This window comes from Oncorhynchus clarkii, chromosome 20 (assembly GCF_045791955.1).
Source record: "Oncorhynchus clarkii lewisi isolate Uvic-CL-2024 chromosome 20, UVic_Ocla_1.0, whole genome shotgun sequence".
Classification (NCBI taxonomy): Eukaryota; Metazoa; Chordata; class Actinopteri; order Salmoniformes; family Salmonidae; genus Oncorhynchus; species Oncorhynchus clarkii.
In genome coordinates this window covers 59,200,527-59,344,705 of record NC_092166.1, presented here as the reverse complement: position 1 = coordinate 59,344,705, position 144,179 = coordinate 59,200,527, and the positions used below count along the sequence as shown (strand labels likewise).

The following is a 144,179-nucleotide window of genomic DNA, read 5'->3' as shown; positions in this document are numbered from 1 at the left end:
TTGATGGTTGTACAGTCATTTCAAACAAAATTGTGAAGGACCTCGCCGTTACTCTGGACCCTGATTTGTCTTTCGACAAACGTATCAAGAATATTTCAAGGACTGCTTTTTTCCATCTTCGTAACAATGCAAAAAATCAGAAACTTTCTGTCCAAAAATGATGCAGAAAAGCAAATCCATGCTTTTGTCACTTCTAGATTAGACTACTGCAATCCTCTACCCTCCGGCTATCTGGATGAAGCACAAAATACATTTCAGTTAGTGCTAAACATGGCTGCTAGAATATTGACTCGAACCCCAAAATTGGATCATATTACTCAAGTGCTAGCCTCTCTACACTGGCTTCCTGATAAGGCTAGGGCTGATTTCAACGTTTTAATGCAAACCGAGAGCAAAAAAAAAATCCCTGCCTTAGGTTAGTTAGGATCACGGCGTTATATTAAGAATGTGAAATGTCAGAATAATTGTAGAGAGAACGATTTATTTCAGCTTTTATATCTTTCATCACATTCCCAGTGGGTCAGAAGTTTACATACACACAATTAGTATTTGGTAGAATTGCCTTTAAATTGTTTAACTTGTGTCAAATGTTTTGGGTAGCCTTCCACAAGCTTCCCACAATAAGTTGGGTGAATTTTGGTGTAACTGAGTCAGGTTTGTAGGCCTCCTTGCTCGCACACGCTTTTTCAGTTCTGCCCACAAATGTTCTATGGGATTGAGGTCAGGACTTTGTGATGGCCACTCCAGTACCTTGACTTTGTTGTCCTTAAGCCATTTTGCCACAACTTTGGAAGTATGCTTGGGGTCATTGTCCATTTGGAAGACTCATTTGCGACCAAGCTTTAACTTCCTGACTGATTGTCTTGAGATGTTGCTTCAATATATCCACATAATTTCCCTTTCTCGTGATGCCATCTATTTTGTGAAGTGCACCAGTCCCTCCTGCAGCAAAGCACCCCCACAACATGATGCTGCCACTGCAGTGATTCACAGTTGGGATGGTGTTCTTCGGCTTGCAAGCCTCCCCCTTTTTCCTCCAAACATAACAATGGTCATTATGGCCAAACAGTTATATTTTTGTTTCATCAGACCAGAGGACATTTCTCCACAAAGTACGATCTTTGTCTCCATGTGCAGCTGTAAAGCGTAGTCTGGCTTTTTTATGGCGGTTATGGAGAAGTGGCTTCTTCCTTGCTGAGCGGCCTTTCAGGTTATATCGATATAGGACTTGTTTTACTGTGGATATAGATACTTTTGTACCTGTTTCCTGCAGCATCTTCACAAGATATTTTTCTGTTGTTCTGGGATTGATTTGCACTTTTCGTACCAAAGTGCATTCATCTCTAGAAAAAGAACACGTCTCCTTCCTGAGCGGTATGACAACTGCGTTGTCCCATGGTGTTTATACTTGCATACTATTGTTTGTACAGATGAATGTGGAACCTTCAGGCGTTCAGGAAATTGCTCCCAAGGATGAACCAGACTTGTGGAGATCTTAGCTGATTTCTTTGGATTTTCCCATGATGTCAAGAAAAGAGGAACTGAGTTTGAAGGTAGGCCTTGAAATTCATCCACAGGTACACCTTCAATTGACTCAAATGATGACAATTAGCCAATCAGAAGCTTCTAAAGCCATGACATCATTTTCTGGAATTTCCCAAGCTGTTTAATGGCACAGTCAACCAAGTGTATGTAAACTTCTGACCCACTGGATTTGTGATACATTGAATTTTAAGTGAAATAATCTGTCTGTAAACAATTGTTGTAAAAATGTATTGTGTCATGCACAAAGTAGATGTCTTAGCCGACTTGCCAAAACTAGTTTGTTAACAAGAAATTTGTGGAGTTGTTGAAAAACAAGTTTTAATGACTCCAACCTAAGTGTATGTAAACTTCCGACTTCAACTGGTCATGTAAGCATCAACCACTGTGACACTCATCTTTTCCCATTGAATGCAATGCATTGACATAAGCATCAACCACTGTGAGGCTTATCGTTCCCATTAATGCAATGTATTGAAATAAGCTTCAACAACACTGACGCTAATTTTTTCCCAATTGAATGCAATGTATTGACATAGGCATCAACCACTGTGAAGCTTCTCTTTTCCATTGACTGCAATGTATTGACCTAAGTGTCAACCCTGTGGCACTCATATTTGCCCATTGAATGCAATGTATTGATTTATCTGGTGATGCTTATCTTTGTATTGATATATGCTTCAATTTGGTGATGCTGATCTTTTCTCATCCCATTGACTACAGTGTACTGACATAAGCATGTGTTGTAATGCATGGCATTTTGCTAAACCGTCACAGGATTACATTTTATTTTTATATCACGTTAGTGTGCACTTATGTGTGCGCATGCGTGCGTGCAAGCCAAAAGTAAATACAACTGGTCAGTCCCACTATCATTCATACTTTTATTGATGTGATAACATCCCCTGAGTAGAGGGGTGTCGTTTGTATTGGTATATGTAGCTTCAATTGCCCTATCCTATATCAGACACACTTATAAGTCTTTTCAACTTCCTGAAGAAAGGGCAGGAAGACTCTCGTGTGTGTGTGTGTGTGTGTGTGTGTGTGTGTGTGTGTGTGTGTGTGTGTGTGTGTGTGTGTGTGTGTGTGTGTGACAGATTTACTGCAGCGTGTCCCTGCTCTTTGCACCTGTGACCATTCCTGTGACTCTGTTCAGGACTCGAAGATGAGAGTGGTTGGGGGATGGATGGGGGACGGATGAGTGCAGAGGAGTACAGGAGTTTTTCAGAGGGCGGCGGAGGATGTAGAGGAGGTGGGTGATGTAGATGGTCCCATGGGGAAGAGGGTTGCAGGAGATGGCTTTGGAGGGCTAGGGAGGGAACAGACAAAGTATTTAGTCTCATCTGTCATCAGCTGCACCAGTTGTGTGTGCACGTGTGTCCTTATATTGTCTATATATATTCGGAAAGAATTCTGACACCATGACCTTTTCCACATTTTGTTAGGTTACAGACTTATTCTAAAATTGATTAAATAGTTTCTACACACAATACCCAGTAATGACAAATCAAAATGTTGGCAAATTATGAAATGTCACATTTTACATAAGTATTCAGACCCTTTACTCAGTACTTTGTTGAAGCACCTTTGGCAGCAATTACAGTCTCGAGTCTTCTTAGGTATGACGATACAAGCTTGGCACACCTGTATTTGGGGAGTTTCTCCCATTCTTCTCTGCAGATCCTCTCAAGCTCTGTCAGGTTGGATGGGGCTCAAAGACATTCAGACATTTGTCCCGAAGCCACTCCTGCATTGTCTTGGCTATGTGGTTAATGTCATTGTCCTGTTGGAAGGTGAACTTTTGCCCCAGTCTGAGGTTCTGAGCACTCTGGAGCAGGTTTTCATCAAGGATCTCTCTGTACTTTGCCCATCCATCTTTGCCTCGATCGTGACTGGTCTTAGTGCCTGCCACTGAAAAACATCCCCACATCATGATACTGCCACCACCATGCTTCACCGTAGGGATTGTGCCAGGCGTCCTCCAGATGTGACGCCTGGCACTCAGGCCAAAGAGTTCAATCTTGGTTTCATCAGACCAGAGAATCTTGTTTCTCATTGTCTGTGAGTCTTTAGGTGCCTTTTTGCAAACTCATAGTGGGCTGTCATGTGCATTTTACTGAGGAATGGCTTCCATCTGGCCACTCTACCATAAAGGCTTAAATGGTGGAGTGCTGCAAAGATTGTTGTCCTTCTGGAAGGTTCTCCTATCTCCACAAAAAAAACTATGGAGCTCAGTCAGAGTGACCATAGGGTTTCTTGGTCATCTATCTGACCAAAGCACTTCTCGCCCGATTGCCAGCTCTATGAAGACTTTTGGTGATTCCAAACGTCTTCCACTTAAGAATGATACAGGCCACTGTGTTCTCGGGGACCGTTAATGCTGCAAAAATGTTTTGGTACCCCTAATTATGATACGTGTATAATATTACATATTGGATCTTTAAAAAATACACCTTTTACATTACCCTGCAGTTTACCTATAAAATGGGCTGATGGTGAAGTAGACATACTTGGTATTCATATCACAAAAGAGCTCTCCATAATGAATTTCAATAGAAAACTTGTAAAAATAGGCAAGATCCTGCAACCATGGAGAGGTTGTCTATTTATGGAAAAATTGCCCTGATTAACTCCTTAGCCATATCTCAGTTTACTCACTTTCTTATGGTGCTGCCTACTCCTGATGATTTGTTTTTCAAATCATATGAGCAAAAATATTGTGCTTTATCTGGGAGGCTAAACCAGGCAAAATAAAACAAATCTATCTGTATAATGAATATGAATTTGGTGGGTTGAGATTTTTAAAAAAGCACTAAACCTCTCTCTAAAAGCTTCACTTATTCAAACGTTTTACTTGAACCCTAAATGGTTCTCAAGTAGATTACTAAGAAAAACTCATCCATTGTTTAAAAATTGCCTTTTTGCCTTTGTGCAGGTTGCCATGTCTCATTTTTAATTAATTGAAAATTCTACTTCTTTCAAAGTATCTCTCGTTTTCCAACAAGCATTGCAGAGCTGGCTACAATTTCAATTTCATCCCCCTGAATAGATAGAACAAATATTACAACAAATATTATGGCTGAACCCAAATGTGCTGGTTGATAAGATACCTATATTTATGGGAAAAATGTTTGAAAAGGTTATTTTAATATTGTAAAATATTGTAAATTGGAATGGTAGAGTTATGTCCTTCATGGAGTTATCAGAATTGTACAGGAATGTTTGCTCAATCCAAGAATACAACCAATTGATTACATAATTACCCCAAAAACGGAGGAGGAAGGTGGCAGCGGGAGGAGGTAGGGAACTGGTCTGTCTGCCCAATATAAAGGATCAAAACTGGTGGAGGAATAAAAATAGCATGAATAGGAAAGTATACCAGTTTCATTTGAGGACCAGGATGTTGACAACTGTGCCATACAGATTTGAAATTAGTTGGGAAGAGATTTTTGATGTACTGTTTCCATGGTACAGGGTGCATGAGTTGATATATAAAACAACGCAAGATTCAAGACTTTGTGCTTTTCAGCTAAAATGATTATATAGAATTCTTGCCACCAACAAAATGTTGAATATTTGGGGCATAAAATCATCGAAGCTCTGCAGAGTTTGTTGTGAGGATACAGAATCAACAGACAATTTATTTTTGTACTTCCCTCAGGTAGCCTGTTTCTGGTCTCAGGTTCAGGAACTGCTGGAAATGCATAGCATTGATCTAAAACTGACCCTAGAAATAGTACTGTTAGGAGATCTGGAGAGACCGGGTCAGTCAATTACTAATATACTAATACTCTTCGTTAAAGTATTTATCATCAACTCACAATCTGTGGATTTTATTCGATTAGATAGATTATTATTGTATGTTAAACATCACATCAGGGAGTGGAGTTGCTGTGCGGGAGATAGAATGATGGTCAAAGATAAACATTTTAAAAAAGTACAAATGAAACATAATTAAAAGTACGTTTGAATGACACTGAGGGGCAGTGTTTTTACAACTAACGCCGGTTTGCCTGAGGCTGATGTCGTGCAGGTGTTTGTACACACGCATATACACACACTCTCATTCAAATAAACGCATACAAGAACACACACATACATGTAATAGTGCCAGACATGCACACAAACATATACAGTTGGCATTGCTGTTATGATTTTAGTTGTCCTTGATGTCCCTTGTTTTACATTTATTTATTTATTTTTGGCGTTGTTGTTTACTGTTTTCTTCTGTCTTTCTTTTTTCTCATTAGTTCATTCTCTTGGTTGCTGGTGCATTGGGGGGGGGGGGGGGGTTCTTGGGGGTGGGGAATGGAATACATTTTTTATTGTTATTTTTCTTCCTGGGGGGGACTGTGGGAGGGGTCTCAAATGGTTTGAGGGACAGCTATTGAGGAACTGTGGGGGGATCTTGGAGGGTTTGGGTTCATGTTTTTTGGCCTGGTGGGAGACCTGTCAACGTGCCCTTAAGCAGGGCATTGACCCTGGATGCTTCTGTGTGTCGCTCTGAATGGGAGTCTGTTGGATGACTGGTATGATGTAGTTGTTGAGCGGCTTCACTGCAAGTATATTGTATGTTTTGGATATTCAATTAAAAAATATATATATATAGAAAAATAGAAAAACATCTCAAGGATGATCAATGGAAACAGGATGCACCTGAAATAAATGTTGAGTCTCATAGCAAAGGGTCTGAATACTAATGTAAATAAAGTATTTCTGTTTTTAGGTTTTAATACATTTGCAAAAATTAGCAAAATTGTCTTTATGGGGTATTGTGTGTAGATGCTGAGGAAATTGTTTTATTTTTATCAATTTTAGAATATTTTTAGAATAAGTAACGTAACAAAATGTGGAAAAAGTCAAGTTGTCTGAATATATTCAGAGCGCACTATATGTGGGCGGGATGGTATAATAAAGTTGCCCCTTTGATACAAAAGTTATAATATGTTTTGTTATCTCACTCAAAACTGTTTTACAGTATGTCCCTCAATATAAAAATTTGAACTCAATCAACAACAGGAAGGAGTCTATGTGTGACTCCGGGATGCTGGCCTTCTAGGCAGAGTTGCGAAGAAAAAGCTATATGGCTTTTTTTTCAGACTGGCTAATAAAAAGAAAAGATTAAGATTGGCAAAAGAACACAGACACTGACAGAGGAACTTTGCCTAGAATGCCAGCATCCCGGAGTTGCCTCTTCACTGTTGACGTTGAGACTGGTGTTTTGCGGGTACTTAATGAAGCTGCCAGTTGAGGACTTGTGAGGTGTCTGTTTCTCAAACTAGACACTCTAATGTACTTGTCCTCTTGCTCAGGTGTGCACTGGGGCCTCCCACTCCTCGTTCTATTCTGTTTAGCGCCAGGTTGCGCTGTTCTGAAGGGAGTAGTACACAGCGTTGTACGAGACCTTCAGTTTCTTGGCAATTTCTCACATGGAATAGCCTTAATTTCTCAGAACAAGAATAGATTGACGAGTTTCAGAAGAAAGTACTTTGTTTCTGGCCATTTTGAGCCTGTAATCAAACCCACAAATGCTGATGCTCCAGATACTCAACTAGTCTAAAGAAGGCCAGTTTCATTGCTTCTTTAATCAGGACAGAAGTTTTCAGCTGTGCTAACAATTGCTAAATTGTTTTCTAATGATCAATTAGCCTTTTAATATGATACATTTGGATTAGCTAACACAATGTGCCATTGGAACACAGGAGTGTTGGTTGCTGATAATGGGCCACTCAATGCCTATGTAGATATCACATAAAAAAAAATCTGCCGTTTCAAGCTACAATAGTCATTTACAACATTAGCAATGTCTACACTGTATTTCTGATACATTTTATGTTATTTTAATGGACAAAAAATGTGCTTTTCTTTCAAAAACAAGGTAATTTCTAAGTGACCCAAAACTTTTGAACGATAGTGTATGTCTTTGTAAGTTTACAGTCGCAATGTCTGGAAGATGGCTAGCCTACAAAACGTAATTGTAATATTAAAGTCAGTGTAAACCAATAACCTCACCACTGAATCTCTTTGCCTCCTATGCCTCCTCTGTGTGTACTGTCCCCTGCTGTGTGTGTGTGCGCATGCCTGTTTGTGTGTGTGTTTGTGTGTGTATGTGAGTGTCTCTGACCCTCTCCCTGCCCTTTCTGTGCCCTGCGGTCTCTCTGACTCTATAAGCATTTATAATTTAAATAAGGGTGAGGGACTGTACTCTGTGTTTGCAGTTCACCACACTCTCTCCCTCTCCCCTCTTCACCCCTGCTTTATTCTGCATTTTCCTTGCTATCCTCTACCCTCCTCTCTCCTCCCTCCCCCAGTCATTCCATTCCCCATACATACACTGAAAACACAGATCTACTGACCAGGTCACATTACCTACAAGGTTGAACTGTCCTTCTCCTGACAAGGCCACACATCTGCACGCACAGAGACACCAAGGGACAGCCTGCGGGCCCATAATAGGTGTTATTGTGTGTGTCTGCAGGGCTTGGTCCAGTCTAGTAATATTCTGTTGTTCTGCTGAGTGGCTGAGCTACTAAATAGGTCCATTCTCTTCTCTATCGGTCTATTGCCTGTTGTAACTTGTACGCTGAGAGTCGGGAAGCAAGTTCAGGGAGTGTATTTGATAAATTAACATAGAACAAAAAAACAAACACGAGTAGCGTACAGACATGAAACAACGAAAAATAAACAATAATGCCAAGGGAAAGAAACAAAGGGAGTGACAGATATAGGAAAGGAAATCAGGAAGGTGATGGAGTCCAGGTGATACTGATGAGGCGCTAGTGCACGTAATGGTGGTGACAGGTGTACGTAATAATCAGCAGACTGGCAACCTCGAGCACCGGAGAGGGACTATACGTGACAGTACCCCCTCCTTGACGCGCGGCTCCAGCCGCAGGACGGCGACCAGAGGGACGGTCCCGGGGACCAGAAGCGAGCCGATCGCTTCTGCTGAGTCGCTGGATCTGCCAAGCCAGCTGAGGCATGGGAGCCTGACGAGCTAGCTGAGGCATTCTCGGTTGCTCCGGTAACGGCACCCGGACCCGACGTCACCTATCAAAACAAACAAAAAACACTCCCTGATGCTCCCCTTTAGTGAGGAATTATTCTGTAACGTGTGCACTAGGAGTTAGGAAGTAAGTTCAGGGAGTGTATTTCAAATCAAATCAAATTTTATTTGTCAAATGCGCTGAATACAAAACACCTGTTGTATTCAGCACATGTGACAAATAAAATTTGATTTGATTTGAAATACAAAAATACCTTACAATGAAATGCTTACTTACAAGCCCTTAAAACCATCAATGCAGTTTTAAGAAGAATACCACAAAAAATAGGAAATAAAAGTAACAAATAATTAAAGAGCAGCAGTAAAATAACCATAGTGAGGCTATATACAGGGGTACCGGTACAGAGTCAATGTGTGAGGGCACCGCTTAGTTGAGGTAATTGAGGTAAGATGTACATGTAGGTAGAGTTATTAAAGTGAATATGCATAGATAATAACAGAGAGTAACAGCAGCGTAAAAGTGGGGAGGCAATGCAATAGTCTGGGTAGCCATTTGATTAGATGTTCAGGAGTCTTATGGCTTGTGGGTAGAAGCTGTTTAGAAGCCTCTTGGACCTAGACTTGGCACTCCAGTACCGCTTGCCGGTAGCAGAGAGAACAGTCTATTACGGTGTAGTATTTGACCATTTTTAGGGCCTTCCTCTGATACCGCCTGGTACAGAGGACCTTCCTGGATGGCAGGAAGCTTGGCCACAGTGATGTACTGGGCCGTACGCACTACCCTCTGTAGTGCCTTGCGGTCGGAGGCCGAGCAGTTGCCATACCAGGCAGTGATGCAACCCGTCAAGATGCTCTCGATGGTGCAGCTGTAGAACCTTTTGAACATCTGAAAGCGTCTCATCTAATAAATGGACCTAGAACAAAACAAGAAACACGAGTAGCATACAGACATGAAACAACGGTACAGAAACAATAACGCCTAGGGAAAGAACCAAATGGAGTGACAGATACAGGGATAAAAGGAAATCTGTAAGGTGATGAAGTCCAGGGTAATCTGATGAGGTGCTGGTGCTTGTAACGATGGTGACAGGTGTGCGCAATAATCAGCAGACTGGCGACCTCGAGCGTCGGAGAGTGAGTATACGTGACACCTGTTGTGTATCTCATTTTAGAAACATGTACTTTCTCTCTCTTTTCCACTCTTCCTCGCCACTCTGGAGCACAAAACTATTCTACCGTTTCGGCCATTAACTTCTTACTGCTGAAATGCCGTTAACGGGATTGATTTGACAACAGCCAGTGAAAGTGCAGGGCGCCAAATTCAAAAACAGTATTACACACCATTTTAAAAGATAAACTTGTTGTTAATTAATCCCACCACAATATCCAATTTCAAAAAGGCTTTACGACAAAAGCACACCATCTGATTATGTTAGGTCAGTGCCTAGTCACAGAAAAACACAGCCATTTTCCAGCCAAAGAGAGGAGACACAAAAAGCAGAAATAGAGAAAATTTATCACTAACCTTTGATGATCTTCATCAGTTGGCACTCATATGACTTCATGTTACACAATACATGTATGTTTTGTTCGATAAAGTTCATATTTATGTCTAAAAATCTCAGTTTACATTGGCGCGTTATGTTCAGTAATGTTTTGCCTCCAAAACATCTGGTGATTTTGCAGAGAGTCACATCAATTTACAGGAATACTCATCATAAACGTTGATAAAAGATACAAATGTTATGCATATAATTAAAGATATACCTCTCCTTAATGCAACCGCTGTGTCAGATTTCAAAAAAGATTTATGGCAAAAGCACACCATGTGATAATCTGAGTACAGCGCTCAGCCACCATACAGATACCCCGCCATGTTGTGGAGTCAACAAAAGTCAGAAATAGCATTATAAATATTAACTTACCTTTGATGATCTTCATCGGAATGCACTCCCAGGAATCCTAGTTCCACAATAAATGTTTGTTTTGTTCGATAAAGTCCATCATTTATGTCCTTTTCGTTCACACGTTTAGTTCAGTAATCCAAATGCGAGCACTAAGTCCAGACGAAATGTAAAAAAAGTTATATTACAGTTCGTAGAAACATGTCAAACGATGTATAGAATCAATCTTTAAGATGTTTTTATCATAAATCTTCAATAATGTTTCAACAATTCCTTTGTATTTAGAAATGAAAAGGAACAGCCCTCGCTCTCACGGCCGCACGTGAGACTTAGCTCACGGCATTCTGCCAGACACCTGGTTCAAACAGCTCTTTTTCGCTCCCCCTTCACAGTAGAAGCCTGAAACAAGGTTCTAAAGACGGTTGCATCTAGTGGAAGCCTTAGGAAGTGCAATATGACCAAATGTACACTGTATCTTGGATAGGCAAAGACTTGAAAACCTACAAACCGCAGATTTCCCACTTCCTGGTTAGATTTTTTTCTCAGGTTTTTGCCTGCCATATGAGTTCTGTTATACTCACAGACATCATTCAAACAGTTTTAGAAACTTCAGAGTGTTTTCTATTAAAATCCAATAATACTATGCATATCTTAGTTTCTGGGCCTGAGTAGCAGGCAGTTTCCTCTGAGCACCTTATTCATACAAGCTACTCAATACTGCCCCCCAGCCATAAGAAGTTAAAGAAGTCCAGCAGTTTACATTAGAAAACAAAAGTCAGCAACTGAAATGGCACACATACTGTAGACCTTCACTGTAATACAGTCCAATTAACTATTAATATTACACTACAGGCAGACATCCCAGACATAAATACTTCTTTAACTGACCTTTCTTCAAATATCCTAGGAGATGAAGCACTACATTCAGAACGATTAAAGTTGTTTCATTTGTTAAATCCTCTTCCCGCTGAGAGTTCACACTGCACCTGTGTTTAATCTGCACATTCTGCTTAGCCAGCCTCATCTCTACAACCTCCAGCCTCTCCTCTCCAGGGACAGGTCGTGGCTGATTGCCCAACCATACCCACCTCATCTGGGCTTGGATGGAAGGGGTGACCCCCTGAGCCTGGTGGAAGAAATCAAACCTGTGTTTGCATTTTGGGAACATTTGCCCAATGGGCCTGTCTTGTTTTTTTTTGGTCAAAACGATCATTATCTGGTTAATAACGGGGGCCTCGAGGAAATAAATGGTCCAGTGTGTTAGGAATGCCAGGGCTGATTTTGGTCCCAGTCCGCCCCTGCATGTGCGTGTGCTTCTGTGCGTGTTCGCTCGAGAGAGAGAGAGAGAGAGAGAGAGAGAGAGAGAGAGAGAGAGAGAGATTGCATGGTATCAAGGTCAGTTCAAAGCTCTCGTTAAACTCTTGATTTTCTCACGCCATCTTATTTAGGCTGAAAGAGAAATATGGATAAATGATGAGGAGAGATGATTTTCCCATGAATTAACGGTTTGACCAATTTGAGTTCAGATACAAATGTTTTGAACACCTTCTCCAAATGTAAAAATGCTGAAGTTGCTCCAAACATCACATTTCAACAAAAACATTGGCAGCCTGTGTTGCCATGGTCGATTGTTTGAGTTACCTGCTACTGCTGCATTAGTTCAGAATAGTCAGGTTAAGGGTTAAGGTTTGAGATAGGGTTAAAACCCCCAAAATTGAACAAGTGTCTAGCACTTGGATTGAACACGCGACCCTCAGAGCCAGAGCTCGCAACTTACAACCATCCATCACCTCTGTCTACAACTCTCTAGCAAAACCCAAAACCCAAGCCAACTGTTGCCCCTAGTGGTGAGTTTTTGAAGGCATTTCTCGACATCCTCAGTACATGGATGGACATCCAATTTCGAAGTGAAGCTTGAGCGACCTGGCTGGTTCCAAATACTGTGCTGTTCACCGTGAGCCCCAAAGACAGAGGGAGAGAGAAAAAGGTAGAAAGAGAAAGAGAGAACAGTAATAGCACTCTGTTAATCTCAGGACAGATTAGATGAGTCTGAGCACCATTAGCTGTGTTTGCCCAGGGGCCGGCCACACACACACCCAAACACACACACCCAAACTCAACCTCACACACACACACACACACACACACACACACACACACACACATACACACACACACACACACACACACACGCACGCACAATGTGATACCGGCTTTGTGATTATAGACCAAGGCCAGAACTCAGTTGTTTTCTGAGTACATTCCTTCCACGGACTCCCCAACATACAATCAGCTGATTAAACGTTCTGAATACAAAGCTTGCTTGAACTAGGACAATGTGTGTGCTTGTGGGTGCATGCGTGCATACTTGCGGTTGGGTGGGTGTGGGGTGCTTTAATGATGATAGCAATCTACTGCAGGCGAGTTTTAATTGCCGCTTTCCTCCGGGCCGTCAGAATATTTTGTCTTGAAGACAGACACTTCCAGCACACACACACCCACCCTTCTTTTTTAAATTTTACATGTTTGCATTACAGTCTCTATGCACACTCACGTGCTCACACAAACACACTCACACTCCAACACACACACTCAATTTCCTCACCCACATACTCCGGAAGTCTTCATAATTACTGTGTAAGTCTATGGAAGAGGGTGAGAACCATGAGCCTGCTAGGTTTTGTATTGAAATCAATGTACCCAGACGTGGACGGAATGTTGCTTTCCTTCGTCTACTTCTCCATGCTGCTACCTTACAGAATGTTGTTAAGGCTTCTATTGACCTTCAATGCAAAACAGTGTTTTAATCCGTTTTTTGGGGACGTGAATGTATTTTTTTTTAATGAAATTCAGTGAGTAGGATGGTCCTCACTTTCTTCCTCTGAGGAGCTTCCACTAACACTCCTGTATCCCTGCACATTGTAAATATGGTATTGGCACTGACCCTGGAACGGACAACGAATATAGCTTACTTACTTTCTCGTGTTTTTCTTATCTCTATTTTTGTTGTGTGTTTTTGTTCTACTTTGACTTTATCATTTTTTTTTTGTAATACTGCATTGTTGGGAAAGAGCAAGCAAGAAAGGCTATTCACTGAACTAGAGCATGTGACAATAGAAACTTGAAACACACACAAAATGTTAGAGCTTTATATGGCAATGATACTAGAAAACCGGAGCTACGGAGATGTACAGTGGGGAGAACAAGTATTTGATACACTGATGATTTTGCAGGTTTTCCTACTTACAAAGCATGTAGAGGTCTGTAATTTTTATCATAGGTACACTTTAACTGTGAGAGACAGTTAAACAGTTAAACAAAAATCCAGAAAATCACATTGTATGATTTTTAAGTAATTAATTTGCATTTTATTGCATGACATAAGTATTTGATCACCTACCAAACAGTAAGAATCCCAGCTCTCACAGACCTGTTAGTTTTGTTTTTCTTTAAGAAGCCCTCCTGTTCTCCACTCATTACCTGTATTAACTTCACATGTTTGAACTCGTTGCCTGTATAAAAGACACCTGTCCACACACTCAATCAAACAGACTCCAACCTCTCCACAATGGCCAAGACCAGAGAGCTGTGTAAGGACATCAGGGATAAAATTGTAGACCTGCACAAGGCTGGGATGGGCTACAGGACAATAGGCAAGCAGCTTGGTGAGAAGACAACAACTGTTGCCGCAATTATTAGAAAATGGAAGAAGTTCAAGATGACGGTCAATCACCGTCGGTCTGGGGCTCCATGCAAGATCTCACCTCGTGGGGCATCAATGATCATTAGGAAGGTGAGCGATCAGCCCAGAACTACACGGCAGGACCTGGTCAATGACCTGAAGAGAGCTGGGACCACAGTCTCAAAGAAAACCATTAGTAACACACTATGCCGTCATGGAAAACACACAGCCAGGGCAACTAAAGAGTGGCTCTGTAAGAAGCATCTCAAGGTCCTGGAGTGGCCTAGCCAGTCTCCAGACCTGAGCCCAATAAAAAATCTTTGGAGGGAGCTGAAAGTCCGTATTGCCCAGCGACAGCCCCGAAACTTGAAGGATCTGGAGAAGGTCTGTATGGAGGAGTGGGCCAAAATCCCTGCTGCAGTGTGTGCAAACCTGGTCAAGAACTACAGGAAACGTATGATCTCTGTAATTGCAAACAAAGGTTTCTGTACCAAATATTAAGTTCTGTTTTTCTGATGTATCAAATACTTATGTCATGCATTAAAATGCAAATTAATTACTTAATCATACAATGTGATTTTCTGGATTTTTGTTTTAGATTCTGTCTCTCACAGTTGAAGTGTACCTATGATAAAAAATTACAGACCTACATGCTTTGTAAGTAGGAAAGCCTGCAAAATCGGCAGTGTATCAAATACTTGTTCTCCCCACTGTATCTGGTGTGTGCGTGCGTGAGTGCCTGCTTACATGAGTGTGTGTGTTGCCGTGGGGTTAGCACTATATGAAGGAGTTGTAAAAGTATGAATAAATATCTAGGGTAAGTTTCATGTTATCCAGCTACTGGATCCAGTTATCCAGGCTAGTCAGAGAGGTAAAGATGACAGTCAGAGACACACATGTCTAAAGAGGATAGTACAGAGTTCACAGAGCCTCATTACTGTTCTTAGAAAATACCAATTTCAGGCTGTGATGAGCAAGACACACATTCTACATGACCATTCCTGGTACTCTGGTCCTTGGTCTTAGACCCACTTCTCACGCAGGTCTAGGATTCATTTCAGCCAGGGTTCAGTTGTGTTTCACACATGCTTTATGGCGCAGATCGGGACACCAAATGCTTTAAGGTCAAAACCCTACAGAGACATATATGTGTTCTTTACCTTTATTTAACTAGGCAAGTCAGTTAAGAACAATTTCTTATTTACCTAAGAACAGTGGGTTAAGTGCCTTATTCAGGGGCAGAACGATATACTTTTTCCTTGGCAGCTCAGGGGTTCGATCTAGCAACCTTTCGGTTACTGGCCCAACGCTCTAACCACTAGGCTACCTGCCACACCCAATACAGTCACAACCAAAATTATTGGCACCCCGTGATATAGATGATCAAAGAAAGCAAATACTGAGCTACAGTGTATAGTTTGCTCAAAAATGTTTACAAATTGTAATGATTTTTTTTAAAGAGCTCTATTTTCACATAACCCAGCAAATGTAAATGCTGTTAAACAGCACTTGGATTGGAGCCCGTCCTATGGTCAGATTACATGAAAATAGAGCTCTTTGGCCATGCACCACAGTGGTGGGTTTGTCGTCGAAAGAATGCAAACGCAGAAAATAACCACCTATCACTGTAAAATAGGTTAGCTCACTTTTGATGTTACAGGTCTATCTTGCTTCCACTGGTCCGTTGGGCCCTCATTAAGGTCAATGGCATCATTAACTCTACCAAGTGCAGGGCATTTTAGCCAAAAACATGTTTGCCAGAAAGGTGAAACTTGGCCACAATAACCCCAAGCACACATTACACTCCATAAAGAAATGGTTAATTGACCACAAAATCAACATTTTGCAATAGCCATCTCACTCTCCGGGAATTGAATCCCATTGAAAACCTGCCATTTGAATTGGAGAGGGCAGTCCATAAGCGCAGACAAAGGATATCAAGGATCTGGACTCGGAGTGACCGAAAATGTTAGTGGCCTACTATTGAAACAGATAAATGAGGCTGTCAACTTAGTCAGAAATTCACAGATTTCAGATGTAATCGCTTAACATTTTAAGCTAAACATTCTGATCTGTTCCATTATTGATTATAATACCTTAAGTAAGTGGGTACAGTACATGGCGTACACTTGCGTATACCCTCCACTGCGCGTGCGCACGCACACACACACACACACACACACACACACACACACACATGGCAGGTAGCCTATCATTTAGAGCGTTGGGCCAGTTAGAGCGTTGGGTCACTAGTTCAAATCCCAGAGCTAACAAGGTGAACAAGCTGTCTAAGTGCCCTTGAGCAAGGCACTTTACCATAATTGCTCCAGGGTCGCTGTTGATATTGGAAGACCCTGGCTGTCTCAGGAGGAGATGTGATATGCAAGAAAACACATTTGCAATTCACACATTAATACACACTTGTACATGTGTGAAAAAGGCCAAATATAAGCACCCACCAAATTATTATTATCAAACACACACACACACACACACACACACACACAACCAGGCAAACTCAGATAACATTCAGCAATACCGAACGGGATAATAGTCAAATCCCACTCGGACAAAGTTCAGCTTTACACCATTTGTTGGTAATCAGCCCCCTTCACACCTCCTCTCCTGCCCTAGAGTGTCTAAGACACGGGTGTCAAACTCATTCCAAGGAGGGTCGAGTGTCTGCGGGTTTTCACTCCCTAACTTGGACTTTATTGATTAATTAAGGTCACTGATAAGTCAGGAACTCCCCTCACCTGGTTGTCTGGGTCTTAATTGAAAGGAAAAACCAAACACCAGCTGACACTAGGCCTTCCATGGAATGAGTTTGACACCCCTGCCTTAAGATAACTATATTTGGTGCTAGATAGAACACTTTTTGGTAATAAAGAACCCCTCTATGAAGGGTTCTACCAATAACCTTTTTATCCTCTAAAGGATCTTCCTAGAACTCTCTATGAATGGTTCCACCAGCCTTATTAGCCTTTAAGATGAAATATTATGATATTACATATATCATAAGGCTTTTCTTTGAAGGCCTATTTTCTACCCTAAAACAGTGGTGTTAGGAAACTCCTGGTTTACAGGCCACATCAGCCCTACTTGTCCCATTATGCTGGATTAAAAACTTAAGTGTAATTCCTATTGGAATCCAGACAGAGTTAGGATATCCAACAAGTGGAATTATTTATCACCCGCAACGTGCATACCTTCTAAAGCTTCTAAAGCCATGACATAATTTTCTGGAATTTTCCAAGCTGTTTAAAGGCACAGTCAACTTAGTGTATGTAAACTTCTAACTCACTGGAATGGTGATACAGTGAATTAAAAGTGAAAAAAATCTGTCTGTAAACAACTGTTGGAAAAATAACTTGTGGAAAACGATAGATTGTTAGATTGTAAGAAATTTGTGGAGTGGTTGAAAACAAGTTTTAATGACTCCAACCTACAGTTGATGTGGGAAGTTTACATACACTTAGGTTGGAGTCATGAAAATGCGTTTTTCAACCACTCCACAAATGTATTTCAAGGCTTACCTTCAAACTCAGTGCCTCTTTGCTTGACATCATGGGAAAATGAAAAGAAATCAGCCAAGACCTCAGAAAAACAATTGTGGACCTCCACAAGTCTGGTTCATCCTTGGGAGCAATTTCCAAATGCCTGAAGGTACCACGTTAATCTGTACAAACAATAGTACGCAAGTATAAACACCATGGGACAACGCAGCCGTCATACAGCTCAGGAAGAAGACTCAGATGAATGTACTTTGGTGCGAAAAGTGCAACTCAATCCCAGAACAACAGCAAAGGACCCTGTGAAGATGCTGGAAGAAAACAGGTACAAAAGTATCTATATCCACAGTAAAACAAGTCCTTTATTGACATAACCTGAAAGGCTGCTCAGCAAGGAAGAAGCCCCTGCTCCAAAACCACCATAAAATAGCCTGATTACGGTTTGCAACTGCACATGGGGACAAAGATTGTACTTTTTGGAGAAATGTCCTCTGGTCTGATGAAACAAAAATATAACTGTTTGGCTGTAATGACCATCATTCTGTTTAGAGGAGAAAGGGGGAGGCTTGCAAGCCGAAGAACACCATCCCAACCGTGAAGCACATGGGTGGCAGCATCATGTTGTGGGTGTGCTTTGCTGCACGAGGGACTGGTGCACTTCACAAAATAGATGGAATCATGAGGTAGGAAAATTATGTGGATATACTGAAGACATCAGTCAGGAAGTTAAAGCTTGGTCGCAAATGGGTCTTCCAAATGGACAATGACCCCAAGCATACTTCCAAAGTTGTGGCAAAATGGCTTAAGGACAACAAAGTCAAGGTATTGGAGTGGCCATCGCAAAGTCCTGACCTCAATCCTATAGACGATTTGTGGGCAGAACTGAAAAAGCGTGTGCGGGCAAGGAGGCCTACACACCTGACTCAGTTACACCAGCTCTGTCAGGAGGAATGGGCCAAAATTCACCCAACTTATTGTGGGAAGCTTGTGGAAGGCTACCTGAAACATTTTACCCTATTTAAGCAAATTAAAGGCAATGCTACCAAACACTAATTGAGTGTATATAAACTTCTGGCCCACTGGAAATGTGATGAAAGAAATAACAGCTGAAATAAATCATTCTCTCTACTATTTTTCTGACATTTCACATTCTCAAAATAAAGTGGTGATCCTAACAGACCTGAGACAGGGAATTTTGGATTGAATGTCAAGAATTGTGAAAAACTGAGTTTAAATGTATTTGGCAAATGTTTATGTAAACTTCCAACTTCTACTGTGTGATATATATCAAAAGTAAACCTTGAATTTGTAGGTTGAAAACCTCTTGTGGCCAGGGTTGACCTATTTTATGAAATGCCATTGACTGATAAATATAAAGTCATTGATAGGCTGATGAAAAAATTATTGAAGGATATAATCACTGCCACCTGGTGAGGTTATCATAGTGCTATCATATGCCAGGTTATCTGATTGGACCATCTTCAATGTAGCTTTCTATGTTGTGCAAGTAACAGTTTTAATTGGCTGATATGCATTTTGAGCTGGAGAAACTACCATATGCATTTCACAAGGCCTGAGTTTGACCCTAACACAGGAACCTGGAACTCATACACATCACTTTGAACGAAAATCTCCCAGCATGCTCTTTTGCAGGTAGATTTTTAGAGTTATTTTTTTCATTATCTATGTTGGTGCATGTACATTGATTGATTATTTAATATTAGGCTACTCAAATATAAATGTAACATTTTCTAAACTAATCCAATATGTTATTTGTACTTATTGCACTCATTACTGAAATTGTTGTTCCAGTTTAGATGCTTTAGGTAGACTCATAGCTTAGTCTTCCTAACCCTATCAGTCATTCTGATTACAAATTGCGGGTGATTAAAATGTTAAAACGTAACTGCAAGGTGGACTGTAAACCATGAGTTTCAGCCTATTGTATTACACTCCCAGATAAAAGGTTTAGATTTGTTGCCAATGGGGTACAAACACAAATCACTTTGGTGGTACCCTTGTACCTTTTAGTTATAAGTGCATAATTGTACCCCAGTTCATACCTCAAGTCACATCAGGCCTGCAAGTAGAGTTGCAAAATGACTTTCCCAAAATGCCCAGATTTTCCAAAAATCCTGGTTGATGGCTTGCAAAGTGATGTGTAATTCCAGCCAGAGTTAAGATATCCAACCATATTCATTTTATTTACCTGCAACTTGCAATCAGAATGAGTTCCAGGTGTAGGAACATTATGAGGAGACTACCTAGGGAATTTAAACTTGAACAAACATTTCAGTCACAGGTACTAAAAAATCTAACTAATTCGTTTAGAAAAATGTATGTGAAGACTGAGATTTGAATACATATATATACATTTATTCTCAATTAATATTTAAGCAATAAGGCATGAGGAGTTGTGGTATATGGGCAGTATACCACGGCGTGTCTGGACACAGGATTAGCCGTGGTATATTGTCCGTATATCACAAACCTTATCGCTATTATAAACTGATTACCAACGTAAGCAGTAAAAATAAATGTTTTGTTTAACCCGTGGTATACGGTCTGATATACCACGGCTGTCAGCCAAATCAGCAGTCAGGGCTCGAACCACCCAGTTTATAAAATCCAATATATACCCAATATATTTATCCAGTATATTCCATATATTATATGCATGCACTATGTGAATCAGTAGAATGTACACTCAGTCGCCAGTTTATTAGGTACACCACCCCGTTCACGAAAATGGTTAGTCTCTACAGAGAGTGAGCCATGGCTTGCTATATGAAACAGTCAGATCGGCATTGAGGTATTCAGTTACTGTTTGGCTGAACGTTGCAAAGGGCAAAACGACTTTGAGCGTGGTATGATCGTCGGTGCCAGGCGCGCCAGTTCCAGTATCTCATAAACGTCCGGCCTCCTGGGCTTCTCAAGCATGGCAATGTCTACGGTTTACCGACAATGGTGTGGCAAACAAAAAACATCCAGTCAACGACAGTCCTGTTGGCCAAAACAGCTTGTTGATGAGAGGTCATAGGAGAATGGCAAGAATCGTGCAAGCTAACAGGCGGGCCACAAACAGGCAAATAACGGCACAGTACAACAGTGGCCTCAGTATTCAAAATCAGGCCTCAGTATTGAAAATAGGAGAAAGATTGTTCAAACAACACTTCTCCTTGTATTGCATTTGTTTATATGCATGCGGCAACCTCTGTTTTGAAACTCTTGGAGACAGTCTATCATTCCGCAATATGTTTTATCACAGAGGACAATTTAAGGACTTATCATTGTAGACTGTATACAAATGTGGGATGGATCTCTCTGTCTGAAAGAAGAGAGCTTCATTATCTTTTATTTATTTACAAAGCAATCTTACAGAAACTCCCTTCACATGTAACTTCATTAAGTTAAAACTTCTTGCTCCTACTTGAGACGCAGATGTCTCAAGTAGACACCTGGAAATGCAAATGCACTACGCTAAATGCTAAATGTACTCGTTAAAACTCAAACGTTCATCAAAATTCACATGCAGGGTATTGAATTAAAGCTACACTCGTTGTGAACCTAGCCAACAAGTCAGATTTTTAAAATGCTTTTCGGCGAAAGCATGAGAAGCTATTATCTGATAGCATGCAACACCCCAAAATGCCTGAATGCGATGTAAACAAAGATATAGCTTAGCCGGCGCTACACAAAACGCAGAAATAAAATATAAAACATTCATTACCTTTGACGAGCTTCTTTCTTGGCACTCCTATATGCCCCATAAACATCACTATTGGGTCTTTTTTTCGTTTAAATCGGTCCATGTATACCCAAAATAGCTTTCTATGGAAGCTGTGTCATTCAGAAAAAAACATTGTTTTTAAACGCTGCGTCATTTTTTAAAATTAAAAAAGTCGACGATAAACTTTCACAAAACACTTCGAAATACTTTTGTAATCCAACTTTAGGTATTAGTAAACATTTATAATCTATCAAAATGATTACAGGGCGATGTATATTCAATAGCTCCTCGTTTTCAAATCAATGGCTGCCAATGTGCACATTCAAAACATCCTGGTGGAGACCGGAAGAAATGGAATCCAGTTAGTTGGATTTACCAAGAAAAAAGTCCCTTGAAAATGACGACAATGGCGACATTGTGTGGAATCTGTAGGAATTGCATGCAGATCCATAATTAATTTTGTGCCCTTTTAACAACTCATGAAAGTGACGCATGGAAATTATTTTTAGCTTTCAGAGAGCAGTTTTTCTTGCGTTTTTTGATGAAACAAACGATCTGTTATAGTCACAGCCGTGATTTAACCAGTTTTAGAAACTTCAGAGTGTTTTCTATCCACACATACTAATCATATGCATATACTATATTCCTGGCATGAGTAGCAGGACGCTGAAAAGTTGCGTGATTTTTAACAGAATGTTCGAAAAAGGAGGGGTTACCGAACGCATTCTCAGGAATGGATGACACTAGAGATCCCTTCAGTCTCCACAGAGCTGGGAAAATCATACAGTTTTTGCATCTAATTTGTGGAACAATCTGCAGAGTTCACTGCAGTTAGATGTGCTGGTGCCACTCAGGGAGTATAAATGATGATTGATTGAGGACCTCAATATAGTTGAATGTGATTGCTTTTATTAAACATGTTTATTTTGTTATCGTGTGCTGAATTATATTGTTTTGTACACACAGTGTAGCGTGGGGCAAAAAGTATTTAGTCAGCCACCAATTGTGCAAGTTCTCCCACTTAAAAAGATGAGAGAGGCCTGTCATTTTCATCATAGATACACTTCAACCATGACAGACAAAATGAGAAAAAAAATGCTGAAATGTACTTTCTTGAGCAGGGGTACACGTCTGGCACTGGAGGATTTGAGTCCCTGGCGGCGTAGTGTGTTACTGATGGTAGGCTTTGTTACTTTGGTCCCAGCTCTCTGCAGGTCATTCACTAGGTCCCCCCGTGTGGTTCTGGGATTTTTGCTCACCGTTCTTGGGATCATTTTGACCCCACGGGGTGAGATCTTGCGTGGAGCCCCAGATCGAGGGAGATTATCAGTGGTCTTGTATGTCTTCCATTTCCTAATAATTGCTCCCACAGTTGATTTCTTCAAACCAAGCTGCTTACCTATTGCAGATTCAGTCTTCCCAGCCTGGTGCAGGTCTAAAATTTTGTTTCTGGTGTCCTTTGACAGCTCTTTGGTCTTGGCCATAGTGGAGTTTGGAGTGTGACTGTTTGAGGTTGTGGACAGGTGTCTTTTATACTGATAACAAGTTCAAACAGGTGCCATTAATACAGGTAACGAGTGGAGGACAGAGGAGCCTCTTAAAGAAGAAGTTACAGGTCTGTGAGAGACAGAAATCTTGCTTGTTTGTAGGTGACCAAATACTTATTTTCCACCATAATTTGCAAATAAATGCATTAAAAATCCTACAATGTTATTTTCTGGATTTTTTTTTCTCATTTTGTCTGTCATAGTTGAAGTGTACCTATGATGAAAATTACAGGCTTCTCTCATCTTTTTAAGTGGGAGAACTTGCACAATTGGTGGCTGACTAAATACTTTTTTGCCCCACTGTATGTGTATGTTTTATATTCTGTTTTTATTGTAATGTATACCAGGCTCTCATGTAAAATATGTATTTTAATCTCAATGTTTAAATAAAAGTTAAATATAAATAAATAAAATGGTAGTAGGTGCCAGGCACACCGGTTTGAGTGTGTCAAAAACTGCAACGCTGCTGTGTTTTTCCACGCTCAACAGTTTCCCGTGTGTATCAATAGCCCACCACCCAAAAGACATCCAGCCAACTTTACACAACTGTAGGAAGCATTGGTGTCAACATGGGCCAGCATCCCTGTGGAACACTTTCAACACCTTGTAGAGTCAATGTACTGACAAATTGAGGCTGTTATGGGGGCAAAAGGGGGTGCAGCTCAATATTAGGAAGGTGTTCCAAATGTTTTGTACACTCAGTGTATGTATGGTAATGTGTTAAATAAATATAAATGATGATGACATATTCACTTTAGGATCTCACTTGGTGAAGTCCATAGGATCCAAAAATGGCAGAATGCAACAACCATGTCTCTGTCACTAACCAATACAGTCATGGGTGGTAACTCTACAATTTACTCGAAAGGCAAGGCATTCTGGGAAATATTTGTAAAAGCCTTTACACTAAGCAGTGTGTTAATTCAACACTGTTCCGGAGTTGATTTAACTCTGTATTTATTTGTTTGTTTTTTACAATGGAGAATTTGCTGTGTAGGGGACAGATTAAGTGTTTTTTTGTTTTGTTGTTGTTGTAATTTACAGATAACTGGCTGCCAGTAAGTTACCTTAAAAACAAGTTACGTTTCTTACAGTGTAGCAGCCAACCTGCCCTTGCTCCAATCCCTTGTAATTACAGTAAAATGCAGTGAAATATAAACCATCCATTCATTAAATCATTCCTTACAATTATGGTAGTATTAACTTTTTAACAGTATAATACAGTACATTTTTATGGCTTTGATACCATATTAATATTACAGTAGGTGTACTGAAATATGAAATACATCATTTTACTTACTACACCCATGAGCTGCCTGTCAAATTCACAGAAATCCCTTTACAGTGTAATGTCCTACAAGAAGAATAGTGAAAGAGAGAGAGAGAGCGGGATGAGGAGATCAATAGAAAGAGGCGCTGATTGGGGAGAAACTGACTTCAGAAGAGACACACACATGGCTGAACACACCGGCACTTAACTCATTTGACTTTCATAAAGGTAGATCTGTGGGCGTTTTTTTTTTTTTGAGAGGAGCTTTGTTGCCAGGTGACAAATGGTTCCACAGGTGCAAAAACATCTGTGGAGGATGAGAGAGAGAGAGAGAGAGAGAGAGAGAGAGAGAGAGAGAGAGAGAGAGAGAGAGAGGGGGGGGGTCAGGACCCCCCGAGGAGAAAATTATTCACATAATTATTCACATTCTCATGGACACACACACACCTGAGGAGCGTCAGGAGCCCCCCGAGGAGAAAATGTAGTAATTATTCACGTTCTCAAGGAAACACACATAAACAGGTGAATGTCTCACAAAACCACATGACCTTGAAAAAGGGTATATCGCTCAGACCAAACACACACACACGCACACACACACACACACACCTGTGGAGCGTGGTGGCCTGAATAAATTGGCTCATGTGACGTAAACTACTCCAGATGCTCAGAGTCACCTTGAGAAAAAGAGAGGGCTGACAGGTGATGAAGGAAGAAAGAGAATGAAAGGGGGGTTGGATTAGACAGAGATATTAGTGGAATATGAGAAAATAGAAAGGGGGTGGGGATAGGGGGAGAAAAGAGGGGTATGATTAGGGAGGGGAGAGGAGCGGTTGGATAAGGAAGAGATTGTCACGCCCTGACCTGTTTTACCTGTCCTTGTGATGGTCTCCACCCCCTACAGGTGTTGCTTATTTTCCCCAGTGTATTTATCCCTGTGTTTCCTGTCTCTCTGTGCCAGTTCGTCCTTTTCTGTTTCAAATCAACCAGCCTGTTTTTCCCGTGCTCCTGCTTTTGCTGTTCTCTCTTTTGCCTGTCCACGACTATTCTCTTGCCTTGGAACTAATAAATATCAAGCACTCAAACCATCTGCCTCCCGTGTCTGCATCTGGGTCTGGCCCTGAGCCCTTATAGAGATATTAGATTGTGAATGGGAGGTGAAGAAAATAGATAGGAGGGAGGGAAAGTGGATACCTAGTCAGTTGCACAACTGAAAGCATTCAACCAAAATGTGTATCCTGCATATAATCCATCCCCTCTGAATCAGGAGAGAGGGGGTGAGTGTGGAGATATTGGGGAGCATGACAAAAGGGACCATGTTTTGTTTCTAATAAAATATACGTTGAAGATATCTATTCATTTGAACTGTAATACTCTAAGATATTTTATTAACAATCTGTGGTAGTAGTTCAATTCCAGTAGTCTATTGCAATATTTTGACCGATATTTGGTATTTCTATTCCTTCCAGATTAAATATTTTGTACCCTGCACCTGAGAAGTGTTTGATGTGTGACATTTTTTTTGATTAATTGTGTGCCACTCACGTCATGTCTGAGTCACTCTCCAGATCAGACGACGTGATTGGCTTAGCCAGCAGGAGCGTTAATTACCTTGGCAACGCCAAGATTCCAGGCTCGGTGCCCACATTCATCCCATCCATCACAGGAGCCGGAATGACTTTAGCATTACGATACGAAGATTTCGAAATTCCAATCCAAAACTGTTAACTGACGTAAATGGGCAGACGTGACACACTAGACATCAGTAATAAAGTTTGCTCTCTGGATAGCGTCTGGACTGACCACAAGGAAACACATAAAAAAAAAACACTGGTGAGCTGATTCTGTTGGAGCTTGTTTGAGGAAAACTGTAACATAAAAAAAAAAAAAAAAAAAAAGTTTAGTCCTAAAGTTTTAGATGCGTTTCTTCAAACAATATCAAATGAAGAAAATGGGAAAATCTTCATTAGTCCGAATATATCTGATTTCAAAACAAAACGGATCTTTATTTTGTAGAAATTAATGCAGGATTTGTTATGCCAGTGGGATGCAGACAGACATTTACAATATCTCAAGAATTGTGTGTTGAGTGGCAGATAACAAAGACGCCATTTCCTCTTTCACAAAGAAACCCTCGAAATGCTTGATGAGGAAAAATGATTATGTTGCTTTACATATTGGGCACGATATGATCTTTTTCCATCTAGAGATTTTGCAGTGTGATTTGTCATCACTTCTATGCTGTCACCAGCCTATTAGACCAGAGGATCCAATTCTGAGACGGTCCAGTTTCTGAATGGTTCCAGGATGGGTTTTGGGGAGCAATTTGTGCGTGGCACAGGGAGTGGTGAGGTTCTTTATACAATGGGGTGTACACAGGCCATACATCATCAGTACTGTCAGACACACATACACATATTGTACACACACGCACACACAAACACATGCACGTACACGCACACAGTCTACAGACAGTAACCATGGCAATGGTGAGCTTTTCCCTCCATCATTACGTAAAGAGGCGGCTCACATTGTTGTTGACTATACTCAAGATGTCACCAAACTGTCGCCTCTATGTATGTGTGTGTGTGTGTGTCTGTGTGTGTCACCAGGCTGTCACCTCTCTCCTCATCCTTCCAAGGTGACAGCCCCTGTGGTCTGGCTGGCATCAATCACCCCAGCAAATGAACTACCCCACCACAACCTGCCACAGAGCCGGTCCCAACAAGGAGCGTGGCCGGGCTGCCAACGACACACATAGAGACACATTTGCCAGGCTGCCAAAGAGCTACAGAGCTCCCACTGAACCCATAGCCCTCTAATTAACTGGAGGTGTAAGTCTCAACCCCTCTGGACTCCCTCACCCCTCCTCTCTGCACCCCTAGCACCAAGCAGCCAATATAACCGGTATTATTAACTGACAGATACATTGTGAGGTGAGAGATATTCCTCAGGTTACTCATGTTATTATTATCACAGAATTGCATTTGTTCTACATGAGGGATATTGACCATGTTCCAGGGTTTGACACTCTTTTTCCTAGATTAGCACAAAAACCCGGAGATGAAAAAGATACGATTCTGAATAGGAAGAGAGGAGATGAGAGGAGAGGAAAAAACAGAGTACATTGAGAGAGGTGAGGGTAGAGTTCATTCTGGTTTTAACCCCAGAGGAAATCGGCATGGACGAAGAGTCCATTAATAAGAGCCATTTTATCGTTGTCCCCCATCTGACCAACACATTTTCCCCCTCCAATAGAGACAGGGGAACGACCTGCACCGTCTGGATTCACAGATGGCAGAATTCTGGCCTCTCTCACACACACACACACACACACACACACACACACACACACACACACACACACACACACACACACACACACACACACACACACACACACACACACACACACACAGGCGTCTTGAACACCAACAGCTGATCAATGTTTGTGTTTCCAAAGAATAGGATTACAGTTTGAGTTAGTGTGTGTGTGTGTGTGTGTGTGTGTGTGTGTGTGTGTGTGTGTGTGTGTGTGTGTGTGTGTGCTAGAGAGAAATTAAGACAGTATGTCAAACTGCAGTTTAATCTATGGCCATTATGACTAGTACGGGACAGTAAAACACTGGTTATTACACCAAAGACACCATGCCATTTAGTCTATAGTTCACCCTGAGATACAGTGCCTTGCGAAAGTATTCGGCCCCCTTGAACTTTGCGACCTTTTGCCACATTTCAGGCTTCAAACATAAAGATATAAAACTGTATTTTTTTGTGAAGAATCAACAACAAGTGGGACACAATCATGAAGTGGAACGACATTTATTGGATATTTCAAACTTTTTTAACAAATCAAAAACTGAAAAATTGGGCGTGCAAAATTATTCAGGTGGATTGTAGCACACAATGTATATAGACTCTCCTTTTTTCTACTGTATTATTGACTTGTTAATTGTTTACTCCATGTGTAACTCCGTGTTGTCTGTTCACACTGCTATGCTTTATCTTGCCCAGGTCGTAGCCTACCTGGTTAAATAAAGGTGAAATAAAAAAATAAAAAATAAAAACGCACACACACACACACACACACACACACACACACACACACACACACAGGACAGGTCCAGTGAGGCATCCCCCCAACAGCGGAGAAAGCAGTCAAGTGAATTGAACAGCGCCCCTCTGTCTCTCTATGTGTAGCCAGCCATCTATGCTGTCTGGTCAAAAAGAGTATGACTGTTGCCGACCATAGCATTGAATGCCTCACTTGATAAAAAAAAAATAACCAATCGGTGTTGAGCTAAACTGAGTGAGCTCAGCTGTGAATGGTCCTGGCACAAGAAAAAAAAAGTGTCAAAGGAAGCCAGTTTGGATTTGGCATCACGCCAAATCACATCACATTTGAAGCAAAACATCGTTTACAGAACTTGAATTGTTACATTTCGTTGTGTCGTTGTCCTCATTTGGCTAGCTAGCTTTAATCGTCCCTTTCCTAAATTAGCCATGGATGGAGATAAGGATTTGGACTTGTGTTTTTACTTAATTCTCTATGCTGGCCAACGATCATAACTGTGATTCTGATCCAACCATAAATCCATACATTGTGTCCCTGGACTGAGAGGAGGGTAGTTAAACATGTAGCTAGATGTAATAACTTTCAACATTTTTAGTTTTTGTATATTTCTCTTTTTTTTTATTATAACCTTTATTTTAGGTATTTTCTTAAAACTGCATTGCTGGTTAAGGGCTTGTAAGTAAGCATTTCACTGTAAGCTCTACACCTGTATTCTGCACATGTGACAAATACCATTTTATTTGATGTTAACTAGCTCGCCTGGTGGATCATTGCACCTGAAAGGTAGTTAGGCCATATGACTGTTTACGCAACATGAAAGAGGATGGCATTTCTCTCTAAGTAGGGTGAGTTAACATGTTTTTGTACTTGCACGCACAGAAATCAGTACCATGGACAGCCACATCTTATTGAGCTTACGTTGATTTGACTAAATCGTTTTTGGTCATATATAGTTGTCACTGTATTAGACCAAGCATAGTTGATTATAAGTTGAAGTGGTGCTGGAATAGTGAACACAGCCACTGTTTTATTTATATTTTAGTCATTGATCAGTCATTAAACAGCCATCAATAACAGAGGCTGCTGCCAACATACCGACTCAAATCTCTGGTCACTTAAATAAACAGACTTAAGAAAGGTATCACTATTCAGTTTAAATAATGCCACTTTAATAATGTTTACATATCCTACATTACTCATCTCATATGTATATACTGTATTCTACACCATCTACTGCATCTTGCCTATGCCGCATGCCATCGCTCATCCGTATATTTATATGTACATATTCTTATTCATCCCTTTACATGTGTGTATAGGTAGTTGTTGTGAATTTGTTAGATTACTTGTTAGATATTATTGCATAGTCAGAACTTGAAGCACAAAGCATTTCGCTACACTCGCATTAACATCTGCTAACCATGTGTATGTGCCCAATACAATTTAATTTGATTTGACTTACAGTTGACGGGGGAAGGTCTAGCAGGGCAGACATTTGACGAACTGACTTGTTGGAAAGGTAGCATCCTATGATGGCACCACGTTGAAAGCCACTGAGCTCTTAGGTAAGGCCATTCTACTGCTAATGTTTGTCTATAGAGATTGCATGGCTTTGTACTCAATTCTATACATCTGTCAGCAACAGGTGTGGCTGAAATAGCCGAATTGGAAGGGGTGTCCACGTACTTTTTTATATGTAGTGTATGTTAAAAGGGGAATAGATAGACACTCACAATCAAATGCAAACAATTCACCCAATGAAGTCATGAAACAATGAATGTACACAAATTGGTGGGACAGAGCACATTCTGGAAAGAGACATTGTGCTTTTCTGCCCAACACTCCCCTTCTTGGACTGTGCCATCCCCGCAGCCTACACAATGGATTAGTCTCGGCCTCCCCAATGGAATAGCGTTGGATTCGTTCACTGAGATGGGTGCAAATAAGAGTTTGTCTGTGATGTACACGTCGAGGAATTTAAAACGTTCCACCTTCTCCACTACTGTCCCGTCGATGTGGACGGGGTGGTACTCCCTCTGCTGTTTCCTGAAGTCCACGATCATCTCCTTTTTTGTTGTTGACATTGAGTGAGAGGTTATTTTCCTGACACCATACTCAGAGGGCAGTCACCTCCTCCCTGTAGGCTGTCTCGTCGTTGTTGGTAACCAGGCCTACCACTGTAGTGTTGTCTGCAATCTTGATGGATGATTGAGTTGAAGCGTGCATGGCCACGCAGTCATGGGTGAACAGGGAGTACAGGAGAGGCCTGAGAACGCACCCTTGTGGGGCCCCAGTGTTGAGGATCAGCAGGGTGGAGATGTTTCCTACCTTCACCACCTGCGGGCGGCCCGTCAGAAAGTCCAGGACCCAGTTGCACAGGGCGGGGTCGAGACCTAGGGTCTCGAGCTTAATGACGAGTTTGGACGGTACTAGGGTATCAGGTAGGGTGGAGGTGATATGATCCTTGACTAGTCTATCAAAGCACTTCATGATGACAGAATGAGTGTAATGGGGCAATAGTCATTTAGTTCAGTTACCTTAGCTTTCTTGGGGATAGGAATAATGGTGGCCGACTTGAAGAAGGTGGGAACAACGGACTGGGATAAGAATTGGTTGAATATGCCAGCCAGCGGGTCATCGCGTGCCCTGAGGACATGGCTAGGAATGCCGTCTGGGCGGCAGCCTTGCGAGGGTTAACACGTTTAAATGTTTTACTCACGTAGGGAGGAGAGCCCACAGGCTTTGGTAGCAGGCCGTGTCAGTGGCACGGTATTGTCCTCAAAGCGAGCAAAGAAGTTGTTTAATTTGTCTGGGAGCAAGATGTCAATGTCCGCAACCGGGCTGGTTTTCTTTTTGTAATCCATGATTGACTGTAGACCCTGCCACATACTACTCGTGTTTGAGCCATTGAATTGTGATTCTACTTTGTCTCTATACTGACGCTATGCTTGTTTGACTGCGTTGCGGAGGGATTTGTATTATATTTGTACACTTCAACTATGACAGACAAAATGAGAAAACAAATCCAGAAAATCACATTTTAGGATTTTTAATTAATTTATTTGCAAATTATGGTGGAACGTTTTCTGTAAGTCTTCACAAGGTTTTTACACACTGTTGCTGGTATTTTGGCCCATTCCTCCATGCAGATCTCCTATAGAGCAGTGATTTTTGGGGGCTGTTGCTGGTCAACACGGACTTTCAACTCCCTCCAAAGATTTTCTATGGGGTTGAGATCTGGAGACTGGCTAGGCCACTCCAGGACCTTGAAATGCTTCTTACTCCTCTGAGGAGCCTCCACTGGTAGACATTGAGAAATTTGAAAGTCTAACAGAAATGGTGCAATTTCAGCAGGACTTTTACAGGCTCATTGACTCAAGAGCACAGCAGGAAAATCTCTCTCTCTCGGTGACAACTCCCACATCCGGAGTGAGTATGATCACTCCTCATCCTTAAACTGCCCTGCAGATGAGCAGCCCCAAGAGGAAAGTCAAACCCCAGCACTGAACAGACCCAGGTCCCACAACTGCACTTCTCCATTGTTGAGAGAGACACATTCACAGAGATGGTGGAGCTCAGAGAGCTAGTCCACAGAAAACAGACCCACAGACCCCCCCCCCCCCCCATCAAAACACGGAGGGCTGAAGGTGGAAATAGACGGATGTCTGAGATAGCTGGCTGCACTCCGGACTCAGGTGAGAGAACTTAAGGAGGAGAGCGAGGAATACATGCCATATCTAACATCATGAAGGAGGAGGGACAGGAACAAGGAGGAGGTGAGAAAGCTGAGGTGTGACAGAGAGCAGAGAACTCCCCCAGAGAAGCCAGCAGAACAGCCCACCTCAGGCCGAACTACAAACTCAACACCTCAATGGGAGAGACAACAGGACCCACCAACCCAACAAACCCCACCCCCTCCTAACACCCCCCTGTCAGCTCTCTTCGATATCCCTCCTGACAACCCCACACGGATCCAATGAGGACACACAAAGCCAGAGAATTGTGCTCCTCATTGACTCAAATGGCAAATACATTCAAGAGAAAACACAAAGTGGCTAAACTCTGGTGTCCAAAAACTAGGTATGCCCTAGAGCTGTTGTCAGAAGACAGACTAGGATCTCCCAAGCCACATCACAATCCACATGGGCACAAATGACCTGAGGGCCCAGCAGTGTGGCCACAGCACTCTAGGGAGTGATTTAAAAAAAGCAAGCTTCTTCCACTTTCCCCAACGCATAAGTGGTCATCTCCACCCTGCCACCGTACAGCGGGTGAATGCAAGCATTTCCGGGGACTGTGCCTTTAAACCTAATGTCTGCCTAGCCCACCACAACAACCCTGGACTTGAACAGACTTCACGACCAGGTCCACCTCTACAAGGCAGCAACCCCAACTTTTGTCAGGACCCTGAAGTATGTCACCCTAAACCGCAGTCCCAGCACGTCACACAGGAGCAACAGAGCAACGGACACCCCGCCCAGACCAGCGAGACACCCTCCCAGACCAGCGAGACAGCCTCCCAGACCTGCGAGACACCCTCCCGGACCTGTGAGACACCCTCGCAGACCAGCGAGACACCCTCCCAGACCTGCGAGACCCCTTCCTGAAGGACCTGCATAGAGAGAACCCACACCAAGAGGACCTATACCCTGACCACAGCATCACCAGCCACATCCCCACCCCAACCAGCCAAATCCCCCTCAAACAAACCTTGGTCACTCCCTATATAGGGCCCCCCATATCAGGCCTATGCCCCTTCTGCCCCCTCATGCCCCCCTGCCTCTGCAGTAAGGTCCTCAGAATGACAGACACACATATGCCCAGGCCTTGAGCAGAGCAACAGGCCCAAACCCCAGTAAACACCCGCCCAAGCCCTATCCTGCAACCTAAGAGGCATGTATCAGATGCTCAACATGCTCTGCTCACACCTGCTGTAATGGTCGAGCCTAAACCAAAGGAAAACAACACTAGACATTATGGAACACAAAGCTTTTATAATCACATTCTGGCATGTACAAGGTCTGAGGTCATCTGACTTTCGACCAAAGAGCAGGAACCCAGACATCAAAGAAATTCCATGTTTCTTGTAGGACATTGTCATCCTACAAGAAACATGGTATAGAGGAGACTGACCCACTGTTTGCCCTCTAAGTTACAAAGAGCTGGTTGTCCCATCCACCAAACTACCAAGTGTGAAACAGGAGATCAGACCTAACACACTCTTAAATAAGTCAATAAGCTATAACAAGGAAATTATCTCAAAGAAAAACATTTCCTCATGTGTGCTACCTATATCCCCCCAATAGAATTCCCATAATTTAACGATCACAGCTTCTCTATCCTTGAGGGGGAGATGAAACCACTTCCATGCCCAGGGACCTAAATACTAGAACTGGACAAGAACCTGACCCTCTCAGCACACAGGGGGACAAACACCTACCTGTGGGTGACAGTAGTCCCTCACAAATATGCCCCACTAGACACAACTATGACAAAACAACCAACAAATACAGGTCACAGGTCAACTCCTGCAGCTCTGTTGCATGCTGAGTCTGTACATAGTCAATGGTAGGCTTCGAGGAGACTTCTATGGTAGGTACAGTACACCTATAGCTCATCTCTTGGCAGTAGTACTGTAGAATACTTTATAACCGACCTCAACCCAGACGCTCTCTCACTGTCAGCCCACTTGCGACCCCTATCAAACCACAGACTACTTGAAGAATTCAATACTCATTTACAAGGCATCAAAGCCAAAGGAACTGCACATTATTAAATTATATAGCTGGAAGGAAAATAGTGTAGAAACCTACCAAAAAACTATTGGGCAACAACAAATTCAATCCCTTTTAAACAACTTCATGGACAAAACATTTCACTGTAATAGTGAAGGTGTAAACTTGTCAGTAGAAAGCCTTAATAGTATATTTGACCTTTCAGCTTCCCTATCAAATCAAAAATGTTCAATCAGGCAACCTAAGAAAATTTAAAACAATGAAAAATGGTTTGATGAAGAATGCAAAAACCTAAGAAAGAAATTGGGAAACCTAGCCAACCAAAAACAACAGGAGCATCCATGTGCCCTCTTTCGGGTTCCTTGCTAGGTTCAATATATACAGGTTAAGGGTGCGTTCGTAAATTAACTTTGGCTATGTACGATTTCAGAGCACTCTCGTCTGTGTGCAAGAGCGCTGAATAACGGATGCATTTACAAGCGTGCAACACGTTGAATATGACCGTTGTCAATAGAAGTCGGCAAAAAATGTAATTATATTGTTGCCAGCAGCACAGTTACAGTCACCAAACGATACCCAGAAACGAGACCCAGAAAACCTGTGCCTTCCGTATGGTGAATCACTAAAACAATACATAAAAGCACTACGGAAAAAGAATGAACAGCGCGTCAGAAATCAGCTCAATGTGATTGAACAATCCATAGAATCTAACTATCTAGAATCTATCTATTTCTGGGAAAATTGGAAGACACTAAACAATCAGCAAAGTTATCTATCCAAAACAGAGATGGATAAACCACTTTTCCAATCTTTTTGGCTCTATAACAAAGCAAAAACATATACATGATAAATGACAAATCTTAGAAGCAGCTATTAAAAACTACCAGAATTAATTATTACATTGAATGAACTACAGGACAAAATACAAACCCTGCTACTCAGAAAGGCCTGTGATATTGATGGAATCCTAAATTAAATGATACAAATATACAGAGCACAAATTCCAATTGGATATGCTTACACTCTTTAACATTATCCTCAACTCATCTTCCCCAATATTTGGAACAAAGGACTCGCCCCAATCCACAAAAGTGGAAATACATTTGACCCCAATATACGGGCACAAGGTGAGACCCAGATGCAGACACGGGAGGCAGATGATTAGAGTCCAAGATGTTTATTAACAATCCAAAAGGTGTAGGCAAGTGAATGGTCATGGACAGGCAAAAGGTGAAAACCAGTACAGAGTTCCAGAGGTACAGAAAGGCAGGCGGGCTCGAGGTCAGGGCAGGCAGAATGGACAGGTAGGTGGGAATGGAGTCCAGAAAACAGGCAAAGGTCAAAACCAGGAGGAGGATTAGTAGAAGAGAAAACAAAGCAGGTGCACGGGGAAAAACCACGCTGGCTGACTTGAACATACAAGACAAACTGGGACAGGAAACACAGGGATAAATACACCAGGGAAAATAAACAACTCCTGGAGGGGGTGGAGTCAATCAGAGGCACAGGTGAAACAGATCAGGGTGTGACACCCAATAACTACCGTGGGATATGCATCAACAGCAACCATGGGAAAATCCTCTGTATTGTCATCAACAGCAACATTTTCTCTGTGAAAACAATGTGCTGAGCAAAAGTTTAATTGAAAGATCACGTATTCACCCTACAAAACCTAATTAACAAACAAACCAGAAACAAAGCAAAGTTTTTCAAGCTTCGTTGATTTCAAAAAAGCTTTTGACTCCATTTGGCATTGAGGTCTGCTATAGAAATTGATGTAAAACAGTGTGGGGGGGAAAACATACAACATTTATAAAATCCATGTACACAAACAAGTGTGCAGTTAAAATTGGCAAAACAAATGTTCCATAACAAAGCCAAACCTTCCATAACAAAGCCATCACCTACAGAGAGGTTAATCTAGAGAAGAGTCCCCTAAGCAAGCTGGTCCTGGGGCTCAAACAGACCCCACAGAGCCCCAGGATAGCAACAGCAACAGAGTTAGACCAAATCATGAGAAAACTAAAAGATAATTACTTCACACAATGGAAAGAATTTACCAAAAAACTGAACAAACTCGGATTGTTATTTGGCCCCAAACAGAAAGTACACAGCAACACATGAAGGATTGCTTTGACTATGTATAGACTCAGTGAGCATAACCTTGCTATTGAGAGAGGCCGCCGTAGGGAGACCTGGCTCCCAAGAGAAGACATGCTATGTGTACACTGCCCAGAAAATTAGATGGAAGCTGAGCTGCACTTCCTAACCTCCTGCTAAATGTATGACCATATCAGAGACACATATTTACCTCAGATTACACCAACCCACCAAAGATTTTAGAAAAAAAAATCTAATCTCGATAAACTCCCATATCCATTGGTTGAAATACCACATTGATTGATCACAGCAGCAAGATTTGTGTTCTGTTGCCACAAGGAAATAGCAACCAGTGAAGAACTAACACCATTGTAAATACAACTCATATTTACTGTATGTGTATTTATTTTCATTTTTGTACTATTTGCACATCATTATAACACTGAACATAACACTAATATGACATCATTTGAAATGTTTATATTCCTTTGAAACTTTTGTTTGCGTAATGTTTACTTTGTTTATAATCAATTTCACTTGCTTTGGCAATGTAAACATATGTTTCCCATGCCAATAAAGCACTTTGAATTAAACTGAGAGAGATGATGAAAAGTAAGTTCCTTTTGTTATAAAATACATTTTACCAAGACAAATATGACTATTCATGTTCTGAATTGTTCAGTGGGGTCTTTCACTAACCTATCATTAACGTTATATCCAAAAAGTCAAATTCCATCACCTAATACAGCCGATAATAAGCAATGAGCTATGTTAACATAGCGATGCAGGTTTCTCGTAACAGCTTTTGAGGATTTTACATTTTGGGGTCGTCGACATCAAAGTTGTTTCCATGGGGTCGCAAAAAGCTGAATTAGCATGACACAAGCTGAATTAAATGTAGGTTTTGAAAATGAAAGCTTGTTAAATGTAAATGTGCTCCGTTGACATTTCACAGAGATTAGAGGTCGACTAATTAGGGCCGATTTCAAGTTTTCATAACAATCGGTAATCGGTATTTTTGGACACCGAAAAAATCCTTATTTAACTAGGAAAGTCAGTTAAGAACACATTCTTATTTTCAATGACGGCCTAGGAACGGGTTAACTGCCTTGTTCAGGGGCAGAACGACAGATTTTTACCGTGTCAGCTCTGGGATTCGTTTTTGCAACCTTCCGGTTACTAATCCAACGCTCTAACCACCTGCCTTACATTGCACTCCACGAGGAGCCTGCGTGGCAGGCTGACTACCTGTTATGCGAGGGCAGCAAGAAGCCAAGGTAAGTTGCTAGCTAGCATTAAACTTATCTTATTAAAAAAAACAATCAATCTTAACATAATCACTAGTTAACTATACATGGTTGATGATATTACTAGTTCATCTAGCGTGTCCTGCGTTGCATATAATCGATGCGGTGCCTGTTAATTTCTCATTGAATCACAGCCTACTTCGACAAACGGGAGATGATTTAACAAGCGCATTTGCGAAAAAAGCACTGTCGTTGCACCAATGTACCTGACCATAAACATCAATGCCTTTCTTTAAATTCAATACACAAGTATACATGTATATTTTTAAACCTGCATATTTAGTTAATATTGCCTGCTAACATTAATTTCTTATAACTAGGGAAATTGTGTCACTTCTCTTGCATTCCGTGCAAGCAGTCAGGTTATATTCAGCAGTTTGGGCCGCTTGGCTCATTGCGAACTGTGTGAAGTCCATTTATTCCTAACAAAGGCGTAATTCATTTGCCAGAATTGTATATTATTATGACATAACATTGAAGGTTGTACAATGTAACAGCAATATTTAGACTTAGGGATGCCATCCCCGTTAGATAAAATATGGAACGGTTACGTATTTCACTGAAAGAATAAACCATATTAAATGACCAAAGGCTCGTATTTCTGTGTGTTATTATGTTATAATTAAGTCTATGATTTGATAGAGCAGTCTAACTGAGCGATGGTAGGCACCAGCAGGCTCGTAAGCATTCATTCAAACAGCACTTTCGTGTGTTTGCCAGCAGCTCTTCGCTGTGCTTCAAGCATTGTGCTGTTTATGACTTCAAGCCTATCAACTCCCGAGATTAGGCTGGTGTAACCGATGTGAAATGGCTAGCTAGTTAGCGGGGTGCGCGTTAATTAGCGTTTCAATCAGTGGCATCACTCGCTCTGAGACTTGGAGTAGTTATTCCCCTTGCTCTGGAAGGGCCGCGGCTTTTATGGAACGATGGGTAACGATGCTTCGAGGGTGGATGTTGTCGATGTGTTCCTTGTTCGAGCCGAGGTCGGAGCGAGGAGAGGAATGGAAGCTATACTGTTACACTGGCAATACTAAAGTGCCTATAAGAACATTCAATAGTCTAAGGTATATGAAATACAAATCGTGTAGAGAGAAATAGTCCTATAATTCCTATAATAACTATAACCTAAAACTTCTTACCTGGGAATATTGAAGACTCATGTTAAAAGGAACCACCAGCTTTCATATGTTCTCATGTACTTAGATGTTAGCTTTTTTACATGGCACATATTGCACTTTTACTTTCTTCTCCAACACTTTGTTTTTGCATTATTTATACCAAATTGAACATGTTTCAATATTTATTTGAGGCTAAATTGATTTTATTGATGTTTTATATTAAGTTAAAATAAGTGTTCATTCAGTATTGTTGTAATTGTCATTATTACAAATAAATAAATAAAAATTGTTTGATTAATCGGTATCGGCTTTTTTGTTCCTCCAATAATCGGTATCTGCGTTAAAAAAATCATAATCGGTCAACCTCTAACAGAGATACACTTGTTTTTGTTCTTACAGGAATTGTGAATTAATATGAAAAAGCATATACTAAAATATGAAAATACTACACGTCATTTCTCAAAATCGATATCCATCTTACCTCTATATTGTTTAATGACCCGCAGATTCGAGAAGAAAGATGATGAGTTCAATGGGATAGCGAGCCTGTCAGGTAGCAAGTAGCCTTAATTCTTGCACAGAATCCAGCCTAGTTGACACAATGCAATTATGTAGATTTTTGACCACTTTTTGTCTCTGGCTTGCATTGATTTAGTCACCCTAATTATGGCCATCCTACAAGGGTAAAAACTCCAATAACTTTTTAACAGATTATAATAGAGACATGAGGTTTGGAAAAAAAAATTAGAGGGTTATCTACACAATATTATTTTACCCATTGTTTGATAAATGTGTTTTGTGTATTAAATATTTGTGGTTTTGATTGGTCACCCTTCATAGAGTGCATAGGGACAGTGATAATAAGACAGAAACAGATGACAGAGAATGAAGCCGGCAGTCAGAGATAAAGAGAGATAGAGCGACAGGCACAGAGGCAGACAGTGGTCAAAAGAGAGAAACATGGGACAGAGCAATAGAGTCACACAGAGAGATCAAAAGAGAGACTCACAGGCACGTCCGTCCAAAATACCTTTAATTGTTCTTAGTGATTAATTACAATGTGGAAAAATCAGGTAATACAGATACTAGAATAGCTTTCAATGACCTCCTTTAGCTATAATTTACAGTGAGAGGAGGGAGGGGAGAAATAGTAAGTTCTGCCATCATTACACAGAGAGAGGAGCGAGAGAGCGGAAGAGAGAGAAATAGAGAAAGAGAGAGGGGAAAAGGAAGGGACTGGGAAAAAGATGGAGAGGGAAAGAATATCAATCACAGTAAATGCCTCACCAAGTCAGTCAGTACTGCCATTATGAAAGTCCTGAAAGATATGCCTGAATAGTTATTGGTTATTAGAAACTATATATATATATATATATATATATATATATATATATATATATATATATATATATATATATATATATATATATATATATATACATATATACAGTGCCTTGCGAAAGTATTCGGCCCCTTGAACTTTGCGACCTTTTGCCATATTTCAGGCTTCAAACATAAAGATATAAAACTGTATTTTTTTGTGAAGAATCAACAACAAGTGGGACACAATCATGAAGTGGAATGACATTTTGGATATTTCAAACTTTTTTAACAAATCAAAAACTGAAAAATTGGGCGTGCAAAATTATTCAGCCCCTTTAAGTTAATACTTTGTAGCGCCACCTTTTGCTGCGATTACAGCTGTAAGTCGCTTGGGGTATGTCTCTATCAGTTTTGCACATCGAGAGACTGACATTTTTTCCCATTCCTCCTTGCAAAACAGCTCGAGCTCAGTAAGGTTGGATGGAGAGCATTTGTGAACAGCAGTTTTCAGTTCTTTCCACAGATTCTCGATTGGATTCAGGTCTGGACTTTGACTTGGCCATTCTAACACCTGGATATGTTTATTTTCGAACCATTCCATTGTAGATTTTGCTTTATGTTTTGGATCATTGTCTTTTTGGAAAACAAATCTCCGTCCCAGTCTCAGGTCTTTTGCAGACTACATCAGGTTTTCTTCCAGAATGGTCCTGTATTTGGCTCCATCCATCTTCCCATCAATTTTAACCATCTTCCCTGTCCCTGCTGAAGAAAAGCAGGCCCAAACCATGATGCTGCCACCACCATGTTTGACAGTGGGGATGGTGTATTCAGCTGTGTTGCTTTTACGCCAAACATAACGTTTTGCATTGTTGCCAAAAAGTTCAATTTTGGTTTCATCTGACCAGAGCACCTTCTTCCACATGTTTGGTGTGTCTCCCAGGTGGCTTGTGGCAAACTTTAAATGACACTTGTTATGGATATCTTTAAGAAATGTCTTTCTTCTTGCCACTCTTCCATAAAGGCCAGATTTGTGCAATATACGACTGATTGTTGTCCTATGGACAGAGTCTCCCACCTCAGCTGTAGATCTCTGCAGTTCATCCAGAGTGATCATGGGCCTCTTGGCTGCATCTCTGATCAGTCTTCTCCTTGTATAAGCTGAAAGTTTAGAGGGACGGCCAGGTCTTGGTAGATTTGCAGTGGTCTGATACTCCTTCCATTTCAATATTATCGCTTGCACAGTGCTCCTTGGGATGTTTAAAGCTTGGGAAATCTTTTTTTATTCAAATTCGGCTTTAAACTTCTTCACAAAAGTATCTCGGACCTGCCTGGTGTGTTTCTTGTTCTTCATGATGCTCTCTGCGCTTTTAACGGACCTCTGAGACTATCACAGTGCAGGTGCATTTATACGGAGACTTGATTACACACAGGTGGATCGTATTTATCATCATTAGTCATTTAGGTCAACATTGGATCATTCAGAGATCCTCACTGAACTTCTGGAGAGAGTTTGCTGCACTGAAAGTAAAGGGGCTGAATAATTTTGCACGCCCAATTTTTCAGTTTTTGATTTGTTAAAAAAGTTTGAAATATCCAATAAATGTCGTTCCACTTCATGATTGTGTCCCACTTGTTGTGGATTCTTCACAAAAAAATACAGTTTTATATCTTTATGTTTGAAGCCTGAAATGTGGCAAAAGGTTGCAAAGTTCAAGGGGGCCGAATACTTTCGCAAGGCACTGTATATATATATATATATATATATATATATATATATATATATATATATATATATATATATATATATATATATATATTAATACATTAATATAACACTAAAACAACAAATAGCATGATATATCTACAGTATATATTATCTATATCTAAATATAGAATACATATACAGTGCATTCTGAAAGTATTCAGACCCCTTGACTTTTTCCACATTTCGTTACATTACAGCCATATTATGAAATTGATTAAATATTTTGTTTCCCTCATCAATCTACACACAATACCCCATAATGACAAATCTAAAACAGGTTCATACACATTTTTTACAATTTATAAAATAAAAAAAACATAAATACCTTACTTACGTAAGTATTCAGACTCTTTGCTATGAGACTCGAAATTGAGCTCAGGTACATCCTGTTTCCATTGATCATCCTTGAGATGTTTCAAAACTTGATTGAAGTCCACCTGTGGTAAATTCAATTGATTGGACATTATTTGGAAAGGCACACACCTGTTTATATAAGGTCCCACAGTTGACAGTGCATGTTGGAGCAAAAACCAAGCCATGAGGTCGAAGGAATTTTCCGTAGAGCTCCGAGACAGGATAGTGTCGAGGCACAGATCTGGGGAAGGAAACCAAAACATTTCTGCAGCACTGAAGGTCCCTAACATAACAGTGGCCTCCATCATTCTTAAATGGAAGAAGTTTGGAACCACCAAGAATCCTCCTAGAGCTGGCTGCCCGGACAAAGTGAGCAATCGGGGAAGAAGGGCCTTGGTGACAAGGCAGGGAGGTGACAAAGAACCGAATTGTCACTCTGACAGAGCTCCAGAGTTTCTCTCTATGGAGAGACCAGAAAATAGCTGTGTAGCGACGCTCCCCATCCAACCTAACAGAGCTTGAGAGGATCTGCAGAGAAGAATGGAAGAAACTCCCTAAATACAGGTATGCCAAGCTTGTAGCATTATACCCAAGAAGATTCTAGGCTGTAACCGCTGCCAAAGGTGCTTCAAGAAAGTACTGAGTAAAGGGTCTGATTACTTATGTAAATGTGATATTTCAGATTTGCAAAAATGAATAAAAACCTGTTTTTGCTTTTTCATTATGGGGTATTGTGTGTAGATTGATGAGGGGGGGAAAAACAATTTAATCCATTTTAGAATAAGGCTGTAATGTAAAAACAATGTGGAAGAGGTCAAGGGGTTTGAATACATTCTGAATGCACTGTAAATCTGATGAGAAGCCCTATTAGATTGTGTGCTGTTGTGGATGTATCATCCATCCAGTGTGATGTGCTCAGAGAAGGCACATATCTAGTATCAGCCTACCTTCCCAAAAGCCTTACCTTAACCATCAGGGTGGGAACACAAAACTGACCGTAGATCAACATCCAGGATTATATAGCTTCTCAGATCACTTCTACAGCTGAAACGTTTTTATTGCACTGTAGATACACACACTAAGGGCAGGATTCAACCCGTATCCCCACAGTATCACGGAAGATCCGCGTTATAGATCATTATACGCAATGTTCCCACATTTGCAGAGACTGCACTTACAGTAAACCCTGCATGTCGGCTCAATCGGAAATGATCTTTGCCTTTTAATGCCGATCTTTCTCAATACTTCCGCGATAGGGATTGTGTCCAGCCCTTAGCTTTCCGTATTCCTTACCAATATACAGTGTGTTCATATCTACAACGGAAACCTTTTTATTGCAATTCTTCTCCAGATTCTTTAACTGTACTCCTACTTGTAGAAAGTGCTGGGTTGTCACGGCCTTGTACATAGAAGTCAATAGATACAGGTAACTGTGATCTTGTTAGTGTGTATGGTTGTGGGAGGTTATTTGCTTATATGGAGAGCTGAAGACATGTTCCCCTTTCGCTCGGCTCAGTGGAGAAGGAAATAACCCGGCAAGGGCTGACAACACACAGAGCACACACAGCACACATACACACACACACAGAATACACACACAGCTCTCTGGGCTATCTTTGAGAGCATCTGTCCCACACAGCAACACTACTGACTCTGTACATCGTGGCCACGTAATACAATGCACAGAACACAGGAATAGAATGTTTCAAAGCAGCAAGTAAATTCAACATTCCATCAAAAAGCCAAGGGTGCTTCAAAGGGTTCTCCTATAGGGACAGCCGAAGAACCATTTTAGGGTCTAGATAGCACCTTTTTTCTAAGAGTGTAAAATTTGAAGAAAAAGGGACATCACTGTGCTAGGCTGAGCTAGCTGCAGTACAGTCACCTCCACTACACATCCTTTCAATTTCATGCTTTTTCCAAAATGGCCAATTAACGTTTAGTCAAACACTCTACTTTGTCTGTTCAATAAGGAATAAGGAAGTTCAACTGTCCAACCTACCTACCCCTCAGCTTACCACCTTTACTGTACAAATCCTTTGTGCACATGTTTCTGTGTATGAGACATATCCCACCTCCCTCTGAAACGGTCACTGTGGATCACAAATCTTAAATGTGGAAGTCAAACGGTATATTCTGTTGTATAAATTCCAGTATGTAAAGTCTGCAGTGTTTGTCTGTGTCTCTCAGACCTCTGACTCCAGACTAGACACGCGTCCCCAGGGCTGGGTCACACAGGATCTGTCCTCAGACCTCAAACCTACTGATGTATCTCCTCTCTGGGGCTCTAAGCCAGGATCCTGGTCCTCTTGGTAGGCTCCATTGGCCCCATAGGCTCCATACAGACTGTCCTGGTACAGCAACCCCCTCTGGCCTCGAAAGCCACCACAGGGCAGGAGCTGGCATACTGGGCTGGGACTAGGGTATGCACCGGGGCTGGGGCTGGCGTGGTTGCTGGATGCCTGGGAATGGGCCTGGAGGTCCAGGGGACCATGGTAGAGAGGCAGCCCAGGATAGGAGGTTAGATAGTGGGAGTACTGTCTGCTGAGCAGGTTGGTGGCTCTCCGGACCCCCCCAAGGCCTACCCCCCCTCCGTCTCCCTGACCCCCCAGCATGGCCTCCCTGTAGGTGGGCAGGTGGGTGGAGTTTGAGTACCGCAGCTTCTTACGTCCGTTCCCTTTCCTCTGGTCCTGCCTTATATGGAGATACGCATGCTGGCGAGTTGAGGTGGCAGGGTAGCATAGGTTGTTCCGGAGGGGGGCGGGGTTGTAGAGTTTAGTGGGAGTTTCTTGGTCGGCCATGACGCAGGGGAACAGGTCTGGTAAAGCAGAATGTGATTGGCAATCAAGGGATGTAGGCAGAGTTTCGTCCGGCTGGAGAATCCGCTCACTCCCCCAGGTGGCTCGGAGGAAAGATGGCCGTCGGTGGAGCCTCGGTCTGCCTGCCAGAACCAGCTCCTCCAGGGGAAGAGGCCAGGAGCCAACGCAGCCTTCTACCCCAGGACAGAGCATCGTTCCTGGGTACAGGGAGTCGGGCATCTGGGGCGAGACGTTGTTCTCCTGGAGGTGGTTGGCCCGGAGTTCACCCAGACACACCATTTTCTCCTCCCTGCGCCTCCTCCACTCTCCTCCTCCTGATTCCCCTGAGAGGAGGCTCTTGCTCCTCCTATTCTTCCTGGAGGGTTCTGTGTGGGATGGATGGGAGATGGCAGAGGGGTGGTGAGAGAAGGGGTAGATGTCTGGCAGCTGAAGCTCACTATAGGGGATGAAAGGAGAGCGGGGGTGGGAGATGTGCTGGGGCTCCACATACAGCCTACCTGTGGAGGGTTGAGAGTAGGAAGAGAGGGGGTCCCCTCCAGCCAGGTCAAGGTGAGGGCTACTGAGACTAGAAACAGAAAGTGGTCTGTCGTAGAGGGAGGAAGTGCGAGCCGGGAGCGTGTATCGTAGGGGCGTGGGTCTTGCCAGCCCCTTCTGCCTGTTCAGAGAAGTCACTACACCCAGCGTGCAGTATTGCGGGATGAGGGGGTGCTCGGGGGACAGGTGTGTGTGTGTGTTCTCTTTGACATGAGAAAACCCTCCTGGAACTATTTCCGTGGTGACCTGCTGCGGAATGTGGACTGGCAGGTTGCCGCCATGGCGACCCCAGTGTTCTATGGTCTTGGTGGCATGGTCCAGTGAGGTCTCGACCTTGGCAGAGTTGACCAGGTCTTTAGCTGTGCGTAACATCTTAAGCATGTTAGCCTGGGCGTAGTTAGTTGTCAGATCTGAGTTTGCCAGGTTAGGGTGGTCTGGTTCCTCCACCCCGTTGAAGCAACTGTAGATTCCCTGGGAGATGGAAGAGAGAGGGAGAAAGGGATAGAGGAGGTTAGATAGAGGGAGGGAAAGTAGAGGAAGGAAGAGAGGAATGGGGGGTAGAAGTGAGAAAATTATGATCTATTACACTTAAAACATGAAACATTCATCTTCTGCACATCTACCATTCCAGTGTTTAATTGCTATATTGTAATTACTTCGCCACCATGGCCTATTTATTGCCTTAACTCCCTTATCTTACCTCATTTGCACTCACTGTATATAGACTTTTATTTTTTCTACTGTATTATTGACTGTATATTTGTTTATTCCATGTGTAACTCTGTGTTGTTGTATGTGTCGAACTGCTGTGCTTTATCTTGGCCAGGTCGCAGTTGTAAATGAGAACTTGTTCTAAACTAGCCTACCTGGTTAAATAAAGGTAAAATAAAAAAATGAATGTAACTAAGGCTGGGAATGTCAATACGATCAAACTAGCAAGGGCAATGATTGCAATAATCACATCGCAATGATCAGTCATAACGTTGCTAATAGGTTAGGGTATCTATTTATGTAGCAAGCTAAAAACACACGTTATCTAGCTAGCTATCAAGCTGCTAGGAGGATGTCATGTCATGCCATTGGAGGAGTGGGTGAGTGACTGACTTCTTCCCCTCCTATCTTTTTTCGGAGCACTCTCGTTTGAGTTTGCCAGAGCACAGAACAACTGATGAATTTACAAATGCGCAACACCTGCTGAATATGACCGGTGTCAATAAATGTAGACAAAAAAAGTAATAGTTAGTCAAGAATGCACTAGATAACATGGAAACAGCCTAACCAGCTCTGCTACAGCGAGTAAAATTGTCAGAGTGAGGTGTTCTCTAATTTGTGTCTGGAAGTAGCTAGCTAGCAAGCTAGGCAAATTTAACCAGTCAGCTTGGGTGCTTGGTTGGGACAAGCATGCATTGGCAGGCAAGCTGCAGAAGGACGAGGAGGCTACAATTCCCCATGGTTCATCAGTACAATTTTTAGAGCCTACTCGCTGAAAACGTTTGAGAGGGTTTATCTAATGTTCCTTCGTTAGATATTAGCTCATCTTGCTCTGGCTAGCATTAGTTTTTTAACCTCTTGATGTGCGTAACTGCGGGAGAGAGAGCCTAACTTTTCATGGTTGTTTGATCAATAGTACTGTAAAGTTCCCAAATGTAAGAGGACTCCCATGGTGTTAACACATTTGCAGAAATCCTTTCAGGTGTATTTTGTGGCTTTTGTCGAATGAGTTCTAATTATCTAAAGTTGTGCTGTTGCAACTGCCTGTAAACACACAGTCCAGTTCAAAGTGAATGATGGCAGGGCCGTGTGGCAAATGGCTTGTTTGTATAAAGGCCTACTGTAGATCTGATTGGCTATAGCTCACCAGTCTCTGTAGACTCCGGTCCTGGACAAAACAGTTTTATTTACTGCAGTGTCTAAAGCCTTTTGTGACTAGGGGGCAGTATTTTCATTTTTGGAAAAATAACGTTCCCGTAGTAAACAGGATATTTTGTCAGGACAAGATGCTAGAATATGCATATAATTGACAGCTTGGGATAGAAAACACTCTAAAGATTCCAAAACTGTAAAAATATTGTCTGTGAGTATAACAGAACTGATGTTGCAGGCGAAAGCCTGAGAAAAATCCGATCCGGAGGTGCCTCATGTTTTGAAAGCGCTGCATTCCAATGCATCCCTATTGAGCAGTGAATGAATAATCAACCAGATTACTCTTTCTCCGTATTCCCCAAGGTGTCTACAGCATTGTGACATAGTTTTACGCATTTATGTTGAAGAATAACCGTAAGCGGCTACATTGCGCACGTGGTCCCATGATGGCTCCCAGAGTTACTCTCGCGTAAAATACAGAGGTAGCCATTATTCCAATCGGTCCTACTGAAAAACGAATTGTCCCGGTGGATATATTATCGAATAGATATTTGAAAAACACCTTGAGGATTGATTATAAACAACGTTTGCCATGTTTCTGTCGATATTATGGAGCTAATTTGGAATATTTTTCAGTGTTTTCGTGACTGCAATTTCCGGGCGTTTTCTCAGCCAAACGTGAAGAACAAACGGAGCTATTTCGCCTACAAAAATAATATTTTGGGAAAAAAGGAACATGTGCTATCTAACTGGGAGTCTCGTGAGTGAAAACATCCGAAGCTCATCAAAGGTAAACGATTTAATTTGATTGCTCTTCTGATTTCCGTGACCAAATTACCTGCTGCTAGCTGGATAGTCTGCTATGCTAGGCTATCGATAAACTTACACAAATGCTTGTCTAGCTTTGGCTGTAAAGCATATTTTGAAAATCTGAGATGACACGGAGATTAACAAAAGGCTCAGCTGTGTCTCAATATATTTCATTTGGGATTTTCATGAATGGGAATATTTTCTAGGAATATTTATGTCCGTTGTGTTATGCTAATTAGTGTCAGTCGATGATTACGCTCCCGCATGCGGGATGGGGAGTCACTAGAGGTTTGTCCAAGCGCCACGTTCTCACTCTATATTGCTATAGAATTTTCACATGTTCCTTACTATAAATAATTCCCAAACATTCAAAGAATTTATGAAAACGTGAAAATTACCATTTTCTTCTTGGGGGGTGTACATGAACAGATTCTCTACAGGGCTTCTAGGTTAGCTGAAGGTTAAAAACTTCTTATGGTTGGGGGCAGTATTGAGTAGCTTGGATGAATAAGGTGCCCAAAGTAAACGGCCTGCTCCTCAGTCTAAGTTGCTAATATATGCATATTATTATTAGTATTGGAAAGAAAACACTCTGAAGTTTCTAAAACTGTTTGAATGATGTCTCTGAGTATAACATAACTCATATGGCAGGCAAAAACCTGGGGAGAAATCAAAACAGGAAGTGAGAAATCTGAGGTTGGTATGTATTCAACACAGTTCCCATTAAAATCCCCTTGAGATATTAATGATGTTGCACTTCCTAGGGCTTCCACTAGATGTCAACTGTCTATAGAAATTTGAATGAGGCTTCTACTGTGTTGTGGGACTGAATGACAGCAGAATGAATAAGGTGTCTGGCAGTCAGCCATTTTCTGGTCACACGCATTTCACATGATAGCGACCTGTGTTTCATGGCTCCTGAAGACACAAAGGAATACTCCGGTTGGAACTTTAATGAAGATCAATGATAAAAAACTTCCTAATGATTGATTCTGTACTTAGTTTGAAATGTTTCTTCGACCTGTAATATAACTTTTTGAAGTTTTTGTCCGATGTAACGCTGACCAGAACCAGCGTTTGGATATGTATACCAAACGCGCTAACAAAAGTAGCTAATTGAACATAAATAACGGACATTATCGAACAAATCAAGCATTTATTGTGGACCTGGGATTCCTGGGAGTGCATTCTGATGAAGATCATCAAAGGTAAGAGAATATTTAGCATGTAATTTATGGTTTATGTTGACTACACAACATGGTGGATATCTGTTTGGGTTGTTTTGGTCTCTGAGCTCTGTACTCAGATTATAGCATGGTGTGCTTTGTCCTTAAAGTTTTTTTGACATCGGACAGAGCGATTGCATTAAGGAGAAGTGTATCTATTATTCTGTGCATAATAGAGTATTTCTATAAATTGATGTGGCTCTCTGCAAAATCACCTGATGTTTTGGAACTACTAAACGTAATATATAGATATGAACTTTATCGAACAAAAAATACATGTACTGTGTAACATGAAGTTCTATGAGTGTCATTTGATGAAGATCATCAAAGGTTAGTGATTAATTGTATCTATATTTCTGCCTTTTGTGACTCCTCTCTTTGGCTGGAAAAATGGCTGTTTTTCTGTGACTTGGCTCTGACCTAACATAATTTTTTGGTTTGCTTTCGCTCTAAAGCCTTTTTGAAATCAGACACTGTGGTGGGATTAACAAGAAGTGTATCTTTAAAATGGTGTAAAATACTTGTATATTTGAGGAATTTTAATTATGGGATTTCTGTTGTTTTGAATTTGGCGCCCTGCACTTTCACTGGCTGTTGTCATATCGATCACGTTAGCGGGATCTCAGCCCAAAGAGGTGTTAAAGTACTTAATGTCATCAGTTTTTGTCCAGAATATTAGGTAATTGAAACTGAAACAGCGCTTCCCAAATGGAGCCAGCAAACACTGTACCAGGCCAGCTGTGATTTACAACATGATAGCAACATTTTGGGACGACCAGAAAATGTATTGGTGAATTATATTAATCATGCACTGAACTGCATCCATCTATTCTGACAACAATGTCTTAGTGTACATCATGGAACATTGAGTCAAATAGATCTTTTTAACCTCTTATAAAGTTGGTTTTGTAGCATAAACTGGGAATTTTATCTTTTTTACTGATATTATGATTGTCTGTTTGTTTCATATCTGAATAGTTTAGGTCACCGGTTACTTTGTGTGCTAAACGTGATATTTTTTTGCAATGGGAAGGAGTAGTTGTACCTTTCGATTGGGAATTGCTTAATGGTTGTGTTTTGTAATGTTATGATTGGGACCTACTGGCTTATTTTGCCTGAGTTTATGGACTGCTTATCCTTTATCCACATGCTGCATGTGACTGCTGTCTTTCCATCGGCCCTATGTAATGGTGCCTGGAGAAGTGGGTATAATAACGTTTTGCCAAAAGTTCCCAAACGGCCCACCCAGCGAAGTAAAGGCACCCTGGTGTGAAATATCTAGTTTTTGTAAAAGTTTTCCTATAGATTTTTCCGGTTCTCACTCTCAATCACACTTATTTTAAATAAAAAATGTTTACAAATTGTGTCTACAACAATGCTTAAACCACATCAGTCTGATTGGGTAGGCCTGTCATAGCCTGGCTCCCCAGTAGGTGGGCCTCTGTCCACCTAGGTCCATCCATGTCTACGCCCCTGATGCAAACAGCGCATGATGACAATTGCGCATCACAAATAGCAGTGGGGTAAAGTACTTAAGTAAAAATACTCTAAAGTACTACTTAAGTCATTTTTTGGGGGTATCTTTACTTTACTATTTATATTTTTGACAACTTTTACTTCACTACATTCCGAAAAGAAAATGGTCTAATTCACACACATATCAAGAGAACGTCGCTGGTCATCCCTACACGTGCTTCATTTGTAATTGATGTCTGAGTGTTGGAGCGTGCCCCCTGGCTATCCATAATTTAAAGAAACATGAAAATGGTGCCGCCTGGTTTGCTTTATAGAAGGAATTTGAAGTGATTTATACTTTTACTTGTGATTCTTAAGTATAATTATTTTAGCAATGACATTTACTTTTGAAATTTAAGTATATTTAAAACTAAATACTTTTAGGCTTTTACTCAAGTAGGATTTTACTGGGTGACTTTCACTTTAATTTGAGTCATTTTCTATTAAGGTATGTTTACTTTTACTTTTACTCAAGTATGTCAATTGGGTACTTTTTCCACCACTGACAAATAGCCTACCAATCAACACTTCAGACTAAACCTTTTCATTAGCTGGTTTGCATACCCATTGTTGCATTAGTCAGCATTTACCGGCTACCAATGTCATTCTTCTCTGAGCTGCTCCATGCCAAAAAAAGTTGAGAGCTGCACGCTCTTGCTACCTGCAGATGATATTCTGCTGAAACTAGGCTGTTTGCGCGGCGCACATGTGAATATATTTCACATGCTTTGCAATTGTGGAGGCTTCTTTTGTGCAGGATTTCTCTATTGTACCACATCATTGATAAGTCGCATACCTCCACTACACTACTTTGACACGCATCAGTAGGGATTAATGCAATGCCCACTGAAAGAAAAGTAGGTGTATGATTTATATCTGCGTATAGCCTCCACTACTTTGTGTTCTACCAAAAAGTGCACTCCCCTACATGAGTGCGCTGTTATTACAGTTGATGTCCATTCAGAATCACAAACCTGTCAGACACTGAAGGCCTATAGGTTTGCCACTGCGCAAACATGTCCATAATAGATATGAAGGCTGTTATCATGCTGTATTCATGTTTGAAGAATATCTGGCCTGGCTGAATGGAATGACCGACACTCAATGTGCTCTCGATACCGGACTCGAGATCGAGACCTGTCTTGAGTATTACAACACTGCCTATAGCTAAACAAACACACACACACACACACACACACAATGAACACACACACACAGAGAACACACTTTCTGAGCAAATAGACTCATACTGCATCAGCAAACAGAGAGCCGAGTCTCCTGACTGCCCTGTTCACAGTCGACTGAAAAACTGACAAAGCCCAAATTAATTTGGTCCTCAGGGGCCCCCGTAGGGATTAATTATCAGATAGTCATTTAGCTGCAAATCTGATAAGCCCTGATACAGGCACAACTCTGCCATTACACTCTGCTAGAACAGGACGTACACACACACACACTGTAAGAGTGGTGTTGGGTCTATAGATTTTTGGCTGGTAATGTTGTTCCTTCCTTGCTCCTGCCTCTCCTCTCGACAACAACCACGCTTTATTTACATAGATTGGTTGTTGATTAACACTAATCTTGAGCTGGAATTGTAACTGTGGTTCGTGCTCATTATAACTATAGCTGGCAGATGATAATGTAGTCATTGAAATGATAGGCGTACTAAGAGCTCATATCAGGCTTCATACATTGGCCACACATCCTCTCTCTCTTTCTAAACCTCTCTCACCCTGCTGATAGCGAGCAGGAAGTCCATGCGAGGAGACTTGTCTAGTTTCTTGCGTAGTTTCCAGTAGAGTAGATGTTCCCAGGCAAACACCAAGAGACTGAGCCCCATGGCCACCAGTAGCATGTAGAAGACCCCGGCCATGTTATCTATGTCCAGCTTACTACTCATCACCTCGTTCTTCTCATTCTGACAGATGCCTGACAGCCAGACCGTCTCCAAGCGCTGGGTGTCACCTGGGAGAGAGGAGAGGAGAGGGCCATGGTCATAATCCCCTTGAGGAGGGACTGGACTCACAAGTGAATAACTAGTCAGATTCAGCTGCTTTAGCTTTCTTTCAAATAAGGGTAGTCTATTGAGGAATGCATTATTTATGACTTACAAATTGGGGTTAGCAGTGAACAAGAGACGACTTCCATAATTCTACCGTATCAGTATGACCACAGATGTCTCCTGTCATACCTATATAAGAAACCTTTTCTGTGTCTGTATGTGTGTGTGTGTGTTGTATAGTTTGTATTCCCAACACTGCACTCATGATATCTCTAACACCTCCCTGTGGTTCCTACGATCCTACTGTGATAGCGGATATTAACTCCTACTGTATGAGTGTGTGTGCCCATAATGGTTATCATCCTCACACCTCCCTACTGTGAGGAAGGATATTAACTCTCTCTCTAAGCTTCACCCCTGGTGCTGCTGCACACACTGTCATCAACAAACGGAGAAGTGCCAGCTCTACGGGCTGTGTGCGTGTGCGTGCGTGCGTGCACCGTCTCCCAGGAACTGCAGCAAGGCCAGGTCAATGGGTCGTTTCCATCTGGAATCTTTCTGCAGGGCTATACCATAGCCTGTCGTGGCAAACACTTTCCCAGAGCCGATAGTCACAAGCTTACAGCCCTCATCCTTCCCTGCCATGTAGTTCAACACCGCAGCATCATAGATGAATGCGTCCAGCTTCCTATTGAATGACACAAAAAATAATCAGACAGTGATGTAATAAATCTCCAGATTATATTAGGAATGAGTTATAAAGTAGATGCACAGGGAGCCAAATAGAACTCCTTCCAGTAAATGGGACTAAATCCAATTTTGGGGTTAATGGACTGTAATTTATTTTGAGGTCATTGGGATGAGGGTTAGAGTTGAGAGCTGGAGGAGAGTTCAGTGTTAAGCGCAGTGCATTTTTCTTACCCTGTCTTGAGGCTGTTGAGGGCATCCTCCACTCCTTTCTGGTTGTATTTGACCATGTGTGCGTGCATGTCAGGGTAGTTGCTTCTGATGTTCCTCTCTGTACTGCCGTTAGGGACCGTACCAAAACGGAATGGAGGGTAGTGCTCCTGAGGCTTCTGGAACTGTAGGAAGTGATGAGGAGAGGAGATTCAGCTCAATGAGATCTAATTCAGAGCCGTCCTATTAATTTCAAACTGATTCAAATAAATGCAGTTCCACTCAATTCAATTTAATTTGATTGAATGTCATTCTACCCTTTTCAATTTGTGTAGATTTGATCTAATTCAAGGCCATTATTTTTGAGTCAATTCAATAGCCATAGATTGCCCGGACCTGCTGTTAGCCCGGACCTGCTGTTTTCGACTCTCTCTCTCTACCGCACCTGCTGTCTCTAACTCTGAATGATCGGCTATGAAAAGCCAACTGACATTTACTCCTGAGGTGCTGACCTGTTGCACGCTCTACAACCACTATGATTATTATTATTTGACCCTGCTGGTCATCTATGAACATTTGAACATCTTGGCCATGTTCTGTTATAATCTCCACCCGGCATTGCCAGAAGAGGACTGGCCACCCCTCAGAGCCTGGTTCCTCTCTAGGTTTCTTCCTAGGTTCCTGCCTTTCTAGGGAGTTGTTCCTAGCCACCGTGCTTCTACATCTGTATTGCTTGCTGTTTGGGGTTTTAGGCTGGGTTTCTGTATAAGCACTTTGTGACATCGGCTGATTTAAAAAGGACTTTATAAATACATTCGATTGATTGACTGAGTTCAGTCTACCACACTCTAAAGAAAACGCTGCTTTAAAAACAACTCAATTTGGGTAAATATAGGACAGAACACATGTTGGGTTATTTTGACCCAGCAGTTGGGTCATTTAAGAACACATTGCCAGAGCCAGGTTGGGTTGTTGATGCTGCAGTATTTAGCTAAAATCAGAGATGGGCCAAACAAATATCACAATAAATATTATGGCTGAACTCAAATGTAATGGTTGATAAGATACCTGTATTTATGGGAAAGATGTTTGAGAAGGTTATTTTGTTCTTAAATGATATTGTAAATTGGAATGGTAGAGTTGTCCTTCATGGAGTTATCAGAATTGTACGGGAAGGTCTGCTCAATCCAAGATTACAACCAATTGATTACAGCATTACCCCAAAAATGGAGGAGGAAGGTGGCAGCGGGAGGAGGTAGGGAACTGGTCTGTCTGCCAACGCAAGACTCAAGACTTCATGCTTTTCACCTAAAATTATTACATAGAATTCTTGCCACTAACAAAATGTTGAATATTTGGGGCATATAATCATCGAAGCTCTGCAGATTTTGTTGTGAGGATACAGAATCAATAGACAATTTATTTTGGTATTGCCCTCAGGTAGCCTGTTGCTGGTTTCAGGTTCAGGAATGGCTGAAAATGCATAGCATTGATCTAAAATTAACCCTAGAAATAGTACTGTTGGGAGATCTGGAGAGACCGGGTCAGTCAATTACTAATATACTAATACTCTTAGTAAAAGTATTTATCTTCAACCCGCAATCTGTAGTTTATATTTGATTAGATAGATTGAAATTGTACGTTAAACATCATAGCATAGTTGAAAGATATGTGTTGCATAGAAACACGAAGTGGGTGGCCAGCAGAGATAGATGGGATGGGCTGAGGGAAGCTGAGGGTTGGTATGTGGAATAGGGTCAAGTGGGAGTGGAGTTGCTGTGTGAGAGAGAGAATGATAAAGAGAAAGGAAATCAAGTCCAAATAAAACATAATAAAAGTACATTTGAATGACACTAAGTGGCAGTGTTTTTACAACTAATGCCAGTTTGCCTGAGGCTGATGCCGTGCAGGTGTTTGTAGATACACAGACTCTAATTCAAATAAACACATACAAGAACACACACATACATGTAATAGTGCCAGACATGCACACAAACATATACAGTTGGCATTGCTGTTATGATTTCAGTGGTCCTTTGTTTTTGTTTTTTTAATGTATTTTTACTTATTTTTTGCATTGTTGTTTTCATCTGTCTTTTCCTTTTTTCTCATTAGTTAATTCTCTTGGTTGTTGGTGCATTGAGGGGTTCTGTCACGACTTCCGCCGAGGTTGGCTCTCCTGCCTGTTCGGGCGGTGCTCGGCGGTCGTCGTCACCGTCCTATTAGCCACCACCGATCCCTTTTTCGTTTGTCTGTTGGTTTTGTCTTATTAGTTTCACCTGTGTGTATTTTAGTTTAATTGACGTCCTTATATGTAGTAGGTTGTCCCGCCCTTGTTTTGTGCGGGATTGTTTTGGATTCATGTATTTTGGGTTAATACGTGTGTGTTATTTTCTCCGATAATATTTTGATCCTGTGTTGGATTATTTCACCCTGTATATTTGGGTTGACCGTGTTTGGTTTCCGGAGAATAAAATCTATCGACTCACTGTAACCTGCTCTCTGCGCCTGATTCCACCCACCTTGATATTACGTGACAGAATCCCGCACCCTCCCATGGAATCAGCAGGAGCAGCCGCGTCTCCTCTCCCATCGATGGAGGAGAGAGTCCTCCACCACACCAGCGTGCTTCATCGGATTGGTTCTGCCATGGACCAAATGATGGAGAGGATGGATCGATGGGAGAGGAGTGGTCTTCCCACATCATCGCTAGCACCCCCTTCTCCAGCACCTCCTGTTCCTGCGACCACATCGGGCTCCGGGGCTCTTCGGTTGACACTCCCACGGGAGTATGACGGAACGGCGGCTGGGTGCCAGGGTTTCCTCCTTCAACTGGAACTATACCTGGCTACCGTGCGTCCTGCTCCCTCTGGAGAGGAGAGCGTGAGCGCCCTCGTCTCCTGCTTGACTGGGCGAGCCCTCGAGTGGGCCAACGCAGTGTGGAATGGTCCGGACTCGGCGAGGGATAGTTACCCAGAGTTCACCCGCCGATTCCGAGCTGTTTTTGACCATCCACCAGAGGGTCGGGTGGCGGGTGAACGGCTGTTCCACCTGCGGCAGGAGACGAGGAGCGCACAGGACTTTGCTCTGGAGTTCAGGACCTTGGCCGCAGGAGCAGGATGGAACGACAGGGCCTTGGTCGATCATTTCAGATGCAGTCTCAGGGAGGACGTCCGCAGGGAGCTGGCATGTCGGGACACCACCTGCACACTGGATGAGCTCATTGACTTGGCTATCCGTCTCGACAATCTGCTGGCTGCCCGCGGGCGTTCGGATCAGGCCCTGTCGTTTCCACTTCCCAGCCCTCCTGCCCCTATCCCAATGGAATTAGGAGGGGCAGCTTCGAGGGGGACCGGAGGAGGAGTGTCCTCCTGCACCAGTTGTGGTCGACGAGGGCACACGTCAGACCGGTGCTGGAGGAACTCGTCTGGGAGTCGGGATGGCAGGCGGAGCACTGCTCGATCACCCCAGGTGAGTAAGCACCAGACTCACCCAGAGCCTCCTGTCGGTCATGTGTATGTATTGACTTCTTTCCCTGGTTTTTTTCCCTCTCTACAGCATAAGGCGCTAGTCGATTCAGGCGCAGCTGGGAATTTCATGGATCGTGGGCTTGCGTTAAGGCTAGGGATTCCCCTGGTGTCGTTAGACCAACCCTTCCCCGTGCACTCCTTAGATAGCCGACCATTAGGGTCAGGAGTGATTAGGGAGGCTACGGTGCCACTGGACATGGTAACGCAGGGGGATCATAAGGAGCAGATTAGTCTGTTCCTTATAGATTCACCTGCGTTTCCAGTGGTGTTGGGGGTTCCCTGGTTAGCTCAACACAATCCGGTGATTTCCTGGCGACAGGGGGCTCTTAAGGGGTGGTCAGAGGAGTGTTCAGGTAGGTGTAGAGGAGTTGCCGTTGGTGCGACTACGGTGGAGAGTCCAGACCAAGTCTCCACCGTGCGCATTCCCTCTGAATATGCCGATTTGGCTATCGCCTTCAGTAAAAAGAAGGCGACCCAATTACCACCTCATCGTCGAGAGGACTGCGTGATAAACCTTCTGGAGAACGCTGCACTTCCTAGGAGTCACGTGTATCCATTGTCCCAGGAGGAGACGGTAGCGATGGAAACATACGTTGCTGAATCGCTGAGACAGGGGTACATTCGGCCCTCCGCATCACCCGTCTCCTCAAGCTTCTTTTTTGTGAAGAAGAAGGATGGAGGTCTGCGTCCGTGCATTGATTATAGAGGTCTAAATTCCATCACAGTGGGGTTTAGTTACCCACTACCTCTCATCGCTACAGCGGTGGAATCATTTCACGGGGCGCGCTTCTTCACAAAACTGGACCTGCGGAGCGCGTATAATCTGGTGCGTATCCGGGGAGGAGATGAGTGGAAAACTGCATTTAGTACTACATCTGGTCATTATGAGTACCGCGTCATGCCATACGGGTTGAAGAATGCTCCAGCCGTCTTCCAATCCTTCGTAGACGAAATTCTCCGAGACCTGCTCGGGCAGGGAGTGGTAGTGTACATCGATGACATCTTGATCTATTCTACCACACGCGCGGCGCATGTGTCTCTGGTGCGTAAGGTACTTGGGCGACTGCTGGAGCATGACCTGTATTGCAAGGCGGAGAAATGTGAGTTTTTCAAACAGTCCGTTTCCTTCCTGGGATATCGTATTTCCACCTCTGGGGTGGTGATGGAGGATGACCGCGTTACAGCCGTGCGTAATTGGCCGACTCCGACCACGGTGAAAGAGGTGCAGCGGTTTTTAGGGTTTGCCAATTACTACCGGAGGTTTATCCGGGGTTTTGGTCAGGTGGCTGCTCCCATCACCTCGCTGCTGAAGGGAGGACCGGTGCGCTTGCGCTGGTCAGCAGAGGCGGGCAGAGCATTCACTCGTTTGAAGGAGCTGTTCACCAATGCGCCCGTGTTGGCGCATCCGGACCCCTCTTTAGCGTTCATAGTGGAGGTGGATGCGTCCGAGGCTGGGGTCGGAGCCGTGCTGTCCCAACGCTCGGGCGTGCCACCCAAGCTTCGCCCTTGTGCTTTCTTTTCGAGCAAGCTCAGCCCAGCGGAGCGAAACTATGATGTGGGGGACCGGGAGTTGTTAGCTGTAGTCAAGGCTCTGAAGGTGTGGAGACATTGGCTTGAGGGGGCTAAACACCCCTTTCTCATCTGGACTGACCATCGTAATCTCGAGTATATCCGGGCAGCGAAGAGACTAAATCCACGTCAGGCTAGATGGGCCATGTTTTTTACCAGGTTCCGGTTTACCCTCTCATACCGGCCAGGCTCCCAAAACACCAAGGCCGACGCGCTGTCCCGCCTCTATGATACCGAGGAGCGGCCCGTTGAGCCAGCTCCCATCATTTCACCGTCATGTCTCGTGGCACCGGTGGTATGGGAGGTGGACGCGGAGATAGAGGAGGCCTCACGGTCAGAGCCGGCCCCCCCCAACTGTCCAGTGGGAACTCAGTACGTACCGAGGGGGGTCCGGGACAAGCTGATTCGGTGGGCTCATACTCTCCCCTCCTCGGGTCATCCTGGCATCGAGAGGACAGTGCGGAGTCTGAGAGGGAGATACTGGTGGCCCACGCTAGCTAAAGACGTGAGATTTTATGTCTCCTCCTGCTCAGTGTGTGCTCAGAGCAAGGCTCCTCGGCACCTGCCTAGAGGGAAATTACAACCCCTCCCCGTTCCACAACGGCCGTGGACACACTTATCGGTGGACTTTCTTACCGACCTTCCCCCGTCCCAGGGAAGTACTACGATCCTGGTCGTTGTGGACCGGTTTTCTAAGTCCTGTCGTCTCATCCCGTTGCCCGGTCTCCCTACGCCACTCCTCAACTAACTTGTCTCCTTTTGAGTGTGTGTTAGGTTACCAGCCGGTCCTGGCCCCATGGCATCAGAGCCAGACCGAGGCTCCTGCGGTGGAGGAATGGGTACAGCGCTCCAAGGACACCTGGAAGGCCGTTCAGGACTCACTACGGTTAGCGGGCGAACGGCAGAAGAGGAGCGCTGACCAGCACCGCAGTGAGGCCCCCGTGTTTGCACCGGGGGCCAGGGTCTGGCTCTCGACCCGAAACCTGTCCCTCCGCCTGCCCTGTCGGAAGCTGGGGCCGCAGTGTGTGGGGCCGTTCAAAGTCCTGAGGAGAATAAACGAGGTGTGTTACAGGTTACAACTTCCTAGGTATTACCGTATTAACCCCTCGTTTCATGTGTCTCTCCTCAGGCCGGTGGTGGCTGGTCCCCTGCAAGAAGGTGAGGTGCCTGAGGTCCCTCCGCCCCCCCTGGACATCGAGGGGTCCCCGGCGTACACAGTTCGGGGCATTCTGGATTCGAGACGCCGGGTGGGGGGCCTACAGTACCTCGTGGACTGGGAGGGGTACGGTCCGGAGGAGAGATGCTGGGTTCCGGTGAGGGACATTTTGGACCCTTCTCTCCTGAGAGATTTCCACCGCCTCCACCCGGATCGCCCAGCACCTCGTCCTCCGGGTCGTCCTCGAGGACGGTGGCGGCGCGCTGCGGGGGCCGCGCGTCAGGGGGGGGGTACTGTCACGACTTCCGCCGAGGTTGGCTCTCCTGCCTGTTCGGGCGGTGCTCGGCGGTCGTCGTCACCGTCCTATTAGCCACCACCGATCCCTTTTTCGTTTGTCTGTTGGTTTTGTCTTATTAGTTTCACCTGTGTGTATTTTAGTTTAATTGACGTCCTTATATGTAGTAGGTTGTCCCGCCCTTGTTTTGTGCGGGATTGTTTTGGATTCATGTATTTTGGGTTAATACGTGTGTGTTATTTTCTCCGATAATATTTTGATCCTGTGTTGGATTATTTCACCCTGTATATTTGGGTTGACCGTGTTTGGTTTCCGGAGAATAAAATCTATCGACTCACTGTAACCTGCTCTCTGCGCCTGATTCCACCCACCTTGATATTACGTGACAGGTTCTTGGGGGTGGGGAATGGAATTAATTGTATTTTTTATTTTTATTCTTCCGGGGGGGGGGCTGTGGGAGGGTTCTCGAATGATTGAGCGACAGCTATTGGGGAACTGTGGGGGGGATTTTGGAGGGTTCCGGTCTCACAAGATTGTGATCATGAAAAAGGAAACTATGACATATCATTGATATCGCTGTCAAGCACAAATAAGGATGGCTCTGTTGCGGAAAGACTGATACATGTTTGATAGTGTCTTGATGCTGTATTGTTTGTCCTTCATGTTCTAATACTTTACTGTTACACCCTCCTTGTGCTTTTTGTAATAAATAATTTTATAAAATTAAAAAATAAAATCAGAGATGGGAATAATTTATATTACACGTATTTCAAATACGTATTTTAATCACACTATATATACAAAAGTATGTTGACACCCCTTCAAATTAGTGGATTTGGCTACTTGAGCCACATCTGTTGCTGACAGGAATATAAAATCAAGCACACAGCCATGAAATCTCCATAGACAAACATTGGCAGTAGAATGGCCTTACTGTCATAGGATGCCACCTTTCCAACAAGTCAGTTTGTCAATTTTTTTGCCCTGCTAGAGCATCCCTGGTCAAATGTAAGTGCTGCTTTTGTAAAATGGAAACATCTAGGAGCAACAATGGCTGAACCACGTAGCTCACCGAACAGGACCGCTGAAGCGCATGGTGCGTAAAAAACATCTGTCCTCGGTTGCAACACTCACTACCAAAGCGAGGTCCATACAGAAATGGTTTGTCGAACTTGACTGGCCTGCACAAAGCCCTGACCTCAACTCCATCTAACACCTTTGGGATGAACTGGAACGGCGACTGCGAGCCAGGCCTAATCGCCCAAAATCAGTGCCGACCTCACGAATGCTTGTGGCTAAATGGAAGCAAGTTCCAGCAGCAATGTTTCAACATCTAGTAGAAAGTCTCCCAGAGGAGTGGAGGCTGTTACAGAAGCAAAGGGGGACCAACTCCATATTAATGCCCATGATTTTGGAATGTTGGATGAGCAGGTGCCCACATACTTTTGGTCATATAGTGTACTTCTGAATATTTTGTATTTTGTATTACACTGGTCTGAACAACACTCCAATGTGGTATTTCAGAGCCCTTGACCTTTTCCACATTTTGTTACATTACAACCTTATTCTGGTATTGATTAAATCGTTTTTTTCTTCAATCTACACACAATACCCCATAATGACAAAGTAAAAACAGGTTTGTGTATTGAAAAATGTATGCACAATGTTCAGGGCCATACAATTTGTCCATTGTACAGTATACAGCCTACAATACACTGTACTACAGTATCCATTCTCAGACTTTCTCCTTCCCACCTTCAACAACCTGTTTGCTCTCTGAACTGGCTTATATTGGTTGTGTCGCATCATTTGAAACAGGTTAAATCTATTTTGAGTGGTTGTGTTCAATCAATGACATATGTTCTCTATTTGTATTTGATTGTTGCCACTTGTGTTAACCAGTATGGATGACATGTCCATTAGAATGCAGAATGTGTTTTGAGAATGAGAATGTGTTTAGAGTTTTGCTGAAACGTCTAAGTGAGATCTGCAAATTGTGTTTTACCATGTGAAATGGTTTCAGGTATTGACAACAGACTGCATAATTAGCTAAATGAGTCCAGGCAACTGAGAACTTTGTTCAGCCAATGGGTTTTAGTGTTTTAGCAATTGAGAAAAACTGTAACAGTACTGACTGCTAAATAGATTTTGACTGGTTGCAGGCCAATGGTGACTTTAAAACAGTTACAGAGTTTAATGGCTGTGATAGGAGAAAACTGAGGATGGATCAACAACGTTGTAGTTACTCCACAATACTATCCTAATTGACAGAATGAAAAGAACAAAGCCTGTACGGAATAAATGTATTCCAAAACATGAATCCTGTTTGCAACAAGGCACAAAAGTAATACTGCAAAAAATATGGCTAAGCAATTAACTTTTTGTCCTGAATAGAACATTTTATGTTTGGGGCAAATCCAATACAACACATTACTGAGTACCACTCTCCATATTTCCAAGCATAGTGGTGGCTGCATTATGTTATGTGTGTGCTTGCTTTTAACATGTATTGACTCAGGGGGTTGAATACTTATTTAATCAAAATATATTTGTATTTTAGTTTTCATGATTTGTTTTACAAATGCTAGAATTTTTCTTCCACTTTGACTTTAGAGTATTTTGTGTAGACTGCTGACAGAAAATGACAATGAAATCCATTTTAATCCCACTTAGTAATAAAATGTGTAATAAGTCAAGGGTGTGAATACTTTCTGAGGGCACAGTACATGTATTTCAAATAAATACAGTACTTTGAAAAAGTATCTTATATTTTATTTTGATACATTGGTCTTTAGGATATTTTGTAGTTGTATTTTGTAGTTTGTAATTTATGCCCATCCTTGGCTACGATCCACCGGGTCAGATCAGAAGACTGGAAGCATGGCTTAGTAGGGGCATGACTTTAGGCAAGTTATTTTTGGCCACCCGTGAGTGTAAATGTCATCCCAGTTCTGTTGTATTGTCAATATATGTTAAGGTTGAGTACTGACACTTTTGTATTTTAATAAGGCTTCCAAAGTGTATGAGTGCCTTAAATGCTGGGAAGGGTACCACTTTGATATAATGTAATTCATTAAGCAACATTTTAATTTGCAGTGTACAAATTTAACATGATGAACAGGAATGACATTTACTCTCACGGGTGGCCTAAAATAACTATCTGAAAGCCACACTCTCAATAGGCTATGCCTTTGAATTACCCAAACATGGGTCATTTTTTACTTTCATGCTGTGTCTTAAAGTCTTATAACTGTCATTTTATTGTCCTAATATAAAATGAATAACATCTTCATTCAAAGACTTTCACACAGGGGTACCAATTCCAATATTTGGAAATGCATAGGTTCTTGATGAACTCATACTGTTATGTACACCTCTTTAAAGCTACAAAACTATCAGCTCAAAATTGTAATGCAATGACAATACCACAGACAAGACAAATCTGACTGACATTTACACTCATGGGTGGCATTCTTGAAATCCACACCCCTATTTAGCCACACCTCCAGTCTTCTGATCTGGCCTGCTGGGTCATTGCCAGGGATGGGAATAAATTACAAATTACAATTACAAAATACCGAAAGACCAATGTATCAAAATAAAAAATATAAAATACTGTTGCAAGCATTGCATTTAATTAAAAGCCATGTATTTTGTATTTTAAAATACAAATCTAAATTTGCAAGTAGCCAGCAACAATATCCTGTGTGGTTGTGGAAACGTCTTACTTGCTTTGACTGTGATATATTGTTGTTTGTCTACCTTAGATGCATGCACTCTGGATAATTCTAAATGACCGAAAGCTCGTTAGAATAACTCAGCATGCTTTCCAATTGTTTATTTTTACATATACATTTATATTTAGTTAATTTAGCAGATGCTATTATCACACCATAGCACCATCAGACTTCTGATACCAATGTTGGGTGAAAGGGTACCACAAAATTGTGAACCGCTATAAAAAAAGTATTTTAAAATACAAAAATTACAGCTTTCAAGAGTATCGTGTTACAAATTATATTGTGTTGTTCAGCCCAGTGCAATACAAAATACACAATACTCAGAAGTAATTGGAATATGTATTCCAAATATATGTAACAGACATACTGCCAATCTCGTCATAGCTCAATAACCCAAATAAGTGCCCCAACTGCTGGGTCAAAAATATCTATTTACCCAGCAATGGATTGTTCACGCAGCATTTTTTTTGAGTGTAGTGCTTCAACTCAGGGCCGTTTGGCCAAGTCAGGTCAGAGTTGAGAGGATTCAGAGTGCAGGATGGATGAAACCTTTGACAGAACCACACAGAACCCAGACGCTCATGAAACTCAATTAAAGTGTAAATAAAAACTCCATTATAAGCTGTTAGTATTGACCTTCAGATCCCTGTGAAGATGGATAGACCTCTCTACAATAAGATCCTGTGTGTGTGTGTGTGTTCAATGTCTGAAAATAATGTAATATTGTCTCAACACATCCCCTGAGGCCCTGGCTTTCTCTCTCTCTCTCTGTATCTATTCTCTGTTTATTTGTTTCTCGCTCTCATACTCTGAAGTGAAGTTTGTCGCTTGCCATTTCCTCTTCTGTGATTACGCTGAGGAATAACGAGCCAAATGACGAAGTGTGTGTGTGTGTGTGTGTGTGTGTGTGTGTGTGTGTGTGTGTGTGTGTGTGTGTGTGTGTGTGTGTGTGTGTGTGTGTGTGTGTGTGTGTGTGTGTGTGTGTGTAAATGCTATGGTCTGACAGGGAGAATTGTTGACAGGACGAGCCCAGAGAGGACAGTTATCAGGATGGATGGATTGATGGATGACTCAGGGATTGATTAGTTGTCCTACCTTCTTGTCAGACAGTCCAGACACAGTGTCTATGTACTGCTCCTGGATCATGAAGGCAGCCAGGTTGGCAGTGTAGGAGGCCAGGAAGATGACAGCGAAGAAGGCCCACACCAACACCATGATCTTACTGGTTGTGCCTTTAGGGTTCTCAATGGGGACTGAGTTATTGAACACGATGCCCCACAGTAGCCACACTGACTTCCCTATGGTGAAGGTAGGACCTCCGGGCGCTGGGGGGGAAGGAGCAGAGATGGGCAGTATTTTTATTACATATACACTACCGGTCAAAAGTTTTAGTACACCTACTCATTCAAGGGTTTTTCTTTATTTTTACTATTTTATACATTGTAGAATAATAGTGAAGACATCAAAACTACGAAATAACACATGTGGACTCATGTTGTAACCAAATAAGTGTTAAACAATCAAAATGTATTTTATATTTGAGATTCTTCAAATAGCCACCCTTTGCCTTGATGACAGCTTTGCACACTCTTGGCATTCTCTCAACAAGCTTCACCTGGAATGCTTGTCCAACCGTCTTGAAGGAGTTCCCACATATGCTGAGCACTTGTTGGCTGCTTTTCCTTCACTCTGCTGTCCAACTCATCCCAAACCATCTCAATTTGGTTTAGGTCAGGTGATTGTGGAGGCCAGATCATCTGATGCAGCACTCCATCAATCTCCTTGGTAAAATAGCCCTTACACAGCCTGCAGGTGTGTTTTGGGTCATTGTCCTGTTGAAAAACAAATGATAGCCCAACTAAGCCCAAAACAGATGGGATGGTGTATCGCTGCAGAATGCTGCGGTAGCCATGCTGGTTAAGTGTGCCTGGTCACCAGCCAAGCACCCCCACACCATAACACCTACTCCTCCATGCTTTATGGTGGGAAATACACATGCGGAGATCCTCCGTTCACCCACACCACGTCTCACAAAGACATGGCAGTTGGAACCAAAACTCTCCTATTTGGACCAGACCAAACAAAAAATTTCCACTGGTCTAATGTCCATTGCACAAGTTTCTTGGCCCAAGCAAGTCTCTTCTTATTATTGGTGTCCTTTAGTAGTGGTTTCTTTGCAGCAATTCGACCATGAAGGCCTGATTCACACAGTCTCCTCTGAACAGTTGATGTTGAGATGTGTCTGTTACTTGAACTCTGTGAAATATTCATTTGGGCTGCAATTTCTGAAGCTGGTAACTCTAATGAGCGTATACTCTGCTGCAGAGGTAACTCTGGGTCTTCCATTCCTGTGGTCGGTCCTCATGAGAGCCAGTTTCATCATAGAGCTTGATGGTTTTTGCGACTGCACTTGAAGAAACTTTCAAAGTTCTTAACATTTTCCATATTGACTGACCTTCATGTGTTAAAATTAAAGTCATGGTGGACTGTCGTTTCTCTTTGCTTATTAGAGCTGTTCTTGCCATAATATGGACTTGATCTTTTACCAAATATGATTCTTCTGTATACCCCCCTACCCTGTCACAACACAACTTATTGTCTCAAACACATTAAGAAGGAAAGACACTCCACAAATTAACTTTTAAGAAGGCACACCTGTTACTTGAAATGAATTCCAGGTGACTACCTCATGAAGCAGGTTGAGATAATGCCAAGACTGTTCAAAGCTGACATCAAGGCAAAGGGGGGCTATTTGAAGAATCTCAAATATATAATATATTTTGATTTGTTTAACAATTTTTGGTTACTACATGATTCCATATGTGTTATTTCATTGTTTTGATGTTTTCACTATTATTCTACAATGTATAAAATAGTTTTAAAAAAAATAAGAAAAACCCTTAAATGAGTAGGTGTTCTAAAACTTTTGACCGGTAGTGTATTTGAAATACATATTTTAATTACTTCTGAGTATTTTTTTATTTGAATTACACTGGGCTGAACTACACTCCAATGTATTTTGTATTTTCAAAATTCTGTCATTTGTATTTTCAAAATACAAAACACTTTACATTACCATTGAGAGTTAGAGGCGGGGGGATGTTAGGGAGGAGAGGGAGGTGGAGATTAGATGTTTGGTTAATAAACCCAAGGTATCATAACAGCCTCATTAGCAGATGTCCAATTGGATGAATGGATCAATGAAGCTCCCAAGATTCAGTGTTGTTGATGTGTTTCATGAAACATAATCCTTATACGTCCATGTTCCTGTACTGTTGATGACAGAATCATGAATTTCCAATTAGCTTATTTCTATAGGCCACTACTAGGCCTTATAGAGAGCTGAAAAGGTCAAACTTATATAGTGTTTCTATTCATAGGTCGTTCCCTAACCCATCACTCTACCCAGCAGCATTAGCGATCCTCTCAGCATTAGCCTAGCCACTGAAAGGTTAGCCATTAGCCTGCCTCCACCTGGTGTGTATCATGTTGTGGAAGACAGCATTAGCCTCTAATTGTGTGTCGTGTTGGGGAACACTGCGCTTGCCGCTAGCCTGCTTCTAGCTGTGTGTCGTGTTGGGGAACACACCCTAAGTCCATCCATCTTGCTCATCTTAGCGGAGCCACATCCATCTCCGTCAGATTAGCCTAGCGACAAACGTTAATTAAACCAGGAAGTGACCTTTCAGACAGTGAGACGAGAGCGAGCTTTGGCATCTCGGCATGCTGGGATTGAATAGCCGTCTTTGTTTTGTGTATGGCTATACCACACAGTCTCCCGGGGACTCTGTAGGACATTCTGTTTCATAACCTGGCTTCCCCAACAGGTGGCCCGTGGGTCGACTTCCTTCGGTGGGTGATTTTATTTGGCTCCCCAAGTTGTCCGAAATATACAGTACCAGTCAAAAGTTTGGACACACCAACTCATTCCAGGTTTTTTCTTTATTATTACTATTTTATACATTGTAGAATAATAGTGAAGACATCACAACTACGAAATAACACATATGGAATCATGTAGTAACCAAAACAGTGTTAAACAAATCTAAATATATTTTATATTTGAGATTCTTCAAAGTAGCCGCACTTTCCCTTGATGAGAGCTTTGTACACGCTTGGCATTCTCTCAACCAGCTTAATGAGAAAGTCACCTGGAATGCATTGTGCCAGTCAGGTATGTTGTGACAAGGTATGGGTGGTATACAGAAGATAGCCCTGTTTGGTAAAAGATCAAGTCCATATTATGGCAAGAACAGCTCAAATAAGCAAAGAGAAATGACAGTCCACCACTACTTTAAGACATGAAAGTCGGCCAATCTGGAACGTTTCAAGAACTTTGAAGGTTTCTTCAAGTGCAGTCGCAAAAACCATCAAGCCTAACGATGAAACTGGCTCTCATGAGGACCGACCACAGGAAAGGAAGACCCAGAGTTACCTCTGCTGCAGAGGATAAGTTCATTAGAGTTACCAGCCTCAGAAATTGCAGCCCAAATAAATGCTTCACAAAGTTCAAGTAAAAGACGCATCTCAACATCAACTGTTCAGAAGAGACTGTGTGAATCAGGCCTTCATGGCCAAAGTGCTGCAAAGAAACCACCATTAAAGGACACCAATAAAAATAAGAGACTTGCCTGGGCCATGAAACATGAGCAATGGACATTAAACTGGTGAAATTCTGTCCTTTGGTCTGATGAGTCCAAATTTTAGATTTTTGGTTCCAACCGCTGTGTCCTTGTGAGACGCAGAGTAAGTGAATTGATGATCTCCGCATGTGTGGTTCCCACCGTGAAGCATGAGGTGTGATAGTGTGGGGATGCTTTGTTGGTGACACTGTCAGTTAATTATTTATAAATCAAGGCACACTTAACCAGCATGGCGACCACAGCATTCTGCAGAAATACGCCATCCCATCTGGTTTGGGCTTAACGGGTGTTTTTCAAAAGGAAAATGACCCAAAACACACCTCCAGAATGTGTATGGGCTATTTTACCAAGGAGATTGATGGAGTGCTGTATCAGATGGCCTGGCCTCAATTGAGATGGTTTGGGATGAGTCGGACAGCAGAGTGAAGGAAGAGCAGCCAACAAGTGCTCAGCATATGTGAGAACTCCTTCAAGACTGGAAAAGCATTCCAGGTGAAGCTGGTTGAGAGAATGCCAAGAGAGTGCAAAGCAGTCATCAAGGCAACGGGTGGCTACTTTGAAGAATCTCAAATCTAAAATATATTTTGATATGTTTAACAATTTTTGGGGTATTACATGATTCCACATGTGTTATTTCATAGTTTTGATGTCTTGACTTTTAATCTACAATGCAGAAAATAGTACAAATAAATAAAAACCCTTGAATGAATAGGTGTGTCCAACCTTCTGACTGGTACTGTCTATATACAGTTGAAGTCAGAAGTTTACATGCACCTTAGCCAAATACATTTAAATTCAGTTTTTCAAAATTCCTGACATCCAGATACAAATTCTCTGTCTTAGGTCAGTTAGGATCACCACTTTCTTTTAAGAATGTGAAATGTCAGAATAATAGTAGACAGAATGATTTATTTCAGCTTGTATTTCTTTCATCACATTCCCAGCGGGTCAGAAGTTTACATACACTCAATTAGTATTTGGTAGCATTGCCTTTAAAATGTTTAACTTGGGTCAAACGTTTTAGGTAGCCTTCCACAAGCTTCCACAATAAGGTGGGTGAATTTTGGCCCATTCCTCATGACAGAGCTGGTGTAACTGAGTCAGGTTTGTAGGCCTCCTTGCTCGCACACGCTTTTTCAGTTCTGCCCACAAATTTTCTAGAGGATTAAGGTCTTCCAATGTTGTAGCAAAATGGCTTAAGGACAACAAAGTCAAGGTATTAGATTGGCCATCACAAAGCCCTGACCTCAATCCTCTAGAAAATTTGTGGCAGAACTGAAAAAGTGTGTGCGAGCAAGGAGGCTTACAAACCTGACTCAGTTACACCAGCTCTGTCAGGAGGAATGGGCCAAAATCCACCCAACTTATTGTGGATAGGTTGTGGAAGGCTACCCGAAACGTTTTACCCAAGTTAAACAATTTAAAGGCAACTGAGTTTGAACCTGGGTCTCCTGTGTTAGCCCTCTGAGCTAAATCCAGGCTAGCAGACATGTTTGTCTCAACTCACCTTTGGCACTGACCAAGCTTCGGTTGTACCCGACAGGACTGAAGTACTCAAACACGAATACAGTCACAGCGACCACGGTCAGGCACATTACAAACATCATCACCCACACCGCTGGGCTATAGGGCTCTAGTGGAGAGGATGAGAGTCAAGGAGGGAAGGGAGGGAGGGCAAAGAGAGAAGGAGAGAGAGACATCTTTCTTTTCAGGTATTTTGGACTGGCCAATAATGGCTAACAATGTCTTCTGCATAGTCTCTAAAGATGAATTAACGGTAATCATGGGATTCTTAATACATTCCTTTGGTTGTCATGTTAGCTTTTGTACTGTCAGGCTCAAACAAGGTAATTATACATACTGTAATGTGAAGATCAGGGAGAGAAGAGGCAGAGATAAAATTATACATTTTAACATGGGAAAATATCCAGCAACTTGTTTTCATTTTGATTTTGTTGTTTTGGGGTTTATGTGGGATTTAGTCATATCTGCGGGATAAAACTTTATCTAAAGTTTCCTAAAGCAGAAAAAACAGACCATTGAGACCGAACTCAGTAAAGTAGGCCACACACACACACGTTTGTGCTCACTGAGCGTTGCCATGGGAGCTAGCGGTCCTGCTGCATCCATGGGGAGAGGCATCATAGCTGACAATACAGGTAAATTACTCTTAGGCACACATCTAGGATCATCTTGTCTTCCCCATAGCCTTATGATAGCTATTGGAGTAATTCAACTAAACCAACCTCAGATCAAATTATATTTACATTATCTCAAGTCAATCAATTAATCAATCCTACTATCTCACCAAGGAAGGCGGAGGGGGAGACAGTCCCATTGCTACGGGCAACCATGACGCTGATGCCCGTCTCAACGAAGGGCACGGAGAAGTCGATGATCTCAGAACGCTCCTCATTTATGGTGAGAGAACCTATGGCCATGTCTGCTTTCCTGTAGAACACCTGGGAGAGGAGAGGGTGAGGAATGAGACAGGGTGAGGAAAAGAGAGTGTCAGGTTGATACATGTACATCTTTACATTATACAACTGACAATAGGATTTACTGTACATAATCCCACTGTTAACGTACAGTGCAGTTCAGAAAGTTAAGACCCTTTCACATTTTGTTACGTTACAGCCTTATTCTAAAATGTATTAAATAAAAAATGTCCTCATCAATCTACACACAATATCCCATAACGACAAAGCGAAAACTGGTTTATGGAAAGGTTGGCTAATTTATTAAAAATAAAAAACAGAAATACCTAATTTACATAAGTATTCAGACCCTTTGCTATGAGACTTGAAATTGAGCTCAGGTGCATCCAGGTTCCATTGATCATCCATGAGATGTTTCTACAACTTGATTGGAGTCCACCTGCGGTAAATTTAATTGATTGGACATGATTTGGAAAGGCACACACTTGACTATATAAGGTCCCACAGTTGACAGTGCATGTCAGAGCAAAAACCAAACCATAAGGTCGAAGGAATTGTCAGCAGAGCTCTGAGACAGGATTGTATCTAGGCACAGATCTGGGGAAGGGTACCAAAACATTTCTGCAGCATTGAAGGTCCCTAGAAAACAGTGGCCTCCATCATTCTTAAATGGAAGAAGTTTGGAACCAACCAAAACTCTTCCTAGAGCTGGCCGCCCGGCCAAACTGAGCAATCGGGGAAGTAGGGCCTTGGTCGGGGAGGTGGCAAAGAACCTGACGGTCTCTCTGACAGAGCTCCAGAGTTCCTCTGTGGAGATGGGAGAACCTTCCAGAAGGACAACCATCTCTGCAGCACTCTACCATTCAGGCCTTTATGGTAGAGTGGCCAGACAGAAGCCACTCCTCAGTAAAAGGCACATGACAGGTCACTTGGAGTAAAGGACTCTCTCTACTGTAAAGGACTCTAGGACAATGAGAAACAAGATTCTCTGGTCTGATGAAACCAAGATTGAACTCTTTTACTGATTGCCAAGCGTCACCTCTGGAGGAAACCTGGCACTATCCCTACAGTGAAACATGGTGGTGGCAGCATCATGCTGTGGGGATGTTTTTCAGTGTCAGGGACTGGGAGACCAGTTAAGATTGAGGGAAAGATGAATGGAGCAATGTACAAAGAGTTCCTTGATGAAAACCTGCCGCAGAGCGCTCAGGACCTCAGACTGGGGCGAAGGTTCACCAACAACCCTAAGCACACAGCCAACAGAACGCGGGACTGGCTTGGGGACAAGTCTCTGAATTTCCTTAAGTGGCCCAGCCAGACCCTGGACTTGAACCAAGATTGAACATCTCTGCAGAGACCTGAAAATAGCTGTGCAGTGACCTAACAGAGCTTGAGAGGATCTGCAACGAAACTAATTATGGGGTATTGTGTGTAGATTGAGGGAACAAAACGATTGAATCATTTTCAGAAGAAGGCTGTAATGTAACAAAATGTGGAAAAAGTCAAGGGGTCTGAATACTTTCCGAATGCGATGTATATAAGAATTGCACACTATGGTATTTTTCTCTCGAATTACCTCAAAATATGTCAAACACATACAAAGTATTGAGCCTCTGGGCAGAGGAATGCAGGCAGTGATGTTCTCATGAGGAACACCTGTTAAGGCGTACGCCTTAGGATGCAACTGTGTTTGATGTGTGTGTTTTGCATCTTCAGCACCATATGTGCATGTCCTCATACACCATTGCCTAGTTAAAATGCACCATCAAAGAGATAGGCAGAGCTACTGTACACCTACCCAGGTAACCACTGCCACTGACCACTGCCTCTTTTTCTCTCCTGCTCCCATGGAACACACAGCACATAGTTAGGAGTAGGAGCACTGTAGCTATTTATGGAGAAGCTAGTTTATATTCCAATTGTTATCGTTCTGGGATTTGAAACAGCAGCATTCCAAGCTACTGGTACACCTCTCGAGCCTCTATGCTACCCACCACCTCTGCCCAAGCACAGACATCTCCTGTAATGTTCTGCACTCCTGGTCCTGGAAAACTCCTGGGTGTGCAGGCTTTTGTCCCAGGCCAGCACTAACACACTTGATGACACTAATCAACGGACCATGAAAGCCTTGATAAGTGTAATCAAGTGTGCTATCAGAATGCCAGTGGAGCTTTTACCCCATTGCTTACACCTACGGATTACTCTCAGATCCCCATAGACTAGGGTTTGATATGGGGTTTGGCATTAGTGTTCCTCTCACCTCTCCGATCATGCCGTTCCAGATGCCACTGATCATCTTTCCATGTTTCCCGTTAGTGACCAGGTAGAGGTCGTAGGAGAACTTAATGGTGCGAGACAGCTTCTTCAGAATGTCTATACAGAACCCCTTACAGCACAGCTTGGTGTAGGGCTCCGAGTGGCCCACAATACTGTAGGGAGAGGAGGAGCACACACACAGAACAGAGATTAGTCAATTCTTCAGTGACCTGAGATATTGCAGAGATCGACCCACAGAGAGAGAGAGCGAGAGAAAGAACGTAGGTGAAGCATGATACGTTTTTGGAGAAAGAAGAAGAACTCCTAATTGACCTAATATGTCCTATTATTGACCTCCTAAACAGCAGGAGCACAGTGAGTCCTGATGGCTGAAGATGTGAGACATATCAGATCAATAAGCTAAACAGCATCATAGCAGAGCAAAGAGCAAACTGTACTCTGTACTAATGACTGGGAATCAAGGACCTGTTCTGCAGACACGAACGACAACAGTAAATCGGTATCCCCCAGACACAGACACACATAATCACACACACGCAAACAAGCGTGCGCATACACACAAACAGAGACAGAGATGCACACACGCAGTCAGAGGGGCAGACATGTACACACACACACACACACACACACACACACACACACACACACACACACACACACACACACACACACTTAGTCCAGTCTGAAACCTTGGATGTCTGAGGGCCGGAGACAGACTCTAAACACAGGCCATTAGGGTGTTTGGAGGAACACTGACACACACACACACAGAGCGGTGATGATCCGTCACCTCCAGCCTCCCCTCGACCCCACTGTCTAATGATGTGTACGTAGAGGGGGAGGACAGAGAGAGAGGGATGAAAGAGAGGGGATGGTTGTTGTTGTTTGACCTAGAGTAAACAGGTCTGTCCCCGTCTCCCTCATCTCACCAGCTGCCTGGGCCAAACGCTGCAGGTTAAGAGCTCTGAGTTAGGGTGTTCTAATGTGTGTGTGTGTGTGTGTGTGTGTGTGTGTGTGTGTGTGTGTGTGTGTGTGTGTGTGTGTGTGTGTGCTACACAACAAAAAAACTGCTTCCTCTATCTCCCCCCAACCCTACACACACACACGCACACAGACACACCTGAGGATTAGCGATGGCTCTGTTGCTCCAGGGTTCTTCCCTGAGACTACAGCAGTATGAAACAATGTGAACAGAGGGAGGAAATCTAAAGCTATAACACAAAAAAAAACGTCCTTTGCTATGAGGAAGGAAGACAGAGAATGGTGGAGAAAGAAATAATGAGGAAGGAAGATTGAGAACATATGTTTCAGTGGGGAGATTGCCAGTGGTGTACCCTTAGGTGTGTGATGCTAATACCTATGGCTCGATTGCAACCAACAGGCAGAATTTAACGCAGTCCTGCAGGTTACCGCTGGATTCCTTAAAACGCTACAAATGGGAGATGACTAAGCTTGATTGCAACAACAAAAAATCAGTTGATCTCTCGTTGTTACCATGTCAAGTGATTATGATACCAGATAGCTGGTCTAGATTCTCTACTACCGCCCCGAATGAATTATCACCCAATCAGAAGCATCAGAAATCAAGGCTGATTGATGTATAAGAAGATAGAAGTAGTAGCCCTCATTTCATTCAAATGCTTCACCTTAAATGGCAAAATAAAATAATAATTGCCTTTCAATGTATAACGTAAATGACTACATTTTCATTTGATAAACAAATATAGATTATATAACTCAATCATGATTTACTTGATATAGTTGCACATTTCTAAAATGGACTGCTCCATTTTACCCTCAATCTTGATATGACCTTATCAGACAATTTTCTTTTAAAGACAGTTGCATTTAATGGAGAGCATAAATTGGAGACAAATAAAATTATTAAGAATAGGCTACACCTTTAACATCATTTTTTTCCATTCATACAACGTGTCAGGAAAATTGCCACAGTAGATTTGTCATGGTAGAAAAGGAAATACTTTGTTTCAGTCGTCAAATAGATACATCACTCTTAGTCTGCTCATCTCACTGATCATCCCCAAAGCCAACACCTCATTTGGCCACCTTTCCTTCCAGTTCTCTGCTGCCAGTGACTGGAACGAATTGCAAAAATCGCTGACGTTGGAGACTTTTATTTCCCTCACCAACTTTAATCATCAACTATCTGAGCAGCTAACCGATCACTGCAGCTGTACATAGTCCATCTGTAAATAGCCCACCCAATCTACCTACCTCATGCCCATACTGTTTTTATTTTATTTACTTTTCTGCTCTTTTGCACACCAGTGTCACTACTTGCACATCATCATCTGCTCATTTATCACTCCAGTGTTAATCTGCTAAATTGTCATTATTCGCTCCTATGGCCTATTTATTGCCTAACTCCTCATGCCTTTTGCACACACTGTATATAGACTTTATTTTCTCTACTGTGTCATTGACTTGTTTGTGTTATTGGCTTGTTTATTGTTTACTCCATGTGTAACTCTGTGTTGTCTGTGTCACACTGCTTTGCTTTATCTTGGCCAGGTCGCAGTTGCAAACGAGAACTTGTTCTCAACTGGCCTACTTGGTTAAATAAAGGTGAAAGAAAAAAGAAAAAAGAAAAAAGAAAAAAAACTAGCAAGATTAAAATGTTCCGATGATAATACCCACCAGAGAACAAAATAGTCTTGAAAAATGTTGGTTGGAATCAGGACTAAAAGATAACCCCGAAATCGGCATTATGCAGATGTTAACAGTGGTGGACGATGGTTGCAATTGAGATCAGTTGTGCGGGTGGTTTTAGCTCGTATCGAGAGTTTAACGAGAGCTGGTGATAATCTCGTGGCCATCAGTTGTTGCAATTGTCCCAAAGCTTCTACATAGCTAAACTAAGGTCTTGCAGTACTGCACTTGAATATTCTGCCATTGCAATACAACTCTCGCGCACTCTGGGCGTCCCTAAACCAGTACTGCTCGCAGGTATACGCTGACTACATTACAATCAGATACCCACACGTGGACAAGTTAGGATTCTACCCAGACAAAGCATAGTACAGCATGTAGGATCACGCACCAATAGCATCACTGTTGCGGCTAGCCCACAGTCAGTTAGAAGAGAGGGTGCTTTTGACTGTGCCTTAAAGGGTTAGCTGACAACTTCACGAAAACGGTGCACACGCTTCAAATGGGGCAGAAGTCTGTGTGTTGTGATTTGGGATGGGCCAGATAGCTAGCAACGATGACAAGATGTTGCCATGTGGGGAATCGTGGGTGTGGCTTGTTTCATATGGTATCAGGAACAAGATGAAACTGTCTTGATTTGAAGTGTTTTTACTGATGTCACATGCTAATATGGCTCAAATTTGCTGGCAACGACAGTATAAGTGCTCATTGTGCAAATGTATTTGTTTTCAAACATTTGAGACTAAATATAGTTTACATGTCAACAATCTAAGCCAACTCTGTCTGTTTTGCCCCATAGTTGCACATGCATCGGTTTTTGTTGTTGAACAAACAACCTGTTTACGATATTCTCACTTATTGGAGTTCAGTTATCTTGCCAATGAGACCAGCCGCTGTCCAAAGAGAAGAGTTTTAATGAGTAAAAAACCTTTCAATTACACCAAACATCTGCCACGGAGAAGAGCTATGTCACCCAACATATGATTAACATCCTTTATTTTACTTTCACTAACTCTCTCTCCCTCTTTCTCTCGTTCTGGTTTTCCCTGGTAGCCCGTAGTGTTGATTACTCCCCAAGCAGGGGGGGGGGAAGAGAGAGAGAGAGAGAGAGAGAGAGTCACGGTTTTCTGTATGTGAAAGAGAGTCAGACCAAAATGCGGCGTGGCTATTGCGATCCATGTTTAATGAAACTGAAGCAACACGAATCCAATACAAAAACTACAAAATGTAACGAAAACCGAAACAGCCTAATACTGGTGCACATACACACAGAACAAGGACATCAAGACACTAAGGACAATCACCCACAAAACCCAACACCAAACAGGCTACCTAAATATGGTTCCCAATCAGAGACAATGACGAACACCTGCCTCTGATTGAGAACCATATCAGGCCAAACATAGAACTAGACAAACTAGACATGTAACATAGAATGCCCACCCAGCTCACACCCTGACCAACCAAAACATAGAAACATACAAAGCAAACTATGGTCAGGGTGTGACAGTACCCCCCAAGGTGCGGACTCCGGCCGCAAAACCTGAACATATAGGGGAGGGTCTGGGTGGGCATCTGTCCGCGGTGGCAGCTCTGGTGCTGGACGTGGCCCCCACTTCACCGTAGTCCTAGTCCCCCACCTTGTCCGCTTCCGTGGCCTCCTCACCATGGCAACTCTTCTCAATGGACAGAGGGGCGGCAGCTCGGGACACAGGGGCGGCAGCTCGGGACACAGGGGCGGCTGCTCGGGACAGAGGGGCGGCTGCTCGGGACAGAGGGGCGGCTGCTCGGGACAGAGGGGCGGAAGCTCGGGACAGAGGGGCGGAAGCTCGGGACAGAGGGGCGGCTGCTCCTGGCTGACTGGCGGCCCCTGGCTGACTGGCAGATCTGGAAGAGTCTGGTTGACTGGCAGATCTGGTTGACTGGCAGATCTGGAAGAGTCTGGTTGACTGGCAGATCTGGAAGAGTCTGGTTGACTGGCAGATCTGGAAGAGTCTGGTTGACTGGCAGATCTGGAAGAGTCTGGCTGACTGGCAGATCTGGAAGAGTCTGGCTGACTGGCAGATCTGGAAGAGTCTGGATGACTGGCAGATCTGGAAGAGTCTGGCTGACTGGCAGTTCTGGCTGCTCCATGCTGACTGGCTGCTCCATGCTGACTGGCAGCTCTGGCTGCTCCATGCTGACTGGCTGCTCTGGCTGCTCCATGCTGACTGGCTGCTCTGGCTGCTCCATGCTGACTGGCTGCTCTGGCTGCTCCATGCTGACTGGCGGCCTTGGCGGCTCCATGCTGACTGGCGGCTCTGGCTGCTCCATGCAGACTGGCAGCTCTGGCGGCTCCTTGCAGACTGGCAGCTCTGGCGGCTCCTTGCAGACTGGCAGCTCTGGCGGCTCCTTGCAGACTGGCAGCTTTGGCGGCATCCTGCAGACTGGCAGCTTTGGCGGCATCCTGCAGACTGGCAGCTCTGGCGGCTCCTTGCAGACTGGCAGCTCTATGCAGACTGGCAGCTCCTTGCAGACTGGCAGCTCTATGCAGACTGGCAGCTCTATGCAGACTGGCAGCTCTATGCAGACTGGCAGCTCCTTGCAGACTGGCAGTTCTGAACAGGCGGGAGACTCCGGCAGCGCTGTAGAGGAGGAAGGCTCTAACAGCGCTAGATAGGCGGGAGACTCCGACAGCGCTGAAGAGGAGGAAGGCTCTGGCAGCGCTGGACAGGCGAGGCGCACTGTAGGCCTGATGCGTGGTGCTAGCACTGGTGGTACTAGGCCGAGAACACGCACAGGAAGCCTGGTGCGGGGAGCTGCTACCGGAGGGCTAGGGTGTGGAGGTGGTACTGGAAAGACCGGACCGTGCAGGCACACTGGAGCTCTTGAGCGCCGAGCCTGCCCAACCTTACCCGGTTGAATGGTCCCGGTCGCCCTGCCAGTGCGGCGAGGTGGAATAGCCCGCACTGGGCTATGCAGGCGAACCGGAGACACCATGCGCAAGGCTGGTGCCATGTAAGCCGGCCCAAGGAGACGCACTGGGGACCAGATGCGTAGAGCCGGCATCATGGCACTTGGCTCGACGATCACTCTAGCCCGGCCGAAACGCGGAGCTGGAATGTACCGCACTGGGCTATGCACCCGCACTGGAGACACCGTGCGCACCACAGCATAACACGGTGCCTGCCCGGTCTCTCTAGCCCCCCGGTAAGCACAGGGAGTTTGCCCAGGTCTCCTACCTGGCGTAGCCATACTCCCCGTTAGCGCCCCCCCCCCCCCCCATCAATACATTTTTGGGGCTGACTCCCGGGTTTCCTTGCGCGCCGCCGTGCTTGCTTCGCCAACTCCATTCTACGATAACCTTCCTCGCACTGCTCCAGCGAATCCCAGGCGGGCTCCGGCACTCTCCCTGGGTCGACCACCCGCCTGTCTATTTCCTCCCAAGTAGTATAGTCCCTGCTCCTGCTGTCCATAACGACCTCCCATGTCCATTCCTCCTTTCGCTGCTGTTGCCTGTCACCACGCCGCTTGGTCCTGTTGTGGTGGGTGATTCTGTCACGGTTTTCTGTATGTGAAAGAGAGTCAGACCAAAATGCGGCGTGGCTATTGCGATCCATGTTTAATGAAACTGAAGCAACACGAATCCAATACAAAAACTACAAAATGTAACGAAAACCGAAACAGCCTAATACTGGTGCACATACACACAGAACAAGGACATCAAGACACTAAGGACAATCACCCACAAAACCCAACACCAAACAGGCTACCTAAATATGGTTCCCAATCAGAGACAATGACGAACACCTGCCTCTGATTGAGAACCATATCAGGCCAAACATAGAACTAGACAAACTAGACATGTAACATAGAATGCCCACCCAGCTCACACCCTGACCAACCAAAACATAGAAACATACAAAGCAAACTATGGTCAGGGTGTGACAGAGAGAGAGAGAGACACCGAGAGAGACACCGAGAGAGACACCGAGAGAGAGACCAAGAGAGAGACCGAGAGAGGGACCAGAGAGAGAGAGAGAGAGACCATAGCCTGGCAATAGAGACAGAACGCCATAGAAAAGCATGGAAGGTCAGAGAAGAAAGACTAAGTAAGCACTGTGGGTCAGGTGAAGTAGATGATGAGCAGCTCTTCCTACTCCACTGCTCAAAATACGAATCAATCAGAGGCATTTATCTCCTGAAATTTGAAGACAGAATTGCAGGATTTCTTGACCTGCCTGTTGAGGAGAAAATCTGCATTTTGTTTGGAGAAAATGTACAGAAAGTAGATGTTGCTCCAGATGATGTCCTGGCCTGTCATAATGTAAGAGAAACAATAGCCCTTGCAGATTTATATTTCTCAATTGTTGCTGTTTGTTAAATGTTTTGTTTATTATTTTCCTACATATTATTATTATTGTTGCTCAAAACATGGTTCATTTATGTAATACTTCATGTACATTGCTCTGGCAACAGTGACAACCACCCATTCATGCCAATAAAGCGTTGAATCAGGAGAAAGAGAAAGAGAGGGTTGTGTGATTTCTACCCGACAGTGCCATGATATACAGTGCCTTGCGAAAGTATTCGGCCCCCTTGAACTTTGCGACCTTTTGCCACATTTCAGGCTTCAAACATAAAGATATAAAACTGTATTTTTTTTGTGAAGAATCAACAACAAGTGGGACACAATCATGAAGTGGATCAACATTTATTGGATATTTCAAACTTTTTAACAAATCAAAAACTGAAAAATTGGGCGTGCAAAATTATTCAGCCCCTTTACTTTGAGTGCAGCAAACTCTCTCCAGAAGTTCAGTGAGGATCTCTGAATGATCCAATGTTGACCTAAATGACTAATGATGATAAATACAATCCACCTGTGTGTAATCAAGTCTCCGTATAAATGCACCTGCACTGTGATAGTCTCAGAGGTCCGTTAAAAGCGCAGAGAGCATCATGAAGAACAAGGAACACACCAGGCAGGTCCGAGATACTGTTGTGAAGAAGTTTAAAGCCGGATTTGGATACAAAAAGATTTCCCAAGCTTTAAACATCCCAAGGAGCCCTGTGCAAGCGATAATATTGAAATGGAAGGAGTATCAGACCACTGCAAATCTACCAAGACCTGGCCGTCCCTCTAAACTTTCAGCTCATACAAGGAGAAGACTGATCAGAGATGCAGCCAAGAGGCCCATGATCACTCTGGATGAACTGCAGAGATCTACAGCTGAGGTGGGAGACTCTGTCCATAGGACAACAATCAGTCGTATATTGCACAAATCTGGCCTTTATGGAAGAGTGGCAAGAAGAAAGCCATTTCTTAAAGATATCCATAAAAAGTGTAGTTTAAAGTTTGCCACAAGCCACCTGGGAGACACACCAAACATGTGGAAGAAGGTGCTCTGGTCAGATGAAACCAAAATTGAACTTTTTGGCAACAATGCAAAACTTTATGTTTGGCGTAAAAGCAACACAGCTCATCACACTGAACACACCATCCCCACTGTCAAACATGGTGGTGGCAGCATCATGGTTTGGGCCTGCTTTTCTTCAGCAGGGACAGGGAAGATGGTTAAAATTGATGGGAAGATGGATGGAGCCAAATACAGGACCATTCTGGAAGAAAACCTGATGGAGTCTGCAAAAGACCTGAGACTGGGATGGAGATTTGTCTTCCAACAAGACAATGATCCAAAACATAAAGCAAAATCTACAATGGAATGGTTCAAAAATAAACATATCCAGGTGTTAGAATGGCCAAGTCAAAGTCCAGACCTGAATCCAATCGAGAATCTGTGGAAAGAACTGAAAACTGCTGTTCACAAATGCTCTCCATCCAACCTCACTGAGCTCGAGCTGTTTTGCAAGGAGGAATGGGAATAAATGTCAGTCTCTCGATGTGCAAAACTGATAGAGACATACCCCAAGCGACTTACAGCTGTAATCGCAGCAAAAGGTGGCGCTACAAAGTATTAACTTAAGTGGGCTGAATAATTTTGCACGCCCAATTTTTCAGTTTTTGATTTGTTAAAAAAGTTTAAAATATCCAATAAATGTCGTTCCACTTCATGATTGTGTCCCACTTGTTGTTGATTCTTCACAAAAAAATACAGTTTTATATCTTTATGTTTGAAGCCTGAAATGTGGCAAAAGGTCGCAAAGTTCAAGGGGGCCGAATACTTTCTCAAGGCACTGTATATGCCAGCGTTGGCAGATAAATCTTCTTTACAGCCAATCAATGTGCCATCGCGCACAACTACTCTCCCCACACATCTCTCCACTATTAATATACTGGGCCGATAATTGATCTGCTGACTCGTGTGAATGTCTAAGGGATGCACAGCGGGTATGTAACAAGTGTGTAAATGTTTGGCCCCTGGTGTGTCATTGTTGTGTTATGGGTTGGCTCCTATTAGTAATCCGTTTCACTCCAGGTGTGTTCATGCACGTGGTTTGATCACACAGCTGCTATGTGCTCTGACAACAGTGCATCATAGTGTATGCATGTATGTTTGTGTGTTTTAAATGTATAAAAGTATCCCGGTCTCAAAATCTAGCTTCCAGTATGTGTTTACCAGATGCCCCTTTGCCAAATACATTTAACTCAGTTTTTCACAATTCCTGACATTTAATTCAAGTAAAAATGATCTGTCGTAGGTCAGTTAGGATCTCCACTTTATTTTAAGAATGTGAAATGTCAGAATAATTAGTAGAGAGAATGATTTATTTCAGCTTGTATTTCTTTCATCACATTCCCAGTGGGTCAGAAGTTTACATACACTCAATTAGTATTTGGTAGCACTGCCTTTAAAATGTTTAACTTGGGTCAAACATTTTGGATAGCCTTCCACAAGCTTCCCACAATACGTTGGGTGAATTTTGGCCCATTCCTCATGACAGAGCTGGTGTAACTGAGTCAGGTTTGTAGGCCTGCTTGCTCGCACACGCTTTTTCAGTTCTGCCCACAAATTTTTGAGAGGATTGAGGTCAGGATTTTGTGATGGCCACTCCAATACTTTGACTTTGTTGTCCTTAAGCCATTTTGCTACAACTTTGGAAGTATGCTTGTGGTCATTGTCCATTTGGAAGATCCATTTGCGACCAAGCTTTAACTTCCTGACTGATGTCTTGAGAAGTTGCTTCAATATGTCCAAATAATATTCCTTCCTCATGCTATCTATTTTGTGAAGTGCACCAGTCCCTCATGCAGCAAAGCACCCCCATAACATGATGCTACCACCCCCGTGCTTCACGGTTGGGATGGTGTTCTTCGGCTTGCAAGCCTCCCCCTTTTTCCTCCAAACATAACAATGGTCATTATGGCCAAACAGTTCTATTTTTGTTTCATCAGACCAGAGAACACTTCTCCCAAAAGTATGATCTTTGTCCCCATGTGCAGTTGCAAACCGTAGTCTGTCTTTTTTTATTGGAACAGTGGCTTCCATGCTGAGCGGCCTTTCAGGTTATTCGATATAGGACTCATTTTACTGTGGATATAGATACTTTTGTATCTGTTTACACCAGCCTCCACAGGTACACTTCCAATTGACTCAAATTATGTCAATTAGTCTATCAGAAGCTTCTAAAGCCATGACATAATTTTCTGGAATTTTCCAAGCTGTTTAAAGGCACAGTCAATTTAGTGTATGTAAACGTCTGACCCACTGGAATTGTGATGCAGTGAATTATAAGTGAAATAATCTGTATGTAAACAATTGTTGGAAGAATCACTTGTATCATGCACAAAGTAGATTTCCTAACCAACTTACCAAAACTATAGTTTGATAACAAGAAATTTGTGGAGTGGTTGAAAAACAAGTTTTATTGACTCCAACCTAAGTGCATGTAAACTTCCGACTTCAACTTTATGTGCAGCCATCTGTATACATTTGCAATTTGCATGTTGTTGTTGGTGCGTGCGTGTGTACCTCTCGGTGCGGTTGGACTGGCGTCGGCAAGGCACGGTGTTGCGTACGCAGGTGCCCGTGTCGGGGTCCACGTTTTCTACGATGACAAAGGGCCTCTCCTCCAGAGTGGCTACCGTCAGGTGGCGGTCATCTGATACCGTCTCCAGAAAACTGCCATAGCGAGGCCACACCGGGTAACGCACCTGGAGGATACCCCGCTCTAATGTACCCACCTGGGAGGGGTGGGAGAGAGAGAGAGAGTGTAGGAAGGGAGAGGGAGAGAAAGAGTACATGAAAGTGGATTAAACACACTCAGGGCTGTAGATCTGAGAGAGGCTGATCCAAGTAATCCAATGGATTGTGACTCTAAGCAGAGCCCCAGAGGACCCAGTGATCCCCGTTAAGAACCTGTCCTCGCTTAACCCTACTGGGGCTCCATTTATCACTCAGGCTTCTTTCCCTGGAGCTTCCAACTCCATCCCTCCAGTCATAAATCATAGTGCCTCTTCTTTTATATGCAGATGACATTGTACTGATCTCTGAAAGTGAAGATAAGCTTCAAGAAATGTTTTATATTGTTTTTAACTGGTGTGGACAATTGAATCTGAATATCAATGTGGACAAAACTAAGGTAGTACACTATTGGAATTCAGCAGTGACTAGAACACTGCTGTGCTCCAGGCCACAGTAGATATGATCAGTGAGTACAAGTACATGGGATTGATTATCAAAGACTTTGTGGATCACAATGTACATATCTAACCATGCGAATTGTGCCCTTGGTGCCATCATTGCAAAGTACAAAGCCATGGGTGGCTACCATTTAAATGTTTCACTAAACTGTTTGATTCATTGGTGCTACATACCGTATTTGTACTTATGCTGCAGGAGTATGGGGGCACAGAAATTCTTTTTTTTTGTGTAAATGCTGATTTTACCTTGGTGTGGATAAATACACGACAAATCCTGTTATTCAAGGTGCTGTATGGGTTGGAAAATATGGCATCGTCAGTTGCTATGTTTTTTTTAAATGGCAGTGATTTTGCATCATGCATCAGCCAAAATGGAAATTGTAACGGTCTTGATGAAAATAATAAACTATGTGACATGTTAACAGATAACAATAATATGCCGTGCCTCTACTTTATCCACATTGTGTTGTGTTACAGCCTGAATTTAAAATTAATTGAATTGAGATTTTGTGTCACACACACAATACTCCATAATGTCAAAGTGGAATTATGTTTTACAAGTTAATTCAAAATGAAAAGCTAAAATGTATTGAGTCAATAAGTATTCAAACCCTTTGTTAGGGCAAGCCTAAATACGTTCAGGAGTAAATATTTGCCAATCAAGTCACATAAGTTGCATAGAATCACTCTGTGTGCAATAATAGTGTTTAACATCATTTTGTTATGACTACCTCATCTTTGTACCCCACACATACAATGGTCCCTCAGTTGAGCAGTGTATTTCAAACACAGATTCAATCACAAAGTCCAGGGAGAGAAAAAAAGCAGACATTGAATATCCCTTTGAGCATGGTGAAAATATTAGTTACACTTTGGATGGTGTATCAATATACCCAGTCACAACAAAGATACAGGTTTCTTTCCTAACTCAGTTGCCGGAGAGGAAGGAAACCGCTCAGGGATTTCACCACCAGGCCAATGGTGACTTTAAAACAATGACAGGGTTTAATGGCTGTGATGGGAGAAAACTGAGGATGGATCAACGACATAGTAGTTACTCCACAATACTAACCTAAACAATGGAGTGAATTGAAGGAAGCTTGTACAAAATAGAAATACTCCAAAACATGCAAAGACAATGTGGCAACGAAACAATCTTTATGTCCTGAAAAAAAAACATTATGTTTGGGGCAAAAACAACACATTGCTGAGTACCACTCTTCATATTTTCAAACATGGTGGGGGCTGCATCATGTTATGGGTATGCTTGTCATTGGCAAGGACTAGGGAGGTTTTAGGGTATAAAAAAACAGAATAGAGCTTAACACAGGAAAACTGATTTCCGTCAGACACTAGGTGACAAATTCACCTTTCAGAATTTTTATTTCACCTTTATTAAACTAGGCAAGTCAGTTAAGACCAAATGCTTCTTTACTATGACAGCATACCAAAACACAAAGGGCCTTCTGCAGGGCAGGGGGCCTGGGATTCAAAATTAAAAATTAAAAAATATGTAAAAATAGGACAAAACACATATCACAACAAGAGAGACAACACAACACTACCTAAGACAACAACATTGCAAGGCAGCAACACATGACAACACAGCATGGTATCAACACAACAACATCTGTCAGTAGGAGTGTCCATGATTGAGTCTTTGAATGAAGTGATTGAGATAAAACTGTCCAGTTTGAGTGTTTGTTGTAGCTCGTTCCAGTTGATAGCTGCAGCAAACTGAAAAGAGGAGCAACCCAGGGATTTGTGTGTGCTCTCGGGACCTTTAACAGAATGTGACTGGCAGAACGGGTGTTGTATGTGGAGGATGAGGGTTTTATAAATACGACAGGTATACAGAGATAACCAGTTTACAGAGGAGTATAGAGTGCAGTGATGTGTCCTATAAGGAGCATTGGTGGCAAATCTGATAGCCGAATGGTAAAGAACATCTAGCCGCTCGAGAGCACCCTTACCTGCCGATCTATAAATTATGTCGCCGTAATCCAGCATGGGTAGGCTGGTCATCTGAATCAGGGTTAGTTTGGCAGCTAGGGTGAAAGAGGAGCGATTACAAAAGAGGAAACCAAGTCCAGATTTTACTTTAGCCTGCAGCTTTGATATGTGCTGAGAGAAGGACAGTTCACCGTCTAGCCCTACTCCCAAGTACTTGTATGAGGTGACTAGTTCAAGCTATAAACCCTCAGAGGTAGTAATAACACCTGTGGGAAGAGGGGCATTCTTCTTACCAAACCACATGACCTTTGTTTTGGAAGTGTTCAGAACAAGGTTATGGGTAGAGAAAGCTTGTTGTACACTAAGAAAGCATTGTTGTAGAGTATTTAACACAAAATCTGGGGAGGGGCCAGCTGAGTATAAGACTGTATTATCTGCATTTAATGGATGAGAGAGCTTCCTACTGCCTGAGCTATGTTGTTGATGTAAATTGAGAAGAGCATGGGGCCAAGGATTGAGCCTTGGGGTACTCCCTTGGTGACAGCCAGTGGCTGAGACAACATATTTTCTGACTTTATACACTGCACTCTTTGAGAGAGGTAGTTAGAAAACCAGGCCAAAGACCCCTCAGAGACACCAATACTCCTTAGCCGGCCCACAAGAATGGAATGGTCAACCATATAAAAAGCTTTGGCCAAGTCAATAAAAATAGCAGCACAATATTGCTTATAATCAAGGGCAATGGTGACATCATTGAGGACCTTTAAGGTTGCAGTGACACATCCATAATCTGAGCGGAAACCAGATTGCAGACCCAAGAGTATGCTATTGACATCAAGAAAGCCAGTCAGTTCATTATTGACAAGTTTTTCCAACACTTTGGATAAACAGGGCATATTATAAATTGGTTGCTTGATCTCAACCTTTAAATAAAGGGTGAACTGTGGCTGCCTTCCAAGCAATGGGAACCTCCCTAGAAAGGAGAGACAGGTTAAAACGGTTGGAGATAGGCTTGGCGATTATAGGGGCAGCAAACTTAAAGAAGAAAGGGTCTAAACCATCTGACCCAGATGTTTTTTGGGGGTCAAGTTTAAGGAGCTCCTTTAGCACCTCAGACTCAGTGACTACCTGCAGGGAGAAACTTTGTAGCGGGCAGGGGAAAAAGAAGGAGAAGCATCAGTGTCACGACTTCCACCGAAGTTGGCCCCCCTGCCTGTTCGGGCGGTGCTCGGCGGTCGTCGTCACCGGCCTACTAGCCGCAACCAATCCCTTTTTCGTTGTCTGTTTGTTTTGTCTTATTAGTTGCACCTGTCTATTTGTGTGCTTGATTGGCTTCCTTATTTATAATACGTTTACCCGCCCTTGTTTCATGCGGGATTACTCATATGTTACGTTTGTATGTTTTTTTGGTGTTCGTGCTCTGGACCTGGTACCCTGTTGTGTTGGCATTTTCCGCGCCCTGTTTTGTTCGGCATTATTTTCTGTGCGATATTAAAAGTGCACGTCTTCCTGTGGAACTATATGCTCTCTGCGCCTGATTCTTCCCTCACGCACCAAGTTACCCGTGACAATCAGGGATAGTCACATTAGAAGGGGTGGGAGATGAGGAAATGCTGGATGGGCAAGGAGGCATGGCTTAGTCAAATAGGAATCCTGACTTAATTAATCAATCTGGTTAGGGATAGGGTCTAGATTCCTGAATTTCCGGCTGACTGACGTGCCCAAAGTAAACTGCCTGTTACTCAGGCCCAGAAGCCAGGATATGCATATAATTGGTAGCATTGGATATATAACACATTGAAGTTTCTAAAACTGTTACAATAATGTCTGAGACTATAATAGAATTGACATGGCAGAAGAAAAACCAACCAGAGATGTTTTATTATTTAGGTCCCATTATTTAGGTCCTACAGTGGAAAGCTATGGATCTTATGTAATTCCGTCTCCCAGATTGCAATTCCTATGGCTTCCACTATATGTCAACCATCTTTATTCAATGTTTCAGGCTTGTTTTTAAAAAAACAAGCAAGAATTTTGAGTTTTGGAGAGGAGAGCACCGGAACATTATCAGTCATTCGGCGCACAAGGGTAATTTTGCTTTCCTATTGAACATACTTCTTTCCGTATGAAATATTATAGTTTATTTACATCTTAGAGTGCCTGAAGATTAAATAGTGGTGATTAAAGAGCTCAGCCATGTGCTTCTTGTCAGTAACAACCACATCATCAACATTAAGGGACATGGGCAGCTGTGAGGAGGAGGGTTTATTCTCCAAGTCTTTAACCGTTTTCCAGAACTTCTTGGGTTTAGACCCTCAGAGAGAGAACTGCTCCATAAAGTAACTAACTTTGGCCTTCTGGGTAGCCTGAATGCACTTATTTCTCATTTGCTTGAATGATAGCCAGTCAGCCTGAGCCTTTTGTCGAGCCTTTCGCCAAATGCAATTCTTGAAGTGGAGTAACTCTGCAAGATCATGGCCGCACCAAGGGCTGAACCTGTTTTTAATTCTCATTTTCTTTATGGGGGGCGTGTTTGTTAACAATACCGCTGAAAAAATGTTTAAAAGAAGGTCCAAGTGTCTTCAAGCTGATTCTATGCCATTTTACAGAGGCCAGTTTGTCACGTATACTCCCTCTCTGGCCTCTAGGTCATCAGGCTGCTGATTATCCCGCACAACTGTCACCATCGTCTCGCGCACCTGCACCTCTGGACACTCACCTGGACTCCATCAACTCCTTGATTGTCTTCCCTAGAACTGTCACTCCCCTTGGTTCTTTCCTCAGGTGTTATTGACTCTGTTTTCATGTTGGTGCGTTGTTTGTGTTACGTGTTTATTGTTAATTATATTTATTAAAACACTCACTCCCTGAACTTTCTTCCTGATTCTCAGTGCACTTGTTACACAGTTCATGAAGAAAGGCTTGCTTATTAAATTTTTTTAGCAAGCGTAGGCCGATACTGATGGAGGACGATAGCACTCAGCAACAGTCAACAAGAGCTATTTGAAAGTTTAGTGCTTAAAACCAGCAAATCAAATTGTTTGGGGACAGACTTGGTGGAGACAACCGAGTGCTGAAGGGGATCTTTGGTAAAGATTGTCACTCCCCCACCTTTGGAAGATCTGTCTTGCCGATAAAGGTTATAACCAGAAAGGTTAACATCAGTATTCAAAACACTCTTCCTGAACCACGTCTCAGTAATGACCAACACATCTGGATTGGAGCTGTGAACCCACACTTTCAATTGATCCATTTTACGTAATAAGTTTCCAGTGTTAACGTGCAGAAAACCCAGGCTTTTACGAAATCAGAAATCAGTGAAGCAGATATCAGAGCACAAGTCAGAATTGGGGCTAGCAACAGTAGGTGGGCCAGGGTGTAAATGCACATTTCCAGCTATCATCAACTGTAATACAATCAAGGCACGACAGAGTACAGGGAGAGCTCTGCAGTGCTGATTTATGATATCTGAATGTGCATCAGATGGCAACAAGATCATATTGTACAGCAATTTCATCAGGTAACATGAATACAAAGCCGGCAAGAGGTGGTTAGAATAGGATGGGAGGCAAAAAGTTTGTGTAACCAATCGAGAGTCCTGAGTGTGGGAACAAACATAGTCTGTCCCACAGTTGGGTAAAGAAGGTTGTAGTCAACAAAGTATGCAGGAGTCATGAGGCAAATAGCAAAATAGCAAAATGCACAAGAAAGAAATGTAATATATAACGAATAGACTTGGGCTAGCCATTGTAAGTTCATAGTTACTCGCCCCAACAGTGCGTGTGGGCAGGGCAGACGGCAAACAGATGGCCAGGTGGAATCCAAGCAGCAGTGCAGCAGGCAATGGGAGTAGGTGTCACACACACTTGGGATAAGCTTTTATTTCTAGAGGCAGATTTCTTGTAGAAAATGCCAGGGAATGGTCTTTGAACAGCAGGAGGGGGGTTCAGAAGACTCTTCAAAGACTCCTGACACTTGTTGGGCCCAAAGACTGTTTACGTCACAATTTAGTGCTAATTGAATTTGTATTTGGTCTGTCCTTGCAAGCCTCGGAGCATTAACTCAGCATGCAGTCCCCATAAGGTAAAATATATCACTGTAATGCACTTGATTATTTAAAAAAACGTTTTTTATTTTTCTTCTAGGCTTTCAAAATAGCATCAGACCAAACACTACTCACTCAGTTCCAGGTTGGAATGGTGTCCTCGGGTCTCTGCTGTTTGTTTGCTAGAGCACCCTTCGAATAGCTTGGAAAAAGAAAACCTTGAAAGCAGTAATCTCTGCTTTAGGTAATTAGACAATTAGTAATAATTAGGTTATGAGTTTGGAGTTTTGCTCTGGAGCGAAGGCCAAGCCGTGGAGGGTGGGTAGCATCCTGCATACAGTTGAAGTTGGAAGTTTGCATACACCATAGCCAAATACATTTAAACTCAGTCTAGTAAAAATTCCCTGTCTTAGGTCAGTTAGGATTGCCACTTTATTTTAAGAATGTGATATGTCAGAACAATAGTAGAGAGAATAATTTATTTAAGCTTTTACTTCTTTCATCACATTCCCAGTGGGTCAGAAGTTTACATACACTCAATTAGTATTTGTTAGCATTGCCTTTAAATTGTTTAACTTGGGTCAAATGTTTCGGGTTGCCTTCCACAAGCTTCCCACAATAAGTTGGGTGAATTTTGGCCCATTCATCCTGACAGAGCTGGTGTAACTGAGTTAGGTTTGTAGGCCTCTTTGCTCACACACGCTTTTTCAGTTCTGCCAACAAATTTTCTCTAGGATTGAGGTCAGTGCTTTGTGATGGCCACTCCAATACCTTGACTTTGTTGTCCTTTTAGGGCTGCTGTCCCTGTACAGGGACCAACATCAGCGGAAATTTCAGAGTGACAACTAATAGTACTCGATACAACTCAAACTTTCATTAAAACACACATGCAGGGTACTCAATTAAAGCTACACTCGTTGTGAATCTAGCCAACATGTCAGATTTTTAAAATGCTTTTCGGCGAAAGCATGAGAAGCTATTATCTGATAGCATGCAACCCCCGAAATATCCAAAGGGGACGTAAACAAAATAATTAGCGTAGCCGGCGCTACACAAAACGCAGAAATAAAATATAAAACATGCATTACCTTTGACGAGCTTCTGTGTTGGCACTCCTATGTGTCCCATAAACATCACAATTGGGTCTTTTTTTCGATTAAATCCGTCCATGTATACCCAAAATGTCCATTTATGAAGCCCGTCTGATCCATGAAAAAGCACCGTTCCAAAACGCAACGTCATAACATAACTTCCTCCGGTGTACTCGACGACAGGAAGTGCCTATTTCTCATTTCACCAAGGATAAACTTCAATCTAAATGCCAGTACTGGCGACATCGTGTGGAATCTGTAGGCATTGTAAACTGGGCCCTATCTATTTCCCTTGCCATAGACAATACAGAGACTGGCGGAGTGATATTTTTTTTGTGTTTTTTGTGAACAGTTTTCCTTGGGATTCTGCCTCCTACACACGTTCTGTTATAGTCACAGACATGATTTAACCAGTTTTATAAAATTCAGAGTGTTTTCTATCCACACATACTAATCCTATGCATATACTATATTCCTGGCATGAGTAGCAGGACGTTGAAATTTTGCGCGATTTTTAACAAAAAGCTGCGAAAATTCGCAGCCTCTTTAACAGGTTTTAAGCCATTTTGACACAACTTTGGAAGTGTGCTTGGGGTCATTGTCCATTTGGAAGACCCATTTGCGACCAAACTTTAACTTCCTGACTGATGTCTTGACATGTTACTTCAACATATCCAATTCTCCAACTATTTTCCATGATGCCATCTATTTTGTGAAGTGCACCAGTCCCTCGTGCAGCAAAGCACCACCACAACATGATGCTCCCACCCCGTGTTTCACGGTTGGGATGGTGTTCTTCAGCTTGCAAGCCTCCCCCTTTCTCCTCCAAACACAACGATGGTCATTATGGTCAAACAGTTCTATTTTTGTTTCATCAGACCAGAGGACATTTCTCCAAAAAAGTATGATCTTTGTCCCCATGTGCAGTTGCAAACCGTAGTCTGGCTTTTTTATGGCGGTTTTGGAGCAGTGGCTTCTTCCTTGCTGAGCGGCCTTTCAGGTTATGTCGATATAGGACTCATTTTACTGTGGATATAGATACTTTTACTCCAGCATCTTCACAAGGTCCTTTGCTGTTGTTCTGGGATTGATATGCACTTTTCGCACCAAAGTACGTTAATCTCTAGGAGACAGAATGAGTCTCCTTCCTGAGCGGCATGACGGCTGCGTGGTCCCATGTTATTTATACTTGCGTACTATTGTTTGTACAGATGAACGTGGTACCTTCAGGCATTTGGAAATTGCTCCCAAGAATTAACCAGACTTGTGGAGGTCTACAATTTTTTTTCTGAGGTCTTGGCTGATTTATTTTGATTTTCCCATGATGTCAAGCAAAGATGCACTGAGTTTGAAGATAGGCCTTGAAATACATCACCAGGTACACCTCCAATTAACTCAAATGATGTCAATTCTCGACCCGCTCCACTGCAGCCTCGTCGATGTGAATGGCCTTCCTTTTCCTGTAGTCCATGATCCGCATCCTTTGTCTTGCTCACGTTGAGGGAGAGGTTGTTGTTCTGGCATCACACAGCCAGGTCTCTGACCTCCTCCCTATAGGCTGTCTCATCGGTCCTCAAGCCTACCACTGTTGTGTCATCAGCCAACCTAATGATGGTGTTGGATGTCGTGCTTGGCCACGCAGTCGTGGGTGAACAGGGAGTACATGAGGGTACTAAGCACACACCCCTGAGGGGCCCCCACGTTGAGGATCAGCGTGGAAGATGTGTTGTTACCTACTCTTACCACCTGGGTGCGGCCCGTCAGGAAGTCCAGGATCCAGTTGCAGAGGGAGGTGTTTAGTGCCAGGGTCCTTAGCTTAGTGATAGCTTTGTGTGCACTATAGTGTAGAACGCTGAGCTGTAGTCAAATGAACAGCGTTCTCACATAGGTGTTGCTTTTGTCCAGGTGGGAAAGGGCAGTTTGGAGTGTGATTGAGATTGCGTCACCAGTGGATCTGTTGGGGCGGTATATGAACTGGAGTGGGTCTAGGGTTTCCGGTTGATGGTGTTGATGTGAGCCATGACCAGCCTTTCAAAGCACTTCATGGCTACCGACATGAGTGCCACGGGCAATAGTCATTTAGGTAGGTTACTTTCGCTTTCTTGGGCACAGGGACTATGATGGTCTGCTTGAAACATGTAGGTATTACAGACTCGGTCAGGGAGAGTATGAAACTGTCAGTGAAGATAATAGCTGCCAAAAGGTGATTCTAACAGGTTTTGACTCAGAGGTGTGAATACTTATGTAAATGATATAGAGTGAGCTCCACAAGTATTGGGACAGTGATATATTTTAGTGAATAATGATAAGTGAGAATATTACAGATGCACAAATATCATACCCCCCAAGACATGCAAGACAGGCTCAGGGGCAGGCAGAGTGGTCAGGCAGGTGGGCTCAGAGTCAGGACAGGCAAGGGTCAAAACCAGGAGGGCGAGAAAAAGAGAGACTGGGAAAAGCAGGAGCTGAGAACAAAAATGCTGGTTGAACTGACAAACAAGATGAACTGGCAACGGACAAACAGGTATACGGAGAACACAGGTATAAATACACAGGGGATAAGGGGGAAGATGGGCGACAGCTGGAGGGGGGTGGAGACAATCACAAGGACAGGTGAAACAGTTCACAGTGTGACACAGGATTATCCGTAATTATGGTAGATTCCAGATTAATGTAGAAGTGTTTAGAAAAATATTATATTCTTATTTACAATAGAAGTTCTTCCAAAATGACACAATACATTGTTTACCATTAATCTATATTGGGGAGAAAATCATCTGAAACACAACCAAAAAAAAAAAAAAAATGCTAGGAATATGGGACCAAATACTACACTTTAGACTACTTTAATACACGTACAGTGTAACTAAATGTGTTAACAATTGTAAAATCACCTGCTATGGATGAAAATACCCTCAAACAAATTCATTGTATAATTTCATATCCAGAGTGGTGCAATACAGAGCCAAAACCAAAACAGTGTGACTGTCCTAATACTTTTGGAGCTGACTCTTATTTCTGTATTTAATTTTCAATAAATCAGCAAAAATGTCTAAAAACATGTTTTCACTTTGTCATTATCAAAGTGTCACACACAGTATTGTTTGTAGGTTGGTGAGAAAAAAAACTATTTGATCTATTTTGAATTCAGGCTGTAACAAACAACATGTGGAATAAGTCAAAGGTCAATGCGCCAAAGCCTGCCATCTTATCCTCCAACGAAGACGTTTCTTTTTATGTGCCCAATTGTCCTTTTATCCACTCTATACTCCGTTTTTTTTTTTTTATGCAGAGGCTACATGTGTATAGATGATGTCATGTATTATAGATGAATCCTGTACAATGTTTGATCATGATTGTTTTTAGTGTTGCAGAACTCAATATGAGTGATCCACAATTGTGGTTGAAAAAATAATCTGCATTTTGGACTATTGTGTCATTATGGAGTGACACTTAAATACATTTTTCTAACTCTAAATCTAGCTCTGTTGATTTATATAAAAAAAAAAATTAAGTAGAAATAGCTACAACACTATTTAAAGCGACATTAGCATGTAAATAACCCACACGATTGTGTCTGACTATGAATTGCAGTGCTGTTTTAACTGTTATGAACTTTTCGCAGGCAGTTACTGAAATCAATCACTCCTCCCTCCCTCTCTAGGAGGAAAGCAGTGAGGTAGATAGAGAGACGGTTCCCCCTGACTTAGTTTAAAAAAATGAGATGTGTAGTGCTGTCAGTGTGTCAAAAAGAGAGAGAAGGGATGAAAAGGGCATGTCACATGCACAAACCCACAAGTAAGTGCACAGTGACACTTTTTCACTAATGAATGAGCTACATGACACTGGAGGTAAGGAGGGGGAGAGAGGTTTAAAGGAAAGAGGGAGAGAGCGTTACAGAGAGAGTGAGAAGGTTAAAGGGAATAAATAGAAGCAGGGGTTGTGAATGACTGTGTGTTTTGTTGGAATTCCAGAGCATTCCCCAGCAGCCTGACTTTTTGTTTGTGTTTGAGTTTCCGACTGCACAGTCACGACCCCCCCACACACACACGCACACACAACCATACACACACGGTTATGTTCCTTTCTACTTGTAGGGACCTAAAAAAATATATATATTCAAAATCCTATTTTCCCTAACCCCTAACACTAAACCTAACTAACCTTAACCCATAAACCTAAGCCAAACCCTACATCTAATTCCTAACCCTAAACCTAACCACTGTCATGAAGTTGCCCTCTTTGGGTATAGCAAGTCCCATCCCCCTCTCCCTGCTTCCCCCTGGCCTCCTTCAACTAGGCTGCTGTGGTCAGAGAGAGGTCGTAAATTCCTGAGAAGACCCTGCCACATGGCCACATAGTATTAGAGGCAGAGTAAATTTTCATAGAGCACAAAGGAATTTCTTCCACCTCACAGAACTTGAGGTACAAACAAATTTCATGTTCCGGAGAAAGTATAAAAGATCGGTGAAGAATCCAGGTACGAACTGGTCCGTTTGTTACAATTTGGGGAAGCTCAAGGGAGACGGTGTGGCCAGATTACCGTAACGCTGTTTATATAATAGCCTCAGATATGAGGTTTACATCAAATTGTTGTATAAGATGAATGAGTGAGTATGATACTGTTTGTAAAATTGTGTACTATGATTTTGGACTGTTTAATGAAGGAAAATACAATTCCCTTTTGATTTGAACTAAATCAGAGGACTGCCCCTGAGCCCAGTTAGGGTCAGGCATCCTGGGACAGCCCCTTTTCTGCAATTCCAAATAAAACCCAACTTTGGGAAATTATCACCAGACCATGTTTTTCTCTATTAGGAGAGGACAAAGGTTGTAGACCATTGCTGAATCTTTTAACCATACCACATGGTTAAACTCTTAGACTATCGATACCGACAGAATAAAAACAAGTCTTTGATATTAATTACTAGTCGGCAGCTAGAAGAACGACAACCGCTGAAACATCCACTCTATAACGAAACAAATGAATGTCACTCTGAACTATCCAGTATAACCCCGACAGAGAAAGAAGGAGAGAGACGAACAATTCTACAAAATAAACAACTTTTCACCAGCGATCAAGACGACACACTGAGCGTAAATATATATTGATTGCAATTGTTCCCGAATGAGTGAGCGTTCATGTGCAAAGAATTAGCATTTCAATTGTTATAATTATCACTAGGTAGTGACTTCTTAGTCGACCCCCACAAGCCACCATGCCAGTTTAGCCCACTAGGGCACCTTCTCCTATCATTTCTTTTAACCACATTTACTGTATGTTTATGCATTTCTGTGAATTACTTAGTTAGTAATAAATCAATGATTTAAGACAATTGATGTATGGATGACTCATAGTGAAGACTGGGTTTGTGCAGATAACCAACAATTTACAACGTTTGGAATGAGGCTAACGTCAGGTAAAGTAAATAATTCATTAATTCGAAGACTAATTGATCAGATTAAAATACCTGAAAAGTTATTTTAGGAAATGATAACTTTGTAATCTGAATACTAATTTTGCGTAATACTAATTACAGAGAATCTTTGATAAAAAGTATTCAATTTAATGATAGTAAATACACGACACCACTAACACTTTACCCTAACCCTAATTCTAACCCTAACCTTAATTGTCACCCTAACTCTAACCCCTAATCTTAAAATAGCCTTTGTCCTCATGGGGATGTGGGAAATGTCCCAACAAGGGAGAATTTCCCTTGTTTGCTATTCTTGTGGGGACTTTGGGGGATTTTAGGTCCCCGCAAGGACAGAAGAACCAAACCACACACACAAATCTCCCAAGGGTAGCCAGAGGACTACAGTAGAACTGTAGGAAAAGGCCAGAGAGTAATCTCCCTCCTACTATTGAACAAATGTATTCCTGCCCTGCCACAGCAATGTCACTGCCTGGCATGTGTGTGTGTGTGTGTGTGTGTGTGTGTGTGTGTGTGTGTGTGTGTGTAGGGTTGGGGAGTAACATGTAAGGGATTACAGAAATGGTATCTGTAATCCGTAATGTTACCAGAAAAAATCTTGTAATCAGATTACAGATACTTTTGGAAAAACTAGATGATTACTTTGAGGATTACTTTTAAATTCATAAAGGATGTTTGAGGGAAAAAGCTATTTGACACTGTTTTCTCAATGACATTCAAATCAGCATTGAAAAGAGGCACAAGTTTAAGTTTGTTCCACCTGAGTGAGTCTGACCACAAGTCAGAGACCACTATGATGACACACCAAATGAGTTTGATGGATCGCGGGAAGAGAGCAGGAATAGGCTTTTTTAGTCTATAGTCCAAACTATGTCTTCGAATAGTACGACTGCTTTCGGCATCCAAAGATGATCCTATTTAAATACGTGCTTGGAGGTAAGGATGACAGCAGTGGTGTAGTCTACGGCAATACAGATCACTTAATAGTGTTATCTACATAGCGCATTGATGTGAATCACACTGTTGCTCTCTCATTTAGCTATTATGGATTGTGGTTATTGTGGATGGCTGTTCACAAATCTAAATGTGTATTTGAACCCAACAATGATTGAATTCAAGAAGTTTAAGCTGCCTATCAATCATTGTTTTTGAAACCAGTGGACAGCCAGTGAAAAATGCACTCTTGCAACAGCTGTACAGTGCGGATCCCAGCCTATGGAATAAACGTGGGGCTTTTATTGCTGAAACTCGCAAACTTTTGATAGACTTAAAGGGGAAATCTGTAGTTGCTACATCCATTTTTGGACTTGTAAATTATATACAGTGGGGCAAAAAAGTATTTAGTCAGCAACAATTGTGCAAGTTCTCCCACTTAAACAGATGAGAGAGGCCTGTAATTTTCATCATAGGTACACTTCAACTATGACAGACAAAATGAGAGTATAAACCCCCAGAAAATCACATTGTAGGATTTTTAATGAATTTACTTGCAAATTTTGGTGGAAAATAAGTATTTGGTCACCTACAAACAAGCAAGATGTCTGGCTCTCACAGACCTGTAACTTCTTCTTTAAGAGGCTCCTCTGTCCTCCACTCGTTACCTGTATTAATGGCACCTGTTTGAACTTGTTATCAGTATAAAAGACACCTGTCCACAACCTCAAACAGTCACACTCCAAACTCCACTATGGCCAAGACCAAAGAGCTGTCAAAGGACACCACCAGGTAGTGCTGGGTTGGTTGTTTCATGGTCCAGACACACACCCACTCACTCACACACACACACACATACACACATGTAATTCAGTACCTTGTCCCACAGTCTGTCTCTGTCCAGTGCGATGATGGCCATGGAGGGGTTGGTCAGGTAGCCATCACTGTTGAACGACAGATCCTTACGCTCCCATGTCACATTTAGCATGTGTCTGCAACACACACAGATTCAGTTTTCAACACACACACACCTGTTTAGTATGTGTCTACTTACAAAAACACACACAGGACGAGAGGGTGTGTGGCCTCACACACTCACCTGAACAGTGTGTTGTTGTTGATATGTGTAACTGGTGTGTTGCAGTCGCTGTGTCCCTCTGGAAGGAACCCTTGATGCCTTCTGAAACTATCCGCCCCTTTGGCCACTATGGCCACTCCCTCTCTGACACGTTGCCTCAGGCTCTTCCTCCAGTGGTCAGTGATAACGCCAATCAGTCCTACAGGGAAGCTGATAGGTGGAGGGCTCTCTGTGTTGCCCAACGCGAGGGAGGGGAGGATCCAGATGTACCCAGGCCCCAGTAGACCCACCTCCCCTGCTACCTGGAACAGGTACTGGGCCTCTTCATAGGAACAGTAGGCCAGGAGCACCTGGGAATCAATCTAGAGGGACAGACAGATATTACACTGTAAGTAATATCTAACATTAACCTCTCTCTCTCTCTCTCTCTCTCTCGTTGGAAATAGTTTGAAAAAATTCTCTCTCCTACCTGCTGTAACATGCGTTTGGCTCGGACGTCACTGGTTCCGACAGACATCTCCAGAGACAAGATATCTTGTAGCCTCCACAGGAAGTAGGAAGTGTCCGTGTAGGATCGGACGTAGTCTACAAACGTCTCGTATCCCGGCCACATGCTGGTGATTACTACAAAGTCTCCCCAGTCATACTCCTCCATCAACTAGAATATAGACATGATAGAACACATTATATGTAAAGGGTCGTTCCACTAATAGAGTACATTTTGGCTCGTGTAATCTGGTCCAAAATAACTTTTTATTTCACCTATTTAACATTGTCATAAAGAGCACATGTTCAAATTAATTTGGAAAAAAAACACGTTTTTCCATCTCAAGAAGTGAAATAAAAAAATGATTTTAGTATTTTGTATTTGTATTTATTATGGATCCGCATGCCAAGGCAGCAGCTACTCTTCCTGGGGTCCAGCAAAATTAAGGCAGTTATATAATTTTAAAAACATTACAATACATTCACAGACCGTGCCCCCTCAGGCCCCTACTCCAACATATATACAGTACAAAATCCATGTGTACGTGTGTATAGTGCGTATGCTATCGTGTGTGTGTGTGTGTGTGTGTGTGTGTGTGTGTGTGTGTGTGTGTGTGTGTGTGTGTATGCATGTGTCTGTGACGATGTTTGTGTTGCTTCACAGTCCCCGCTGTTCCATAAGGTGTTTTTCTATCTTTAAAAAATATATATTTGTACTGCTTGCATGAGTTACTTGATGTGGAATAGAGTGGCTCTATTTAGTACAGTGAACCTTCCATAGTCTGTTCTGGACTTAGGGACTGTGAAGAGACTTCTTGTGGCATGTCTTGTGGGGTATGCATGGGTGTAGTTCAAACAGACAGCTCAGTGCATTCAACAGGTAGTCAATCTCTTCTCTACTTTGAGCCAGGAGAGATTGACATGCATATTATTAATATTAGCTCTACGTGTACATCCAAGGGCCAGCCGTGCTGACAGTGCTGGTGTATCAATATGTTTTGACCATGAGTTTACAATCCAGGGTAACTCCAAGCAGTTTAGTCACCTCAACTTGCTCAATTTCCACATTATTTATTACAAGATTTAGTTGAGGTTTAGGGTTTAGTGAATGAGTTGTCCCAAATACAATGCTTTTAGTTTTAGAAATATTTAGGACAAACTTATTCCTTGCCACCCACTCTGAAACTAACAGCAACTCTTTGTTAAATGTTGCAGTCATTTCAGTCGCTGTTGTAGCTGACATGTATAGTGTTGAGTCATCCGCATACATAGACACTCTGGATTTCCTCAAAGCCAGTGGCAATTCAATAGTAAAGAATGAAAAAAGTAAAGGGCCAAGACAGCTGCCTTGGGGAATTCCTGATTCTACCTGGATTATGTTGGAGAGGCTTCCATTAAAGAACACCCTCTGTGTTACGTTAGACAGGTTACTCTTTATCCACAATATAGCAGGGGGTGTAAAGCCATAACATAAGTTTTGCTATGATCGATAATGTCAAAGGCCGCACTGAAGTCTAACAAAAGTAAGTGCCAATAAAGTGCAAAATAAATTAGCAGGGTTGATGTTTTGATCTTAAATCAGCGATAAATCCACTTGTGACAGGGGGAATAGAAGCTTGTTGTCACGCCCTGACCTTAGAGATCTTAGAGATCTTAGAGATGTCTATCATTGTCTCTGATTGGGAAACATACTTAGGTACCCTTTTTTCCCACCTGTGTTTGTGGGAAGTTAACTTTTTTTGACGGCACATAGCCTTAAGCTTCACGATTTGTTTTGTATTGTTTGTTTTGTCGGTGTCATTTAGAATAAAATAGAAAATATACGCTCACCACGCTACACCTTGGTCCAGTTCTTTTAACGGCCGTGCCACTTGTTGTGTGCAACAGGGAGTTGAAATTGAATGCAAGCTTCACAAAAAAATGAAACTGTTCAAACATCTCTAGCCTATCTATCTATGGGTAACAGAGTTGACGTGTTGTGCTGGATGCACTTAGTTTTCCACCACAGAACACCAGAAAAAGGCCAAAAAGAGTAAAACCAGCTCACCTGCTTTCACTCTATGATTTTACTTTTACTGAAAAAATTATTTAAAAATGAATAGTTTCACCACATTGAAACGAAAGTTCAGTTCACATAAAATATTTGACCTTAAAATGAGGGACAGATGCTAATTGATCACTAATAACATAAATACATAATACTCTTCAGAAAGAACTTGGTCAAAGGTTTAAAATGAAAACTTGGATAAGTGGGTTGAAATCTTAATCTAATTCGGAAAAACGAGACAAGAAACATGTCAAAATGCTGAATTGTGACACTTTAGCGCAGTGTTTCTCAAACTCGGTCCTGGGGCCCAGCCTGGTTGCACATACATTTTTTTTGTCCTAGCACTACACAGCTGATTCCAATAATCCAAGCTTGATGAGTTGATTATTTGAATCAGCTGTGTAGTGATAGGGCAAAAAACAAAATGTGCGCCCAGGGGGGCCCTAGGACCAAGTTTGGGAAACCTTGCTTTAGCAAGTCTTTATTCATACTAATAATCTGAAGGGCACTTCATTTAATATAACAGGCTTTTAAAATGCAATATTGGTGCACAATTTATACTCAAAATATCAAAAGGAATGCAAAACGTACTTGTGGAACGACCCATAAATGTAAAATCATATATTGACATAACATTTCAGACCACGGCTTTCCTGATTACTACATTCTGATTGGCTGAAAGGGGGCTCTATAAGTGAACATGAACTTTAGATTATTCTATTCCTGTACCTTGAACATGCAGACGATCTGCTGCTCCAGGGAGGCACCCATCTGGAGAAACGTGGAACCCTCAGCCTAAAGGGGGGAGGAGTGGGGTGAGAAGGAGGGGGAGGGGGGAATGAGAACTTTAGCTCAATACAATAATACTGTACACTATTCAGGTGAGCACACTCACAAGCACTCGCAAACTCTCAAGTAAACATTTTCCACACCCAGAGGAGGTAAATAATGTGTGGTCAATCCTATCGCTGTTATAACACCTAAACACACCTACACACCTATAGACACACACAAACACACACGTAAACAACGGGCTGTGAGGGTCGATTCTATCTCTATTAAAGCCACGCTATGAACACTGATATACAGTGCATTCGGAAAGTATTCAGACATTTTTATTTTAAAATGTATTAAATACACACATTTTTTTCCTCGTCAATCTACACACAATCCTCCATAATGACAAAGCGAAAAAACAGAACTACCTTATTTACATAAGTATTCAGACCCTTTGCTATGATACTCGAAATTCAGCTCAGGTTCATCCTGTTTCCATTAATCATCCTTGAGATGTTTCTACAACTTGATTGGAGTCCACCTGTGGTAAATTCAATTGATTGGACATGATTTGGAAAGGCACACACCTGTCTATATAAGGCCCCACAGTTGACAGTGCATGTCAGAGCAAGAAACAAACCATGAGGTCCAGGCAATTGTCAGCAGAGCTCTGAGACAGGATTGTGTCGAGGCACAGATCTGGGGAAGGGTACCAAAAAATGTCTGCAGCATTGAAGGTCCCCAAGAACACAGTGGCCTCCATCATTCTTAAATGGAAGAAGTTTGGATCCACCAAGAATCCTTCTAGAGCTGGCCGCCCGGCCAAACTGAGCAATTGGGAGAGAAGGGCCTTGGTCAGGGAGGTGACCAAGAACCTGATGGTCATTCTGACAGAGCTCCAGAGTTCCTCTGTGGAGATGGGAGAACCTTCCAGAAGGACAACTATCTCTGCAGCACTCCAACAATCAGGCCTTTATGGTAGAGTGGCCAGACAGAAGCCACTCCTCAGTAAAAGGCACATGACAGCCCGCTTGGAGTTTGCTAAAAGGCACCTACTGTAAAAGACTCTCAGACAAAGAGAAACAAGATTCTCTCTTTTACTGATTGACAAGCGTCACATCTGGAGGAAACCTTGCACCATCTCTACTGGGAAGCATGGTGGTGGCAGCATCATGCTTTTTGGGTGTTTTTCAGTGGCAGAGACTGGTAGACTAGTCAGGACAGGATAAAAGATGAATGGAGCAAAGTACAGAGAGATCCTTGATGAAAATATGCTCCTGAGCGCTCAGGACCTCAGACTGGGGCGAAGGTTCAACTTCCAACAGGACAACGACCCTAAACACACAGCCAAGACAACGCAGGAGTGGCTTCGGGATAAGTCTCTGAATGTCCTTGATTGGCCCAGCCAGAGCCCGAATTGAACCCGAGCGAGCATCCCTAAAGAGACCTGAAAATAGCTGTGCAGCGATGCTCCCCATCCAATCTGAGAGAGCTTGGAGGATCTGCAGAGAAGAATGTGAGAAGCTCCCCAAATACAGCTGTGCCAAGCTTGTAGCGTCATACACAAGAAGACTTGAATCTGTAATCGCTGCAAATGTTGCTTCAACAAAGTAAAGGGTCTGAATGTTTTAATTTTTACAATTTCTACATACAGTGCCTTGCGAAAGTATTCGGCCCCCTTGAACTTTGCGACCTTTTGCCACATTTCAGGCTTCAAACATAAATATATAAAACTGTATTTTTTTGTGAAGAATCAACAACAAGTGGGACACAATCATGAAGTGGAACGACATTTATTGGATATTTCAAACTTTTTTAACAAATCAAAAACTGAAAAATTGGGCGTGCAAAATTATTCAGCCCCTTTACTTTCAGTGCAGCAAACTCTCTCCAGAAGTTCAGTGAGGATCTCTGAATGATCCAATGTTGACATAAATGACTAATGATGATAAATACAATCCACCTGTGTGTAATCAAGTCTCCGTATAAATGCACCTGCACTGTGATAGTCTCAGAGGTCCGTTAAAAGCACAGAGAGCATCATGAAGAACAAGGAACACACCAGGCAGGTCCGAGATACTGTTGTGAAGAAGTTTAAAGCCGGATTTGGATACAAAAAGATTTCCCAAGCTTTAAACATCCCAAGGAGCACTGTGCAAGCGATAATATTGAAATGGAAGGAGTATCAGACCACTGCAAATCTACCAAGACCTGGACGTCCCTCTAAACTTTCAGCTCATACAAGGAGAAGACTGATCAGAGATGCAGCCAAGAGGCCCATGATCACTCTGGATGAACTGCAGAGATCTACAGCTGAGGTGGGAGACTCTGTCCATAGGACAACAATCAGTCGTATATTGCACAAATCTGGCCTTTATGGAAGAGTGGCAAGAAGAAAGCCATTTCTTAAAGATATCCATAAAAAGTGTTGTTTAAAGTTTGCCACAAGCCACCTGGGAGACACACCAAACATGTGGAAGAAGGTGCTCTGGTCAGATGAAACCAAAATTGAACTTTTTGGCAACAATGCAAAACGTTATGTTTGGCGTAAAAGCAACACAGCTGAACACACCATCCCCACTGTCAAACATGGTGGTGGCAGCATCATGGTTTGGGCCTGCTTTTCTTCAGCAGGGACAGGGAAGATGGTTAAAATTGATGGGAGATGGATGGAGCCAAATACAGGACCATTCTGGAAGAAAACCTGATGGAGTCTGCAAAAGACCTGAGACTGGGACGGAGATTTGTCTTCCAACAAGACAATGATCCAAAACATAAAGCAAAATCTACAATGGAATGGTTCAAAAATAAACATATCCAGGTGTTAGAATGGCCAAGTCAAAGTCCAGACCTGAATCCAATCGAGAATCTGTGGAAAGAACTGAAAACTGCTGTTCACAAATGCTCTCCATCCAACCTCACTGAGCTCGAGCTGTTTTGCAAGGAGGAATGGGAAAAAATTTCAGTCTCTCGATGTGCAAAACTGATAGAGACATACCCCAAGCGACTTACAGCTGTAATCGCAGCAAAAGGTGGCGCTACAAAGTATTAACTTAAGGGGGCTGAATAATTTTGCACGCCCATTTTTTCAGTTTTTGATTTGTTAAAAAAGTTTGAAATATCCAATAAATGTCGTTCCACTTCATGATTGTGTCCCACTTGTTGTTGATTCTTCACAAAAAAATACAGTTTTATATCTTTATGTTTGAAGCCTGAAATGTGGAAAAAGGTCGCAAAGTTCAAGGGGGCCGAATACTTTCGCAAGGCACTGTACCTGTTTTTGCTTTGTCATTATGTGGTATTATAATTTATGTAGATTGATGAGGTTGAAAATGTATTTAATCAATTTTAGAAAAAGGCGGCAACGTAACACAATGTGGAAAACTCAAGGGGTCTGAATACTTTTCGAATGCACTATATGTGAAATGGTTAATTAAACATTACCTTCTCAGCAGGCATTCTGTATATGACTGTGAGCAGACTATTTAAGCTGTCATAAGTCCGACACAACAATCCTATGAAAATGACATAGCACCTGATGTAATAACACACTGTGAAAAGGCAAAAGGTAGGGCTTCCTGAGTTGCGCAACGGTCTAAGGCACTGCATCGCAGTGCTTGAGGCATCACTACAGACCAGGATTCGATTCCAGGGGGACGCAATTGGCCCAGCTTCGACCGGGTTAGGGGAGGGTTTGGGCGGGGGGGGCTTCATTTGGCTCATCACGCTCTAGCGACTTCTTGTGGTGGGCCGGGAACCTGCAGGCTGACTTTGGTCGTGAGTTGAACGGTGTTTCCTCCGACACATTGATGCGGCTGGCTTCCGTGTTAAGCCGGCGGATGTAAGATGCGCGGTTTGGCTGGTCATGTTTCAGAGGATGCATGACTCGACCTTCGCTTCTCCAGAGCCCACTGGGGAGTTGCAGTGATGAGACAAGATTGCAATTGAATATCACAAAATTGGGGATAAAATGTGGATAAAATATTTTATAAAATGAATAAAAGGCTAAACTTGTCTTAGGGCAGGCGTAAGTACCTTAAAGGGTAAGTACCTTAAATCACAAATTTCCCAAGTGATTCCATACATTGAAACTAGTTAGGTGGAGTTTGCCTTCTCTCTCTGCAGTCTTGAACTGGAAAGCTGCAAAAACGGTTCATGTGACTCATGAGGTTTCTTTGTGCACTACTAAGAACAATTGAGAAATCTGCGAATTGTGGGCAAATTTGTTGTTTTATTGAAAGAATACAGACGAATTTGCTATTTTTATCAAAAGTACTAATGTTTTTTAGTCAGGAAATGTGTACCTTTCCACCTAAAGTGGTTGCAATTATTTTATATCATTATTTTATGTGGCCAACTGCAACAACAGTGGAGATGGGTAACAACTGTGCATGTGCGCTCTCGTGCCGCAAACTCTGTGACGTATATGCCCTTATTTGGAGCTTGACATCACAGATGCGAGTTTAGTACAGGTTAGTAAACATGGTATCACTTGACTTGTGTGTCAGGGTGGTAGTTTTTCTTAGTCAATACACATAATAATAATTTGCCATATATCAATGAAAATGTGAGCATGGAATAAGCTACAACTGCCACTGATATTTGAAGAACTTGAACGAATAGATAAACCCAATTGACTTTATGTCAGTCTTTTTATTATAAAATGCATCACATGTAAATCACACTTTGAAGACATTGTCTAGCATAACATAAAGTACCATATTTTCTGTTACAACATAAGCATAAGCATAAGTATTTTGTGAAACACAAAAATGATTATTTAGAATAAGTGTGTGTGTGTGTGTATGTGTGTGTGTGTGTCAGCCATCTAAATATGCCTAACTGCATTCTGCAGTCATTGTGAGAAACAGTTCCCGAAACAGTCCAAGCAGTGTGTTGCCAAATAAATAACCAGGTGCTGGAGCTGCGACAGCATCCGACTGTGGTTTACAGGTTTCCTTCATCCCACCTGACCAAGCATAATCTTCCAGACAACATTGCCACAGAGGAGAGACCTGAGAAAGAGGACCTGGTTAGATCAGAAGACATCACTCCAGGATTTGTTCTTTATATGCAACCAAATGTCTTCCCCTTTCTTTGTTGAGGGGGCACAAACAAGACTTGAATGTTTTGTATTACATTTTTTTTGTGACTGAAAATATACTGAACAAAAATATAAACGCAACATGTAAAGCGTTGGTCCCATGTTTCAAGTTCCCAGACACAAAAAGCTTTTTTCTCTCAAATTGTGTGCACAAATTTGTTTACATCCCTGTTAGTGAGCATTTCTCCTTTGCCAAGATAATCCATCCATCTGACAGGTGTGGCATATCAAGAAGCTGATTAAACAGCCTGGTCATTACAATCACTCAAAAATGTGAAGTTGTGTCACAACGTAATGCCATAGAGGTCTCAAGTTTTGAAGAAATGTGTGATTGGCATGCTGACTGCAGGAATGTCTACCAGAGCTGTTGCCAGATAATAGAAAGTTCTATTCTCTACCATAAGCAGATGTCATTTAAGAGAATTTGGCAGTATGCCCTACTGGCCTCACAACCGCAGACCACGTGTAACAACGCCAGCCCAGGACCTCCACATCCGGCTTCTTTACCTACGGTATCGTCTTAGACCAGCCACCCGGACAGCTGATGAAACTGTGGGTTTGCACACTGTACAACAACATGTTCCAGTTTCCACCAATATCCAGAAACTTCACACAGCCATTGAAGAGGAGTGGGACAACATTCCACAGGCCACAATCAACAGCCTGATCAACTCTATGAGAAGGAGATGTGATGAAAATGGTGGTCACACCAGATACTGACTGGTTTTCTGATCCACACCCTCATCTTTTTTTAAGGTTGCCAACAGATGCATATCTTTATTCCCAGTCATGTGAAATCCATAGATTAGGGCCTAATGAATTTATATCAATTGACTGATTCCTTATATGAACTGTAACTCAGTAAAAATCGTTGAAATTGTTGCATGTTGCGTTTATATTTCTGTTCAATATATATTATAAAAATATATATTATAAAAATGCAATACAATTCATGCTTTATTGGCCCATTTGCATGGATATTCTTTATTTTTGCAGTCACATTCCTAACATGATACACAACAGACAAATCACAGTCTGGGAGCAGTGAATACCTGTAACTTTGACTATTCACAAGTCCTGGGAGTCTTCCACTTCCTGAAAACCAGTGTAGACCCCATAATGCGATTGATATTTGGCTACAATGGCATTTACCACGCAGGCTGGGAAAGGGATCTGGACTCCTGGACCCAATGTCTCACCGTGGAGGACCCACTCCAAAATTATGTGGTAGGAGACTAGTCTCAACTGTCTGGAATGACAATAGACCAAAGGGCATTGTGGATTTGAGAATCTGGAGCAGAAGTCATGTACTCATAACATTTAATTTTTTGGACAATATATGGAAACAAGTTTTCATTTTCTGTTCTTAGATTTGGCTGTTATTTCAAGTTCAATGTGTAGGCCTATATTTCCTATATCCTACTAAAATAAAAGATGCTAAAAACATTGTGATCATGTGAAAACCTATCTGGACAGTGTTTGAGATCATGCAGAAACATAAACCCACAACAGTCAAGCTCAGAGGTTTATGATGATCATTCAGTAGTGGGAGATAGCCTGCAGAGTTCTATCCTACTATCCAAGTCTGTATCCAAATCATTTGAACTTCTATTTTTTTTAAATCCACCTCTGTAAAAACAAGTCTCTCACCTGTTATAGACCACCCTCTGCCTCCAGCTGTGCTCTGGACACCATATGTGAACTGATTGCCCCCCATCTATCGACCTAAACTGGAAGACCTAAACTGGAAGATGCTTAAAACCTCTTACTTCTACCCCTTCCTTTTTCGAAAATTCTGTTAAAAATCGCGCAACTTTTCAGCATCCTGCTACTCATGCCAGGAATATAGTATATGCATATGATTAGTATGTGTGGATAGAAAACACTCTGAAGTTTATAAAACTGGTTAAATCATGGCTGTGACTATAACAGATTGTGTGTTTCATTGAAAAACGCAAGAAAAACTGCTCTCTGAAAGCAAAAAATAATTTCCATAAGTCACTTCCACCAGTTGTTAAAAGAGAACAGAATTTAATGGGAATCTGCCTGCAATTCATACAAATTCCGCACGATGGCGCCATTGTCCTAATTTTCAATTGAATTAATTGTTGGAAAAACCTTCTATCTGAACTCCATTTTCCCAGTCTTCAACCGGATGCAGTTGAGGGAGATATCAGATGGCATTGTTTTTGAAGTGAAGACCTATTGAAGAGACATCGCCCTGTAATCATTTTGATAGCTTATAAACGTTTACTAATACCTAAAGTTGGATTACAAAAGGATTTCGAAGTGTTTTGTGAAAGTTTATCGTCGACTTTTTTAATTTTAAAAAATTACGCAGCGTTTAAAAACGATGATTTTTTCTGAATGACACAACTTCCATACAAAGCTATTTTGGGTATATATGGACCGATTTAAAAAAAAAGACCCAATAGTGATGTTTATGGGGCATATAGGAGTGCCAAGAAAGAAGCTCGTCTAAGGTAATGAATGTTTTATATTTTATTTCTGCGTTTTGGGTAGCGCCGGCTATCGCAAAATCTGTTGTTTACGTGTCGAGCTGGCATTTTGGGGGGTGCATGCTATCAGATAATAGCTTCTGATGCTTTCGCCGAAAAGCATTTTAAAAATCTGACTTGCTGGCTAGGTTCACAACGAGTGTAGCTTTAATTCAATACCCTGCTTGTGAATTTTGATCAAAGATTGAGTTGTAACGAGTACATTTAGCATTTAGCGTAGCGCATTTGCATTTCCAGGGGCATACTTGGGACGTCTGCGTGTCAAGTATTCTCAAGAAGTTTTAACATCCCAGCCATCCTACAATCTAAGCTTGATGCCCTCAATCTCACACAAATTATCAATGAACCTACCAGGTACCACCCCAAAACCGTAAACACGGGCAACCTCATAGTTATCATCCTTACCCAACTGGCCCTCTAAATACACCTCTGCTGTTTTCAACCAGGATCTCAGCGATCACTGCCTCATTGCCTGCATCCGTAATGGGTCAGCCGTCAATCGACCTCCTCTCATCACTGTCAAACGCTCCCTGAAACACTTCAGCTAGCAGGCCTTTCTAATCGATCTGGCTGGGGTATCCTGGAAGGATATTGACATCATCCTGTCAGTAGAGGATGCCTGTTTTTTTTAAATGACTTCCTCATGCCCCATTCAAGAACTGCTTGTTAACACAGCGCCATCCAACCCGGAAGCCAACCGCACCAATGTGTCGGAGGAAACACCTTGGTTAGCGCGCACTGCGCCCGGCCCGCCACAGGAGTCGCTGGTGCGTGATGAGACAAGGATTTCCCTACAGGCCAAACCCTCCCTAACCCAGACGACGCTAGGCCAATTATGCGTCGCTCCACGTACCTCCCGGTCGCGGCCGGTTACGACAGAGCCTGGGCGCTGTCACAGCGCCCTTGACCACTGCGCCACCCGGGAGGCCCAAGACTAGCTTTTTCAAGCAGAAATTTGCTTCCTGCAACACAAACTCAAAAAAGTTCTGGGACACTGTAAAGTCCATGGAGAATAAGAACACCTCCTCCCAGCTGCCCACTGCACTGAGGATAGGAAACACTGTCACCACCGATAAATCCACTATAATTGAGAATTTCAATAAGCATTTTTCTACGACTGGCCATGCTTTCCACCTGGCCTACCCCGGTCAACAGCACTGCACCCCCCACAGCAAATCGCCCAAGCCTTCCCCATTTCTCCTTCTCCCAAATCCAGTCAGCTGATGTGCGAAATAGCTGCAAAATTTGGACCCCTACAAATCAGCCGGGCTAGACACTCTGGACCCTTTCTTTCTAAAATTATCTGCCGAAATTGTTGCAACCCCTATTACTAGCCTGTTCAACCTCTCTTTCGTGTCGTCTGAGATTCCCAAAGATTGGAAAGCAGCTGTGGTCATCCTCCTCTCCAAAGGGGGGGACACTCTTGACCCAAACTGCTACAGACCTATATCTATCCTAACCTACCTTTCTAAGGTCTTCGAAAGCCAAGTCAACAAACAGATTACCGACCATTTCGAATCCCATCATACCTTCTCCGCTATGCAATCTGGTTTCAGAGCTGGTCATGGGTGCACCTCAGCCACGCTCAAGGTCCTAAACGATATCTTAACCGCCATCGATAAGAAACAATACTGTGCAGCCATATTCATTGATCTGGCCAAGGCTTTCGACTCTGTCAATCATCCCATCCTCAGACTCGATAGCCTTGGTTTCTCAAATGATTGCCTGACCTGGTTCACCAACTACTTCTCTGATAGAGTTCAGTGTGTCAAATTGGAGGGCCTGTTGTCCGGGCCTCTGGCAGTCTCTATGGGGGTGCCTCAGGGTTCAAATCTTGGACCGACTCTCTTCTCTGTATACATCAATGATGTCGCTCTTGCTGCTGGTGAGTCTCTGATCCACCGCTATGCAGACGACACCATTCTGTATACTTCTGGCCTTCTTTGGACACTGTGTTAACAACCCTCCAGATGAGCTTCAATGCCATACAACTCTCCTTCCGTGGCCTCCAATTGCTCTTAAATACATGTAAAACTAAATGCATGCTCTTCAACCGATCGCTGCCTGCACCTGCCCGCCCGTCTAACATCACTACTCTGGACGGTTCTGACTTAGAATATGTGGACAACTACAAATACCTAGGTGTCTGATTAGACTGTAAACTCTCCTTCCAGACTCACATCAAACATCTCCAATCCAAAATTCAATCTAGAATCGGCATCCAATTTCGCAAAAAAAGCATCCTTCACTCATGCTGCATAACATAGCCTTGTAAAACTGACCATCCTACCGATCCTCGACTTCGGCGATGTCATTTACAAAATAACCCTCCAATACCCTACTCAATAAATTGGACGCAGTCTATTACAGTGCCATCCGTTTTGTCACCAAAGCCCCATATACTACCCACCACTGCGACCTGTAGGCTCTCGTTTGCTGGCCCTCGCTTCATACTCGTCGCCAAACCCACTGGCTCCAGGTCATCTACAAGACCCTGCTAGGTAAAGTCCCCCCTTATCTCAGCTCGCTGGTCACCATAGCAGCACCCACCTGTAGCACGGGAGCACGCGCTCCAGTAGGTATGTCTCTCTGGTCACCCCCAAAACCAATTCTTCCTTTGGCCGCCTCTCCTTCCAGTTCTCTGCTGCCAATGACTGGAACGAACTACAAAAAAAGGAAACACTTATCTCCCTCACTAGCTTTAAGCACCAGCTGTCAGAGCAGCTCACAGATTACTGCACCTGTACATAGCCCATCTATAATTTAGCCCAAGCAACTACCTCTCCCCCTACTGTATTTATTTATTTTGCTCCTTTGCACCTGATTATTTCTATCTCTACTTTGCATATTCTTCCACTGCAAATCTAACATTCCAGTGTTTTACTTGCTATATTGTATTAACTTCGCCAAAGGCCTTTTTTTTTTGCCTTTACCTCCCTTATCTCACCTCATTTGCTCACATTGTATATAGACTTATTTTTCTACTGTATTATTGACTGTATGTTTGTTTTACTCCATGTGTAACTCTGGGTTGTTGTATGTGTCGAACTGCTTTGCTTTATCTCGGCCAGGTCGCAATTGTAAATGAGAACTTGTTCTCAACTTGCCTACCTGGTTTTAAATAAAGGTGAAATAAAAAATTTAAAGTTTAGCTACTTACTCATTGGATATCTGTCATTTTGGTCCGTCTGGAGTGGGGTTGCCAATTTATATTTGGGATATGGAAGAGGAAGAAAAAAATCCAGGACACCAGAGTTGTTCTGGGCAGAAAAATCCCTGTTGTTGCGAAAGCAAGCAAACTGTTTCTCAACATTAATAATCACATTCTTCGTGAGTCTGCATTGGAGCACAATTACACTACCGATCTGCGTTCATCTTGGGGTTGGGCTGGGGCTGTGGTCCTGCTGCTTCTCCGGCCTCGGTGACTAGAGTGGTGGCGGCCATCTGAAACTCAGGTTTGCCTCAATTCCTTGTCAGAATACTCAGGCTCAAATAAATACGGTTCGGTGCCACCATTGGCACCCCTCTAGTAGTTTTCTTCATCACTCGCAAATATTTCATCGTTAGACATGCTTCAGGTTGTTGTTTACTTTCGTATAACTAATCTGTAATGCTAGGCTACTGTCCCCTGAAAAAGCTTGCATCTGTGATTGTGAATAATCAAATCAAACTTTATCTGCCATATGCGCCGCATACAACAAGTGTAGACTTTACTGTGAAATGCTTACTTACAAGCCCTTAACCAACAGTGCAGTTCATGAAGAAGAAAATATTTACTAAGTAGGCTAAAATAAAAAAGTTATAATAATAAAAACTGGATTCTCTCTTTTATGGCCTTTCCTCTGACACCGCCTATTATATAGGTCCTGAATGGCAGGAAGCTTGGTGATGTACTGGGCCGTTCGCACTACCTTCTGTAGCGCCTTATGGTCAGAGGCCGAGCAGTTGCCATACCAGGCGGTGATGAAACTTGAAACTCTCGACCCACTCCACTACAGCCCCGTCAATGTTAATGGGGGCCTGTTCGGCCCTCCTTTTCCTGTTGTCCACAATCAGCTCCTTTGTCTTGCTCACATTGAGGGAGAGTTTGTTGTCCTGGCACCACACTGCCAACTCTCTGACCTCCTCCCTATAGGCCGTCTCATCATTGTCGGTGATCAGGCCTACCACTGTTGTGTCTTCAGCAAACTAAATGAAGGTGTTCGCGTCGTGTTTGGCCATGTAGTCATGGGTGAACAGGGAATACAGGTGGGGACTAAGTACACACCCCTGTGGGGACCCAGTGTTAAGGATCAGCGTGGCAGACGTGTTGTTGCCTACCCTCACCACATGGGGGCGGCCCGTCAGGAAGTTCAGGATCCAGTTGCAGATGGAGGTGTTTAGTCTCAGAGTCATTAGCTTTGTGATGAGCTTTGTGGGTACTATGGTGTTGAACACTGAGCTGTAGTCAATGAACAGCATTCTCACATAGGTGTTCCTTTTGTCCAGGTGAGAAAGGGCAGCGTGTAGCGCAATTGAGATTGCGTCATCTGTGGATCTGTTGGGGCGGTATGCGAATTGGAGTGGGTCTAGGGTAGTCCGGGAGGATGCTGTTGATGTGAGCCATGACTAGCCTTTAAAGCACTTCATGGCTTCCGACGTGAGTGCCACGGGGCTGTAATTATTTAGGCTGGTAACCTTCGCTTCCTTGGGCACAGGGACTATGGTGGTCTGCTTGAAACATGTAGGTACTACAGACTCGGTCAGGGAGAGGTTGAAACTGTCAGTGAAGACACTTGGCAGTTGGTCCGCACATGCTTTGAGTACACGTAATTGTAATCCGTCTGGCCCAGTGGCTTTGTGGATGTTGACCTGTTTAAAGGTTTTGTTCACATCGGCTACCGAGAACGTTATCACACAGTCAGCCAGAACAGCTGGTGCTCTCGTGCATGCTTCAGTGTTGCTTGCGTAACTGGGTAGCTCGCATCTGGGTTTCCCTTTGTAGTCCGTAATAGTTTTCAAGCCCTGCCACATCTAAGCGTCAGAGCCGGTGTAGTAGGATTCAATCTTAATCCTGTATTGGCACTTTGCTTGTTTGATGGTTCATCTGAGGGCATAGCGGGATGTCTTATGATCGTCCGGATAAGTCTCCCGCTCCTTGAAAGTGGCAGCTCTAGCCATGAACTCGATGTGGATGTTGCCTGTAATCCATGGCTTCTGGTGGGTATATGTATGTTCAGTCACTGTGGGGACGACGTCATCGGCGCACTTATTGATGAAGCCGATGACTGAGGTGGTGTATTCCTCAATGCCATTGGATAAATCCCGGAACATATTCCAGTTTGTGCTAGGAGAACAGTCCTGTAGTGTAGCATCCGCATCATCTGACAACTTCCGTATTGAGTGAGTCACTGGTACTTCCTGCTTTATTTTTTGCTTGTAAACAGGAATTAGGAGGATAGAATTATGGTCAGATTTGCCAAATGGAGGGTGGGGGAAAGCTTTGTATGCATCTCTGTATGTGGAGTAAAGGTGGTCTAGGATTTTTTTTTTCCCTGGTTGCATGTGGCATGCCGGTAGAAATTTGGTAAAACTGATTTAAGTTTGACTGCATTAAAGTCCCCGGCTGCTAGGAGCGCCACTTCTGGGTGAGCATTTTCTTCTTTGCTTATGGCCTTATAGAGTTTGTTGAGAGCGGTCTTAGTGCCAGCTTCGCTATGTGGTGGTAAATAGACGGCTATGAATAATACAGATGAGAACTCTCTTGGTAAATAGTGTGGTTGACAGCTTATCATACAGTACTCTACTTCAGGTGAGCAATACCTTGAGATTTCTTTAATATTAGACATTGCACACCAACTGTTATTGAAAAAAGACACACACCCCCACCCCTCGTCTTTCCAGATGTAGCGTCTCTGTTTTGCTGGTGCATGGAAAATCCCTCCAGCTCTATATTGTCCGTTTCTTAGTTCAGCCACGTCTCGGTGAAACATAAGATGTTATAGTTTTTAATGTCCCGTTGGTAGGATAATCTTAACAGTAGGTCATCAAATCTATTTTCCAACGATTGCATGTTAGCAAGGAGAATGGAAGGCATTAGGAGTTTCCTCCAGATTCTCAGAACGATCCCTGATCTGCGAACCCCTTTTCCGGCATCTTTTCTTTGCGCAAAAGGCGTGGATCTGGGCCTGTTCCATTAAAAGCAGAATATCCTTCTCATCAGACTCGTTAAAAGAAAAAGTTTCTTCCAGTCCCCGGTGAGTAATCGCTTTTCTGATGTCCAGAAGTTATTTTCGGTCATAAGACGGTAGCAGAAACATTATGTACACAATAAGTTTAAAAAAATAGGTTACACAAAATACAAAAAAAAATTGCACAATTGGTTGGGAGAATGTAAACCATCTGCCATGTTCTTAGGGACCATCTTTTCAAGGGCCTTACATGCCGTTTGTAAATAAAGTGATTCCCCCAGGAGAGCGCACATGCGCAGTTGTTACCTATCTCTATTTTTTCATCAATTATTATTTTTTTGGGCAGAAATGCCTTCTGGAACATGTGAACTTTCCTGTGCCTTAATAACAAACGTATGTGCCATCTGTAAATACTAGCCATGGAAAAAGACAGCAACATTCCAGCTAGCCATGATAGGCTGAGATAATGAGTGGGCTGCAGAGAGATGAGTTTGGATCGGTCTGCCATGTAACGCGCTTCTATCTATAACATGAGTTGGTTAGTATGTGTAGGTAATCCTTTCTAACGTGGCTTTATTGAAAGATATCACGTATTAGAACTGCACAAGTGTTGCTCTCCACTTTCTGGAGGACCGAGTTTTGAAATCAGATGAATTAGAGTATGATAGCTCAGGAGATGGAGAACATTCAGGAGTTTGATCGCAAATATGCAGATGGAGTCGAAAAGAGAACACACAAAAGGCTTTTGTATAAAACACCTGTCTCCGGATTACATTTTTAAACTAAGGGCAACCATGACAGAGAGGGAGAAGCGTCAGTCTATGTATGCTGGTAAGATAGTCTAGCCAGCTACATTTCACATTTCTAATTTTGTCAGAAAGTTTTCATTTCAAGTTAGCAGTTTACTACCTATTACCTGATCATAATCCAAAAAACATCTTGCAAGGACAAGAAGAATGTTTGTATTGCTAGTATTTTTGTTGTTGTCAACCTCACGAACCAGAGCCAATAGTAATAAAAGAAGTCCAACTCAGTTCTGTTAGTTTTCTTTCTCATGGATTTTCATTCATTCATTATTAGTTGTATGACATTATGTGACATTTGATAAGACTAATTGACAGTTGGCGCTATTTCCAGGTGGAAATGGGACATGTATAACTAATTCAAGAGTCCACAAGAGAGAGTGGAGCTTGTGCAAGTCATCAGACGCAACTTCAAATGACTTCAGGAGTACTTCGTGGACATAGCAGCACTCCAACAAGATCACAACAAGTATGTTCTCACACAGACACACCATCAAGCTCTAACGGTCTCACTGCAGAATTAGATGTTCAACCAAGTTCTACAACGTCAAATTTCAACAACAAAAGTTGTTGCTCCTGCTGTATCTTTCCATTTCTCCAAACATCACATTTCGAAGTTAATGGTTAAGTTTAGGCACTCATTCTGAAGGGTTAAGGTAAGGGTTGAGGTTCGGGATAGGCATAAAACATTACATTTAGGCACTCATTCCAAATGTTTATGGTAAGGGTCAAGGTTTGGGATAGGGTTAAAATAGAAAATACAAAAGCGGTTTCCATGACTAGGACCGAACATGCAACTTTCTGATCCAGAGTCATGGAATTACACCCATCCACAACACACTAGCAAACCCCAGGGCTACTTGATGGAAATAGCACTCAATGTTGCCCCTAGTGGCTGGTTTTGTAGGCATTTCCTAACATCCTCAGGACATGGATAGACGTCCAATTTCGATGTGAATCTTGAACCACCTGGCTGCACACACACACACACGCTACACACTGTCACGCTGCTTACTTTCTGTCAACTTCCTCTGTGTGTGACTGAAGCTGTCCAATTAGGCTGATGGGTCCATACAAGCAAAAGCGTGTATGCCCTCCCACCTGCAGTACAGTATCTGTCTCATGTCTCAGGTAGCCCATGAAAGTCTGCAAGATAGAATGCAATAATTAAGTGAAAATGCCAGAGAAGCCACTGTTTGAGGATATATTGGCACGGGTGTTGCTAGTACAGTGGGGCAAAAAAGTATTTAGTCAGCCACCAATTGTGCAAGTTCTCCCACTTAAAAAGATGAGAGAGGCCTGTAATTTTCATCATAGGTACACTTCAACTATGACAGACAAAATGAGAGAAAAAAATCCAGAAAATCACATTGTAAGATTTTTAATGAATTTATTTGCAAATTATGGTGGAAAATAAGAATTTGGTCAAATTCAAAAGTTTATCTCAATACTTTGTTATATACCCTTTGTTGGCAATGACAGAGGTCAAAGGTTTTCTGTAAGTCTTCACAAGGTTTTCACACACTGTTGCTGGTATTTTGGCCCATTCCTCCATGCAGATCTCCTCTAGAGCAGTGATGTTTTGGGCCTGTTGCTAGGCAAAACGGACTTTCAACTCCCTCCAAAGATTTTCTATGGGGTTACGATCTGGAGACTGGCTAGGCCACTCCAGGACCTTGAAATGCTTCTTACAAAGCCACTCCTTCGTTGCCCGGACGGTGTGTTTGGGATCATTGTCATGCTGAAAGACCCAGCCACGTTTCATTTTCACTGCCCTTGCTGATGGAAGGAGGTTGGAAGGAGGTCACTCAAAATCTCACGATACATGGCCCCATTCATTCTTTCCTTTACACGGATCAGTCATCCTGGTCCCTTTGCAGAAAAACAGCCCCAAAGCATGATGTTTCCACCCCCATGCTTCACAGTAGGTATGGTGTTCTTTGGATGCAACTCAGCATTCTTTTTCCTCCAAACACGACGAGTTGAGTTTTTACCGAAAAGTTATATTTTGGTTTCATCTGACAATATGATATTCTCATAATCTTCTTCTGGATCATCCAAAGGCTCTCTAGCAAACTTCAGATGGGCCTGGACATGTACTGGCTTAAGCAGGGGGACACGTCTGGCACTGCAGGATTTGAGTCCCTAGTGGTGTAGTGTGTTACTGATGGTAGGCTTTGTTACTTTGGTCCCAGCTCTCTGCAGGTCATTCACTAGATCCCCCCGTGTGGTTCTGGGATTTTTGCTCACCGTTCTTGAGATCATTTTGACCCCACGGGTGTAATCTTGCGTGGAGCCCCAGATCGAGGGAGATCATCAGTGGTCTTGTATGTCTTCCATTTCCTAATAATTGCTCCCACAGTTGATGTCTTAAAACCAAGCTGCTTACCTATTGCAGATTCAGTCTTCCTAGCCTGGTGCAGGTCTACAATTTTGTTTCTGGTGTCCTTTGACAGCTCTTTGGTCTTGGCCATAGTGGAGTTTGGAGTGTGACTGTTTAAGGTTGTGGACAGGTGTCTTTTATACTGATAAGTTCAAACAGGTGCCATTAATACAGGTAAAGAGTGGAGGACAGAGGAGCCTCTTAAAGAAGAAGTTACAGGTCTGTGAGAGCCAGAAATCTTGCTTGTTTGTAGGTGACCAAATACTTATTTTCCACCAAAATTTGCAAATAAATTCATAAAAACATCCTATAATGTTATTTTCTGGATTTGTTTTCCTAATTTTGTCTGTCATAGTTGAAGTGTACCTATGATGGAAATTACAGGCCTCTCATCTTTTTAAGTGGGAGAACTTCCACAATTGGTGGCTGACTAAATACTTTTTTGCCCCACTGTATATACAGTGGCAAGAAAAAGCATGAACCCTTTGGAATTACCTAAATTCCTGCATAAATTGGTCATAACATTTGATCTGATCTTCGTCTAAGTCACAACAATAGACAAACACAGTGTGCTTAAACTAATAACACACAAATTATTGTAATTGTCTTGTCTATATTTAATACATCATTTAAACTTTCACAGTGTAGGTTGGAAAAAGTATGTGAACCCCTAGGCTAATGACTTCTCCAAAAACTAATTGGAGTCAGGAGTCAGCTAACCTTGAGTCCAATCAATGAGACGAGATTGGAGATGTTGGTTAGAGCTGCCCTGCCCTATAAAAAAAACTCACGCAATTTGAATTCAAGAAGAAGCATTGCCTGATGTGAACCATGCCTTGAAGAAAAGAGATCAACAGATTTAAGATTAACAATTGTTGACTTGCATAAAGCAGGAAATGGTTACAACAGTATCTCTAAAAGCCTTGATGTTCATCCGTCCACGGTAAGACAAATTGTCTATAAATGGAGGAAGTTCAGCACTGTTGCTACTCGCCTTAGTAATGGCCGATGACTGCAAGAGCACAGTGCAGAATGCTCAATGAGGTTAAGAAGAATCCTAGAATGTCAGCTAAAGACTTACATGAATCTCCGGGACATGCTAACATCTCTGTTGACAAGTCTACGATACATAAAACACTAAACAAGAATGGTGTTCATGGGACGACAACACGGAAGAAGCCATTGCTGTCCAAAAAGAACTTTGCTGCATATCTGAGGTTCGCAAAAGAACACCTGGATGTTCCACAGCGCTACAGGTAAAATATTCTGTGGACAGATGAAACTACAGTTGAGTTGTTTGGAAGGAACACACAACAATATGTGTGGAGAAGAAAAGGCACAGAACACCAACATCAAAACCTCCTCCCCACTGTAAAGTGTGGTGGAGGGAGCATCATGGTTTGGTGCTGCTTTGCTACCTCAGGTCCTGGACAGCTTGCTGTCATCAATGGGGAAATGAATTCACAAGTTTATCAAGACATTTTGCAGGAGAATGTAAGGTTATCTGTCTGCCAGTTGAAGCCCAACAGGACAACGACAAAAAACACATTAGTAAATCAACAACAGTATGGCTTCAACAGAATAAAATACGCCTTCTGGAGTGGCCTGACCTCAACCCGATTTGAGATGCTGTGGCATGACCTCAAAAGAGAGGTTCACACCAGACATTCCAAGAAAGTTGCTGAGAGAAAGAGAAGTTATCTAAGATTACTCCTGACCGTTGTGCAGGTCTAATCCGCAACTACAGAAAATGTTTGGTTGAGGTTACTTCTGCAAAAAGGAGGGTCAACCAGTTATTAAATCCAAGGGTTCACATACTTTTTCCACCCTGCACTGTGAATGTTTATACAGTCTGTTCAATAAAGACATGAAAACTTATAATTGTTTGTGTGTTATTAGTTCAAGCAAACTGTGTTTGTCTATTGTTGTGACTTAGATGATCAGAACATATTTTATGACAAATCTATGCAGAAATCCAGGTAATTCCAAAGGGTTCACATACTTTTACTTGACACTCTATATGCCAATGTATCCTCAAAACACCGGCTTCGAGGGCATTATCACTTTTATGAAAATATTCAAATAATGATAGACTTATTTTCATAAAAAATATATTTTGGTGAATTTATTGATATTATTTAATCCTTCCATGAGATATAGTCTAGACACAAATCTAAGGTTGCTACCCAAGCCAGCTGATCTTTCATTCTATCGTTTCGGTTGCCAGAGACGCGACCCATTTGTTAAGTGTTCTGTATCTATGGACGCAACCCCGTCATTACTTCTAAATGTTCCATTGTAATACTGGCTGTTCTTATCCCTTGTTTTGCTAGCTAGCCAACTACGGCTAACTTACGGTCACGTCGAAAGGGTAGCCAGAATAACAGAAAAGTAGCTGCATTTGTTTAAGCTGTTTTCTAGTGACATTTATTTGGATACAGCTAATGAGCTAATTATGCACATGGCATAGAAAATGTGCTCTCTCGTAAAGGCACTGCTGTTCAGAGGAGATAGTGAACAATACAATTAACACAATCACTTCAAACTGAAGCTGGAAAGACTGCAATCTAGCTGCATTTAATTTTGTTTTACCTGTCTTCTACTGATATTTCTTTGTATGCTGTTGAAAACCAAATGCTAGTCTAAAAGAAATGGGAGATAATGTCTAGATGCTTTTTATATTTGAGATCATGTTTATACATTGCCTGGCTGGGCTAATGAGACAGTGGATTGCTCAGTGAGATGGAACAGAATAAATATGCATTTCAAAGTCATAGCTTTAGCCGGTGGTAACTTGTGGAATACAACTGGCTTTATAGTTACATGATCACATCACAGGGTGACCACATTTAAAATAGTCAAATACGGGACAACAGGATGATTTTAGGGGACATTCCCGGGACAGTGTAGCCTACATGAATAAAAACATTTGGCAGCAACCCCCCACTGACAGATCTTGAATATCATTATAAAATTGCAACATCTGCCTATTGTTTCAAAAACATTTATATTTTTAATACCCTCAATCACCACGTAATTTCATCAATGTCAATTGGTAATGATAGTTCTTTGCGTTTTACCAGTGAAACGTCGAAACTGCGTCTGCATGCCAATCATTTGATCTCAGTTTCATGGGGATATACATTTAGATCTTCTTGAATTACTGTTTTGTGAGCAAATTAGAGCAGATGGCGTTAACAAACGATGTAGCCTTCCTGGATTTTGTTTCAATCAAAGCACATTCTGCCCAATGGCGCACGATGTGGAGTTTAGGCCGCATGCTAATTATTTTGGGACCATTCAGCTAACCATCCTGAAATATGAGAAATTAGGTGCTGTTTTTGGAGTAACAGCAATGTTACACTATGCTATTATATTTGGTTCTGTTATGTAGACTACTTATTAATCATCATGTGATCATTGAAGACATTGATTCTGCTTTTATTCTAACTTTACTAAGGGATCTAGCCCCATTCCGAGAAGTGGCGGAGCGATGCTCTGGTGTGCTCTGGCAGCCCTGCAGTTCGTTGCACCGAACAGTCAACTGAAGCGTAGCCAACTCCATTGCCTTGTGAAAACTTTGGTGATAGAATCGAGAGAGCACGTGGCTGTTTTATGAAAAAAGGAAACATTTCTGCTAGGTCTCAGGGAATGTAAAAGAGTTAGGATGGGAGACTTTTAACATGGTATTGAGTGAGGTAGCAGCAAATATATCAAATGAGCAACTAATAAGTATGGAGAGCCTCCCAAGTTGATGAAATGACCTTATATCGTTCAGCCTAATAAGACTATTTACTTAATTTTGTAGCTCTTCATCAGAAGCACGCTTTTTGTAAGTACACTAGTGCACATGACCAAACGTATATGGACACATGCTCATGGAACATCTCATTCCAAAATCATGGGCATTAATATGAAGTTGGTCCCGCTTTTGCTTTTATAAAAACAGCCTCCACTCTTCTGGGAAGGCTTTCCACTAGATGTCGACAAACCATTTCTGTATGGACCTCGCTTTGCTGAAACACAAAAGGGCCTTCCCCAAACTGTTGCTACAAAGTTGGACGCACAGAGTTGTCTAGAATGTATGCTTTAGCGTCAAGATTTCCTTTCACTGAAACTAAAGGGCCATGAAAACCATGAAAAACAGCCCCAGACCATTATTCCTCCTCCGCCAAACTTTACAGTTGGCACTATCCATTCGTGCAGGTAGTGTTCTCCTGGCACAGCCAAATCCAGATTCATTCGTTGGACTGCCAGATGGTGAAGTGTGATTCATCACGTTCCACTGCTCAGGAGTCCAATGGCGGCTAATTTTACACCACTCCAGCCAACGCTTGGCATTGCACATGGTTATTTTAGGCTTTTCATGAATCTCCCGACTAACAGTTCTTGTGCTGACATTGCTTCCAGAGGCAATTTTGAACTCAGTAGTGAGTGTTGCAACCGAGAATTCATTCTGTGAGTTTGTGTGGCCTACCACTTCTCAGCTGAGCCGTTGTTGCTCCTAGACATATCCACATCACAATAACAGCATTTACAGTTGACCGGGCAGCTCTAGCAGGGCAGAAATTTGACAAACTGACTTGTTGGAAAGGTGGCATCCTATGATGGTGCCATGTTGAAAATCACTGAACTCTTCAGTAAGGCCATTATACTACAAATGTTTCTATGGAGATTGCATATCTGGGTGCTCGATTTTATACACCTGTCAGCAGCAGGTATGGCTAAAATAGTTGAATCAACTAATTTGAAGGGGTGTCCACATACTTTTGTATATATTGTGTATATAGTTGGGAGGCCAAACTGTCCACTCCAAGTTTAACTGGAGTTTAGCCTGCAAGGATTTGAGAAATATGATTGGTTGGCTATAAGCCTATGACATTGGCCTACTGTCTCATCTTAAACTGCGCAGAATATCAGATCTTAACAACGATTGGAGAAGTGTTTAACATCACAATTAAGCTGAGGCTACCACATCCTCATGATTTATATTTCATAAGCCATCATGACTGGAAGACACTGCTTTTGTTGAATAATCCTGGGTCAATGGAAACCTGCCTATTGACTGATTTCACCTGTATTTCTAGACTTTGCACTTCAAAGTAAACCTCAGCTTTGTTATAAATATACCAGTGCTTAATTTGAGCAGGATCATGCCAGCACAGGATCCGGCACCTCTCAGTTTTGGACTGTTTCATTTTGAAACCTATTTGCCAGGATCCGGTACCTCTGGTGGCATAAAACATAATTTTCAGACAAAACAGGCCTTTCACAATATTTCAAATACAATCATGGGATAGCACTGGTTGGAAAGCAAATGGGTCCTGCTGAAACAAAAATAGTTATCTGGCTGTAGGCTACGAAAATATTTTCCAACTTTCAAATATTCCTATTGAGTGAACAGCATTGTTTTTACAAACTAAAACGAGGGAGATAGGCTTTTGGCACGAGCTCATCGGCCATTGCCGGTGAGTGAGCTGCACATCATTGGGTGAGTCAGTGAAACTGGAAAGCTTTTTAAGGACTATAATTTCCTCCTCATATTGGTCAAGATTGTGTCTCGTCCACACACCTTGGCCTAGGCTATTGATTAATTCAAGATTGTCATTTTTTATGATCTCTCATTCTCAGTTTGTCAGTGTCAAAGTAGCCTGACATTTCAATCATTTTGCAGTATTAAAAAAATATTCTGCTAAAGTCTCCAGTCATGTAAAATTACATAGAATTGCATAAAATGTGTTTATAAAAAGGCCCAATTTTTCCCACATCCTAGGTTACAAAAATAATTCAGCAAGCGCCTCTACTCTACTGCTCTAGTCTAGAGCACTACGCAAATGCAATGACATGCGTGCAATGCTTTATTATAAAGGTGATTTTCCGGTACCTCAGAGCTCCCCAGATTACCCCCTTTGCATGCTCATTTTCTGTTCCGGCACATCCCAATTTACAAATTAAGCACTGAAATACACCCAAGAAAATCCATTTTATTTACCATAGTGATTCAGGAGTAACATTAAAACAGAATAATATGCTCCACCAACATTAGACAACTATACAGAAAACCCTAAAATTGCTGAGATTTGTGTGTGTGTGTGTGTGTGTGTGTGTGTGTGTGTGTGTGTGTGTGTGTGTGTGTGTGTGTGTGTGTGTGTGTGTGTGTGTGTGTGTGGAGTGAGGGACGATGAACATGAATATGTGTAGGAGTGTGGGACAGAACGGGTGGGTGGATCCATAGGGTATATGTTGGGTGGGAATGAATGAGAATGGATGAGTAAGTTGATGGATGTAAGTGTGTCTGAGAGGTAGGAAGGGTGGGAATAAGACGGGTAGGTTTTAATGTGACAAAAGAGCAGGAGGTCCACGTACCCTCGGCCCAGATGTTTGTCCGACGTTGTCGACGTACCTGGAGAAGAACTCGGGCGGCACTTCTCAAGACCAACTCCAGGTATCGTCGACAAGCTCCCTGCCGCAGGACCCCAGCTCCCCGCTGCCACATTGGGCAGAGGGTATGGCTTTCCACTCGGGACCTGCTAATTCGGGTGGTGTCCCGCAAACTGTCCCCCCGTTTCATTGGTCCTTTTCCCAACTCTCGAGTCCTTAGTTCCACTGCTGTCCATCTTTTGTTACCCCGTACCCTCCGCATTCACACTACTTTCCATGTGTCTAGGATTAAGCCCGTGTCTCAGAGCCCTTTGTCTGCTGTCTCCAGGCTCAACCCTCCTCCCCGTGTCATCGATGGCCATCCGGCATACACGGTGAAACGCCTCCTGAGTGTTCGACCACGGGGCAGGGTTTTCCAGTACCTGGTTGACTGGGAGAGTTATGGCCCGGAGAAGAGGTGCTGGTGGTTTTAACCTTCCGGACTTGGAATTGTATCAACTCGCCACCCAAGGCTTTTACTTGTGACATATTGTTAAATGCACTAAAGAGGAACAATGGGTGCATATTTAAGATGAGCATGCTCATCCCCAAAACTTTTCACTTGTCTATTTTCAAAGGATAAAGCTAAGAACATTGACCACTTCATCGTTAAGAACACTACAACAATATGGAAGAAAAGGAAACATATTCTACAAGAACCAATATTACTCCCTAAAAACACAACCCCATGTTACAATCCTTGTATAGCTTTTCAGAATTCACCGATAAATTGGTCCACATGGAAAACTAAAGGCATAGAAACCAAAAATACATTTTAGACTGGCCAGTGTAGATATTTTCAAATACATGCAACTTAAAAGTTTCATATCAAGAAATGTTGACTTGAAATATTTTGGACATCAGGGCAGTCTTGAAGGAATCCTAAGAGTCAGAAAAGGATTTTCATGTCATAAGATATATAAAAACTTGCAGACAGCCTTTCCAACTGACAGTGTCTTCGAAAAAAAGATTAACTATTGGAACCAAGAATTAAAAATAACTGATATTGGCTCAAGATGGGGTGAATGTTGAAACATAATTAACGAAATATCAGTTAAAGAAATACTTGAGATTTAATCCATTATTTACTAATGCATATAATTTATTACATATAAAATTCACAATTTCTTCAGCACAACGGCAGAGTCATGTCTTAAGTGTAAAACTAACAATGACTCAAAAATGTACAGTCGTGGCCAAATGTTTTGAGAATGACACAAATATTAATTTCCACAAAGTTTGCTGCTTCAGTGTCTTTAGATATTTTTGTCAGATTTTACTATGGAACACTGAAGTATAATTATAAGCATTTCATAAGTGTCAAAAGCTTTTATTGACATTTACATGAAGTTGATGCAAAGAGTCAATATTTGCAGTGTTGACCCTTATTTTTCAAGACCCTGCCCTGGCATGCTGTCAATTCATTTCTGGGCCACATCCTGACTGTTGACAGCCCATTCTTGCATAATCAATGCTTGGAGTTGAGAAATTGTGGGTTTTTGTTTGTCCACCTGCCTCTTGAGGATTGACCACAAGTTCTTAAGGTCTGGGTAGTTTCCTGGCCATGGACCCAAAATATCGATGTTTTGTTCCCCGAGCCACTTAGTTATCACTTTTGCATTATGGCAAGGTGCTCCATCATGCTGGAAAAGGCATTGTTCATCACCAAACTGTTCCTGGATGGTTGGGAGAAGTTGCTCTCGGAGGATGTGTCGGTACCATTCTTTTTTCATGGATGTGTTCTAAAGGCAAAATTGTGAGTGAGCCCACTCCCTTGGCTGAGAAGCAACATGAATGGTCTCAGGATGCTTTACTGTTGGCATGACACAGGACTGATGGTAGCGCTCACCTTGTCTTCTCCGGACAAGCTTTTTTCCGGATGCCCCAAACAATCGGAAAGGGGATTTATCAGAGAAAATGATTTTACCCCAGTCCTCAGCAGTCCAATCCTTGTACCTTTTGCAGAATATCAGTCTGTCCCTGATGTTTTTCCTGGAGAGAAGTGTCTTCTTTGCTGCCCTTCTTGACACCAGGCCATCCTCCAAAATTCTTTGCCTCACTGTGCGTGCAGATGCACTCACACCTGCCTGCTGCCATTCCTGAGCAAGCTCTGTACTGGTGGTGCCCCGATCCCGCAGCTGAATTAACTTTAGGAGACGGTCCTGGCACTTGGTGGACTTTCTTGGGCGCCCTGACGCCTTCTTCACACACAATTGAACCGCTCTCCTTGAAGTTCTTGATGATCCGATAAATGGTTGATTTAGGTGCAATCTTACTGGCAGCAATATCCTTGCCTGTGAAGCCCTTTTTGAGCAAAGCAATGATGACGGCACGTGCTTCCTTGCAGGTCACCATGGTTGACAGAGGAAAAACAATGATTCCAAGCATCACCCTCCTTTTGAAGCTTTCAGTCTGTTATTCGAACTCAATCAGCATGACAGAGTGATCTCCAGCTGTCACGACTCCCGCCGAAGTTGGTCCCTCTCCTTGTTCGGGAGGCGTTCGGCGGTCGACGTCACCGGTTTTCTAGTCACCACCAATCCATGTTTCATTTTCATTTTGTTTTGTCTTCATTAAACACACCTGGTTTCCATTCCATAGTCAATGTTCTTTACTTAACCCTCTTGCTTCCCTTTCTGTTTTGTGAGTGATTGTCATTGTCATGTGAGTTCGTTCTTTGTGCTCTGGATATTTGTATTTTTTTTTTTTTTGTATTACTCATACCTGTGTCCTGCACCTGACTCCGCTTATCCATTCACCTAATCGCTGACAGAATCACTCACCATAGAATGGAGTCAGCAGGTGCAGCCAGCCAGCCCTCCTCTCCCAGTGGAAGAGCGCGTTCAGCAGCACTCGACTATGTTACAGAGTCTCGATACAGCCACGGATCGCGTACTGCAAACCAAGGACAGATGGGAGAGAGGGGATTTTCCGGTTAATCCATCATCAACATCATTCAGCTCCCACAACAACCTCCACTGCCGGGTGCCAGGGGTTCCTACTCCAGCTGGAGCTCTACCTGGCAGCTGTTCAGCCGGCCCCTTCGGGACGCGAGAGAGTGTGCGCCCTCATCTCTTGTCTGACTGGTAAAGCCCTGGAATTGGCCAATGCCATCTGGGGAAGGAAAGGCCAGACGTTGGACAATTACGAGGATTTCACCCGCCGCTTCCGGGCGGTTTTGGATCATCCACCTGAAGGGAGAGCGTCAGGGGAACGCTTGTACCATCTAAGACAGGGGATGAGGAGCACTCAAGAGTTTGCGCTGGACTTTAGAACTCTGGCAGCCGGCGCGAGATGGAATGAGCGGGCCCTGATCGACCACTACAGATGTAGTTTACGCGAGGACGTTCATAGGGAGACCACCCATAACCTTGACCAGCTGGTGGACCTATCCATCCGGGTGGATAACCTGTTGGCCTCCCGCAGACGTCCAGATCGGGGTCCGGCAGTTCCATCCCCCAGCACCTCTGATCCAACACCGATGGAGCTGGGAGGTGCTGCTATGAGGGGGACCGGAGGGGGGACCATTCCCTGCACCACCTGTGGCCGCAGAGGGCACACTGCTGGTCAGTGCTGGGGAGGTTCACCAGGGGGTAGAGGTAGCAGGCGGAGCACTGGTGGATCATCCCAGGTGAGTAGGCACCCAACTCACCCTGAGCTCTCTGTTGCACACATGTGGTTGTATATAGAATTTCCTGAGTTTTCCCCGCGTTCCCAGCATAAGGCGCCAGTAGATTCAGGCGCAGCTGGGAACTTTATTGACCGTTCCTTTGCACTTAGATTAGGGATCCCTATTGTTCCTGTTGATGTTCCCTTCCCTGTACATGCCTTAGATAGTCATCCTTTGGGGTCAGGGCTAATTAGGGAGGTCACAGCTAGGGAGGTCATAACGCAGGAGGGTCATGAGGAGATAATTAGACTCTTCCTGATCGACTCTCCTGCATTTCCTGTGGTGTTGAGCCTTCCCTGGTTGGCCTCTCATGACCCCACTATTTCGTGGCAACAGAGGGCTCTCAAGGGATGGTTCCGTCAGAGCTCAGGGAGGTGTGTAGGTGTTTCCTTGGGTGCCACTATGGTGGAGAGTCCAAACCAGGTCTCCACCATGCACATTCCCCCCGAAAATGCCTATTTGGCACTCGCCTTCTGTAAAAAGAAGGCGACTCAATTACCACCCCATCGACAGGGGGATTGTGTGATAAATTTGACGCTGCACTTCCCAGGAAGAAGCTCAGCCCGGCGGAGCGAAACTATGAAAACTATGAAACTATGATGTGGGGGACCAGGAACTGTTGGCTGTGGTCGGGGCCCAGAAGGCGTGGAGACATTGGCTTGAGGGGGATAGACACCCTTTCCTCATTTGGACTGACCACCGCAATCTGGAGTACATTCGGGCAGCGAGGAGACTGAACCCTCGCCAGGCGATATGGGCCATGTTTTTCACCCGCTTAGTTTTCACCGTATCCTACAGGCCAGTTTCCCAGAACATTAAGGCAGACGCACTGTCCCGGATGTATGACACAGAGGAGCGGTCTGCAGATCCCACTCCCATAATTCCAGCTTCTTGCATGGTGGCACCAGTGGTATGGGAGGTGGACGTGGACATCGAGTGGGCGTCACGTGCAGAGCCCACTCCCACACAGTCTCCAGTTGGGTGTCTGTACGTTCCGTTTGATGTCCGCAATTGTTTGATCTGTTGGGCTCACACGTCACCCTCCTCTGGTCATCCTGGCATCGGTCGGACAGTGCGCTGTCTTGCTGGGAAATACTGGTGGCCCACGTTAGCTAAGGACATGAGGGTTTAGGTTTCCTCCTGCTCAGTGTACACACAGTGCTAGGCACCTAGACACCTGCCCAGAGGGAAATTACAACCCCTTCCCCTTCCACAACGACCGTGGTCACACCTATCGGTGGATTTCATGATGGATCTTCCCCCGTCACGGGGCAACACCACGATCCTGGTCGTTGTGGATCGGTTTTCTAAGTCCTGCCATCTCCTTCCTTTGCCCGGTCTCCCTACGGCTCTACAGACTGCGGAGGCCCTGTTCACCCACGTATTCCGGCACTACGGGGTGCCTGAGGATACAGTTTCTGATCGGGGTCCCCAATTCACATCTAAAGTCTAGAGGGCGTTTATGGAATGTCTGGGGTCTCGGTCAGCCTCACCTCAGGTTTTCACCCAGAGAGTAACGGGCAGGTGGAGAGAATAAACCAGGATGGGGTAGGTTTCTGCGGTCCTATTGCAGGCCCGGCCGGGGGAGTGAGCGGTTTTCATCCCCTGGGCAGAGATGGCCCAAAACTCCCTCCACCACTCTTCCACTAACCTATCACATTTTCAGTGTGTGCTAGGTTATCAGCCGGTCCTGGCACCGTGGCATCAGAGCCAGATCGAGGCTCCTGCGGTATACACCAGGGGACCGGGTCTGGCTCTCCACCCTAAACCTACCCCTTCGCCTGCCCTGCCAGAAGCTGGGTCTGCGGTTTGTAGGGCCATTTAAAGTCTTGAGGAGACTGAACAAGGTTTGTTATAGGTTACAACTCCCCCTGATTACCGTATTAACCCCTTGTTCCATGTGTCTCTCCTCAGGCCGGTGGTGGCTTGTCCGCTCCAGCAGTCTGAGGTGCGGGAGGTATCGAGGGGGCCCCGGCGTATACTGTGAGAGCCATCATGGACTCAAGGCATCCGGATCGCCCTACGTCTCGTCCTCCGGGTTGTCCCCGAGGCCGGTGTCGGCTCGCTGCTGGAGCCACGCGTCAAGGGCGGGGTACTGTCACGACTTCCGCTGAAGTTGGTCCCTCTCCTTGTTCGGGCGTCGTTCGGAGGTCAAAGTCACCGGCTTTCTAGTCCTCACCGATCCATGTTTCATTTTGTTTTGTCTTCATTATATACACCTGGTTTCATTCCATCATCAATGTTCCTTATTTAACCCTCTGGCTTCCCTTTCTGTTTTGTGAGTGATTGTCATTGTCATGTGGGTTCGTTCTTTGTGCTCTGGATATTTGTATTTTTCCTTGTTGGAACATTGCTTACATTTTGAGTAAATTCAGATGATGACTCATACCTGTGTCCTGCGCCTGACTCCTCTTATCCATTCACCTAATCGCTGACACCAGCCTTGTCAACACTCACACCTATGTTAACGAGAGAATCACTGACATAATATCAGCTGGTCCTTTTGTTGCAGGGCTGAAATGCAGTGGAAATGTTTTTTGGGGATTCAGTTAATTTGCATGGCAAATAGGGACTTTGCTATTAATTGGAATTCATATGATCACTCGTCATAACATTCTGGAGTATATGCAAATTTCCATCATACAAACTGAGGCAGCAGACTGTGAAAATTAATATTTGTGTCATTCTCAAAACTATTGGCCACGACTGTTTCTTTTACTGTTCCACTATATGACCACTGATTATGATTACCATGTGTTTCTGGATAGACCAGAGCTATTTTCCATATGGAGCCCTGACTGGGATACGGTACGTGTTTATGAGTGTTTATCACGCAGTTGTGTGAGTATTCCTCAGGGGACACTAGCTGTCTCCCTCGTTAGGAGATACTGATGTTAGCGTGTGTACCAGTCCCTCATCACAACATCTGGATACACCACTGTCTACTGAACACAACCAACAAATATGACTCATAGCCTGGAAAACACAAAAGCACGCACGTATGCACGCGGATACAAACACACGCAAACACACAAATAGCATATCCGACCGTGAACATAAAACACGCACACCAATAGCAATCAAATACAATCACACACAAACACTCACCAAAAGAAAGCATACGATAACACATGCAAGCAAGCCCACACACACACACCAATAGCCAGAATATATACGATCACACACACACACTTTGTCTTCCTCCCCCCTCTATATCATACCCTCTTGATCATTTGATTGGTACATGCATAACCTGACAAAAGACATACAGCTCCTTTTCTTTTTTTCATCTTTCATCTCCCTTTCATCGTTCCTTGTTTAGTGATGGATAGATCAGGGACAGAGGATAAAGGACAAAAAAAAGGAACCAGAAATAGGTGTCAGACTGAATAGCAGGGTCCTTTAAAAAATACACCAAAGACATCAAAGATATGCCTCCTCCTCATCATTATCTTCATCATCAGGGCCATTGATAATCAAGCACTATTGAACCCTTTTATCTATGAATAGGATCACACACACAGAAACACACACACTTCCCTTCCCACCTGCAGGTTAGAGAGGCGAGCCAGCGGGGAAAAATCTGAGTCTGATGGGGAAAAATCTGTTTGGAAATTAGTTGGCAACCGGAGGGTTGCTCGTATCATATCCTATATGCCATTGCCTGCCGTTGTGCCCTTGAGCAAGGCACTTAACCTCCCACAAAAACTGCTCTGGGGCACCCAGTGTGGCAGCCCTCCACTCCTCTCCAAAACCTATGTATGTGGCTATGTGTATGATCAGTATGTGTGTCTTTCGGGGGATTGGGATAAAAGCGAAAGTAACATTTTGGTTGGACCCTAGGTTGGTTGCAATTGACCAATAAAGTGATCTTAATCTTAGTCTATTGTAAGAAACCCTACTAATGAGTTTCTTTGCCGGTTCTATGGAAACCAATAGCATTCTACATGGAATCAAAAAGGTTCTTCAAAGGGTTCTCCAATGGGGACAGCCGGAGAACCCTTTTAGGTTCTAGATAGCACCATTTTTTCTAAGACATTTTAGATGTCTCAAAGCCTTACCTTCGCTTGAAGAGCCATGGCTGATTGTGTGTCAGCGAGTGACTCATCTCTGAGTCTTTAACAAGCTGTCAATTAGACCCTTTTAAAGAAGAGACAAGGGTTATCTATACTCTAATTACAGATAGAGCCAAATACTCACTCGCAGGCTATCAGCTATCCGCAAGTGTGAGATAGAGAGAGGTGGGGGGGTAGAGAAAGAAAGAGAGGGATAGAGGAAAAGAGATAGGAATGGAGCGAGAGAGTGGATGAGAGAGAGTGGTGGAGAGGAGAGGGTCAAAACAGAGAGAAAAAAACAGAGTGGAGGAGAGATGGAGAAAGAGGGGGGGGGGGGGGGTAGAACATGGAGAGCGTAATAGATGAGAGAGTGACAGGGGCAGAAGGGAGTCTCTACCTCCTAAAGGGTCTAATTAAGTGTTTAATAGAGTGGCAGAGCTCTGAGAGACCACTGGCTGACTGTGTCACACACACGCACATGAGCACACAAGCGCACAGACAGACACACACACTCGATGCCATCAGCCCAGCATAGTGCTTGCTACCTGCCATCACATCATCTGTCTCCGAGGATCTTACCTCGGAAGCGAGGTCATTCCCCAAACTATTTATTAAAATGTCATATTGCATTCTGTCTTTGTTATTCATTCAGTTAAGCCTGTACTCGATTGAACTGAAGTACTGACTTCTGTCAGTAGGCTACAGCTTCATATAGACACCAGATTATGACTGATTTATTTCCACTCAATCAATCACTCTCTCTCAATAACGCCATCACGTCTTTGTGTCTGATGCATTTCTATCTAAAACATTGACTCAACAACAGCCCAACCCCTGTTCAGGTATTTATTCACATTCCCACTATTTCACAGCATTGTCATTGTACTACTACAGATATCCCTATTCCCAGCATTGTTGTCAGTAATATTCCTGTGCACATACATTTAAATTCCACTGTTAGCTCTGTTACTGTTAGCCCAAATGGGAAGCCCACTGTGGTCAACTCATCCAGTACTATTATTTAAAATACCATAACTATTGATACCCCCTCTGTTTTCAAATCATATAGAGGGCTTGGGGCTGTTACACATAAACGTGCAAAGCTTGATGTCAAAGATGGACCTTCTTGATGTCTGAGTATAGACACGAGCCCTGATATTCTGGTTCTCACGGAGACCTGGCTCGAAATTTTCAGGTGTTATATACTGAAAAGGGGGGAGGGGTAGCTACTACACTACCGGTCAAAAGTTATAGAACACCTACTCATTCAAAGGTTATTTATTTATTTTTACTATTTTCTACATTGTAGAATAATAGTAGAGACATCAAAACTATGAAAAAATACATATGGAATCATGTCGTAACAAAAAAAGTGTTAAACAAATCAAAATATATTTTATATTTGAGATTCTTCAAAGTAGCCACCCTTTGCCTTGATGACAGCTTTGCACACTCTTGGCAGTCTCTCAACCAGCTTCACCTGGAATAATTTTCCAACAGTCTTGAAGGAGTTTCCACATATGCTGAGCACTTGTTGTCTGCTTTTCCTTTACTCTGCGGTCCAACTCATCCTAAACCATCTCAATTCGGTTGAGGTCGGATGATTGTGGAGGCCAGGTCATCTGATGCAGCACTCCACCACTCTCCTTCTTGGTCAAATAACCCTTACACAGCCTGGAGGTGTGTTTTGGGTCATTGTCCTGCTGTGAAAAAATGATACCCACTAAGCAGAATCCAGATGGATGGCATATTGCTACAAAATACTGTGGTAGCCATGCTGGTTAAGTTTGACCAGCAAAGCACCGTCACACCTCCTCCTCCATGCTGTATGGTGGGAACCATGCATGCAGAGATCATCCATTTACCTACTCTGCGTCAAAGACACTGAATCAAAAATTGCAAACAAAAATCTCAAATTTGGACAAATCAGACAGATTTCCACAGGTCTAATGTCCATTGCTCATGTTTCTTGGCCCAAGCAAGGCTCTTCTTCTTATTGGTGTCTTTTAATAATGCTTTCATTACAGCAATTCGACCTGATTCACACAGTCTCCTCTGAACAGTTGATGTTGAGATGTGTCTGTTACTTGAACTCTGTGAAGCATTTATTTGGGCTGCAATTTCTGAGGCTGGTAACTCCAAAGAAGATATCCTCTGCAGCAGAAGTAACTCTGGGTCCTCCTTTCCTGTGGTGGTCCTCATGAGAGCCAGTTTCATCATAGCGCTTGATGGTTTTTGCGACTGCACTTGATGATTCTTTCAAAGTTCTTGACATTTTCCGGATTGACTGACCTTCATGTCTTAAAGTAATGATGAACTGTCATTTCTCTTTGTTTATTTGAGCTGTTCTTGCCATGATATGGACTTGGTCTTTTACCAAACAATCTTCTGTATACCACCCCTACCTTGTCACAACACAACTGATTGTTTCAAGCGCAATTAGATGGAAAGAAATTCCACAAATGTACTTTTAACAAGGCAAACCTGTTAATTGAAATGCATTCCAGGTGACTACCTAATGAAGCTGGTTGAGAGAATTCCAGGAGTGTGAAAAGCTGTCATGAAGGCAAAGGGTGGCTACTTTGAAGAATCTCAAATATATTTTGATTTGTTTAACACTTGTTTTGGTTACTACATGATTCTATATGTGTTATTTCATAGTTTTGATGTCTTCACTATTATTCTACAATGAAGAAAATAGTAAAAAATAACGAAAAACCCTTGAATGAGTAGGTGAGTCCAAACTTTTGACTGGTACTGTATGCGATATCAACACTTGTGGTAACATGTTCTCTAAGTGTCACGATCCCCAAAAGTTCGTGTTTTTGATCATAAATGTAGCCCTATGCCAAAATATGCATTTGTTTGTAACAGGGATCCACCCACTCTCTGCTTAAGCAAGTTCTGTCCGGCACTGGCATTATTACTGAAAATAAGAGCGATAAGTGATGCATTTAATCAGGTTAAGGTTTTACTAAGCTAACATATGGAATAATTTTAAGATGGTCATAGCATGGATCATTTATCTATTTTATTTAGAATTTTAAGATCCCTTTAGGTCTAAAAAATGTATATAAAAAATATTGAATAAAATATTGAATTTGGCCTTTACTACTACAAGCCATAGAAACGTATTGAATAACACATTTATAAATGACAAAAAGACAGTTATCAAATAAATCATAAGGAATTAGGAAATATTTTGTTTTTTTACATCCCTTAAATTTGTTGGCACAAAACTACCTCCATACTTCCATTCATTTTTATGAGTTACCTTCAGACGAGGCCTGTGACACTTGTGGGAGTCGTAGAGCAAAACTGAGAACACAATCATGTTTGTGAGAGTCTCATTAGTTTGTAGGCCAAATTATTTGGACACTTCAAATGTTTTTGTGAGAAGACTGATTTTTTGGATGTCTCATGGTCTGACAAACACTGCTGTAGCTCGGCCACCTTCGACCACAGATGCGCCCTCATACCATCCTTCATCCCCCTCCTGTTCCATGTACCTATTCCCCAGGTCGTTGCTGTAAAATGAGAATGTGTTCTCAGTCAACTTACCTGGTAAAATAGGGTTAAATAAAAATAAAACAACCTAAACGGGTCGATTTTATGTCCTGTACTTTTTACTGTCTATATAAATATTGGTCTATCTGCAAAGAATTGTAACGTACACCTGTATGCATATAACACTGTTGTGTATGCTATTGCCCCCATGGTTGACCAGGCTTTTTCAGAGCTGCAATCTGCCTTTGTTGCTTTGCAGAAAGCATTTGCATGAACTGAAATGTATATGCAGATAAAACCAAGGATGTTAAGTTTTCTGATAAATATCTGGGCATCTGAATTGATGAAAAGTTATCTTTTAAAAAGCATATGGATGAGTTAGTTAAGAAGTTGAGAATACAAATGGGCCTCTTCTTTAGAAATAGATCAAAACCATTTATATGAATGCAGCTGCCACTGCACGGAAACCATTAGATGCAGTTTACCACAATGCACTTAGCTTTATTACGGGCGACAGGTTCAGTACACATCATTGCGTCTTATATCAGAAAGTTGGCTGGCCCTCTCTGAAGTCTTGTAAATCGACACACTGCTCTCTTTTTGTTTATAAAGCACTCTTGCACAAACTTCCACCGTACCTTACTTCATTGTTAAAATACAGATATACGAGTCACCAGACCCGATCACAGGGATGACTTAAGACGTCCGCATGCTTCCCATCTGAAACCGTTCGGAACTGTTCCTGCATACATTAGGACATTTTGCGATGTTTTTCTTCGTTTTGGTCTTCGGCAAAGTGGTGACCCTTGTGACCTTAATAATTATCACTCTATTTCTAAACTTTCTTGCCTCGAAACACATTTGGAATTCTTGATTAATGCTCAGCTAAGATATTTCTTTACTTTAAAATCTATTCTAAATGTGCATCAGTCAGGCTTCAGACCCAGGGCAGAGCACCATTTCGGGAGCATCACTGGTTTTAAACGATGTGGTAAATTGTTTGGATAGGAAGAAATACTGCGGTGCTCTATTCATTGACTTGTCTACGCATTCGACCACTCTTTACTAATTCCCTGCTAAATCCGAACATCAGGCTAGTGTAACAGTATAACTTTAAACCGTCCCCTCGCCCATACCCGGGCGTGAACCAGGGACCCTCTGCACACATCAACAACAGCCACCCACGAAGCATCGTTACCCATCGCTTCACAATAGCAGCAGCCCTTGCAGAGCAAGGGGAACCACTACTTCAAGGTCTCAGAGCAAGTGATGTCACCGATTGAAACGCTATTTAGCGCGCACCACCGCTAACTAGCTAGCTATTTCACATCCGTTACACTAGGCATGTGCACGTGAGTGAGAGAGGTATATATTCTTATTCCATCCCTTTACTTAGATTTGTGTGTACAGGTACTAGGTAGTTGTTGTGGAATTGTTAGATTACTGTTAGATATTACTGCACTGTCGGAACTAGAAGCGCAAGCATTTTGCTACACTCGAAATAACATCTGCTAACCATGTGCATGTGACCAATAAAATGTGATTTGATAGGGAGTATGTGTGTGTGTGTGTGTGTGTGTGTGTGTGTGTGTGTGTGTGTGTGTGTGTGTGTGTGTGTGTGTGTGTGTGTGTGTGTGTGTGTGCGTGTGCGTGTGCGTGTGTGTGTGCTTATGCGCATCTGTATTGTATGTGTGTGAGTGCTACTGTCAGTACTATAAATACAGGGTGTTGATGACAGGTGTTGGTGCCTCACATCTCTTGGGTGAGGGGAGGGGGGAGAGGAAAAGGGGAAGGAAGGAGTGATGAGAGAGAGATGAGAGGGAGGAATAGTAGGTGAAAGTGGGAAGATGAGTTTGAAGTGGGGTGAGGGATGAGCTAGGGACAAGAGGAGGGACAAAGTGAAGATAAAGAAGAGAGGGTGAGGTTCGGTGGACACTGTGGGGATCAGGCTACAACAGAACCAGAAGTGATCTGATGATTGATCATCTCTCTACACTCTAAGCATCGAGCTCAATGTGTCTGTCTGAATGTATTTCTGTGAAACACTGTGCACATCATCATGGTATAATTTGTCTGTATAAGGATGACTGATTGAGGTATAGATCCCTCTCAGTATTTCTCGTCTCAGATTCTCAGAATTATTTCCTGCTTGTTTCCTAGCAGAACAACTCTTTCCCAGCTATTATCTGATTAAGGTTGATGGAGATGAGGTAGAAGACATGTTTCTATTTCTCATCCATGCCCTGTGTTGCATGTTTAGACAGAACACACACATTTATTTACAGACTGGTGTTAAATATTATATCTGTAGAGGTGTTGTGGTGTTGCATTGCTGTCTGTAGGTGTTTGAATTGGTACCCTGTACAGCAGAGTATCGAATCTTATCCTACTGATGTTTTCTGTTCTACGAGATAATGAATTGCATCCACCTGGTGTCCCAGGTCTAAATCAGTCCCTGATTAGCGGGAATGTCTGGGAAAAAAAGCAGTGGAACTGACTTCAAGGTCCAGGGTTGAGTTTGAGGGATATACAGTATAGGTGATTTGTGTCACATTATGTGGTGTCTAGAGGAGTTTTAGTACTACATGATGTGTTATGCTAGGGTTATTTGTGATTTGTGTGGTAGCTTGAGTATATATACAGTATTATGTGTTGTCTTACCTTGTGAGGTATGACAACGGTAGATCCTCCACTGATGCCAACGATGGGCAGAGCTGTCTGAGTCGACAGGAAGTCTAGGATCTGAGCCACTTCTGCCACCTGCTTTTATTCAGTCCAGGAGATAGTCAAATAGATACACACAACATATAGATGATTTTTACCAAGGAATCTGGCATCTCATATCTATCCCGTTTTTTCAATATCCCCAAAGGACAGAGGTTTGTATCTGAGTTAACCTTCCGCCTTGTTTAACATGATTGATTGATTGATCCATCGATTGACTGACCTGAGGTCCAGCTCCTGATCCCACATCGTCCTCGAACACGACCCCATGCAGTTTCTCTATCGCCATGGTTTCACAGAGACGTGTCAGCAGGGCGCGAGGGTTGGTGTCGTTAACCAGAACAGTGACCGGGTTCACCTCTAGGAAGAAGAAGACAAAAGCAGAAGAAGAAAGAATGTTGCACTCCAAAGTGAACATAGTATGTGCTTTAGTGCTTTTTTGCACATAAGTATTCATGTCAAGAACATACAGTGGCAAAACTGGTTCACAGGTTCATACCTAGGGGAAGATCAGCGAAGTCCTCTCTGCTCAAATGACCCCTGACCTCATTCTGGTAAGCAGAGCCACAGAACACCACCGCCACGTTAATAGAGGGATGAGGGATGAGAGGGCGGGACAGGAGGGGAGGAAGGGAGGAGAGGAAGAGGAGGAGGAAGAGGAGGAAAAGAGGAGGATATCGCGGAGAAGAAGGTGGCTGTCCTGGAGGAGCAGCCATTTCAGCACCTTACTGCCTGGAGAGGAGTAATAGGAGTAAAAATAGAAAGGGGTGGGGAAGAGGAGAGAAAGAGATATGGAGAGGGGGAGGAGGTGAGGGTGGGACAGAGGGTTCAAAGAGAGGGAAAGAAATGGAGAGCAGTAGTCAGACATGCAAGCAGCTTTTGTCTGTGACAATTGATGTGTTGCTCCACGAAACTAGTCTCTTTTGCGTCCCTTTGATATTTTAAGTAGAAATTGTGCACCAGTATTGGATTTTAAAAGTCTGTTATATTAAATGAAGTGCCCTTTAATATAGACCACATGGACAATTCAATAAATCCAACATTTTTATATGAATAAACATTTGCTAATGTCCCTTTGTGCACTCTCTGTGACTTCTCGGGAAGATTTTAACCCACTTAAGCCCACATTTCTCCCCATAATTGTAAAGCCCTATTTATTTTGTTGCTTTGACAAAGTCTTTCCTGAAGATGATCATTTATTTAATGTGATTAGTGATTGATAAAAATAAAATACAAATCCCTCATTTTATGGTCAACCCTGTGACGCAAACTCCTCATTTTAATATTGCGCAACTATTCCTTTTTCCCCCTGGTGTTTTGTGGTGGAAAACTGAGCACGTCGAGCATAACATGTCAACCCTGTTACCCATAGATAGACAGGCTTAAAATGTTTTACCAATTTACATTTTCGGTGAAACTTGCATTCAATTTCCTCTCCTTGTTGCACACAAGCTTCCATTCCCCCTGCCATAATGGGAGTTATGGCTGAGTTAAGATGAAATTAAACCTAAATTAACCCTGTTACTTTATTTGGCACTTACTATAGTCTTTATTTAGATGGGGTAACATATTAAGTTTAACTAAGTTCCAACTCACACTCTCAAGCATGTAGATCCCCTGAACGCAGCTCACTTTCTAGCCCACTTTCCAGCTCACACGCTCAAACACATCGATGCCCTGAACGCAACTCACTCTCCAGATCCCAATCACCTGAATTCTGATCACCTGTTCACACACCTGTATGTCATTATCACACACTATTTAGTTCAGTTCCTTGCACCCATCACTGTGCGGTATTGTTTGTTTTGTGACACACTTCTGTTCAGAGTGTTTGGGTTTCCTGTAATTTAATCCTCTCGTGTATGATAGTTGTTGCCTGCCTCATTAACGGCGCCTTTTGCCTAGTCCTGCCTGTTCTTTAGCCTTTATCGGATTTCCTGTTATCAACCTATTGCCTGATCTCCCAGATGACATTACTAGCCTTTTCACTGCCTGTACTGTTGCCTTTTTAAACCCTGTGTATGACCTTCTGCCTGTGGTCCTTTACAAATAAACACCTGCTACGCCCTGCGCTCGAAACCTGTCTCCGATCGTGTTCATTGCACGGGCCCAGTGCAGTCAAAAATGTGATTTTTTTGTTGTCATTTTATATATATTTCCACAAGTTGGAGTAATACTGTGAAAATTATGATAATGCCAATTAAGTGCAAGAGCTGTTTGAAAAGAGCGCCTGACATTTCGACCGCATTGGACCTATAAATTGAACATGTGCTCATCATGACAGAAAGTTAAATTAAACTACCAGAAATTGACTCATTTTGTGGATTGACCCTGAAACCCATAATCCTTCAGTGCATTTGTTTAAGTATTATATATTTTTCTCTCTCTCCATCCCTGTTCATTGCAATCTCACACACACCCACTGACACTGACACCAGCGCCTGACCTCCATCAGACATTAACATTTTAGTCTCTAGCCCCTTTCTACAAGATTTCATCTAGAAACATTTCAATTAGATTAGATGTGTTTATCTTTTGGTCAACTGCTTTCAACAACAACTAGTGCTGAACAACTGCAGGTACATGAATAAAATAGTACCCATCTTCAACGGCAGGAGCATTCGAAGTCATACGGAAGGAAACAGACAAAAATCACCTTAGAAAAGAGAGGCTTGAAAGAGAGTTGAAAGGATACGTCTGATGACAGTTCTATTCTAAGAGCTTAATATCTTTTGTTTTTTACTCTCGTTCTTCATTTGCACACCAAAAACGACAATATCTCAGCATCGAGACATTGGGCCATTTGGTCTGTATTGGAACAAAGAGATAGGAAAGTGTGAGGGATGTGAGATGATTTTGAGGGCCTCTCTGATGACCAGAGATCACACAGATGGATTAGCCAGCGGTCACTTCATAGACACATAGCCGCGTGAAGTAGGGGTGCTGAGTGTGCTGCAGGCCTCTACAATAACATTTTTTATTTTTTTATTTTTTAAAGTAGTGCACTGGGCCTTTACTAGTCCTAGTAAAGTTACTAGTACTAGTTACTAGTACTAGTATTAACAGACCAATATAGCATCTTCCAGCGTTAATGCAAAAACACACCACACCAACAGCACATCTGACAGAGGAGAGTGTATGGTGTGGGGGGGAGGGAGGGCGTAGCGTGTGCGTGTGTGTGCATGCGTGTGGGTGGGTGCTTGCGTGTGAGTGTGTGAAGCAGGAACGGTATTGTGCAGAGGTTATCAAACACCAAAGGCTTCGCCTGGTTAGTTTGTAATGCCCACTTTAAAATCCCACAGACAAGAAGAAGTGCTCTCAACGTGCACAATGTGTCAAAAATGTGCACATGCATGCCTGCGTGTGCGTTCCGTTTATGTTTGTGCCGGTGTGAGTATGAGTGTGTGAGAGATGAGCAAGGTGGCGGACAGTAATAGAAGACAAGGTCTCATTCTTTCTCATTTGAAAAATACATTGTATTTTTACAGTTATATGATCGAAACTAGTCACAACCCAAGGCCAAATACATAGAGAGGGGGGAGAGAGAGAGAGAGAGAGAGAGAGAGAGAGAGAGAGAGTATGACAGAAAAATAGCAAGAAGGCGAAAGAACCATTTAAAGATAGAGAAACAGAGAGATTAAAGAGAAATGCAGACAAGGGGGAAGGAAAATGGAAAAAAAGAGAGTGTGTGGGTTAGTTAGAGGAGATGACTGGAGAACAGAGATGCTGGTTGCAGATACACTCAACCCACTGTAAAAAAAATGTATTGTGAAACAGACACAAATTACTTATGTTCACCACACGATTTTGTATACAGTGCACTTCAATCATAGATCAAGGTAGTAGGTTACTTAAAACTGTCACGCCCTGATCTGTTTCACCTGCCCTTGTGCTTATCTCCACCCCCCTCCAGGTATCCCCCATTTATCCCCTGGGTACTTATACCTGTGTTCTCTGTTTGTCTGTTGCCAGTTTGTCTTATTTGTCAAGTCAACCAGCGTTTTATTCTCAGCTCCTGCTTTTCCCTAGTCTCCCTTTTTCTCACCCTCCTGGTTTTGAACCTTGCCTGTCCTGACTCTGAGCCCGCCAGCCTGACCACTCTTCCTGCCCCTGACCCTGAGCCTGCCTGCCGTCCTGTTCCTTTGCCCCTACCCTGGTTAAATTTGGGTCTTACCCGAAACAGAAACGATAGGAGGGAGATTGGTCGGTGAGGATGGGTGGGCGTATAATGCGAAGGTCTAACAACCCAAATGTTGTGTTTTCGATTGACAATGGACAACTTTAGTATTTTAAATAGTTAGGAACTTCTTATTCATTTTAACTGGCAATTTAGCTAGCCCTAACCCTTTAGTTACTTAGCTAGTGTGTTACCTAACCCCTACCTTAACCCCCAGCCTAGCTATCGTTAGCCACCTAGCTAACATTAGCCGCAACAAGT

General features: G+C 42.8%; 1 protein-coding gene across 1 annotated transcript; it reads right to left on the bottom strand.

Annotated features, from left to right (window-relative positions):
• Positions 1–44,156: 44,156 nt before the first annotated feature.
• On the bottom strand, positions 44,157–140,457 carry LOC139375611 (glutamate receptor ionotropic, NMDA 2C-like). Its single transcript, XM_071117402.1, has 16 exons — positions 140,241–140,457; positions 139,965–140,101; positions 139,679–139,777; positions 102,339–102,404; positions 99,546–99,734; positions 99,098–99,438; positions 98,876–98,990; positions 83,868–84,079; positions 73,268–73,436; positions 70,878–71,031; positions 70,077–70,202; positions 65,022–65,251; positions 53,661–53,821; positions 53,240–53,427; positions 52,470–52,702; positions 44,157–45,794 (listed from the first exon to the last, which is right to left on the bottom strand). Exons 1-16 carry the CDS (start codon positions 140,455–140,457, stop codon positions 44,157–44,159), a joined length of 4,275 nt encoding a protein of 1,424 aa, XP_070973503.1.
• Positions 140,458–144,179: the final 3,722 nt, after the last annotated feature.

What these genes read in the sequence shown, in the direction of transcription:
- LOC139375611 (XM_071117402.1), bottom strand. Translation starts at nt 140,457, where the DNA reads ATGGCTGCTCCTCCAGGACAGCCACCTTCTTCTCCGCGATATCCTCCT. An exon ending in CTTCGCTGATCTTCCCCTAG is followed by an intron (nt 140,102 to 140,240) that starts GTATGAACCTGT and finishes TCTTCTTCCTAG; the next exon opens with AGGTGAACCCGGTCACTGTT. An exon ending in CAGTCCAACCGCACCGAGAG is followed by an intron (nt 73,437 to 83,867) that starts GTACACACGCAC and finishes CTCTCCCTACAG; the next exon opens with TATTGTGGGCCACTCGGAGC.